This window comes from Pygocentrus nattereri, chromosome 6 (assembly GCF_015220715.1).
Source record: "Pygocentrus nattereri isolate fPygNat1 chromosome 6, fPygNat1.pri, whole genome shotgun sequence".
Classification (NCBI taxonomy): Eukaryota; Metazoa; Chordata; class Actinopteri; order Characiformes; family Serrasalmidae; genus Pygocentrus; species Pygocentrus nattereri.
The window spans coordinates 38,985,597-39,089,298 of NC_051216.1; the positions used below are offsets into that span (position 1 = coordinate 38,985,597).

At 38.7% G+C, this 103,702-nt stretch overlaps 4 protein-coding genes across 12 annotated transcripts; 1 reads left to right on the plus strand and 3 right to left on the minus strand.

The window, feature by feature from the left end:
* Positions 1-898: 898 nt before the first annotated feature.
* parp14rs1 (poly(ADP-ribose) polymerase family member 14-related sequence 1) lies at positions 899-19,125 on the minus strand. Of its 2 annotated transcripts, XM_017695079.2 has the most exons (18): positions 18,908-19,125; positions 18,644-18,738; positions 18,491-18,524; positions 16,888-16,992; positions 14,552-14,821; positions 13,763-13,990; positions 9,430-11,684; positions 9,089-9,322; positions 8,733-8,954; positions 8,559-8,637; positions 8,308-8,454; positions 7,587-7,649; positions 7,302-7,478; positions 4,955-5,161; positions 3,347-3,994; positions 2,708-2,856; positions 2,452-2,626; positions 899-2,343 (listed from the first exon to the last, which is right to left on the minus strand). In XM_017695079.2, the coding sequence occupies exons 1-18, from the start codon at positions 19,080-19,082 to the stop codon at positions 2,060-2,062; spliced, it is 5,547 nt and encodes a 1,848-aa protein (XP_017550568.1). In that variant the 5' UTR covers positions 19,083-19,125; the 3' UTR covers positions 899-2,059. The 2 variants fall into 2 exon arrangements, with proteins under 2 accessions (XP_017550568.1, XP_017550569.1); XM_017695080.2 differs by lacking the exon at positions 16,888-16,992 and having other exon boundaries at positions 18,908-19,124.
* parp9 (poly(ADP-ribose) polymerase family member 9) lies at positions 19,083-30,257 on the plus strand. Of its 2 annotated transcripts, none has more exons than XM_017695082.2 (9): positions 19,083-19,102; positions 20,896-21,810; positions 24,693-24,926; positions 25,150-25,365; positions 25,464-25,536; positions 27,886-28,428; positions 28,527-28,663; positions 28,759-28,912; positions 29,094-30,257. In XM_017695082.2, the coding sequence occupies exons 2-9, from the start codon at positions 20,932-20,934 to the stop codon at positions 29,381-29,383; spliced, it is 2,526 nt and encodes an 841-aa protein (XP_017550571.1). In that variant the 5' UTR covers positions 19,083-19,102; positions 20,896-20,931; the 3' UTR covers positions 29,384-30,257. The 2 variants fall into 2 exon arrangements, with proteins under 2 accessions (XP_017550571.1, XP_017550570.1); XM_017695081.2 differs by lacking the exon at positions 19,083-19,102 and adding an exon at positions 19,221-19,569.
* Positions 30,258-30,547: 290 nt separating this feature from the next.
* Positions 30,548-36,393, minus strand: faima (Fas apoptotic inhibitory molecule a). Of its 7 annotated transcripts, none has more exons than XM_017695075.2 (5): positions 36,260-36,393; positions 34,622-34,760; positions 34,153-34,381; positions 32,918-32,967; positions 30,548-32,599 (listed from the first exon to the last, which is right to left on the minus strand). In XM_017695075.2, exons 2-5 carry the CDS (start codon positions 34,733-34,735, stop codon positions 32,450-32,452), a joined length of 543 nt encoding a protein of 180 aa, XP_017550564.1. In that variant the 5' UTR covers positions 34,736-34,760; positions 36,260-36,393; the 3' UTR covers positions 30,548-32,449. The 7 variants fall into 7 exon arrangements, with proteins under 7 accessions (XP_017550564.1, XP_017550563.1, XP_037394997.1 ...); XM_017695074.2 differs by having other exon boundaries at positions 34,622-34,772; positions 36,260-36,384; XM_037539100.1 differs by lacking the exon at positions 36,260-36,393 and adding an exon at positions 35,990-36,186 and having other exon boundaries at positions 34,622-34,772.
* A 5,300-nt stretch (positions 36,394-41,693) lies between these two features.
* LOC108425965 (aryl hydrocarbon receptor-like) lies at positions 41,694-97,050 on the minus strand. Its single transcript, XM_017695072.2, has 11 exons — positions 96,741-97,050; positions 90,348-90,535; positions 63,491-63,606; positions 60,962-61,051; positions 56,575-56,704; positions 53,970-54,100; positions 53,428-53,630; positions 53,127-53,236; positions 50,362-50,503; positions 48,632-50,120; positions 41,694-43,202 (listed from the first exon to the last, which is right to left on the minus strand). The coding sequence occupies exons 1-11, from the start codon at positions 96,779-96,781 to the stop codon at positions 43,062-43,064; spliced, it is 2,781 nt and encodes a 926-aa protein (XP_017550561.1). The 5' UTR covers positions 96,782-97,050; the 3' UTR covers positions 41,694-43,061.
* Positions 97,051-103,702: the final 6,652 nt, after the last annotated feature.

Below are 103,702 nucleotides of genomic sequence, written 5' to 3' on the forward strand. Positions count from 1 at the left end.
GTGAAATAGTTTATTGTAGAGACTCAGATTTGTTTATAGTGGTGGTGATAGGAACCAGGGATTACCATGACTACAACACAAAAATGGTTATTTTATTTACTATCCAAAACCACCAGTGAACCTATTTTATGTGCTGATGTTGATGATGATAAAATAGTGATAAATAAAAGGCTTTTACTTGGGAGATTATTTTGTCTTTAAACATACACCTCCACCATTACTGGGTTTTTAAAGATGTGTTTTAGGCCAAAACCTTCTTTGGATGTCTGGTTCCTATCACCACCACTGTGAACAATTCTTTTCAGTTCAGTTTCTCTGAAACAGAGCATTTCGCACCAAAAACCTCAGAATGACTGTTAAACACTTGACTCATTTAACTATGCAGATTTTTTTTTTGTGTGTGTCATTTTTTTCATATAAAAAACATACAACACACAGAACATAAAATTAATATAATCAAATGCCTCAATGCTTGGATTCTGAATTGTAGAGACAGCAGTCTCTGTAGGCTTGTTCTACTTCATAGTTCTTATGTGTCATGGATAGTAAGAAGGCATTTTTTTCTTGGTATTTCCTCCCAATTTTCATGATGTCCAATTCCACCCACTTGCTAGGTCTCCCCCAATATCACCAGCTTTTGGATGGTGAAGGCTTCTAATGCTGGTACTGTTTCTTGCAAACACTCCACCAGACAATTGACCACAAGATTTTCTGACTGCATGGCTACTTTCTTTTAATAATAATCTATTATATTAATCAAATGGAGATGTTTTTTGATAAATGATTACTGCTATATTTCTCTTAAGAAAAGTAACACTGATTAAAAGATACTGGACATTTCAACCTTCTTTATCACAGCATTTTATCAAACTGTTATCAAGATGTATAAAAAAAATAATGACAGTTGTAAAACAGCTTTTATTTTGTACATAAGTTCATAAATTTATTACGATCCAAAAGATTTATGTGGTTACATGCAACATACTTAAAAAAAGGAAAACAAATCAGTGATTTTATTTTAAGGCAACCTTAAGAGTTTTTTGCATTCATTGCTTCATCTGTCTCAGGGGACATTAAACCCTGTATTCTTTGCTTTAGCAAAGTGCTAAAACACCATGGTCTTTAACTTGTAAGTGTACACTTCTGTGCAAAAAACAGGCCAAAAATATGTTTTTTACTGATGGTTTTGGCCTGATCAGAGTCCAGATTCAAACCCTGTTTAAACCCTATTTAGTATCACATTTACACTTGAACTAGCCTGGCAATGTTTTTCAGCTGTATGAAGCCACCAGCAATGAATGCAACATTACTGACTGTTCTTTCTGTAAAAGGTAAGTTTACCCACAAGATATCAACATTTAAAGATAATCAAAGAGAAAAGCCAGCTCATACTAACTTACTGCATCTATTTGTTTAATTTACTGATTAATGGCTTGTTGGTAAAACCATTTAAAGCCATTAAATGGCCATTTGGGTCTTTTCTGCACAAGAGTGTATGTATAAAATCCTGGAATTGTAGCTTAACCAGGCCAATGTTCCATCTATGCCAAAACCAACACTGACAAATTAGCTATGATGTCCATTACGTTCCTTTTCTTTGAACATTATATATTTTGTGACATTTACTGGCATCCCTACAAGGCTTTTAGATTTGTCTGGTCTGTGCTTTTAAGTAATTTTAATTGTAATTAAAAGAACAATCACTAATTTTAGAGGGAAAAAAAACTGTGGATCAGTTTCCTGCAAAGCTGACAGTGAGAGTAGGAAATAATAGCAGCAGTCAGGACAAAATGTGAAACTCATTAGTTAAGATATATTTAAGACCTGGCTAGGAAGCATACTAAGATACCAGTGTTTGATACCAACATTACAGTCACTTCTGTAAACTCGGACCTTGTCCTGAGCCAGCTGTGCTACTGTTTCAACATTTTCTGGTGTGTAAGGCATACAGATATTTCAGATAATAAATATCCTAGTCAGATACATTCTAGAAAACGTGCCACTGGACTGTATTCAAGAACTTGTTCTAATCACCCAACTCTGTAAAAAGCTTTTCACTTCAGGTGAAAGTGATCAAGTATTCTGGGTAAGCGTGATCATCGCGGAACACCACAAAGACTGTTGGCGCACTGACGTTATCCACCACAGTGTCGTACTGATCTATGCCATTAGCAGATTTTGCAGGAGGGACAATCATTGTCTGATTTCCCAATGTGTAGTCTCCAGTGAGGACTCTGCAAAGATACATGTTCTTGTGGCCTTGCGGGTTTGGCACTGAATAGGTGTGGTTTGCAGAGTAACTTGCATTTAGTGCAAAGTAGGTGCCTTTCCCATAGACAGCAGCTGCAATGAAAAGTCATAAGATTAGTGAAAATACTCAAACAAGTGCATAAAATAATTAAATGAACTGTGTCGTAAAATGTCTCAACACAAAGGTTTACTGAACATTACCATTCATTCCTGCATAGCTGCGATTGAAGCCATAATAATTTATGTGCTTCATTGAGTCCTCTCTGGTTCCATGAAAAAGTCTCTTTTCATTGTTCTGATGGCCATTCTTTATTTCCATGATGTGCTTATTATGATGGTACTTCTTCCACATGCCAGGATTCTGGATCCGTGAAATCTACCAATTGGACAAACAAACATAAAGTAATCAAAAACCAAACTACTTTCTTCCTCAAATGGTTACACTGTAGATACACACCTTAAGAACGTTGTTATTCGGGCAGGTTTTTTTGAAGTGGCTCAACACATCCTTATACTCATTGCTGTTAACCTGCAGTGGAAAGTCCTTGAACAGCTCAGTAGCTGCCATTGTGTCCCATTCCTGCGGGAGGCTATCATCAGCTCCGACTGAAGAATAAACAAAGTTTGTGGTCATTGTAGTGATTTTTCTTTACAGGGCAATGATAATAATGCTGTGGCCAAAAAATCTAATTTACACAATTTCCCCTCACTTAAATATATTCAGTCGCTCAAGCAGCAAACTAGTAATGGCATTTTGCGAGGTGCAAGCCTAAATCATGAGACCCTCGCCTCAAACTGTGTCCAGTTAATCTCAAACAGTCTTGCTTATGTGTTTTCTGACATACTGTTACTTATAAAAATTCTCAGCCAGTGTTTTCTCCACTTGCATATGGGTAACTATGAGCTTCCATTATTTCTTATGTACATCACAGGTTAAAGCTCCAGCAGACTTCATCCTAGATTAAATTTTAGACCAAATGAACTAACTACAACCCCCCCACACTGAAAATCCTTTACAAAGTACAGCTACACTTATTTTGTGTCCTGTGAAACATCACAATAACCTGAAATGGAGATGTGTCATGTAATGAAGCACCTTGTGTTTTGTCAATACGTCTGATGTTGATCTGGTTACCACCTACAGCACTCACAGCAGGACCCTCTGGCATTGTGACCTTGTATGATTGGCCGTGGAGGGTGATGTCCACATGGGGAGACTTCTTTGCAAGGGCTTGTTCCAAATGCAAGTTTATCAGTTGATCGAAGCTCTGGTACTGTCCACCCTCCTGGTATTGCCAGTCTACTAACTCACTTAATACCTTCATATCTTTCTTCAGCCCAGCCTCTTCTCTGGCTTTTTTGAGAATGGTCTGGATCTCACTTACAGCCATGAGAACATCCCGACTGAGACCCTCCACCAAAATTGTGGCCTCCTCCTGATCTCCACCCTGAACCTTGTGTTCCACTCTCACACTGACATCCATGGATTGCTGCAGCTCTTGTATTCGTTGCTGGTCTTTATCAGACAAGCTAAGGATCACTAAATCACTGATTAATTCAAACGCCTGCTCGTCTGAGATGAGTTTCTCTATCCACTGCTTGGCTTGGTCCACAGCAGCTTTGGAAGGCCCACAGATAGAGAAGCATGCAGGATTCACCACTTTGCCCTTGAATACAAAGCCCTTTCCCTTTTGTTGCTGGTCATCTTTGTCCTTCCATCCGGTGAGCCATGATTTGGCATATGCTGTTAAAGGAATAGACATGCTTAAATGTACATGTATTTGTTTCAACTAATACATTTTCCCCAAAAATAACATGCTCTTTGTCTCAATACTGTTTTATACTCAAAACTCAATACTGAAAGCCCTCACCAACTGGGCAACCTATGTTTTATAAGTGGCCACTCGCAGCACAAGAGAAATGCACAAGAAGTAACAGATTTTTCTGTAAGAACACACTTGCACTCAGTCAGCTTGATAAGCCTGGTAAGGTTCTGTAATGCAAAAAATAAAAATAAATGTCCCATAAGATGACATCAGGTTAAAGGTCTCACAGTGTGCATTAGTGGGACAACACACATGTAGAGAAACCCCACAAATCAAATCAAATCAAATTTATTTGTATAGCGCTTTTTACAACGGATGTTGTCACAAATTAATAATGAGCCTAAATAAAATGGTCACTTACTAAATATAATATATAATAATTAATATCTAGAAGCAAAATAACTAAAGTTAATAAATTCATTGTAAATAGTTGTGAAGTAACCAGTCATGACAACAAAATGAATTTTTTTTTCTTATAGGCTACAGCAACAATAGAACCTCCAGACAGTCAGCAAGCCACAGCTGTTGAAAGTGCTCTTCAAGGAAAGGAAGTGGGACTAAACAAATTTATAACCTAGTGACCTCTACAGTGTGGATCTCACCAAGGAGAAATGAAGATGGCCAGTTAAGATGGGCATGTTAAAATTGCCATTGGGTATTGAAACCAAAACGTGGTCACAGGGATTTGAATCTGTAAAGCATTAGACTGGCCTAAACAAGACCAAGTATGGTCACTCTGGCATTTAACAATGATCTCTCTGCTAGGGTGTTGTTGTGAAAGCCAGCCCAGACAAGAAATTCTGACTCAACCTTAGTTGGTCACATCATCTTCTGAAAACTTCATTTAAAGTAATATTTATGAATGAAAAAAAACCTACATGCAATTTTAGAAAAGGCACTCTGCTTCTTTTGCTTGTCACTGCCTTCTCTTCTCTGCATGCCCTGATAGAAGTCTGTCAACATGGGGGCCTGGAAGATCACTATGCGGATCAGTTTGATTGAGGATTGCGGAGTCTGTGTCACAAAGTCCACCACAGCATCCAGCATGGCGTCTGCAACCTGTCCTGGATTCACCCCACCTTGACCTGTAAGAGGGAATTTATTGGCAGGTCTTATTATAATTAATTAAGAAGCTCCTTAAAACAGTGCAGAGTCATAAAAGTAGTTCACATTTCAGAAGAGCCATTTTGTCCTTTCAACACAAATCAAACCACCTTGGGGGCTGCCATTTTACCATCTTAGCTGGAAATATGTCTTAGTATGTGCTAATGTCTTAATACAGGCTAAAAATATATAAACGAAAATGCAGACTTACTTTATTTTGCCTTACTTGGCAGGACACTTTTCCGCAAAAGTAGAAAAGAGGCTGAAGTCTGCTTCTTGTTTAAATGTAACTGGTTTACCATTTAAGATGGAATGGGCAAAGTTAAACAAGAAACTGACTTAAGCTTTGTGACTTTTTAGTGTTTGACAATTTCTCGATGCAGATGTAAATGTATCAGGAAACCAGCTGGAGGAATTATAAATGCAAATAAGTCAATTTGTCTCCAAATTATCCATGTCTGTCATAAATCTTTCTCTTTGCCTTTTTGTTAGCAACTAGCTAGACAAGATTGTTGCATGTGTTGCTATGTGACCAGCAGTCTGTGTGCCGATCTTCAGGCTTTAAGGTTGGTGAATTAGCAACTATGCATTAAGTCAAGTATTTAAGACAATTTATTGTTAAAGATGTGTTAGAACTGTGTTAGAACAATTAGCAAAATTTAGTTTTACTGCAAAGTAGGATTATTTTATTTTTACCTAAAAATCTAATTCTGCTTTGGAGCCGCAACAGGGCAGTAAAAGAGACACAATACCGCATGTTCCTAACCCCTGGTCTAGACACAGCCCAACACACTTTATTTATGATTTTGAATTAAATGAGGCATCTCTTAAGCTCTCTGGCCATTTTCTTTGGGAGCATCTTATTGTTGAATCATGGCAAAATGGAGAAAATATAGGCTCACAATTTTATCTCTAAAATATGAAAGTTTTGCTCGTATTTGCTACTGTGACACAAAAGGTGCCTTAACATTTGTTAACGTTTGCGGTAAATGGACAAGTTTTGATTTTCAAAAGATTTGTCTTTTTTGGTGGAAAAACCTTTTTTTTCCAGATAGTTCTTCAAGGAATCTTTAGCAAAGAAAACGGTTCTATATTCTATACTCAGCCATTTGCGTGATTAAAGGGTTCTTTACATCATGAAAGGGTTCTTCAGACTAATGAAAAATGTGCTGAAGATGGTTCTAAATAGAACTTTTTGAAAAGCGTTCTATATAACAATAGAAGATCATGTAAAAATCATGTAAAAGGCTCTTTGAGTGTTCATGGCACCATTTTCTTCACTAAAGAACACTTGAGGAACCATCTTTTATAAAGAGTGCAGCCTAACTACTTTAGTTGAGTTAGCTTAATCTAGAAACAGGGAAATATATTTCTTTGACCAATAACATTGACCACAGAGGTGAAAAGACCCTTTAAAAAAAAAAAGCACATTTTTTTTTCTTCACATTGTACTGGTCAGCTCTAGTACTAGCTTATGAGCTCATCTGAAGAGGCAGCCTCTGTTGCTCATCTGACCCAAAACCCTATCAAATCCCTAGTCTTGAGTAGCCACACATAAGCCTATAGCCATCTGCAAGGCCAAGCATTGGCTAGAGCCAATTTGGATTCACAGATATCTACAAACCTTTTGACATACAGTGTACAGTAACATTTTTACCAGCAACATCCCATTTCCACTCATGGTAATCTGAAATGACCTCTTGATAAATCACCAAGCAGAGTAAGAGGGATGTTGAATGAAGTGGAAAGTCTTCAATTGAGATTTGTCTTTTGTTGAGATTTGTCAATTGAGATAAGTCTAAGAGTACAATATGGAATGCTATTGCTCAAGAGGTTCAGAAAGATCAACAAGAGCAAGAATGTGAAGACCTTTTTGAATGTACTGAAGTCTGTTCAGATATTTAGCATGAAGACTTATAAAGAGGGAAATATAAAAAATCAATACATGCCATTGAAGGCAAGGAAAGCTTCAGCATTGTTAATGCTCAGAAAAGGGCCAAGACTGGCAAAATTGTAGAGAAAGAAGTAAAAGCTGGCAGGTTTAGTGGGAAACGAGTGTCCTGAGCTACATATTTATGAACTTTACACATTTAATTAACCCATATTCATCATATCACTCACCTGTGCCAAATGCAGGGAAGGAAATGGAAGTGAAGTTTTGCTTCGCACACATCTGGAGTGCTTTCGTGACTCGTTTTTGGATTGCTACAGGATCATTTTTGGGGGAAATGTGGATTATCTTCTTGCACTGTAGATTACCTTGCTGAGTCATTATGAGCCCTGAGTTTTTCTGTGCTCCTGGAAAGGGAGATATGGGAAATTCAATGTGCTGCACATTAAACCACATTATGTAATTTTAGACAGAATGTCAAATGGTTTGATATTAAGAATGTAAACAGTTCTCACCAAGTTGTTGGCACTCAGCTTCCACGTTTGGACCTGCTGCATCCAAAATAGCCTTTGAGACACCTTTAGAATAAGAGATACAGATATGCAATATATTATATCTATATATCTAGGACCCAGTTTCCAAAAGCTTCCAAAGCTTTCCAAAATCATCTTGCTGACCAATAATGTTCAGTGTGACAGAGATGGACCTTGCTCTGTCTTGTAAGAACCTAAGAAACCTTAGAATAGTGGTCACTAACCCTGCTCCTGTGGATGTTCCTGTAAACTTCATCCAACCCAAATCAATCCCACCTGATCCATCCAATTATTGCCTTTAGAAGTCCTTGATTAGCTGAAAGAGGTGTGCTTGATTTGGGTTGGAGGTGAAACCTGTAGGAAGGAAGATCTCCAGGAGAAGGGGTTGGTGACCAGCAGTCTAAAAAAATATCCATTTAACAATTTTCACTTCTGTTTAACAACTTATTGAGTGATTATGGCCAAGTAACAAACCTCAATAACAAGTCAATTAAAAGTGCCATTTCACAATGATACATATATACAATATTTTGCAACAAATCCTTGGTATATGTATTTAAATGACTACAGCCCTAGTCATTCTCTGCTGCAAATGTCAGTGTAAATATGTCCTGGAATCCCTTGTTGAGACTTAAATCCCCTTTTATTTGTTTAAGTCAACTATTCTGTATTAACATAGGGTCACAGTCATACTCAGGGTTACCTGCTTTCAGTGTAAAGTCATCATTGCTGGAATTTACAATGACATCAACTTTCTCTTTAGTGATATCACCAATGAGAACCGTAAGAACAACTCCGCCCACTGTGGTCTCATAACTCCCTGATTTTGAAGTGATGCTTGAAAAAGGACCTAAAAATGTAATATTAATAAACAATTACTAAACAATAAACAATTCTAGGCATGATTAAAAAAGATTTATCATGCAGTAAAAATTCATTTTGTAAAATAATTACCAATGCTTTGCTGCTGTGTAAAGGCACTTGCTGAGGATGGCTGAATGTTAAATTTTTTGTTAAATTCATCTGTGAAGGCCTGTGAATGCAATAAATTACCAATAATTATCTAATATGTCATAATAAAATGAATAACCACACTATACATACAAACCTGTAAGCAGCCTTTCTTACCTGAATGGTTTGAGCGTCTGTGGGATGAAGAGCAAACACCACCTCCTGCACATGCTTGGAACTTCTTTTCTTGCTAAATTTAAGGACCGAGTCCAACATAAGTGAAGCTACTAGTGTCTTTGGAAAACCCAAGTTTCCTGTGCCAATGGCAGGGAACACAATGGACTTCTGCTGCTGCTGCTCTGCCTCTCCCAAACATTTATCCACAATACCTTCCAAATCCTTTTTAAAGACAAGAAAAATTGAATATATTAAAAATCAAAGGAAAGAATAAATAAGAATATATACTTTATAAGAATAAATATTTTGACACAGAATAAAATTATAAAATTATAGACAGAATTATACAGTAGTACCTTCTGTTCTGAACCCTGTCCTTGATTCCAGTGAGGGGCTACAGCATGGAACACCAGTTTGTTTTTAAGCTTACAGGCAGTAGTGATAAAAAACGCTCCAACGTTTGCTTTGCCTGTGGCCTGCTGGTTAAGAAGCACCTGAAGTTGTGTCCCTGCTGCAGTATAGATTGCATTTGAGATGGCTCCATGATTAAGGGACAGGTCAGAAGATATAGAGTTCACAACCACATCTTCCTAAAGATGGTAAGAAAAAATGCAATGGTATGATTAGGATCCAATTCACTAATAAAAATCATTCTTGTTGCATGAAAGAGAATGCTGCATAGAAGAATTATACTCACTGTAGTGTCCTGGATGTTGCACTTTGAAAGTGTAACACTCAGTCCTTCATTTGTCTTGACACTCTGGGATGAACCTTGACTAGAGGAACTTGACAGGCTTGCATTTTGCTGAGGTTGGTTTGGTTTGCCCTTGGAGACCTTCCCTTTGTCTTTACTGGCTGAACTGCCCCCATATACTTTCTGCACTGCAGCTTCTAAAGCCTCAACTGTTCTATCGTTATTGTCAACAAGATGGATCTTCTTCAAACAACAGTCTCCACTCACAAACTCAAGGAATTCTTTCAGGGCTCCAACAATGGTGTCTGAACAAACATCCAGTGGGAACCCAAGGTTTCCAGAACTTATGGCTGGTATTGCCATAGACTGGCAGCTCTCTCGGTCAGCAAGATTCAGGCTCCTTTTCACAGCTTTCTTCAAAAGTCCAACTGCTCCCTGGCGATTAGAGTTATCATAATGTGGTCCTACTGCATGGATAACAAACTTGCAGCACAGCTGTCCACCCGCACTGGTGAGGACAGCATCCCCTATGGACAGCTGTTTTCTCGTCTTAAGGATCTGGCGACAGGCATCCTGCAGTTGTGGCCCAGCAGCATCAGAAATCGCCTTTGACAGACCTCCGTTAAAATCCAGCTTCTCGTTGGTGGCATTAACTATAGCATCTACTGGATAAAAGCACATATTACCTTTGCTGACCACAATCTCCACTCCTTCAGGTGTAAGGACTCCCTGCTTTCCTACACTGACAGCACCAGCCTGGAAGACCTCATGTTCATCTACTAACTCAACCAAGCATTGCGTTTGATCCTTGGCTGCAATAACATACATTGACTCCTTCATCTTGTAGAACTTCTTGGCGCCTGGCTTTGCTACCTTCAAGTTGCAGTGATGAACAGATGAAACCAGGTTCTCAAAGACAGGTTTACACTGAGAAACATGAACTCTTGGGCCACTTAACAAGATTTTACCATCTTTAAAGTCAACGCTCACTTTGTTTTTCACATTTTCAAGCCAGTCTTGCTTTTTGTGCTCCTGGATAAATTTGACAACGATACTATCAGCCTCAATGGTTGCAACCAAGTTAGAATTGTTTTGCACAAAATCAAAGAGCTGTTCAAGGACTAATTCGACTACATCATCAAAGCCAGCAATCACAACTTGGCTGCCTGATGTGTTTATTACAACAGTCATTACTGGTGAATTGAATGAGTTATTTAAGACAGTAATTAGATCTTGCCATTCTGCCTTCCTGAACACACTGGTATCCTCTACGTCAAGGCATTTATGAATTAACACTGCTTTCAGATGTTCTTCACTGTCCTTCAAGGTCTTCTCGGTTTTGGCAACAAGCGATGCTTGGTTTTCCTTGATCTCCAAAGATGCTCTAAATCCCTTGGATAAGAATAAATCGCTTGTCAGTTCATGCTGTTCCCTCCTAGTGAGATATTCCAGAATAGATGGTTGGAGTTCCACCATTCTCCGTTTTAGCCCAATGACTTCTTGTAGAATCTTATTTTTTGACTCCAAAACCTCTTGTTTTAGACCGTAGAGAGCTAACTTTTTGCTGTGAGAGTGGTAACTCAGTTCCATTTCTGGAAAACTATTGGTGATTTCTTGCTCAAGTCCATCTAGCATGACAATCTCATAAATAGATGGATCCATGATAATCTCATCTGTCACACTTCCCTTTTCCCTTTGGATCATTTGAGTGACTCTATTAACGATATTCTGTATGACATCCCCAGTTCTATGGACATCTTGTGCGAGGCCTGCCAGGATCACTGTTCCTTGATCTTTCTGAAGGACCATGGTCACAGTCTCAGTCAACAGTGTCTTGTGGATTTCTGCCTCTATTACACTCCATGCATCTCTCTGAACAATGATCTCCAGGGACTTATATTTGGACATTGCAGCAGTGAACTCAGCAGAGGCCTTCTCCCTCCAGGTCTGGATGAGTTGTCTTGTCTGTAAACCTTGATGAAGCAGGGAAGCTAGAGGGCTGATTTTCACATCTGCGTCTTGAAGATCCAGCTGACAGAAATGTTTGCGCATCTCTTGCTTGATCAGATCTAATGATCCTGGGTTATCGTGGAGGTATTTCCCAACAGATTTATCAGTCTTCTCTGTGAAGGCTTCTGGGAGTCTCAGAGTTGGTCTGTCTTTTCCATAGAGTGCTGTTCCCAATGATTCATAGTACGGGAATACTTTGATAGGGTGATGTTTAATCTGATGTTGTGTGCTGAGAACTGTGTTTACAACTGGAAAAACACATATAAAGGATTCATTTTAGTATTAAGTCAAAACAACTATTGTCACTTACATCATGGGAGACATTTCTGAGGTTTTATATGAAATAATTCATTTGCATGAGGAAGGAGAAAGTCAAAGGAAAATATGTGAACACTGTAAAAAATGAGAGATCAGCTCAACTCAAAATGATATAGTAACTGATTACATGGCTTTTCTTGAGTTGAGTCAATTTGAGGACACCAGAGTTCACACAACTCAAACTTCTTAGTTGAGTTAAAAATTCTCCAAGCTACTGTTTCTAGATCTGCATCTCAGTTAGATAAACTAAACTGAATGTATTTTTTTACTCAGTTCCCCCACTAGCTGGCGCTCCTTCTATCACACATTCCCATCTGGCATTATTCTCCTCTCGGGTTTGAGATAATGGACAGCTGTGCTATTGCTGGGATTCAAACTCACAACCTCCTGATGTTGGGATGAATTATTAGACAGCTGCACCACATGAGTTGATGCCATGCTTCAAAGTCATAACAAATATTTTCTCCAGTGTATTAAACATTTGTATACTCAAAATCTGAGTTGCTTCATGTGTTCCTGAATGGTGCAGTGGACTGAGCCGTCTACCCAACAAGAGATTGTAAGTTTGAGCCCCAGTGATGCCATAGCCATGAGTGTGTACTCAATGTCTCGCAGGACAGTGTGATGGAGACAGAGTCTTGGCTGGTGAGGAAGTTGAGTATAAAAAAACAAGCTCATTTTATTTACATAACTGAGATGCAGAACTAAAAGCATTAAGAGAACTTTTGGCTCAACTAAGAAATTTGAGTTGTGTGTCCTCAAGTTGAGTCAACTCAAGAAAAGCCATGTAATCAGTTAATATATCATTTTGAGTTGAGCTGACCTCTCTTTTTTTTAAACAGTGATTATATGTGGAGTTTCTACTACTTGAATTCAAATAATCATTAAAACATAAGAAATTGGGACTTAAAAATATACATCTGAAGTGTAAAGTGAAGATTGGACACAATACTGAAAAAAAGTCTGATATTATCTTCAGTTGTTGAGGATTCTGTAAATGTTTAATATTTGTAATATATATTTCCTGGTTTTTTATATATTTTTAATCTAATATATATTTCCTGCTGTGTAATATAGATTTCCTGATGCTTGAGAAATGAATAAATTGTACTAAATGGCCTAGAAATAAAATTACATTTAAATGATTTACACATAATACACATAAGTTTAAAAACAGTGGTTATTTGGCTTGTTGAATGTGCAAATCTGCTTTATAATAAAAGCTAAACTGCTTTACTATGTCAGTGCACAAACATGGACATATTTGCTAGAAGAATTGGCCATGAAAGGTGGACAACACACTCAACAATTATGGTTCTTCAATGGTTCTTTAGTAAAGACAATGGTTCTATATAAAACTATGAACACTCTGCATGATTAAAGGGTCCCTTGCATCAGGAAAGAGTTCTTCAGATTGATGGTGAATACAGCACCTTTTTGAAAAGGGTTCTATATATCACCAAAAAGGGTTCTTCTATTATTACAATGTCAAGTCTGTAAAATTAGAAGAACCCTTTTTAGTGCTGTATATAGAACCCTTTTCAAAAAGGTTCTGTATAGAAGCATATATAACACATTCTCCATCAGTCTGAAGAGCGCTTTCATGTTGCAAAGAGCCCCTTTAGCCATGCAAAGGGTTCTTTGAGTGTTCATGGTTATATACAGAACCATTTTCTTTACTAAAGAACGCCTTAAGAACCATCTTTTTTTGTGTGTACCTAAAACTCTCAAAATCTAATAGTATTCGGATTTATGCACTGTGAAACTGCATTCGTGTTTCAAACCCTCGTGAGAAATCTTGGCACCTGCATTCTAATTACTGGAGTATTATACTATAACATGGTGTTACAGCCACTGTGCCTTGTGTAAAAGTTGAAAATTATTATTAATTTTCATTATTATATGTTAGCATATAACTGTATTTACGTACTTAAACCACAATGCAGCAAAGTTTGTAGTGTGAAATGTGTTCCTAAAACTGGTGCTTTCAGTCTGAAAAGGTTTGTACCTTTGTGATCTTTAAAGGTGATTATGGCTGATTGCCCGTCTTCAAGGATGTCCACCTCACCCTCTACTTCCCCATACTTTTCAAAAAACAGCATGATATAGTCAGAGTTCACGCTTGAAGGTAAGTCCTCAGCTTTCACTTTTGGAGTCTTCTCAAGAGGTCTGACACCCATTTCTTTTTTCCTGAAAACTGAGTTATCTGGGCAGGACAAGATGAAGTTCTCTGCATCTGATACACAAAAAGAAACAAAATTAGCTTTGGATACAGTGGCTACCACTAAGACTAATATCCTTTTATTATTTTTTATCTAAATAGGAAAATACAGAAATGAAACGTCCTAAAACTGGTCACATTTAAGATTTCATTAGCATGTTTGAGATATAATTAGCTTAACTGACACAGAATAAGGCTAGTCTTGGAATAAACTGCAATGTCAACAGTGTTTCATCATCAAAAATTCCATTTAGTCTAAGCTTAAGCTAAATCATGGTCTGGTAAGCCAGCCCTAACGTGTATTTACGGGCAGTCATGGGCTGGAGGTTAAGGGAACCGGTTCGATCCCCAGAGCCGACAGTACATGAAATTTCCCCGTTGTGGGACCAATAAGGGTTTCTTAATCTTAATGTAGGTTGACTTCATTCTGTTCACTTAAAAGCTTAAGATGTGATAAATTTAGAATATTTTCTACAGTGGAGGTGTGGGTTTAGGTTTTTTCATTGGGTGGTACAGTTTGCCATTAAATGTAAGTGTGTACATTTACCAATTTTTATGGTGTGAGTAATGATTCACCTTTTCTGGTCATAAACGTAATCACAGCACAGTTGCTCTCTTGGATGACTTCTATTTCAAATAATTTTAATTCTTCCTCCTTGAGGATATTCTCCACCAGCATAACCAGGAATTCCTGACTCATGTTCTGGATGTTTTCCAGCACAGCTGATCTTCTACCCACAACGTCACTCTCTTCAGCTGGCTCTGGATTCTTTGCCTCCTCAGTCTGAGGTTCAGCCACTGGTGGCTCTTCATCTTTGCCTGGAAATTCTTCTTGGCTGCTGACAGCTGCAGAAACATTTTTAGTCATTTTTAAGGCAGGACAACAATGTGCATATTTTGCAGAACAAATACACATCAGTGGTTTTCATGCCAGTCCAGAGGAACCCACATTTTTTATTCTTCCATATTCTAACAAACCTGCTTTAACTCATTAAATGATCATTAAAGCATTAATAAACCATCAAGCTAGATTTATAATAACAGGTAAAACACAAACGTTTGCTGTGTCTGGGGTCTGACTGAGACACTGGGACCCATATCCGTAGCTATCATATAAGTTTTGCACTTACAGAAGTTAAATCAAGGTTACAGTGATTCGAACTGGCAATCATTATAATAGACAATTTAGTTATAACCAAGTCTATATTGTTAAATGCAATGTTTATTTTGAGTAGTTTGATTTAGTATTGTTTCTTAAACTCTAAAAACATGTAAGTGAACCTACATTTCAGTTCCTCACTGTCATACCAACATAACTCACATATTAGCTTCATAGTAGTTACTGGCAGTTTCAAAATAATAAATGTTAAAATTAATCACTGAAAAATTAAACTTGGGTTCAAGGGGTTAACAATACATGGTAAAGTACCCAGACTTGTAGCCTGTGACAATGGCAGTGTTTATAGTACAAGGACAATATAAAAGTCTATACCTTGATATATACACAAAAAGAGTACAACATAAATACAAAGAAGTAGACATGCTATAGAAATATATAGAGTTATATACAGAGATACAGGAGTTTCATTCCAAAATGCATTAACACTTTCATGAATTTTCTTTTCCATGATATAGGTTGTTGACAGTATGTTTTGCTGTATACAATATATGTCAGTATACCACTGCTGTGTTATGATTAATGATTAATACCAATTTTATTATAAAAATAAAAATACTGCAGCGTTTCAGCATTTTGGAACTAGACTCTTCTTCATCTAAAACTGATCTATTTATTTGGACAGTAAAAAGTTCTTTCCAGAAAAAAAAGACATATACTGTAGAGAAAAGTTTTAAACAGTTTTCTTGAGTGCCTAAGACTTTTGCACAGTACAGTATATCAGTTCTTTTTTTCCCCCGATTTTCTCCCCAATTTAGTCGTTTCCAATTCCACCCGCTACTTAGGACTCCCCCAATCACACGATACTACCAATGCTAAGAGGGTGAAGGCTAGCACAGGCTTCCTCCGAGACCTGTGAAACCAACTACGCCACAGGATAGCCCAACGTGCTCAGAGATCTGTTACGTCAGCAAACTGACGCCTGCGCTGACTAGTATCACATTGAGTGATGGGGGGAGAAGGGGGGCCGTCCTACCCACCCAAAGAAAGCAAGGCCAATTGTGATCTCTTGGACTCCCGACTACGGATGTCTGTAGCATCACCAGGGATCGAACTTGCGATCTCCTTATGACAGGGCCACAACGCTTAGACAGTTGTACCACTCGGGAGAATATCAGTTCATTTTAATGACAGTAAATTATTGTTGTTTTGTTGCAGTTTTTAGTTTAATAGTTACACTTTTTGGTTATATTTTAGTCTGATATTTACACAAATGACAGAAAAAAATGAAATTAGACCAACAGTACATTTTCTGTGAATAGTATATTACATTATGGTTAAGGAGTCTTTAAATGAACTTATTCATACATATGGGTTATGAGGGTAATGAGCAAATTACTTTCACTACTTGGTTCTCGATAATTCTAAATCACTATATATAAACACAAGGGGTAACATACAGTAAAAGTCTGGACACACCTGTTCATAGATTCCACATTATCATTTTAGAAAAATAGTAAAGACATCCAAACTATAAAATAACACATCTATAGCTATCTGCATTGCTTTTCCAACAGAACTCAAGAAGATGTGCATCTACTGAAATCTTGTTGGCTGCTGAAAATAACTTGTTCTGGAAATAACTTCATACATAGTCATCTACATTACTGTTCATATTTGTCGAATCTTCATAATTTTCAAAACGATGAAAAGGTACTTGCAGTCAGGTGTCTCCAAACTTTTGACCAGTATGGTTCTTCCAAAAGAAAGTCAATTAAAATTAAAAGGAACTAACCAAAAAGCCTTGGCTTTTTGAGGTCTACCACTGAACTCAGCTCAGAACGAGTTTCCGCCCGCCTCTTAAGAGCTGCAACGTCAGTATCTGCTGAGTGTGGAATGTCTGTAGCATGTACATGTGAGTAAAACTAGTACAATATATATATATAGTAGGGCTGTCACCATCGATAATATCAGTAAGTGAGTAATATACTGTATATTGGGTTTTTAAATTAGACAAAACAACAAAAACAAACTTAAGGAAACAGCAGTAAACCCTGCACAGCTCTTTAAAGCTTCCAAGATATTTTAAAGGAAGGCGTATGGGGGAATTCTGCATTCAGGAAACATTCTGCATAATTAAATGATTATGATATGTCATAAGTCATTCAGAGTGGTTTTATGCAAAATGTTTACAGTAGTAGTAGAATGTCTAATTATTAAGCTACAACACCAGAGAGGGTTACTGATACTAGAGACATTATTTCACGATAATTTTGAGAATGTTTTGGCCTAAAACCTGTTTTTTTGTGCATTCAAGGCATAAAGGTATGTGCAATATGTTATGTAGCAAAAATGAAATATTTTTATATTTTTTTTTACTAAATAAAAAAACAAGTGCACTGGTCATTAATTATCATGGTCATGAATTATCAAACAGATTATTGATGGAATTCTCCTTTAAAATACCTAAAAACACTATGTGCCACTTTAAAGTACATAGAAATCCATCTATCTGCCAGATCTGGGTTCTGTTTCATACTGTTACAGTGCCCAGTAGGGGGACTTCAAATATGCATAATCATCATGCAAACTGCTTGTGGATTCACTAACCAAGTAAATAAATCAAGATTCTTTTTTTCAATCAATTAATCGTGACAGCCCTAACATAATGCACAATTAAAGCACTTTATGATACGTGAAAGGGTAATTCCACCTATTTTTCTAAATTTCTTTGGCAAAATTAAATTGTTAAGATGTAAACAATGTCATCCAAAGTGGTCTTGATATGAAATTCTCCACTACAGAGAAACATACAAAATCATAATTGTTCACAGTGGTGGTGAGTAAAGCATTTAATGCCTCTAAAAACCCCCTTACAGACAGTTATGACATAAAATATTTATGATTGTTTCCTGATGACTGAGATATTGTTTTACAGTAGTTCTGAGATATGCTTTTGGGCTGAAACATACATCAGGGCTGTGATATGTGATTGATATGACAATCAACAAGACTCAAAAGATGTTCATTTTGCAATGTAAATAAAATATTTGTGCTGCAGACAAGGAGACACTGTGTTCTCTGGTTAACCTCACCACCACTGTAAAGACGTCAGTTTCTCTATCAGTGAAGTACCATCACATCAAACCACTCTAAATAAGTTTGTTAACATCTCAACGAATGAATGATGCTGAAATTTGGAAAATATTGGTGCAATTTCCCTTTGAATGAATCTGAAAGAAAATGCAGTCTAGGGCTGCTGAGAAATCCTGTAATGAGTACAGATCCACCTCTAGAGGGAAGCAGGCCCTCATTGTGCCATCATGCAGATGGACAACAGTCTGTTGTTACAAAATCTGAAGGCTTCACAAGTCAATAAAGTGTCACACTGAGCTCACCTGCTTGATCTGCTTTGGCCGGAGACTGAGGTTCCTGGAAAATAATCAAACCAGACTTCAGACGTCACGTTACCACAAGTGACATGAACCGATCATTTAATGTTACACGCCTAATGAAAGCACGTTTTAATTCAAATACAGGAAAACAATCACCTCAGCAGCTTCTGGAGAGAGATAAACATTCAGGCTCACGAGGTTTGGACCGATCTTAGCTTCGTGTGTTTGCTTCTCCAGAACATTTCTCCTCACTACAGAGAGGAAGAGCCAGCAAGTAGAGCTGATTAAAGCCGACTGAACACACATCTAGTTCACATTTTTCAGTCTATTTAAGCATTCGAGGGGGTTATAAATTTGTTTCCTAAATAAAATAACTTGTAAAACGTGTAAAAACACACGGTACACTAAGATCCGCATTACCTTCTTCCGTTTTGAAGCTCACCGTCGCTTTCTGTGCCTCCAGCAGCGTCACACAACAGTCTCCTCCGTTGGACTTCTTACTCTGGAAATAAATAGTCAGCTTGTTTTTTAACTTGGGGGTCTTGGGGTGCCATTTGCCCTCGACAAACAGGGCGTAAGGAAACTCGTCGGCCATCGCTGGCTGTCTACTGCGAAGTAAGTTAGGTGGGACACTTTCACTTTTGATTTCCCGATATGGCTAAGAGGAGTGGTGGAAACAATTTCCCCGTTCCACCTTAAACAGCGCGGCAGTTAATGGTGCAGCATAAGGCGTCACAATGTAACTGTTCCACTATTTAAGGTGGAACGGGAGGATTCGATCACGAAGCTGGCGAAGCAGTAGCTGACTTCAGCTTTGTGTTACTGAAGTCCTCCTGCCACTGGAACATCCACCACAAGACCTCATCTGACCGATTTCTGGAAGAAAAAGGACCGTAAATGTAAAAGTGGGGCTACTTTAAACCTGAGGCGAAGTGGCTCTTCGTGAAACGCCCTTCGTTTCTTGTAAAAAGAAACCAGGCTAAGCTGGGAAAACAAGTTTTACTTTCGCTTTTTTATATGTAACGTCGTACTTAGTCTTCGCCGTCGTTTTTCAAGCGCATTTTGCTTCCTCCGTAAATCAGGTAAGGTGGAAGAGTTTTTATAGTTAGCTGAATTTCACATCAGGTTAGCCACAGCAGAACACCAGCACAGCAGGTTTGTTATATGGACGGTAAAGTTTGTAGCGTTAGCTTAGCATAGTTTACCCTGTCTGGTGTTTTGAGCGGATGTGAATGCTAGCGCGCTTTATTTCTGTAGCCGAGTCTAGTCGTATGAAACTTAAGCTAATTTTCCGTCTAAAATCAAACGTAGTGACTGTTCAGCTTTTTCCACCTTTATTTAGTTTTAAGGACTGTACAGCTTTACTCACTCAGATGTGGTAGGTTATAGTTGCCATTTGTGACAAATATAAGGAGAATCCATGTATCGCTGCTGTCAGAAGAAAACCTCGTATCTCCAAAATGTTAACTTTACTGGAGTAGTAAGAAACATTTTAAGTTTTGAATGGAAGTTAATGGAACCTACGGAGACATACTGTATAACATACTGTATAAATAAAAATAATGCGTGCCCACAACTTAGTAAGGTGTGGGAACGAGATAATTAAGTCAAGGCCATGACTTAGTAAGCCGTGTTCTCGTTCCCACGCCTTACTTACGTGGTTGGTTAGTGTAATGGGTAACACCTCTGCCTTCTACACTGTAGACTGGGGTTCAAACCCCACCTCTTACACCAATAAGAGTCCTTGGGCAAGACTCCTAACACCGCCCTGGCCTACCTATGTAAAATGATCGAATTGTAAGTTACTCTGGATAAGAGCGTCAGCCAAATGCCATAAATGTAAATGTAAATCATGGCCACGACTTAATCTTCTTAGTCTCATTCCTTACTAAGTCATGGCCATGATTTAGTAAGGCGTGGGAACGAGATCATGGCTTACTAATTGGCCATACATTATTTTTATTTATGCAAGATGTCATCAGTGGGGCTCCGTGGGGAACTAGATTTTTTCCAAGTACTTTTGGAGCATTTCTTGACAGGGATTTTTTAACAATTTGGCACCAAGCAGACGGTTTTCATGTCTAATGTGATGGAGATTTGAGCAAAGAAAGATGCTGTTTCAGGTGAGCCTTGCTAAAGCTAGCACTGCAGCTGGTCATAGCAACTGAGGAGATGCTGAGGAGGACTTGTCTTGTATCCAGGGTCTTTAAGCAAACTTTAATGAAACAATAATAATTGCAAAATGTATGCACTGCACAGTACTGCTTAGTCTAATTTAGCAAGCCAACTCACAGCAGCTACATAAATAAATTCTTATTTGGTGATTTTAATATTGCTCTGTGAGCTTGACATTATACTAAAATGTGTGTTAGCAAATATAGTAACTGGCTTTCATTTCTTCTTTCAAGGGATCCCTGTTGTTGGCTTAAGGCAAATTAGCAACAATGACTTCCACAGAATGTATTCCATTCACTGTAGAGTCAACTAAGATTCTGGAACAAAGTCATGTTGCCTTTTGCAGCGCTTTAAATGGAAAATTTGGTTGTGCAGCTGTGTTTCACAATGTGGAATTCACCACTACTTCATCCAGTGGCAGCAACAAAGGGACAGTCATGCCTGAAATTAAGTACTCAAGACACCTGTCTGGAGGCCTGAAGATATCTGTGTGGAAGGATGATCTCGTAACTCACAAAGCAGATGCTGTGGTTAATGCAGCTAATGAGCACTTAAATCATGGAGGAGGACTTGCTCTAGCTCTGTGTCGAGCTGGAGGTCCTCAAATTCAACAAGCGAGTGACCAAATCATAAAAGTGCAGGGACGTGTTGCTACAGGTGGCGCTGTTGTCACCCCAGCTGGAAATCTCCCTTGTAAATATATCATACATGCGGTTGGCCCCTATGTGCATCTAAATCCATTAAAGAGCGACATTGCTGCAGCCTCACCCTTGCTGGATAAAGCTATACAGAGCATATTCAGATGCACTGAGTTTCACAACTTACAATCTGTTGCGATCCCTGCTATTAGCTCTGGCCTTTACAATTTTCCACGGGATCTCTGCGCAGACATCATTGTAAACGCTGTGAAGTCCTTGAGTTATGTGAGAAACCCACAAGCCATAAGCCTAGAGATCCGTTTAGTGAACAACGATGATCCTTCTGTTCAAGAGATGCTGAGAGCTTGCAAGGAAATTCTAGGGCCATCTGACTCATTTAGTGGGGCAGTGCAAATCCAAAGCACCTCATCAGCCACATCTGCATGGCCTAGTCTGGAGCTGGGAAACGTGACTCTCTACCTCAAAAGGGGCCCCATTGAGGAGGAGACAGTAAGTAAAATAACATCAATAATGACCATTTATTAACCTCTATGAACTAGCACTTCTGTATGAAATTATGATCAGTATTTTATTTCTTTGTTAAAAGAATTAAGCTATTTTGTATATAGTGACTCGATTAATGTTTGCCAATTAATTAATTTAAGATTTAAATTAAACATCTGCTAATATAGTACAACGCCAATTCCAATGAAGTTGGGACGTTGTGTAAAACATGTATAATCATCCAAACATTAATTATAGATTATTATAATTTTTTGTGATACAACCCCAATTCCAATGAAGTTGGGACATTGTGTAAAACATGAATAAAAACAGAATACGATGAACTGCAAATCCTTTTCAAGGATTGGACTGCAATGGTCTGGCGACCTGTCCAGGGTGTATCCTGCCTTCCGCCCAAAGACTGCTGGGATAGGCTCCAGCACCCCCCCTGTGACCCTGACGGAGAAGCGGCTTAGAGGATGGATGGATAAACTTTATAGTTTTTTGCAAATATTCACTCATTTTGATGCCTGCAACACATTCCAAAGAAGTTGGGACAGGGGCATGTTTACCACTGTGTTACATCACCTTTCCTTTTAACAACACTCAATAAGCGTCTGGGAACTGAGGACACTAATTGTTGAAACTTTGTAGGTGGAATTCTTTCCCATTCTTGCTTAATGTACAACTTCACTTGCTCAACAGTCCGGAGTCTCCGTTGTCGTATTTTGCACTTCATAATGCGCCACACAATTGTCCCAACTTCTTTGGAAAGTGTTGCAGGCACCAAATTCAAAGTGAGTGAATATTTGCAAAAAACAATAAAGTTTATCCATTTGAACAATAAATATCTGGTCTTTGTAGTGTATTCAATTGAATATAAGTTGAAAAGGATTTGCAAATCATTGTATTCTGTTTTTATTTATGTTTTACACAATGTCCCAACTTCATTGGAATTGGGGTTGTACTTGCATTTCTTAAAAATATGATAATCCCACTTAAAAGTGTATATTCACCATCCCCTGCCTCCCCACCATGTAAAATATGTGAAGGGCCTTTTTTCATGATCATAGTGCAAGTACAAAAATAAGGCACAAAATGAGGTACTGGTCTGTTGCATATATTTGGTCTGGTCTTGTCGCATTATATTTAACTTACTACAAGTACAGTAAGTTTTGTCTGCATGTGTGGGTCATTCTGTATTGGCTAATTCCTCTCCACTATGATGTTCCTGGTATTGAATTTGTAATTTTAAAGCAACAGTCCACTTGTTTGTGTGTTGTAGTGGTTTTAACATGGTGTGTTGTGAAGTTTTTATTTTTTACGAAATCAAAATGAATCATTTTAGCCCAATAATAATAACTTTATTTATTTACACTTAACAACTTACAACCTTACAGATCAACCTAATCCTAAAAATAAAATGAAAGCAGTTGAAGCGAATACAATGGAAAGGAATAGAGTTAAAAACACCAATAGTTAAAGCCCCAGGGAACCTGAATCTGTGTTTTCTTTCTAAGTAGGTTAATATTGTTCCTGTGGTCAGACAATAAAGTTAGCCCTGTGAGTAACTTTCCAATGTCCACTAAAAGACTGTTGTATTTTCCCAACATTCTCTCTCGTAAACTGGGCATTGCTAATCTTGACTAGTGGGAATCCTCAGCAATCATAAGGCCCACACAGCTGCCCAAACAGCTTCAACAAAACTGTTTCCCATTCTCCTTCTCTCTGTTCAAGTTGGAGAAAGGTAACAACCTGCTAACCTAGAAAGCATGACTGAGCTAGCAAGAATGTCTCTTCGTTCTGTCTAATGGGCATGCCAGCGTTCCCTGGAAGCACGTCCAGCAGTAAGAATAGCAGAATAACCTTCTTCTAGATGTCACCATATAAACCTGGATAATGTTATTAATGAGCTGTTAACACAGCGAGGATAGTCTACAACATGGCCTGTATATGTAGAAGCCTTTTCACTCATTGCTCCTTGCTGCACTCACGCTGATGTGTTTAGTTCTGCTTCAGTGCTGTAGCGGGCTGGGAGTGTTGAACAGAAGGTCTGTCAATCACATGCACTTATCAGAATATTAGGCCACACCCAGATGGTTCTAGGTTCTCTGATAAGCGATTTTTAAGCCATGTCTTATTATATTTCTATTTCCATTCAAACTTTGATAGATGTTTAATATAAAGGTTTTAAAAAGTTGTAAAATCTCATACAAACTTTTCTGATATTTTACATTGTGTTTTTTGGGACTTTACATGTCACTAAGCCAACTAAAACAGTAAAAAATATATATTTTTTTATATTTTTATTTTTAAAAAAAGCTACACTGAATAAATTAAAGTGGCTAAAATAAAGTCTTCAGCCAGTCTTCATTACAAATAAACAGTAATTGTCTAGCAATGTGTGTATATTGAATATTTTCCACAGCTTTTAGACCATTTGTTGATTCTGGTAATTATTTGATGTTCTGTGTATAATGACATGTCAGATGTCTGATGCGCAATAGCAACAACTGAATTGCTTGTCCTTATTTATCGATGTTGTAAGAAAGGATTTCAAGTCAGAAAAATATTTTGCCTTTGTGTTTGTGCTGAGAGTGTTCTGAAAGTAGTGTAATTTCATTTTTGAATAAAAGTGGTTTTGAAAATGTTACTGCATGGTCTGTTGCACCATTTCACCCATGCCAGCATAGGTGCCATAATTTTTGCTCACCAAAATATCAACTGGGCGCAAACGGGAAAAAATGTGCTTGTTCCAAACCAAACTCGAGTTCCACATGTGTGATGCTGTAATGCACCACACCATACTAGGTAAATTATTTTTCTCAAATTGTTTGGTCAGCCAGGAATATAATTAACCCCAAACACTCTATCATTTTTCTCTTTAGACAGATGTCATCGTGAACACCATAGCACATGACCTCGACTTATCAAAAGGCTTCGTTTCCAAGGCAATATCAGAAAAAGCTGGATGGAAGATTCAAGATGAAATACGGAAGCGTAATAAGTGGAACTCTGTTGCTGATGGTTACGTTGGTGAAACCGAGGCCTATAACCTGAACTGTAGGGCAGTGTACCACACTGTCTGTGCTGTGAAGAGTCGCAGTTCCTCTGCAAGTCAGGTTGGACGCCTGGATCATTAAAATAATGATCATTCAATTTTCCAAAACTCTGTTATATTAACTTTTTATAGCAAGTAAAATCCCTTAATTTTTAACCAGTTTTGTAGCTTTGGAATTACTTCTTGGTTGAATTTTAGGTGGTTGAATTTGTTTGAATTAGGTTTAGTCAGTGTCATGAATGTTTATTTCTCATCACAAGATGTACATTGTGTTTTTTTTTTAGATTCTTCACAAAGTGGTCACACGTTGCCTTAAAATGGCAATGAATACGTTTTCATCCATATCTTTTCCTGCTATTGGCACTGGCAACCTTGGATTCCAGAAAGAGGAAGTTGCTCAGTTAATGATTGGTGCAGCAGAACAATTTGCCAAGCAACATAAGGGGAAGAAATTGGATGTGTATTTTGTCATTTTTCCAAAGGACACAGATATATACAAGGTACATTTGTAGTATCACTTTGTGGCATGATGCAGAACATATATCATGTCAAAATGTCAAACATTTTATGCATTTCTGACCCATTTAATGTATTTCAGGCTTTTGAAAATAAAATGGATTCCATTAAAACCCAGAGTGCCTCCAAAATGTTCAGCAGTACCACTGGCAAAGGTAAAATCATCCAAACATTAATTATAGATTATTATCATTTTTTGTGATACAACCCCAATTCCAATGAAGTTGGGACATTGTGTAAAACATGAATAAAAACAGAATACGATGATTTGCAAATCCTTTTCAACCTATATTCAATTCAATACACTACAAAGACAAGATATTTAATGTTCAAACAGATCAATTTTATTGTTTTTTGAAAATATTCACTCATTTTGAATTTGATGCCTGCGACACGTTCCAAAGAAGCTGGGACAGGGGCAACAAAAGACTGGGAAAGTTGAGGAATGCTCAAAAAACACCTGTTTGGAACATTCCACAGGTGATTATTGGAAGCAGGTGAGTGTCATGATTGGGTATAAAGGCAGCATCACTGAAAGGCTCAGTCATTCACAAGCAAGGATGTGAACAACTGCGTGAGCAAATAGTCCAACAGTTTAAGAACAACGTTTCTCAATGTGCAATTGCAAGGAATTTAGGGATTTCATCATCTACAGTCCATAATATCACCAAAAGATAAGGCAGAAACCATCATTGAATGCCTGTGACCTTCGATCCCTCAGGCGGCACTGCATTAAAAACTGATATTCTGTAACGGATATTCCCAGGAACACTTCAGAAAACCATTGTCAGTGAACACAGTTCGCCTCTCCATCTACAAGTGCAAGTTAAAACTCTCTGGGCCCGAGCTCATCTGAGATGGACTGACGCAAAGTGGAAAAGTGTCCTGTGGTCTGACGAGTCCACATTTCAAATTGTTTTTGGAAATCATGGATGTCGTGTCCTCCAGGTCAAAGAGGAAAAGGACTGTCCGGATTGTTATCAGCACAAAGTTCAAAAGCCAGCATCTCTGATGGTATGGAGGGGTGTTAGTGCCCATAGCATGTGTAACTTGCACATCCGTGAAGGCACCATTAATGCTGAAAGGTACATACAGGTTTTGGAGCAACATATGCTGCCATCCAAGCAACGTCTTTTTCAGGGACGTCCCTGCTTATTTCAGCAAGACAATGCCAAGCCACATTCTGCACGTGTTACAACAGCGTGGCTTTGTAGTAAAAGAGTACGGGTACTAGACTGGCCTGCCTACAGTCCAGACCTGTCTCCCATTGAAAATGTGTGGTGCATTATGAAGTGCAGAATACGACAACAGAGACCCCGGACTGTTGAGCAACTGAAGTTGTTCATCAAGCAAGAATGGGAAAGAATTCCACCTTCAAAGCTTCAAAAATTAGTGTCCTCAGTTCCCAAACGCTTATTGAGTGTTGGTAAAAGGAAAGGTGATGTAACACAGTGGTAAACACGCCCCTGTCTCAACTTCTTTAGAACGTGTTGCAGACATCAAATTCAAAATGAGTGAATATTTGCAAAAAACTATAAAGTTTATCCATTTGTACATTAAATATCTTGTCTTTGTAGTGTATTCAGTTGAATATAGGTTGAAAAGGATTTGCAGATCATCGTATTCTATTTTTATTTATGTTTTACACAACGTCCCCACTTCATTGGAATTGGGGTTTTAACTGTTGTGACACTGATGAGGGCTATATTTACCTAGTGTTTTTTTAACTGTAAGTCATAATTAGGAAAACAACATTAGTATATGTGCTGTGGTGCTTGCTTACATTAACTTTATGGTTTAATGGGTTAAATAATTTTTTGCATTGTTATGTAAATAATAAAAGAAAACATTTTTTATTAGGATCATCTGATATGATTTACATAGCCAAAACCATTACAAAAAAGAGACATTAAAAACAAAAATGACATAATGACAAAATAAATGCACTGCACTGCGTCTTATGTAACAGTCATTATGGATCTAAATCTTATTAGATGAGCCATCTTCAAAGGCATTGTGAAATCTCATACATACACATAATTGCATACATCAGTCAAATTCTATATTAACATGCCAAGCTATTAAAAATTTTGCTGATCATAGAGTAATCTTTGACCTACTCTTTACAGATTTTTTTGTTTTGCCTAATGACGTTAAGATTAAGTGACCCTTATTAGACCCACAACAGATTTCACTTCCGCATTTAACCCATCTGTGAAGTGAAACACCACATACACACCAGTGAACATACACACACTTGCCCAAAGCAGTGGGCAGCCCTATACTGGAGAAGGAAGAAACATTTTTAGTTTTAAATGGAAGTTATTGGAACCTGCGCCCGGGGAGCAGTTGGGGGTTATGTGTCTTGCTCAAGGACACCTCAGTCATATACTGTCGGCTCTGGGGATTGAACCAGCAACCTTCCGGTCACAGGGCCCCTTCCCTAACCTCCAATGAAACTACCAATGTAGTGTTTCTCACTGCTTTTTTTCTTGCTTTGACAGGTTCAGCATTTTATAATAGTGAGAAAGCCAGTGAAACACCTTACATTGAGCTATTTGCAGACTCCTCTGAAGCCCTAAGAGAGGCAAAAGCATGGGCAACGAGAATACTGCATAAACCTGAGGATATCACAATAAATAATAACCATGTCATCCGGTTTGGCCAGGAGGACCATGAAAAACTGATGTCCATTCAAACCAAATTTAATGTACTCATCACAGAGTTCTTCAGAAATGGCAAATGTGGCATTACCATCAATGGTGAACGCACAGATGTCAGTTCTGCAGCACTGGAGGTGGAAGCTATGCTTTTGAAGGCCCAAGAGGACTTCGCTAATGCTGAGGAAAATGAGCTGCTGCGCTCTGTGGTCTGCTGGCAGGCTTTCCCTGGCTCAGAAGAACCAGAGATAAATGCTGCTTTGGAGAAGACTTACCTTACAGGTGTTGACTCTAAGGTTTTTTCAGTGAATGGCCGAGACATCAAAATTGACTTCAGGCGTATGCAGATGGACACTGAATTTGGAGGGGCAAGCATTCAAAGGATCAGTAAGTTTCCTGTATAGGACTGCATTACATGATTTGTCTCTGTACAGTGTTTTATTATATCTGACAAGTTGATGATTTATTTTTCCTCTGTATACCAGATATTTTCACTCTCTATTCCACGTTGCCACCGTTGAAAAGCAAGTCATATTATGCAAGGACCCCCATTGAAGAGAAGAGCTATGATTGGACAGAAAGGAAGAGAAAATTGCAAAAATCTGGCCTGAAGATTGTGAAGGTAAGCCAAAAGCATTTGCTTCACACTATGTTATACCACAAAACCTTTTTCTGATGAAAGCTTTGAATGGAATGTGGTTTTCTTGGTCGTTCAAGGTGGAGAAAATGGAGAACAACGCCCTGAAGCAGGTATTCGAGTTGAACGAGAAGCGAGTGCTTAAATTCCAGCAGCTGTACCAGTGTGTGACAGCACAGTTCTGTGAGCTGATCTGCAGGGTGGGATTCCAGAGAGAGTATGCGCCACCGGAAGGTATGGCCCACCCCCGCTATTTAGAACGTCCCTGAAGATTTCCAATACTTGGTGTTAGTCTGATGGCTAAAGCTGATTAAGTTGCAATGAACTGTTAAGGCTGCCATTTGTCTTTTATGAAGAGAGATGTTACTTCTTCATTCTTGGTAATAAGCCTCTCTAATGCCTCTCTTTCCTTCAGAGCAAAAATATGGAGCTGGAATATACTTCACCACGGAAGTGGAAACTGCTCTAAAGTTGTGGAAGGACTATGAAGAAGAGTATATCTACATCATTGAGGCTCGAGTGCTCACTGGCCAGAGCACAGCTGGGTCACCACAATTTATTGTGCCCCCTCCTACTAAAGATGACCCTCTGGTCCTTTATGACAGTGTGACAGATGCTAACAAAGACATATTTGTCATCTTCAATGGCCAACAGGCCCTACCTGAATTTCTTATCACATGCAAAAACCCAACAACCTCTGTTTAGCTGAGTGTTTACTGCATTTATCACAAGTCATTGTGAAGTAATGACAAAATGCGCACATATGCGTAATAGTCCAGCCTACTGAAACATGAAGACCGTTGCATAAGAAGGTTGCATAAGTCACATGTAAATAATAGTATATTTATGATTGAAGCAAAAAATATATATTGTCCAGTTGCTGTTATGTTAGGCCCATGTCAATATTTACTAATCTCAAAGCTACCAGTAAATCTGTTCCTGTAAACCCAGAAAATGCATTTAAAAGCAAGTCAAACTTATTGCTTTACAAAATGATTTATGTTGGTTATCTTAGCCACCGAACCTCTCTGCTACACTGTGGAGAAAAATTAGGAAAAAAAATAAATTACACACTACAAAACCATTTGGTGTGTGTCTACATGTTTCCAGGCACACATTACTAATAGCATATCCTCTTCGAGTTGCCCTGAACGTTCACTTTATTTTTCAGTTTTTCTTTTAAACCTCTTTATGTTGCTTTGGGCCTACCCAGTTTTGCTTTCCTTTTGAATGAGTCTCATTGCTTGCTGACACCTAGGAATGGGGGAAAACCGGATAAGAACTGATTTATAATATGGTTTTTGTTTCATAAATCAATGCGTAACAATGGTGATTTAAATAAAAATTGTATTCTACTGTAGCACTGTGAGAATATTTTACAATAATGACTTTTGGTTGATTTATATAGGGATAGTAGGTTACTATTTCTTTAAATACAACATTTGATATTATATGGACAGCAGGTTATAATTTCTCGGAATACAAGAACTGAGGGTAATAAGGTTATATTTTACTAGGATTATTATGGTTTGATTGCATGTGGTGTACCCATCCAACAATAAAATGTAATAGATTTCAACTTTGCCTCTTATGATTATTTTACTAAGTCAGGATTTGTCTGACATTGTCTAAATCAAAGTTTCCTTGGTCAGGGAGGCGCCTTATTTCTTAGTGCTTTAAATGCCTCAGAGCAAAAAAAATGGTGTAAGTGATAAAAAATTATAAGAACTGAACATATAGCAATACAGTGATCCTTTATAATGTTGTTTTACCTGTAAGCAAATGTCAGCCTTTCTCAAAATCTTAATTTGATATCAAGCATAGATACAGCAAGGGGGCAGCTCTATAATCAAAAGGCTGTAGAGAAAATTCAGCAGATTTAGAGATTTAATCTGGTAACACAAATGCAACATTGGCATTGTCAGCCAACACAACAAAATACAGAAACATATAGTACACATACTGTACATGACTTTAAGTACAAGAATATAATGTGAAAGGGGCTTTCTACAATAAAATACTGAGAGGTACAATATTAACATCAGAGATTGGTGTTAAATTTTTTCTATTTAATTTAGGAAAAGTACTCAGGAAAGGAGCCTTCCTGTAATTCATATATGGGAAGAAAATAGAATTCCTGTATTTATGTCTAACTGGCCCTTTTTTGGATTACTTTGGTGTAGATAGGCACTCAACAATGCAATACAACCTCAGCCTCCCCTGTTTAAAGGGGAAAAAAAACCCACCCACAACAGCATCAACTTTTTCAAAAATGTATCTGTCCACCCAACCCTGCAAAAATTATTTGAAAACATTCACATCTGCATGCCAGCCCAGGAGGATGCAATAATACGCCCTAAAATGTAATGCCAAGTGCCTTGAGAAGAACATCATGAGCCTGTTTATTTGTGGAAAATACAGAGCATACGGAGTTGCAGAAAGGGCATAACAAGATGCTGCAAACACAACACAACGGCTACGTCTAAAAGAATTAAGAAAACAATGGTGGTTTAAGTTTGGACTGAAGAAGTAGTGATAAAGTTAAATTAAGTAAATATGTATTCAGACTCAATATTGTCAACCACAAAGATGTTTAGCCATGTCAGCTACATGGAGCCTTGAATCTTACTCAAAACAGCCATGACCATGTGCAAGCTGATGCTGGCATCTTTTAATGCATGAGGGGATTTTTTTTGCTTTTACTAAATGTATATGTTAGTAAATGTAAAATAAAAAGAATGTAACATAAAACGTACCCTATCTTAGAACATATTGGACCTTCCATCTGTAAGTAGAAATGATAGTAAAACAAAAAAGTGCACTTCCATAGGAATGTTATTGCCATAAATCCTTGCCCTCAGGAGGCGGCTGGTGGAGCTAAAAAACCTTTAAGGGTACTTATACAATTCTCTAAAAATCTGTAAACATCTATACTGCACATTTTACTCCTAACTAAACCACTTCTTAGTTCTGAAGACACGATGATGGTGTCATCGCACATATACAGATAAACTGTTTAAGCATTTTACAGTCTATACAATGTCAGTGTATGCAGCAGTGTGGACAAACTCCCATTTTGTCTGTTGTTTTTCTCTCTGAAAGCTTGAGTTCAAAGTGAAAATGAAACACTTTACAGGGTGGGGAAATTTCTCAACCTCCAAATCAATGTGGAGATCAAGTTCCTTATTTTCTACATCAACATATCTAAATAAGAAACAAAGCTGGCACACACTGTATGCTTTTACAGTAACATGAGTTCATGTTCAGTGTAAATCAGACTAAGAAAGCAATATCTGACATCAATATCATTGACATTATATATTTACCAAACTATTATTTCTACACCTTATTTCATTGCTGGTGAACTACTAGTGAAACATTACAGAGAAAACCCATATTGATAGTAGTTAGTGGTAAACATCATGTGCTCTATGAAATGTCAGTCTTGGCCTGGTTTACTGTCTCTGATTAATGCTTGACAGGAAGTTAACACCAGGCCTATTTACGCTGATGCCAATGGCAACGTACTCAGTTATGTTGGCTCTATGACTGGTAGTTGGACACCATAATCCATGGCATTAATGTAATGCACAAAGACACACATCTACACAAACATCTCTTGACTCGTACTATTCCCCAACCTCACACACACACACACACACACACGAGTTGTTAGAAGTTGCCCTTTTATGCTGAATCAGGGCCAGGGCCAGCAACTACAAGACTGACCTGAGATCAGATTAAAATGGCAACTTCCACCAACACAGCTTTTCACTCAACAGCCTCTGACATTTCAGTGCCGTCCACCAGGAGCGTGTGGATGATGCCGTCTCTCCTCCTCCCACTGCTCACAGCCTTAATGCAGCAGTCGTGGTCACCCAGAGTGAAATGAGTCTCCGTGCCGTCATCTACGAACTCCCCCTGACAGTACAAGGGCCAACACAATTAAATAAATTGCACTGTCAGCAGTGTCCATTACTATTTCAGCTTTGAATACTTCAGGTACTGAGGTTCACTTTTTGGAATGTGTGAAGGCTAATTTCCATATTGTAGTCAGAATGTGTTAGAACTCAGGTTTTCTGACACATTCTCTCTCTATACCCATTTAACATGATAAATAAATGAACCCAGATCAGTGGATAACTAACTTACAACACCTTTTATTTAACAGGAACCATTTTTTGAAGTAAGCATTAAAAAGTGATTCATTTGTTTAGCTTTAGAATCATTTGTACTTACAGCTGTCTCCATTTTCTGTCCATTGCACCAAATGTCCATTGTATCTTTCTCTGTTTAGAGAGAAGAGACCATCAATGAACCCATTTGGTGCACCAGATAAAAAGAGATAAGTGATAAAAAAAAACTACATCTGCTCCAGATAAAAAAGACCAATAAAATGCAGATACTTCCAATATCAGACAGGGGTTTTACTGGTTTTCAGCTAGTATCATAATACAGTTTAATGTTTAATCAAAACTGGAAGAAAACAAAACCACAGTCAACTTTTTATGGTTCTGCCTCTTTACAGCCATTCACAAAGGGCAAAGGGTATGGAAAATCCCTGCTACAGGACTCGTGCAAATTGCAGGCATTGTTCTTGGCTATGTCATGTCTACCTTTTTTTTGTTTGTAACCAGAATAAGAAACAGCAACCCCTAGCGGGCCAACGAAACTGCAGAGACCTCTGCTGCCTGACAACATGAGTAGCTTTGCCCTAACACAGGCCTAATGTATCTCTTAGTTTAGACTGGTTGGTGCACTACTGCAGCTGAGAGAGGAGAGGCCAACCAGTTTAAGCAGGTTAAAGGATTAATGGATGCTTCAGGGTTAGCTCTTAATCTAATGTAGCACCATGACCTTACATTTGACTGGTGTTAAATGGAAAAGTTGGTATCCAAAGCTTCCTGGAAAACAATATATTACTTATTTTATTCAAATAAATGGCTATAAAACCATTTGTTTTAGCAAGTACGATGTGGAGAGACATTAAAGAAAAAGGTTTAGCCATGGTTCTTTGCATCAGTTATTGTATAATTTGATTGATCACTTGAATGTAGCTCTGATATGCAGGGTTTTATGAAATTTATTTCATTGTAAATGGACACAGCTGCACCATGCACACCTCTTTCCTTGCCTCCATCAGACATAATACTCAATATCAAACTGGCTTCTTATAATTGCCCATATTACCTGAATAGAAAAAATGAATGAAAGGATTGTTACTTGCTTTGTATATTATAAGGATGCTGCCTGTACCACTGCCATATTTAGCCTCTATACAAGGTGGCCTTATAACCTGTGCTTGTAAGCTGTTCAGCAGGGTAACGTCTCACGCTAAACCAGGTCTGAACTTGACTGGATGTCCCTAGCCTGAGGAGCTATTTCTAAGTGCAAGCACTTGTTCATCAAGTGTTGATTTGAGCAAACACATATTGTGGTTTTATGTGTGGTTTAATGCACAAGGAGCTTCTTACCCAGGACCACTCTGCAGTCTATGCCATCTAGGTTGAGCAGCCAGGTGCTTGTCACCTTGGAACGGTTCTCCATATACTTCTTCAAGCTTTTTCCATTGATCTCCAAAGTGTACTCATAGGCAAAGCCGCTCACAGCATCAATGTTAATGGTGGCCTTCGTTTCTGAGCTGCCCACATTAAAGCTCTCTTTGCCAACCAGTTTGAACATCCAGTCTCTCCTGAGAACTTCCTGCCAAGGAAACAATCAATTTCCCATTACTTACTCCTCAAGATTATGTTTAATTCGCTTATCCCCCAAACTTGGAGAAAATACCGGGTAACATTTCTGCACCCATAAAGGCTTTTAGTTTGGGTGTTTCGGTGTGGACTATTTTGACATGTCTCTGCCCATGAAGCCTACTGGCTGTAGAGGGGACTAAAACAGAGTTAATAATCAATGTCACCACTAATTCTGCATCAAGATTATCACCTTTCCATCTACGCAGATGATCCTTTTTCCCGTGGTTGTGCCGTGTTCAAATTCAATCCTGTGGACGCCATCACTCAGGGCCACCTCCCAAACACCGACTAGGTCACCAGACATGGTCCTGTGGCAAGATCCCTGGACCCTAAATAAGAAACTGCGAGAACTGCACATCAATCTGGAAACTTTTGAATTACCAATAATCCAAACCAGGTAACAACAGTAAGACAAGTTTTGTTAGACCCAATGTTTAGTCTTTTGATTAATTAAAAAAAATAAATAAATAAATACAATTTCTATTCCCCCTAATATAATCACTGGGACAAGACATATTTGGTATCTGGTGTTAGTTACTTTAATTTCGCACTGAAGCTACAGGGCTAACATAACAAACTATGTCACCGAAAAGATGTTCAATTGCTTTTTAGTTACTTAAGCCTTTAACATCAGAGCGAAACTAAAAAAACAAACTTCAGGCACCAAAGATGTCTTGGCCGATCAACTACACTTGATGTGAGGGCAAAATTATTTAAAAGTGATTTTTTTTTCTTTTTTTCCTGCACAAATGTTTCAAGCAGTATTTAGCTCTGCATGGGATGCTATTACTACTATATATATATATATATATATATATATATATATATATATATATATATATATATATATATATATATATAATGTCACTTTTTAAAGGCTCCGTGTACAACAGATCTACCGCCCCGCCCTTAGTTACAAAACTCTTCATAGTCTCTCTAACAATCCCGTGTTACCTTCAAAGTACAATCCCCTGTTCTCTTAACCAGGATCCCATCTAAGATAGATGTTTAACTAGACTCCTTTCTTTTACTGCGGGACACTACGTTCACCCAGAGAATCAGATCACACAGCACTTCAGTTCATACGCCTACGTGTAGCTAGGTAACGATGGACAATTTAATTCCTAACATTAAATATCTCACATGAACAATAAGAATCCAACATCCGGCAACGCTGATTAAATCTCGAAGCTAGTTAAATGCGAATTCTCCTCTCCACTTCTGGACTTAAGTTCCAGTATGGCCCCGTTTTTAAAACAGTGCCGTGCCAATATTTTATTTTTTACAAAAGCATGGAGATGCTTTTAACGTGAACGCTTTACTACAAAGCCGCTATATCTGAGCCTTACATGGACCATATCCTCAGAAACCCAGAGAAGTTTCCTGTCGGTATTCGCTAGCTTCTCGTTCGAAATTTCCCGTTCCACCTTAAGAACTGTGCAGCAGCAGTTGCTATGACACTGCTGCACCATTTAAGGTGGAACGGGAAAATTCGAACAAGAAGCTGTCAAATAAGAAGCTTCTTTTGGGCTATGGAGAGAAATACCCGATAACACACCTCAAATACTCGTAAATCGTTGAAAGTCACTTTAATTCGTGTGAGAAATTATTATATAGCTATCAAGTTAGTTAGCTAACTACCCAGAGGTTTTGGCCGACTTGCTGTGAACTCCATAAGCTGGTTAGCTGAATCTTAGCCAAGTTAGCAGAAAGCAGTGAGCTAAGGCAGCGTTAGCTAACGCTGAAGTTTCTCACAGTGTCTCCTCAGCCTGCTCAGCAGAACTAACGCTATCTTACTAAAGCACCGAAGAGAAAAAGAGTCATTTACCTGAGCCGTAAAACACACAGCGGCGACAGCTCACCGTTTCTCCAGCAGTCCTTTACGGGCTAAGTAATTAGCGTTAGCACATTAGCTCCTGAGCTAATAACAAACCAGTTTTCTGCTTAACAACTGTTACCATGGGAACAGAAAACCCTTCACTTCGCCACCTACAGCTTGTTAGCTTGTTAGCAAGGATGGAAACTGTGGAAGCCCATTCCCACCACATAAAAATAAAAGAAAATCCCGTAAGTTATTTTTAATTTTTTAAGTGAATCGCTATGTCATCACCTGCACTGTACACTTTATATACAGATCACTTTTTGCATCTCTTTTTGCACCATTAGTACTTCTGCATTTAACGCTACTGTACTGTACTGCACAGTACTCACCACTGTATCACTGTATTCACCATGCACAGACGTTCGATACGTGTACTTAATGACTCTGCACATTTCGCCTTGTCTTTTCCTGTCTTTTGTCTTTGCACTGTTTGCTATTTATCTCTTATTACTGCACTGGAAAAGTAGGCCGATAGTGTTTCGTTATACTGTACTACGCTGTATTGTATAATGACAATAAAGTTGAATTCAATTGAATTATTTTAAGTCGTTATATTGAAATACTGCCTCATTATTTTGAGATACTAAGTCATTATTTTGAAATAGTAACTACCTAAATAATTTGAAATACTAGGTCATTATTTTGAGATACCATATCTCATTAATTTGAGATGCTAAATCATTATTTTGAGAAACTTCCTCGTTACTTTGAAAAACCTTTCCCATTATTTTGAGATACTAGGGAGCCCCTGGAGGGACATGGGGGGGGTCGGCGGGAATGACATGGGTTTTCTGAGATGGATAAAAAAAATCCTGCACCCCTGCTCGCGAAATGACCTGAGATGTTTTTTCTCAACTTAATATATCACGGGATAATTATCCCGAGTGAATTAATATGTGGGAAAAAAATCTTGAGATTTATAGGGAAACCTTAAGCGCATTACCCACTCTGCCCTGTAGATGGCATCAATACGTCATTTAGACACCTCCGTGGCGCTGCCCCCCCCCCCCCCCCCCCCATGTGGTCAGAAATGGAGCAAAACTACTGCTGTGCGTTTGTGCTGTGGGAATCATCGTTTGGCAGCGTTTCTGGGAAATTAAACATTATATTTTAATATCGGTGACGTCACTAAGAAGGTTTTAAAAATCTGCATGAAAAGGAATATGACATTAATCAGTGCCTTTTTATAATTACTCTGATTAAACTAATCACTAATAACAACTTATCAGTCATAATTGCTCAGTGGATGAGTTTGTGTGGTCAGTAGGAAAAAGTCACAGTGCATCTAACAACAAACGAGGACTTGTGCATTTTAGTGATATAAACCATGATACCAGACAGAAAACATCGACTCCTTGAAACCACCGGTGGTTCCAAAATGCACTTCGTCGTATTATCATATATATATATATATATATATATATATATATATATATATATATATATATATATATATATATATAACTTTTATATTGTAAAAGCTAAATTCAGAAGCTGAGCGTCGTATGAGGCTGTAACTGTCTTCTTTCCAGTCAAATAGATGGTGATGTCATTTTAAACCTTTATAATAAAAGAAGCTGAACTTTTTTTGTACCACAAATCTGGGCTATAAACTCTAAACAAACGGCGTCTCTTCAGTGATCTGCTCTGTAAAAATAATACAAAGAGCGTCTAAGATTTTTGGCTTTCAGCAGTAAATTGTAAGCATATAGCAATATGTGTGATCGTAAAACACGTTCCGTTAATTTGAGGGGAGCTTTTAAAAACAAGCAAATAAATAAATAAATATTTAAAATACACGTATTTCATGCAGTTACTGAATAATTTGCTTTACGATTTGGTCATGTAAATTCAGGTGGACAAACCAAAATATACCCTGGTCAGTAAGAGGTTAACTTCGGCGAACGTGGACGTGCATGTGGTGAAACACCTCTGGTGGCAGATGAAAAATGAATGAAAAATGAAAACTCCTCAAAACGACCATTAAAGCTTTTCTCAGGGATAATATGCCACATTTTCGGATGCTTTATAGTGTTTAAACATCAAACAATACATTTAGAAAACGCGCATGCTTATTAGAGGTTCAACGATTATTTGACTTAGTCGACTAAAATTCGACAAATAGTTGTCAACTAATTTAATAATGGATTAGTTGGTGACGTCACTACGCGCCTTTGCGCTCATTAGGAATGTTTTGACATTACCGCTTACTGGAGAGTTGACACAACTGCGATGGCAGCTTCAAGTTGGAGCGTCTGAAGAGGCACTGTCACCTCACCAGATGAAGAAGATCCACCTCGGTAAGATAGTTGTGCTAGCGAGCTAGATAATGCTAAAGCTAAAAGCTGTTCTGCTTCATGTTATAAACGTTATCACCTATTTAGAAATGCATGTGCTGTGAAGTCTTTTATGGAGCTGGAACAGAGAAGCAAGTAGGTTAACTGTTGTTCACCACGACCCTGTTCACTTTCCAGACAACATTTACTGTTGTAAACACTGCATCGTCGTCTTATCGACGCCCTATTGGAAATTGGACTTGATATTGGACTTTTATTTATCTTTTGTATTAGCATTAAAGTTTATTAACACATTGAATTTATTCATCTTTATTGTCTTCATTGTAACTTAGCAAATGCATAAAACAACATAAAGCTAAAATTAAAAGCCCACGGCTACATGGGTTATTTCTCAATATAACCTAGTGATTCATAATTCGAATAATCAGTTATTTGTTTCAGTAATCAATAGATTATTTGACTATGAAAGTAGTCGTTTGTTGCAGCTCTAATACATATTAAAAGGTCTTGCGACAGTTCACAACAACTAGATTAGACGATTTCATTTCAAATTCAAAGACAACTTTGGAAATGCTAAACAAATTGTTTGGAAATGTAGTTATAAATAATGTAAGTGTGTATTTAAGACGTAATTCTAATTCAAATACAAAATGTGTGTTTAAATTTGCATTTGCAATTGCATTTCCATCGTTGCTCCAACTCTGCTAAAATGAAACTGTATTAGGAATCCTGTTTACAATTGTGTTTTGACTGTTAATGAGGCTGTCCTGTCAATCAAACAGCGTCTAGGACATTGTGGGACTATTTATATAAAGTGCTTTTTACAACAGGTGTTGTCACAAAGAAGTTTTACAGAACAATCTGAATCCAAGCCCTGATGAGCATCGCCAGTGGCAAGGAAAACTCCCTAAGAGCAAGAGGAAGAAACCTTGAGAGGAACCAAGACTCAAAAGGGGAACCCATCCTCCTCTGGGTGACACTGGATAGCAAACAGCATTAGTAGAAAATTTTAAAATACAGAAATGGGGAAAAACAGGTGAAGCAAAAGTTGTAATTGGATAGTCTGAGTCTGTGCAGCAGCAGCAGCAACAACAGCAGTATCAGCAACTGATGAAAAACACTCAACTTTTGCTCTACTGTTGGGGCAACCGTTGCTAGTGACTTTATAACACTTGCCAACCAGGTCCAGGAGAATTATAACCAAAATGTTTCTTGTGATTTTGTTACAAGCACCAATGTTAGTGACCTCATGATCAGCTTCAGGCAGAGGCAGGAGTGTCAGAGGAGATGGACGGCCAGTGATGGATATTCTTATTAAGGAGGTGGAGGGCTGCTGGGGGTTAGCACATTGTTTACCAAGGCTGGTCCTGAAGGAACTTAACGATAAGATGATTTTGGACCGGACCCAGCTCAATAACAGCTCCTGGCTATTTGTATTAGGTGTATTAATGCAATGAAAGCTCTAAAATGTGTAGGGCACTGTTCCCCCAGGACCAGTGTTCCTCGGACAGGCCTGTGAGCCTCTGGTACATTGGTGCTTGAGCAGCCAGGGTTAGGGTTAATATGAATTATGTCTTTAATAATGCACTGTCAAATGGGAAATGCAGTTATCAATACACAGTTGAATTAGCATTCTTAAATTTACATGAATCCAGAATACACTCGTGCGTATTGAGTCATGAATCTGAAGGGGTTCAGCAGAGCTTTGCTGGTTGCGGAGAAGATCTTGGACAGATGCTTGCACGCTTTCTTGAAGGGCGTCACCAAAACCTTTAATCCTCTCTGCGAAGCTGTAAAAGATGAAAAAGGTCAATCAGAACCAACAACAGATACAATTTTTTATTACTTGAATATTTTTCTTTGTTGATTGTATTACGCTCTAAACTATACTACATTAAGACACTAAAGAAGTGATATTTTGAGTCAAACTTGTACAAAAAGCTTATAAAACACTGTCCACTTTGAAAGAATAACCTGCCCTCTGTGTGTTTTCCTTCATGTACTTACACTCTTGAAGAATTCCAGAGAAGTTCGGTGGATGATCAGCAGACAGTAGGCCAGCTGGACACACTTCAATTAATTTCTTGAAGAACCAACATTTAATAAAGAAAACATCAGCATTTAAGAAAAAATGGGCATTTACAAAAGCAACATACCCCAATCAGACATAACATTATGACCATCTCCTTGGTCCTATGCTCATTGTCCATTTTATCAGCTCCACTTACTATATAGGAGCACTTTGTAGTTCTACAATCACAGTGATTCAGTGCCATGTGAGGGAGCTTTTAGAGGCATTAAACTGTTCTGATGTCTGGTTCCTATCACCACCACTGTTGTGAATGATTCTGACCTGGTACAAATGGTGCATTTCTTATCAAACCACCATGAATGACTTTGTTTACATCAGCGGAAAGCCTTGGTTTATCATGTTGGTTAATTCAAATATTACTAAAATATTTAAAACCGTCGCAGTTTTTCTAATTTCTGACTGACCTGAAACTGACATTAGGTTATAATTGACAAAGCTTCAAGGACAGTTTTCCTTACAAATAAAAAGCATGTAAGCCAATAAAAGCCCCATTCTACTTCTATTGTAAAGATATACATGTTGAATGTGGCAGCTGCCCTTGACATCCTTATACTGTTCATGTAGGAGTTCTCTGTGTGAGCCTCAGAATGTGTAGTGGGAGCAATGCAGCCCTGGGGCCAAGTCCCTTAAACAAACAAGTCTTACAAAGAGGCTGGAAGTGGATGTGGTCATGGAGAGACATCATGATGTTGGCAGGTAACTGACATGTTTTGCCTATTACAAGGGTTTGTACGGGTTTCTTCGCAGCTTCATGCCAAAGTCCCAGTTATTGCCCGAAAATATCAACATTTTTGTTTAAAGTATAGTTGAACCGGGGCAGGCAACATGTAAGTGATTGCACAAATCATTTATTTCAAAGGACAAAACAATGTAAAACAAGCATTCAAGCAACACATGGGTAAACTTTACGCATGTTGATTCTTTTCCTGGTGTAAGTCTAAAACATATACCCCCCCCACCCCCCACCCCCCCACCCCCAAAAAATGTTTTTAATATATATGGCACCATATTGTCCGTTCCATCTCTTTTTACCCTGTAGCTCATTTGAAATAGAAATGAAATGTTCATTTATGTACAGTGATGAGTAACGTATGACAGCACAGTCTGTACATCTGTGAGCAGCAGCAGTGTTTTTAAATACTTCATGACAAAAAAGTAAACCCCACCCTCTGATTGTATAGATCAGTTTCAAAATTTCATTTGATTGTCACATCATCATATATACATTTCAGCCTACTTACAATAGCACTAGTACTTAAATATACTGTAAACAACAAAATACTTTGTTAAAAAGAACTAACGTGTGTGTAGCAAAGGAACATGATTTGTGAATCTCTAAGAAGTAAGAAACATATGCAGTACTTTGCCATCATTGTCCTGAGTTAAGTTCCATTTCATGTGAACAAACTTTCAAAATGCTGTTTCAGAAACTACACAATGTCTTGGCTGTTTTTCGTCAAGCTATTACAAATGTCTGCTTCCTTTTTCCATTTAAGGACAGCATCTGATTCTTCAACGGTTTGGAAATCTTAATATTTGAAGTTAAACGGACGTTCTGGCCTAAATGAAAATGGAATCATTGCTTCATCTGTTGCAAAAACGCCTACTTGCTTCCTAGATTGGTGCCAAAATAGTCCAGAGAGCAGATGTTCCTGCCAAATATCTCATCTGTATTCATTAGTATCTACATCAGTGCATCTCCTTATCACAGTGGGGACGGATTCCCAAAGACTGCATGATGAAATTTTGGCGAGTGCATGCTGGGTATTGTAGTGACACAACATGAAAATAATATATAATCTCGAATTCTGTCAAACAAATGAGATTGAAGGATACACTGATGAGCTATGGAATACTGCATTACAGGACAATGAACATGTCAAAGGCTAATTAAATGGTAAGAAAACTGTGTCATTGTTGTAGTTTCAGTTTAAATGGCAGTTATGTTATATTATTGGGTTAAATTGTGCACTTTAAAGTGAGCTATAATCAGACAATAACAAAAAATCAATAAAAAAAAAAAAACATTTCTAACCCGTACACAGTGTTAACAGCACAACTGACGTGTGTTTGTTCTTCTTGGTGAGGAGGGGTTACTATGTAAATTTTAACAACAGTCCAAATACAAAAAGCTACAGTGCAGTCAAATACCGCTAACAATTACAATCATGAACAACTGATTAAAGACAAAACAGATATAAATGAATGAGGATATAAGGATGCGGTATCTGGTAACAGTCAGATGACAGTAATGATGTGGAAACAGAAATTCAATAATGCTAAATAAAGGACATGAAGGAACTTTTAATCCATTTCAAGTTTCTTTAATCTCTTGCTGACAGAAACCGCTGTGCTCCTGTCAAAGGATGAACCCTGATGGCTGTGGATCTGGAAGACCTGAGAGGGGCTCAGGTTGAGGAATGCCACTAGGAGGCGCCACCACACTTCCATTTGGCACGCCAGCTGCACAGGTGCCACTGGGGATGTGCCCACTGTTCACCTACAACAAACATCATACAGGTTTAATGGTACGATGAATCACTGCAGAAGTTTTAACCCCCAAATTTAAATATTTTTGACATTTTGTATTTTTGGACCATTTCTCATACAGTATTCATTATAATAAAGTGTGAGACCACTGTTGAAAATGCTTTTCTTTCGCATTATTGTCTAACTTAATACCATGTTTTCTATCACAGATGATATGATCAGGATCACAAATCGTATAGAATATTCACATGAATTTCAGAATTTCTTAGTTTTTGTCAGCTTTCTCCTTTTTGCTTCAATGACGATGTGCATGTGAGGTGCATGGACTCCGAATGTTTGTACAAACGTGACCTAGAAACAGTGCTGAATTTTGAATATTTATTTTAATTGTCATAACTATCCGTTGTTTAATTCCAGGGTTAATATGTTAAAGTACTTTTTGAGCTGTATAAAATATATATATATATATATATATATATATATATATATATATTATACACAGTGATATACAGTGTATCACAAACGTGAGTACACCCCTCACATTTCTGCAGATATTTAAGTATATCTTTTCATGGGACAACACTGACAAAATGACACAATGAAAAGTAGTCTGTGTGCAGCTTATATAAGTGTTAATTTATTCTTCCCTCAAAATAACTCAATATACAGCCATTAATGTCTAAACCACTGGCAACAAAAGTGAGTACACCCCTAAGAGACTACACCCCTAAATGTCTAAATTGAGCACTGCTTGTCATTTTCCCTCCAAAATGTCATGTGACTCGTTAGTGTTACTAGGTCTCAGGTGTGCATAGGGAGCAGGTGTGTTCAAATTTGTAGTACAGCTCTCACACTCTCTCATACTGATCACTGAAAGTTCCAACATGTCACCTCATGGCAAAGAACTCTCTGAGGATCTTAAAAGACGAATTGTTGCGCTACATGAAGATGGCCAAGGCTACAAGAAACCCTGAAACTGAGCTGCAGCACAGTGGCCAAGATCATCCAGCGTTTTAAAAGAGCAGGGTCCACTCAGAACAGACCTCATGTTGGTCGTCCAAAGAAGCTGAGTGCACAAATGCTGTCTTTGAAAGAGGCGCAGGAGTGCTGTCAGCATTGCTGCAGAGATTGAAGAGGTGGGGGTCAGCCTGTCAGTGCTCAGACCATACGCCGCACACTACATCAAATTGGTCTGCATGGCTGTCACCCCAGAAGGAAGCCTCTTCTGAAGTCTGTACACAAGAAAGCCCGCAAACAGTTTGCTGAAGACATGTCAACAAAGGACATGGATTACTGGAACCATGTCCTATGGTTTGATGAGACCAAGATTAATTTGTTTAGTTCAGATGGCCTCAAGCATGTGTGGCAGCAATCAGGTGAGGTGTACAAAGATAAGTGTGTCATGCCTACAGTCAAGCATGGTGGTGGGAATGTCATGGTCTGGGACTGCATGAGTGCAGCAGGTGTTGGGGAGTTACATTTCATTGAGGGACACATGAACTCCAATATGTACTGTGAAATACTGAAGCAGAGCATGATCCCCTCCCTTCGGAAACTGGGTCGCAGGGCAGTGTTTCAGCATGATAATGACCCCAAACACACCTCTAAGATGACCACTGATTTATTGAAGAGGCTGAGGGTATAGGTGATGGACTTGGCCAAGCATGTCTCCAGACCTAAACCCAATAGAAGATCTTTGGGGCATCCTCAAGCGGAAGGTGGAGGCGCGCAAAGTCTCGAATATCCACCAGCTCTATGATGTCGTCATGGAGGAGTGGAAAAGCATTCCAGTGGCAACCTGTGAAGCTCTGGTAAACTCCATGCCCAGGAGAGTTAAGGCAATTCTTTAAAATAATGGTAGCCGCACAAAATATTGACACTTCAGGAACTGTCTCTTAGGGGTGTACTCACTTTTGTTGCCAGTGGTTTAGACATTAATGGCTGTATATTGAGTTACTTTGAGGGAAGAATAAATTTACACTGTTATATAAGCTGCACACAGACTACTTTTCATTGTGTGAAAGTGTCATTTTGTCAGTGTTGTCCCATGAAAAGATATACTTAAATATCTGCAGAAATGTGAGGGGTGTACTCATTTTTGTGATACACTGTATATGTGTGTATGTTTATTTATATATTTATATATATATATATATATATATATATATATATATATATATATATATATATATATATATATATATATATAAATTATACAGCTCAAAAAGTACTTTAACATATTAACCCTGGAATTAAACAAGAGGTAGTTATGACAATTAAAATAAATATTCAAAATTCAGCACTGTTTCTAGGTCACGTTTGTACAAACATTCGGAGTCCATGCACCTCACATGCACATCGTCATTGAAGCAAAAAGGAGAAAGCTGACAAAAACTAAGAAATTCTGAAATTCATGTGAATATTCTATACGATTTGTGATCCTGATCATATCATCTGTGATAGAAAACATGGTATTAAGTTAAACAATAATGCGAAAGAGAAGCATTTTCAACAGTGGTCACACACTTTTGGACCCCACTCTGTGAAAGTGTTCTTAAATTTTAATGGAGGTTAAGGAAGAAATGTCATTTTGTCATTTTGGACCATCTCCTGTTCCCTACCATCTCCCATCAGCCTGTTGCCCTTTACATTGTGTGTTAATTTCATAGACCAAATGACTAGGAAAAAAGTCTGTTTCCATTGGCTTACATTAAAAGTAAAGTAGGTTTTTTACTTTTATTGGAAAGTTGTCATTTTGGAGATGACAGTGTATTTTTTTCATCATATACTGTCACACAAGACATGTCCCCACTTTCACCCTCGCTCTTTTACCATCCCTCTCCTCTTGGCATCCCCCCGCTTGTCAGTCAGACGCTTTTTTAGGTCATTGCAGCGGGGCGCATTTGTAGGTCACAGGAGAAAAAGGGAGGAACACTCACATGGTGAATCTGCTGAGCTACATGTACTTATTTCCTTCTGTCTTCATATTAGATTTTTGAAATAACGTATTGCACTAAGTGGAAATGACACATTACCACACATATTATATTATTTAATCACACCTATGTTAGTATTTAGCTAATGTTATCAAGCTAAAGTCAGGAATATAATATGCCTGATTACCATTCTAAGTATGGATGGTTGATACGGATCAAGTTCAATATCATGACATTTTCTGCATTAATGAAGTTAATGAACCTATGCTTTCTGAGTGCTGCAAAATCATGTTTTGATTGATGTGTTTGGTTCCACAGTACTGTAAATATTAACATAATCCACAACCCATAATCATAACTCACTACTGTAAGGAAATGAAATGGAAAAAACTGTAGAGCAACAGTCCAAAAATTAAAAGTGAAATAAATAATTAAAGCTACAGATAATGGGGCTCCTAACAACCACCTGCAAGACCTGGTAGACCACAAAAACTGTCCCCATCAGACAAACAGCACTTAAAGCTTTCACCTTTGAGAGAGAGGAGAAAATCAAGCTCTACTGTTCTGTTTCTGTCCACACTTCCACTGTGAGGGGGGTTCAATCCCCCACCAGGGGAAGCACCCTACACTATATGAATAAGAGTCATTGGGCAAGACTCCTAACACCACCTTGGCCTACCTGTGTAAAATGACCAAACTGTAAGTCGCTCTGGATAAGAGCGTCAGCCAAATGCCATAAATGTAAATGTAAATGAGAAGACAACTCAGCACTATGGGTCTGAAAGGATGTGTATCTGTTCAAGAAGCCCTCACTGAGAAAAGGAGACACATGAAATAAAGCAGCTGCTGGTGTTCTCAGCCCAATGGACTGACCAACCCCAGAGTCCAGACCTCTTCAAAGACTGATCTTTGGAGGTGTGGCTGTTGATTTCTTTGAGAAACTGAAAATGAGTCTCCTGAAAAGAATGGAAGGTATAATAAAGGTAAAGAGTGGACACAACAAATACTGAAACATCTGATATTATATTTAGTTGTTGAGGCTTCTGTGTAATTTTAAATGTATATTCAAGGACGGTATGTGTTAACATCGTATGTATGTATTTTCAGTCAGGCTTGGACAAGTAAATATTTGTATTTATATAATAACAACCATTACTATATACCAAAGAATTAGAATGACTGGAGCACTATAAATCAAATCTATATTACATAATTAGTCAAATCTATCCAGACCTATACAGACATAATAGAATAATAGTATTAGTAGTATTATAGTATTTTATTTACACACATATAAATCAGTAATTTACAAGTTTTAAAACAAACTTTCTTATTTAGTAGTTTTCTGATTACTGTTGTGCTTAAGCATGATCAATTAACAGCACCAGAATTAGCAGATAACACGGGACCGACCCTTCAATTGGTCAGTTAGTAGACTGTGGCATGTGCAGTTTGTAATGTACATGCTCTAGATTTGAAATAGAATGACCCCGTTTTCATTGTGCATCTGTTCTGGTTGACTCCACCCGTAGCGTTTACTCCTAAACATAGCTTCCTCTGAAACAAGACAAGGCTTTGTGATCCTACAGCGAACTCACATGAATGCCAACAGTGGCTTGTTAAAAACAGACCAGCATAGCTCCTGTCAGCAAGACCAGTTGACAAGATAATCACTAAAGTCAGCTTTACCTTCATGTGCCTGGTCATATTTAGCGTGATTTGTCATACCATACCATTTAAATGAAAAAAAAATCTTGTTTTCCTGTAATGACTTACAAGACACTGCCTTGTCCTTCCTGTAAGGTCTTACCGTGTTTCCCTTGGGAATAAAAATGTGCTATGAAGATTCACAATGACTGTAATTAGAAAACATTGAAATAGAGGCACCTACACTTTTAGATGTACAAAGAAAAATGACCAAAGAAAAATTTGATTTCTTTACAGTGGTGGTGATAGGAACCAGGCGTCACCATGTCTTTAGCACAAATATAGCCATTTTATTTACGATCCAAAGCCCTGAGTGAACCTACACATGTCGGAGTATTTATATGAAATGTTGATGATGGGATAATAGTGGAAAATCTGAAAAAAAAAGGTTTCTTTGGTATATTTTACCACCAGCAATAGATTTAAAAAATACATTTTAGGCCAAAATCTGAAAACTATTGTAAAACAGTGTCTGAGGCATTAGGCAGCATATTTATAGCCATTTCATGTAACAACTCTCTGTGAGGGAGCTTTTAGAGGTGGACGTCTGGTTCCTATCACCACCAATGTGAACAATTAAGACTGTAAGTTTCTCTAGAATGGAGCATTCCAAACCATACCACTCTGAGATGCTTTAAGTGGATGTAAACCATTTAATTATGAAGAAATTTTGATTTAATTCAGTATCACAGCAACGCATCTAACCATGCCTGATGAAATTGCATTCAATCTAATTCTTTTGACATTAGGACACTTTCCTTATTTTGCACTATGTCCTCAGTTTCTTTTCCCTTACCTTGCTCTGTTGTGTGTCTTGAAGCTCTGAGGTAAACATTCCGAAAGGGTCCTGTGAGGGCACGTGTCCGCAAGTCTGCCCAACACACAGGATATGCTGTGAAAAACTAGACAACATTTGGGCCAGCTGCTCCTTCTGATCAACCCTTTGATGCAAAGGAACTGTGGTCTCCTCGTGAATTCCGTTTTCCAGAGACAACTGTCCATTGTCTACAAAATTCATACAAGAAATATCAGCCATATTGTATTCATCCACTTGGGAATGAACTGATGTGTGTCCATTGTGAAGGCAAGGGACACTGATGGTTGTGTGTGCTTGACTGTCGTAACAGAAGCCATGCTCTTGGTTTAGGTTCACAGCATGACCTGAATTGACAGTGTGTAGTCCATTGATGTTACAGTTTTGAGTGACAGGATGGTGGGACTGGGAAGACTGGCTTTGTTGTATAGGCCACTGCTGTTGCTGTTGATGGTACTGTTGTAAATGGAAGAGCTGTTTGGCATTAACTTTGACTACTGAGGTACTGCTGTCTGGAACAGTCTGTTGGCCACTGAGTGTCCTGGTGCTGGTCACAGTATGGAGTGCAAGTCCATTTTCCAAATGTTTCTTTGACTGGTTTCCATGCTGGGACAGGTTGTCTGGATTTGGTGGAGTGTGCCTCAGACTGAGGTGCAGTTGCATCTGTTGGGACAGGTGGACAATGGGTCGCTGATCACAAGGTGGCCTAAGAGGTATACATGGGACGTGCACATTAGACGTCGATGTGGTGTAGGTTTCAGGCACCAAGGTGGTCATAGTCACAGAAGCTGGAGAGGGCAACTGGCTTTCCATCTCACATTTTTGCTCAAGAGAGTCATGTATGAAAGACAGTATCTCATCATTGGTGAGAAGGTCGTCAAGAGTAGGAACATGATCTGGGTCCATGTCCACTTGAATCATGCGCTCATCAAGAAGAAGCAGCTCCAGGTCTTCCGCGCTTAATCCGAGGCCCTCCAGAGCTCCAAACAGTTCTCCATTGGAGCAGTCCTCTGAACCACCAATAACATCATTGCTTAGGGCCAAAGAGTCTAAGGTGGCTAATAGTGGGTCAGCACTTGTGTCAGGTGGCTCTGGACCCAATATGTCATTACCTGTTTGATCCCAGTTCCTAAGAATCCCAGAGTCACTCTCAGACCAGCAAGGTAGGGTTTCCAATGTGCCAAACAGGCTGTTCTGAAATGTTATTTTGGTCTCCACAGCTGGCTGGCATACATAAACAGATTCATCTTGGCTCATCAGTGCACCAAGCAACGAAGAAGGATCCAGAGCTTCCTCAGAGGATTTATCAGTCCGCCCCTTTTTTGATTTACTGATCTTTCCGTTTCCTTGATGGAGTTCATTAAATCCTGCTACTGGATGGCTGGTTTGGTAGAGCATTGCTTCCCCAGTTGCAAATGTAAAGGGAAGGTGCATAGAGCGTTTTCTCAAGTGTTCACCACCCTCCTCCTCCCTAGAGATAAGTTAAGAAAAGACAGTTACTCTTCTGTGTTGTAACATTACCTTTTGTGCAGACATCAGATCAAGTGCAAATTGCAATGTGGCACAAGTTTAGGAGAGACCATCATGACATCCTGTTTGCATGTAATTTATTACTTCCTGTTGGTCCATCATGGATCAGAAACCTCTTGAAATGCAACAAAACAATGACTATATCAAAGGAAGTAAAATTAGCTTGATGACAGTTGTCTTACAGAAGTGGTCTTTGGGTGGCAATGATGTAATCAGGTTTGCCATTCTTGTATACTAGTCTTGCATTGGCTTGGACCCATTTCCAGCGGTTGTCCTTGGTAAGGAGCCGGAATACTGTCAATCCACTCTCACCAGTTTTTATCACTGCAAAAGTACAAATTTGAGAATGTTAGCCAGAGGAAGTGCCCATATAAGGCAAAAGAAATGACTCTCAGGCATTCTCCATATGCTATTTGTGTACGTGTTGAAACGTGGAAACCTACATGCAGTTCTTGGAACCACTGAATTAGCTGGTTTTGCTATGTCCAAAGATTAATAGAATGTTCTTTGTCTCCATTTCTTAGTTGTTCTTCAGACTTGCACAATCTGCCACATAATCCAAAGGGATTACTTGGGATAAACTAGTGAGTACTTCTACTAGAGCCTGGGGGGACATCAAACTTGATGACCTCTTTGGACTGGTAGTATTTTAGGTACTCTGAATTTGATTAAGACTTAATAATAATAATATACTGTTTTCAAATAGTTACTGTTTGTTTTCTGTTCCGCTTTATATATTTCAGCTAAATATTGAGTTTCTTTTGGACCATTTCATTTTGAAAAAAAAAAAATAATAATAATAATAATAATAATGAATTGAAATGATTATTTATGCGAAACATGTAATAAGTACTATGAATTATGATATAGCGAATAGAGACCAAAGTGGTATTGTTTTTTCAGCATGATAAAGTGAAATCTAGCAGTGGTTTTCAACCTGTGGGCTGTAGTGGTACTACTAGGCAGCCGTGGCCTTTTTTTAAGCCACAAATTTGATTAACAATATGTAGATATTGAACCAAAGGTTATTTTAAATGATATTTATTTGCAAAAAACATCATATTTAGACCAATGTTACTTATTAATCAGGCAACATACTCACTGTGCTTACATTTTCAGTGCAAGTGAAAGAAAATTGCTTCTGTTTTCAATCATTTGGAACTCACCTATCATGGATAAATGCTTATTTATCCAGCTATTTCAAAAGAAGGTGGGCCACCTACAAATGAAACAGCCACCATATCTCGGATTGAGTGAACCAAGAAAGCAAAGTATTAACCATAGTGAAGAAAAATATAGCAGTGAGGAACAAAAATAAATAAATAGGCATAATGTGTTCAGGTGACAAAGATATGCAATGTGTTATGCTCTTCACAAAATGGGCAAATGCTGGCATTAGGTGGGCTTCTTTCCGTTCTGGAAAAGTAGGAGCACACAGAGTTTCAGTATCTCATTCAAGAGCTGGAACTTTATGATAGCTTTTGGATATAGCTTGAATGTTTGTCAAAAAACATCTGGTTGCTGAGGCACACACTAAAAAATAAGAAGTCAGTTCAACTTCAAATCATACAGTAACAGATTACATGGCTGTTCTTGAGTTGATTCAGTTCATCCAACCTAAACTTTTGAGTCAAAAATTCTCCCAGCTACTCTTTCTAGGTTTGCATCTCAGTTAGATGAACAAAACTGAAATTACATCTTTTACTTCCCCTTTTTACTTTTAATTTCCCCACTAGCTGGCTCTCCTTCTATCACAGAATCCCGGTTCGCATATTTTGCTCTTGGGCTTCCAGATATGGACAGCTTTGATATTACTGGGATTCAAACACACAACTAATGTTGGGATGAGTTATTAAATGGTTGCACCACATGAGACTATGCCATGCTTTAAAGGTAAAACAACAAATATTTTCCCCAGTGTATTAAACATTTGTAGACACAAAATCTAAGTTGTTTTGAGTTCTCCTGAATGGTGAAGTGGGCTAGGCTGTCACTCCAACATGAGGTTGTGAGTTTGAGCCCCAGCAATGTCATAGCTGCCTGTAAGTGAGCACCCAAGAGGAAAAATGTCTAGCAGGATTGTGTGATGGAAAGAGTCCTGTCTAGTGAGGATGTTGAGTATAAAAAACAAGTTCCTTTTATTTACCCAACTGAGATGCAGAACTACAAATTATGAGAACTTTTGACTCAACTAAGAAGTTTGAGTTGTGTGATCTCCTGTGTCGTCAAGTTGAGTCAACTCAAGAAAAGCCATGCAATCAGTTATTATATCATTTTGAGTTGAGCTGACCTCTCATTTTTAACAGTGCAGCTGCCATCATGCCAATAGCAGAGATGACAGTGATGGGTCAGTGATTTTTTTGTCACCAGCCAAAATCTAGTGCAAAAAAATGATGTTGCATTTTTACCATTCAAAAAAATCAGATTGAGTGTGCAAGAAATCAGTTTTACACGTGTTTGATTTTTTTTATTTACTGTCATCTGAAAATACTACACAAATAAATTGCATTCGGTGTGTAAAGGCCTTTCAGATTCACATGTCTGAGAACTGACGACTGAGTTAATGCTGCTTTATGTTGAATGCTCAGAGATCTTTTCAAAAAAAGCTTTGAAGCCAAACAAATTATATCATCAGTTGGAGGCTAAACAAATCTGAATCTCAACCTGAACTCAGCCAGATCACCTTTAGTAACTTTCATTTCCTCAGCATGTCATCCAGCACTTGGTAGCTGCCAAACAACATCAGCTAACTCATGAAGACAGAAAATATTCAGTTATTTTTAGTGTCTATTGTGTTGCATAATATGAAATCAAGTAACATTGACAGCCCACATTGATTATTGTATTCTCTTCTTATTTCAAATGACCTTATGGGTGGCAGAAGATTTTGTGATTAGTTTTGTGGGTGGTGAGTCAGAAAAGGTTGGGAACCTTGGAAGAGCCTTACTTCGAACATGGTTTTCAGCACAATACAGCATATCTGCTGCATGGATGAACTGGTATCCGGACCCCCGAACTCTCAACTCAGCCTCAGTGTAGCCCAAGACAATTTTACCCCTGTGAAAGAAAAAATCTAAAGGTTTATGTAATGTATAGCAATGAGAAAAATTATATATATATATATATATATATATATCATTTTAAAAATTGATACAAATTCCTTCCCCTCAATATGATCAAACAAAAAGCTTTGCCAGTCATTTACAGTGGTGATTGTATGGGTTATGACAAGATTGAACACAACTTGCTTTGCATCACAAGCCATGGGGGTGAAATCCAGTTTGTGCTTGGTTCTGAAGATCATGTTCTTGGTCCGAATCTCCAAGATTGACGGTGGCTGGAGTGGAGTAGCAATTGCAAACAGTGCCAGCTGGGGTGGTGTTTTGGTTCTGTCTTCTCCAAAGTGGTCCTGGCCATGCAGGAATTTTAACCTACCCTGGAGATTCAGAGCCTGAAAACATTGGGAGATGATAGCTTTGATCATGATTATGAAATGCTTGTTTTTGGCAGTACTGATGCATATGAATACATGTATATGCACGTCACATGACTATATAATGAAGCAGATCGAGATGCCATATTTTTCTTTTCAGATTGTTCGACAGATTAACTGATACGATGGCAACATGCATTGTTATTAGGTAAAGGTTTAGTTCCAGCCAATCAGGGACTTGGAAAGAGGTTGATTATCTGGATCAGGCGGCAAATTGTGGTTGGAACTAAGCTCTGCAGTTAGGTAGCTCTCCAGAACTAGGTTTGGAGACCACTTGGTTATGTTCTACAACCTTACCAGAAATCCAGAAGAATTGTCCAAGAGACATCGGAAGCGACACACAAAGTTTCTCTCCAGGAACGATGAATTCTCAGGAGGCAGCTGCTCAGGGCTGTAGGTTTCCTGAGAGGAGCCGGAACTATGCGCATCTGAGCATGAAAGATGTTGAGTCAGAATCAAATCTCAGTTAAACACTCAGTAGTTTCTTATTTTGATCTTGTTACACTTCAGATTATAGTACACAAAAATTATAGCTTTATTTGTGAATCAGTATTTTTTTTATCATAACATAGTACTAGATACGTATACATTTTCAAGAATGAAGGAATTAAGCAATAAAGAACAAGAAATTATTGTTGTCCAACTTATTCATCTTTTCATAGACAAATATAATAAAAAGAGCAAACATTCTAGCCATTGCAGTAAGTGCCACTACCAGCAAGCCTTATTGAGTTAAATGAAAGGTTGATTCGCTAAGCATTACAAGGCATTGTTTGTACTGTAGTTTACATTTATGGCATTTTGCTGACGCTCTTATCCAGAGCAACTTACAATTTGATCATTTTACACAGGTAGGCCAAGGTAGTGTTAGGAGTCTTGCCCAAGGACCCTTATTGGTATAGTGTAGGGTGCTTGCCCTGGTCAGGGATTGAACCCCAGTCTACAGTGTAGAAGGCAGAGGTTTTACCCACTACACTAACCAACCACCACAGTTTATGTATTTTATGTTATTTATTTATTATTTATTCTAATGTTAGTGTTTTTTTTTCTTACTGCCCAGATAAATAGCTCTGTATATCATGATGAACTTTGATGAATGAATGATGAATAAGACTTTGGAGCTTCTGAAACATTTTAAATGGTCCATACTAAACGCACAGCGTAGAAGATGAGTTGAATAAGGTGTACTTGAACAGGAAAGTCAACAAATTGTGTGGGATTCTGTGCTCTAGGATCCACAAACACTATCTTGGCAAGTGAAGTTATCTTTAGTAAATATATCTAAAAATTCTCATTTTGGTACCGTTGCAACCTTATAAGATTATATTATTTATACTTATTTCTAGACATTATTATACTTATTTCTAGACATTTCTAAAACATTACTTGTTTTAAATGATTTCAGTAAATAAAACGATCTCACTATATTGGCAGATAAGTTGGCTTATTTCAAGCTTATTTCTTACACCTAGCAAAATGATCTGCCAATACAGTCAAAAAAATCACTTAAAACAAGCAAATAATGAAAAACGACATTACAATAATCTCAAAAAGAGAAATATTAAAAATATTGACTACATTTAGGATCATTTCACTTGACAAGTGCAGTGCGCCTCTGTTCTACATTGTTCTGTAAAGCAGCAGAGAAGGTGTGTTAGAGGAAGGCTAGATTTGCTTATAGTAATCAGTACTGTTATAGTTATCATTACTGTTATGGAACTCTCTGGGTTAAGCTGACCTGAGAGGCTCTCTGCTTCTGCAAAGTCTTTATGTAATTAGCCCCTGGGCTCATCACCAGTCTTAGCATACCATGTGACCGTGTTCAACCAACGGTGACAAAATCACATGCTACCATTCCAGCACTGCTATACTGAGAGCTGCAGTTCATTTGTTGAGTAAGGCTTGTGACGGACAGTCTTACCACAACACTACTTCAACTACAAATAAGATTGTTCGTCCAATTCCGTAAGTTAGTTCTTTTTGGACTTGACAAATCTTACAGGGTTTTGTTAAGGAACCAGCCCCACAATGTACTTTGCAAACTTATAAGGAAGTTATACACAACATTCATGTATCGAACTGTAGACAGAGGATTGTTTTGAATGCAACGTGTTAAGCAATTTGCTGTGAGGTCAACAATCCAGTTGCATATTTAGTATTTCATTAATCAGATCCCGTTCTAAAAGCTGTTAATATACAGCTAGAAACACACATATAAACTGAATTATGTATTAATAAGTCTAGTTATTTTGTTTCTTGGCAGAAAAATGATTCAGATTATCATTAAAGTCAACGTGAATCGGAAGCCACAGCACCATTTTCATTCAGTGCCATGATGTACCGTCGTGTTGTTTCATGTTGTTGTCGATTTACTAAGTGTAGATAAGTTAACATTTCCTCTACAGTGGACACACCTCTGCACATTTTAATGCACAATTACTTAACATATTGAGGAATAAAATTATGGCTTGTGCAAAAGTTATGGCACGTTATATTTTAAGTTGGTAAACAAAACTTTCGCACTACAATTTCACGAATTTTCATAAAAAAGTCATATTTCAGTATGTTCCCTGTAGAAGATGTGTTAACATATTTGCACAAAATCAACAAAACATCATTTGAGCAGGGGTGTGAACTGTATTTCTCAGTATAATACAGTATCAGGGAGAGCCTCTGTGCTAGCTGGACGTTTTCTCTCAATGATAGGTGTTGGATATCTACCAACCCTCCTTAACCGTGAATCACTGTATGGCCTCTTGTGGGGAGAAAATTCAGAGGGGCTGGAGCTGAAGTTCTGGACAGATTTTGCTTTTCCTTTAACCATGGTAAACTGTAATGCATGGTCTTCCATGGCTTATTGCTTTATTTTATCAAAAATATGGACCAAAAAGAAGCTTTTTACCTTGGCCAGACTCCAGAGATGTTTGATTTGTTATCACTGGGGGGTTCAGTGCCCAGTGGAGGTTCCTCCTCAACTCCTGCTGGTCCTCTGTGTGGATGAGCTCAAACACACTCTGGTGCATGACATCAGTCTGAGAGAGAAATTAAAAACACTTCTCAGTAGAGTGATGGGCTGCCACATACATCTGCTTCTAGTTGTAAGAAAACATATATGCAAATATATATTTACAATATCTATGTATTTGCTTTTATTTATTTTGTATTATTTATTTGAGTTACCATATTGTAAAAAATAAACATGCCATATGAAATGTGGTACATTTGCAGATACCACATTTTATTTATTTATTGATTTTTTTTTTCCAATATGTTAATTTCAGCATATAAACAGTAATTGTACATGAAGATGTGTATGAAAAGTGTGTTCTCTTAAAATATGTTTCCAGAACTGGAGTTAAAATAAAAATAAAGATAAAAAATGTCCCATGAGATGTTTTTTATTTCACAGGCTACATTTTATGCTTTCCCCTGCAAATTTGTTACATTTTTCAATTTAAATATAAATTATCTTTGTATTTTCTTAATTGTAAGGCTGTGTAAATAAACTGGCCTTACCTTAACTTGAGCCCATAAACAGTATTCAGAAAGGAGGCGACCAAACTCTATATTTATACCAGTTAACACCAGCTGTCAGTGACCATAGCCCACGATTAATAACTGCACACTAGGCTTTACAGATGAATGAGTCTATTACAAACATACTATTTAAAGAATGTTGTCTTCACAACATTAAGTGGAAAAAATTTACTGAATAACACAGAGCTTGGTAACAGTGTTCAAACCTAAAGGCTGGACAAATGATTTTAAAAAGTCCTGGAGCTTAATATGTAGAAATAATGTTAGAAAAAATCAAAATTAGACTTTTTCCCTAAATTATTCAGGCCTGCTGTTACCTACTATTATAGTCTGTTCGCCTAGCATTGAGTTGAAAGTGCTGTTAGATGAGGTCAGATCAGGGCAGGCCACCTTAGCACATTAAACTGAAGGCAATCCCCCTCAATGGGTTCTAATCCCCCCCATAAAGCCCAAGCTGATCTCCTGAAGGGGGCTTTTGTGTGTGTGTGTGTGTGTGTGTGTGTGTGGTTTGGACTGTATCTACTACACTCATTGTCCATTTTATCAGCTCCATGTACCAAGGAGCACTTTGTAGCTCTGTAATTACAGATTGTAGTCTGTCTGTTTCTCTGCATACTTTGTTAGCCCCCCTTTCACCCTGTTCTTCAATGGTCAGTGGTTCAGCAGTATTGCTATGGATGGCCCACTTCTAACAGTGCAACACAGAGTAACACACCACCACTATGTCAGTGCCACTGCAGTGCAAAGAATGATCCACCACCCTACTAATACCTGCTCTGACCACTGAAGAACAGGTCGTATATATATTTAATGTTCAAACTGATAAACTTTATTGTTTTTAATATTCACTCATTTTGAATTTGATGCCTAACACGTTCCAAAGAAGTTGGGACAAGGGCAACAAAAAACACCTGTTTGGAACATTCCGCAGGTGAACAGGTTAACTGGAAACAGGTGAGTGCCATGATTGGGTATAAAGGGAGCATCCCTGAAAGGCTCATGCAGTTGTTCACAAAGTGGTGAACCCCCATCCTTGCTTGTGAACAGCTGCGTGAGCAAATAGTCCAACAGTTTAAGAACAACGTTTCTCACCGTGCAATTGCAAGGAATTCGGGGATTTCATCATCTACAGTCCATAATATCATCAAAAGATTCAGAGAATCTGGAGAAATCTCTGCAAGTAAGCGGCAAGGCAGAAAACCAACATTGAATGCCCGTGACCTTCAATCCCTCAGGCGGCACTGCATTAAAAACCGACATCATTCTGTAACGGATATTACCACATGGGCTCAGGAGCACTTCAGAAAACCACTGTCAGTGAACACAGTTTGTCGCTCCATCTACAAGTGCAAGTTAAAACTCTGCCATGCAAAGCGAAAGCCATATATCACCACCACCCAGAAACGCCGCCGACTTCTCTGGGCCCGAGCTCATCTGAGATGGACTGACGCAAAGTGGAAAAGTGTCCTGTGGTCTTATGAGCCCACATTTCACATTGTTTTTGGAAATCATGGACATCGTGTCCTCTGGGCCAAAGAGGAAAAGGACTCTCCGGATTGTTATCAGCGCAAAGTTCAAAAGCCAGTATCTCCGATGGTGTGCCAGCATCTCTGATGGTATGGGGGTGTGTTAGTGCCCATGGCAGGGGTAACTTGCACATCTGTGAAGGCACCATTAATGCTGAAAGGTACCTACAGGTTTTGGAGCAACATATGCTGCCATCCAAGCAGCGTCTTTTTCAGGGACGTCCTGCTTATTTCAGGAAGACAATGCCAAGCCACATTCTGCACGTGTTACAACAGCGTGGCTTTGTAGTAAAAGAGTGCGGGTACTAGACTGGCCTGTCTGCAGTCCAGACCTGTCTCCCATTGAAAATGTGGGGTGCATTATGAAGCACAAAATACGACAACAGAGACCCCGGAATGTTGAGCAACTGAAGTTGTACATCAAGCAAGAATGGGAAAGAATTCCACCTACAAAACTTCAACAATTAGTGTCCTCAGTTCCCAAACTATTATTGAGTGTTGTTAAAAGGAAAGGTGATGTAACACAGTGGTAAACCTGCCCCTGTCCCAACTTCTTTGGAATGTGTTGCAGGCATCAAATTCAAAATGAATGAATATTTGCAAAAAACAATAAAGTTTATCCGTTTGAACATTAAATATCTTGTCCTTGTGGTGTATATGTTGAAAAGGTGAAAAGGATTTGCAAATCATCGTATTCTGTTTTTATTTATGTTTTACACAATGTCCCAACTTCATTGGAATTGGGGTTATATATATATATATATGAATGATAAAATGGACAGTGAGTATAGATAAAGGGAGGTGTACTTAATGAAGTGACTGGTCAGTATCAGGCTGGGTTCAAATTTCATCAAAAGGCCCCTGGTAATTCATGGAGCTATAGAGCTTTCTCAGTTATATTAGTATCTTACATTTACATTTACATTTACAGCATTTAGCAGACGCTCTTATCCAGAGCGACTTACAAGAAGTGCTTTGTCAATCTAGAGAAAGTATCTTCTATGGCTCCAGGCTTAATTCTGGACACATCTAACATTTCATTTTTTTTTATTTACAGGTTTATTGTGTGCTATAAATTATTTGAAACCCATGGAATTATACAGGACAAGCACAGTAGAACAACTTGTTTTACAACCTAGTTGGTTTTATATTGTTGAAAACATTGATTGCAAACTTTTTAACAGCAGTTTTAAGGCATAGTGTAGAAATCTGCATTTGCAAAAGCATTTATACATGCATACATTGGCACAATATCTATCTGGATTGGCATAATGGAGGTTTCTGTAGGGTTACAGATGCAATAAAATAAATAAAAAGCCTGAGCATTCCCTCTTCCGGTAGTACAATAAGTACATCATCTGTTTTGTTTAATCATAGTAATAGCTGTTCTAATGATCTAAATCTGTCTGCAACTCAAAGGTGTTTATTCTCTATAAAAAAGCAACTGAGACTGAATTTGTTTGCTCTACTTATAGTCACTCTTTGTAAAAGCAGGTCCTTACACCAGCATTGAGGCGAGTTAACAGAACTGCCTCATAACAGTCAGAGGATTCAATAAATAATGCACATAATAGCCACCAGCAAGCTCTAGGCCTTCATTTCAAAATGTACAAGCCAAATCCCATCAGTTTATCTTCTTAATGTCCACATTATACACTCCTGAACAAACACACTGCAGCATCTGATCAGAAGGACCACAACCCGCTCAACACGGTACATGCTACAGAATGACCAGAGGCCATATGCTAATGTGTACGTCATGTTCAGTGCATTCTTAATGAGTGAGCCAATGATCCACTGCCACAAGAGCTTCCCTGTTTGCAAACATGTCCTACATACTGGAGGACATTATGAAGCTGCCACATTTAATGCTGTTTAGTAAATTTACAATCCCCAAAGACGATCAAGCTGCATCCTCACACTTGCTTGTCCGTCAGCATGTTCATTTAGAAGGGATGAAGCATGAGAAGCTGGTAGAAGTAGCTGCCTGGGACTAGTTAGGGGTCCAAACACTTTAGCATTTAACAGTTTGATACGATTTGAGGCAGCTATGTGATTCGCCATGTAACTCAAGAAGCAAACCTGAGACACTAAACCTGTCTTGGCTGATCCACCACACTGAAGAACTGAAGAAGAATTGTGTAAATGATTTTTTTTGCCAAATTATGAAACTATAACTTCATGTGGGAAGAAGAAAGTGGCCTGCTGGAAACTGGGGCTCACTACCTGATGGAAGCCCAGATAGTCCTGGATGGTGTGGGAGGAATAGAATATCATTCCTTCAGCAGTGATGACCAGCACGAAGCCATTCAGGGCCTGTCAACAGAGCATAATAAATGACACTTTTAAGCGTTTGCACTTAAATGTATCTGATAAATGATTTACATTCAGTCACATTGTACATATGACGTAACATAATGCAGCCGTAAAAATTGCAATTAAAAGAGTGAAGCTACACCAACAGTCACTGAAGCTCAGTGCCTAAAGCAGTCACAGTCAAATCTGAAAAAATTAACATGCAAATTTCACCAACAGTTTTTTTAGGCATGTATTTTACCTTTAGCATATCTGTAAGATCTAACTTACATCTGGTAAGATAATGTGTACATTTGACCATTACAGTTTAACCACTTGAAAAAATAGCAGCAATCAGAATAAAAATATTAAATAAGACAATTTCTAATAATGTGTGCAGTACAAAAGGGGATGCACTTACTTTACATGCACATTGGTATAAATAAATGCTGCAACTATTCCATGTTCCAGTTAAAGACATATTACATTGTGCTTTTGGTTTATATTACTGACTCTGCCCACAAAATAACAATAGAAAACACAGGTAGTGTCATAGACTGCAATGATACAGCATTAAAATGTGTTATTTGTGAGTGCTGAGTGCTATTATTTTATTGGTGCTATGAATTAGGGCATGTTTCATGTAAATTATATGCAAATTAGGTGCTGGTAGGCTGGCACTTGATTTCATGCACTGAAGTGAGCGCTTAAATCGCCACTCTTTTCCGTGTCATACCAAAGTTTCATAAGTGAGTCGCAGAGAATGGTGGATAAATGTTCCGTATGTAGGCCAATATATGTATAGACTCTATGGCCCAATCCCATTTCATCCCTTGCCCCTAACACTTAGCACTACCCCTCCGTGTTGTGCGTTCATGTCTAGGGGTAGGGTTGTCCTGATCGTTGTTGAGATGGAGGGGTAGGGTGAAGTGTTAGAGCTACGTGGCCCATTAAACAGAGATTTTTCAGAGGCACACTACAAACAGTGTTATGAGAAAATTCCCAGAATATCCTGCGAGTCATCGGCAAGATGGCTGCACAAGTGACCAAAGAGACACATAAACGTGAGTATTTCTCTGTTAAAAAGCCGCTGTATTGTAAGAACCATTGTGACAGCGTTTTATGGTCATTTCCTTCATAACACGCATAAAAATCGCTAGTAATACGCTGATGTCTCAGTCGCTACCTAGCAAAATTTCCCGTTACACCTTAAATGTGTGTATTCACTAGTGTGTATGCGGTGTTTCACTTCACGGATGGGTTAAATACAGAGGTGTAATTTCCCCGGTTGTGGGATCAAAAAAGTATCTCTTAATACCTTCAGAGAAGGGGGCAATTATTTATTATCTCCACCAAGAATTCTTCGGTGACATGAAGCTGAACTCAGCTTCTTGATCGGATTTTCCCATTCCACCTTAAATGGTGCAGCAACTTTGGGTACCAGAACGTAACTGCTGCACCATTTATGGTGGAATGGGAAAATCCGATCAAGAAGCTGAGTTCAAAGCTGAATACACACACTAGGGGGCAGTGAGCACACTTGCCCGGAGCGGTGGGCAGCCCTATCCACAGCATCCGGGGAGCGTTGGGGGTTAGGTGTCTTGCTCAAGGACACCTCAGTCATGGACTGTCGGCCCTGGGGATCGAACCGGCAACCTTCCGGTCACAGGGCCAGCTCCCTAACCTCCAGCCCACAACTGCCCTAAGGTATATGATGCCCTAAATGTATTTAAGCAGTGAGGAGCTGAACTTTCCCCTCCTCTGCCGTCACTGCAGACAGGCAGGGACACCTACAGAGCAGCGCTAGTAGCTGTTAATGAAGTGATGTAGTTTTTTGTTTGTGCTCTTTTTTATTCGGTGGCTCGTTTGATTGAACGATGCGTAAAACTGAAGTTGTGAATGAATCGCGAGCGCCCATGCTATCTCCTTCAGATAAATGGCAAATGTCAGTGCGATATACCATTATTGCTATAGTATGGAGACAAAGCAGGAAAACACATGCTGTTTTTTTCCAGGCTATTTTAAATATGATTCACCTGTCATGTCATGTGACACACAAGTGAGATCACCACAGCTGGAGGCGGCATATAGGAAATGGCCAGAAAACCTTGTCTCGTCTGTTTACATAAAAGTCACTGACAAAAACTGATGATGTATCCAGTTCTTGAAGGGTTGTCCCATTTCATAGGGGGAAGATTTCAACCACTACCCCTTGTAAACAAGGGGTAGGGGTAAAAATAAGAAATGGGATTGGGCCTATGTAATACCTATTCTCTAAGTGTAACCCTTTCCTCAACCGTTTCATTTGGTCTTGACATTGTAGGTTATCCCTGTTTTCCCTGTTTTTATTCTACACAGTTATTCCTGTTAGACCTGAAAATGTACAAAAACACTCTCACCCACATACATGCAAATGGACTGACGTTGGGTTGGCGGTGCTAACAAGCCCAATGCTCTGACCTGCAGTAGGAGTTCACCCTCTGGCATCTGACGGCCTGTAAATCCCACAGCTTTGCCGTTGTCATAGTTCCCAACATTGGCAGTCGCCCCACTGGAGTTGTGATTCTTCAGGGCAACTGTGGGAAAGAGAGAGAGAGAGAGCGAGAGAGAGAGAGGTTTATCACTGTAATAATGTTTACAAAGCACTGCTGTGAATGTCAGAACGCTTTATGTTTAGTAGACTACACACACTGCGCTCTCAGGCAGCCTCAGCCTCGCTACCAATTAGTTTCCACCTTAAAAGCAAGCTGTCCAAATACAGGCGCCATTACAGTGACTTTGAACCACATTCATAGGTTCAAACATGCTGCATGTGAATCCCTCTATTATCCAACAAAATCAACCCTTATAATATTCTCTTAATAATATTATATCACTAAACACAGTGGGGTCCAAACGTCTGAGACCATTAGATAAAATGCTTCATATTTTTCATGCCTTTCTAATTTCATACATTCTTTCCATTGCAAATTTCATTATCAGCTTTTCAATCTAAATAAAACGCAGAATCTTTAAATTAACATGAATTTCCAAAGTTTTTAATTTGTTTTGTTTGGTGGTCTGTCCCCTTTTTCCTTTAAAGGCAGCGTGCACTCATGCTACATGGACTCCGGACATTTGTGAGAAAGCCTCTGATGATCAAATCCACCTGAAAGTCAGCTGAACATGAGCTTCACTGAAAAAAATAAGACTAAACAAATCTGACCATTTTATATAATGACCTTAACATAGTCAGTTTTACGTAGCTGGAACAGCGACCTAGAAATAGCGCAGAATTTAGATAATAATTTATTACTTCCTTAATTTTAATTTATAGAATTGCAAGGACATCACACAACTACACTGCCACCATTTTGGTAGGCAAGTTCATTTGGCAGTGCAGTGGCTGTTTGTTATTAGGTAACAAAGCCATAACAATCCCGGCAGTAATACACTATTTTGGGGGTACTCGGTTTAAAACTTGCCTTGACTGTAGTTGATTGGTTGTGGTACTGATAACAAAAGAAATCTAAACAGCTGAGATTTCCTTCTGTATTGCTTCTGCTGCGTCCCAAACTGCATACTAGCACACTGAATAGTAAAAACAGTACAGCAGCACTGTTACTGAGTGCACTCACTAGTGTAGAAGGTAAAATACAGAGGTGTGTTGTGTGTCGACACAGCGTTAGATCAGTCAGTGACATGCATTCAGCAGTCCAGCAGCTCCGGGGGCTAAACATTTCCAAGTGAATGTTTAAGGTCTTTCCTGATTAAGGATCATTTTTTGAAGTAAACGACAAAATCTTTTGTGATTTGATGTTGGCTTCTTATTCGCCAGCTCTTTATTAAAATTTCTATTATCTGTGAGGCATCTGAATTTAAATGCAGCACAATTTAAGGTGGAACGGAACATTCAAAGCCAACTCCAGATCTAAATCACCTAAAGATTCCATGTATCTTATCATATTTTTCATGGTTTCGTGGTCTGTTTTGCTTGGTCTTCATCCACCTTCAGGGCTGCAGCTGCAGTAATGGTGAGGAGACAAACTCTATCAGAGCACAGTCAGAGTTACAGCTCACCTACCAAAATGGCGGCAGGACATTCTTAGTGACATGACATAACCTAATATCATGAATTGTACGGAGCCCTGCTGGTGACATCCCATATAAATAAAAATAATATGTGGCCACGACTTAGTAAGGCATGGGAACGAGATCATGCCCTTAATTAAGCTGTGGTCAGGACTTAATTATCTCATTAAGCCACACATTAGGATCTCGTTCTCAAGCCCTTACTAAGTGATGGCCATGGCTTAATTATCTTCTTCCCACAACTTACTAAGTCGTGGCCACACATTAATTTTATTTATACAGGATGTCACCAGCAGAGCTCTGTAGAACTGTCATAACTATTCTTAGTTTTATTTTTTAAGATTCTAAAACTTTCTGTTTTAAGTCAATACAAAATGTCAAGTCAATAAATACAATAAATGTTTCTATTTTCTGATAATATGCAATTACTTCATCATGTCTAAAGGCTACAAAATTGTAGGGTTTTCTTTGGTGTTGTATGTGATATATATAATTACAGCCAATTGAAATTCAATAGGCTGTGTTGATTATTGTTTTATATCTGTTTGTATTGAAAAATTATAGGGGTGGTTAAATCTTCTTGTGGGCTGTGAAAGCTTTTGTGGTCGGTTGTGTTGGTCGTGAGTTTAAGAAATCTTTCAGGACAGTGTTTCTTATTCTTTCTGCTAAAATATTTTATGTGTTTGGTTCTGATGATCAGAACTCCCCTTAAAGACTCAAGCAGTAATACGTTATTCAACAAAGCAAAGCTGGCTACTACTATAGCTTCCACTGGATTAAAAATGCTACGTGTGCTAATCCACTAACCTGCGTGCTACATGTCAATGGGAAGGTGCTGCCAGCAGGGAGCAATGACGTCATGAGAGAAAAGGAGGGAGGTCGCCCTCATTAATCTCTGTGTCCCACCAGAGCATTGAGTCCTGACCCGTTGCGACCTTTGACCTGCCACGCGATGTGCTCACAGGGTCCGCTGAGAGGACTCGAAGCCTGGCCTTTTGTTTGGAGAGCTCCACAAAGAGCTGAGAAGGTCAGAAAACTGAGAAGAAGACGGCGAGGGGTGAAGAACATGACACCCGGTGCCACAATGCCATTGTGAGGCCGTTTTGTTCACATTTAGCTGCTCGTGTTAGGATGTGATCAGAGCGGATGCCATGACCCCATTCCCATAGAGAATTAATGGGGCAGATGGTGTTTCATTACTCAACATTACTCAGACTTCATGTGCACAGATATCTCAGGCTTGCACAGGTGGTTACAAGTCACTAAGTTGCAAGTAAGAAGTAAGTCTCAGGTCTTGACACTCGAGTGCCGAGTCAAGTCCTGAATCAGTAGAGGCAAGTCTCAAAGCAAGTCCCAAGTCAATACAGGCAAGTCTTTGTTCAAGTCCTAAGTTATAATCTCTGAAACAAGTCAATCTTCAGCTAATGTATAGCCATTTCAACACTGAACACCAAAAGCGATGGTAGCAATAAAATAGCCTTTTAACGGCAGCATGTTAGTAGAGTGTGGCTGAATATAAATTTTTTTTTACCTTTCCATAAAAACAGACAAAATCCAGGGTACATGGATGACCATGACAGACTTAATGGTATACACAACTACTAATGCAATAGAAGTACATGAAAAAGTTTGAACAAACTTTACATTTGAAGCTAATATTTTCTGATCAAGCTAAACATAATTGCTAATTTGAAAATTTAGACGACAACAGAAGCCAAAATGACTGTGCTGAACAAAGTTTCCAGAAAAGACAGCAAAATGACAGTGAATGTTCAAAGCTGACGACTTGAGTCCCAAAGTGGAAGAAACGCTCATCCTTAAATGGTGAGGCAGTTAAGGCAGAATGGGAAGTTCAAATAAGTGAGGGCTTATTGATGCTATCGATGCTTCATTTGTTTCTAGCTTATCGAGGCAAACTTGAATTCTGATACTTCACTCGTCTTCTGAAATAAAATAAACCAAATGTAGCATTGCTGTATATCAAAGTTACGACAGGAATCCATTCTCATGAAATATAAGTTACTGTGCAGAGTCCTGTCAGATGACTCCCTACGGTCTTGCACTTTGGGTCTCGTGCCTGGTGATGTTCAAGTGCAAGTCTTAAGTATTATCCAGTCGAGTCTCAAGTCATCAAATTTGTGACTCAAGCCTGACTCAAGTCCAAGTCCATATTTCCGCAGGCTTAATACATAATGTATCACTGGCAAAGTATACTGAACAAGATTTGGGGAAACATGTTTTTTCAAATTGTTTTTAATAAATGAGTATAACTTAACATAAGAATCTGTGCAGATCTTCCTTTTTTTCAATAAAAACTGCAAAACCGAGGGAGCTCTCCTTTTATTTTAGCAAATGCTCACAAATACTATCCTTGTGTTGTTAAGGCAGTATTCATCAGCACTCAAACATTTTGGGTGTTCAAACCAACTTTAAACCAAAAGATACAGTACTGTCCAAAAGTCAGTGTCCAGTCATAACGGCCATTAGGTACAACATATTCATCTTTCAGCATTAGGAATTAGCAGGAAACATATATTAACATCAGTACAGGTGCCAGAATTTCACTGCTGTGCCAGAATGGGAAATTGGACAAAAAGCTGGTGAATAAGTATCTAACGTCAGTCAGATGTGAAATTAACAGAGTTTTTGCTGGGCCCGTGGGGACAGATGTTAGAAAGTAATATTGACAATTTTTTAAATATATATTTTTCAGTTTTGTTTTTACTTTAAGAAATACAACACAGATTTGACAAGGATGAAAGAAAAGATCTTCAAATGCATCATCTCTACAGACAAAGATCAGATCAGATTGTCTAGGCTGTCTTCTCTGTTGTTCTATATGGGTGTAAGAACTGGACAATAAACAAGGAAGACAGGAAAAATATAGCCTCTGAACTTTGGTGTTGGCAACTTTTGAGAGAACAAATGAATCAAGCTTCAACCAAATCAACCGCACCTCTCACTCAAAGCTCAAAAAACAAACTGAGGGTCTTATTTTGGACATATTCTGAGTAGAACAAGTTCGTTGGGAAAGACCATTATGCTTGAAATTGTTGAACATAAAAGTGGACGAGGATGACCTCGAATCATACATGAGCCATACAGAAGCATGAAGACCCCAACAGAAGGCAGGATATTATCCAAACTGTCACCAAGAGTCAGAACTGACTTTATGTCACTTAATTATAAAAATATTTATTTAAATTATTTTGAACAATAAAAATTTTTTAGATTTTCTTTGGTTAATAAAAATGTGAATTAACCAACAAAATGAACTGTTAACTAACAAAAAGAGGTACATTTTGTCACGATTGGCCCTTCCCAGTCCTGTCCATGTGCGTTTGTTTTGGTTTTCTAGTCCTGCCCCCTCGTTTCATGACTCCACCCCTGATTGTCTCCACCTGTGTTTGCACCTGTCCCTTGTTACCCTTATGTATTTAAGCCCTGTGTTTTCCCCGATCTATCCGTGTTGGCTCATTGACCCTGGACTGTCTCGACCCTGATTTTGGATTTGCCCTTAATAAATCTCGCTATCTCAGCACGTGCGTCCACCTCCTCGCTCCCCGTCACACATTTAAGGATCTAAGGTTTAGATTCATTTGGGGGAAAAAAAAAAAAAAAAAAAAAATATATATATATATATATATATATATATATATATATATATATATATAAATATATACAATATGACATACGAAAACATAAACTTTGTTTACTGTGATACAAGGTCGAGCAATATGACTATATTTTATCATTAAGGTGATAAATTATGTCACAATACACTTTTCTGAATTTCATCGATATTGTCAGTACTAAAAAGAACACTTACTCTACATATTTCTTTACAAAGAGAACAGAATTAGGCCTGTTTCACTGTTAGTAGTAGTTGTTAGTGCTAACATTAGTAGTAGTATTTTGTGGCATTACAGGTTCTATTTAGTTTGTTCACCCCAGAAAGACTAAATATCATGATACATATCATTCATTGTGAAAATGTCTTGAAGTATCATGATATAATATTTTTGCCATATCACCCACCCCTACTGTAATTTACATGTTTGCCCATGATGCCCAATACACCTAAGTATAATAACAAATCTATCAGTAACCAACTTCTAAGACTGAACTTTGGAGGTGTGGCTGCAGATTTGTTTAAGTCTCCTGAAAAGAACGGACGCTGTAATAAAGGTAATGAGTGGACACACTAAACACTGAAACACCTAATATTATATTTTTGTTGTTGCAGCTTCTGTATAATTTTCTGTTCAATATAAGTTTCCTGCTTTTTTTCTCTGATGCTAAGAAGTGAATAACTCATACCTAACATGGACATGAAGCTGAGAGTTGCATGACTTACGGTAATAATACATTTGCAAAATTTGTTTTCAAAATTAATTGGAAAATAATGGCAGAAACTGTCAGTTAATCAGAAAATGTCATAAGATGGACCTCCCGTATGAAGCCTCAGTGTGTGCAGCATGCATGTTGCTGTTTACACCTTGTTAGCTGTGAGTCATGAGCTTAGTAATAGCCCTGCAGCTTCTCATCCAATTCAAATGCCAGAGAGTCAGGCCCTCATTATCCTCATCATCATGCTTAGTGTCCTCCTTGGTCTATATTTAGTCTAGTGTATGTAAGCCCTGCGTATGTGTGCTATTGACATACAATGAGTGACTGAGTGAGTCTATATGACACCCCTGGTGTTCCTGCTCTGTTGCCAAATCCACTTGCCCATTCAAGTAAGCTGCTGGGATATTGATGCTATTGTGTTGGGTCAGTGTGCATTGTGAAGATGATCGCATGGGATCAGAAGGCTTCGTGGGTGAAATGGAGCACACTAAACAAGCTGTGACAGCGCTTTGCTCCCTATAGATTCTTATGTGCACTAATGAAGTCATGAGTTTAAAAAATTAAAATGAGCAATAATTAATGTACAAATTAGGAAATTAAACTTACGGACACTGGAAGCAACCCACACCTGCTATAACCTGGTTCTGTGATTAAATCAGGCTGTTAGTTGTCTAGATACTAGATAAATACATCTTTGACCTGTGACGTCATCTTTTATTGGTAAGTAATTTGATGTTCTAATAACAAAAAAAATATATATTTTGTCTCATAACCCAACTTGTTTGTTTACAAACTATTTACACTTTGGATTATGGTAGCTCTACACATTTCAATATGTTACTGGTTTTTATGACTGTTATCATTTGTTCAGAATGGTTTGGTACGAAATGGTTCATTGTAGAAACGCAGATTTCTTTACAGTGGTGGTGATAAGAACCAGGGGTCACCATGTCTACAACACAGATATAGTCAATTTTATTTACTGCCCAAAACCTCCAGCAAACCTACACATGTCTTCTGAGTGTTTACATGGAATGTTGATAATGGTAAAGTAGTTGAAAATCTGAAAATATAAGTATGAAATTATTTGGGGACTATTTTGCCTCACAACACCCTGCATTTATCCCTCCACCATGTCATAAAAGAGTATCTCATACATCAGGCAGCATATTCATAACCATTTCATGTAATAACTTTCTGTGAGGGAGCTTTTAGAGGTGGACATTTGGTTCAAATCACCTACACTGAGAACAATTTGGACTTTTAGTTAGGTTAGTTTCTCACACCAAACCACTCTGAATGACTCTGTTTACATCTTAACCATTTAATTATGCAGCAATTTTAAGAAATTGTTTCGCCATGGCTGAAGATGAGAGGCAGAATCTTTCTCTCCTCTCTTCAGACTCAGAATCTGATCAAGTGAATCCGACAAAATTCACTGACCGTGAGAATGGAGCAGCCTCCGAGAGGGGTTGTCAGTTCTCTGGATGCGGGGTGTCATATAGGAGTGGGGCAGCTGGGCTTGTGATCCTAAACTGAGGCACCTGGAACACAGTAGCTGCCAACAACAAAGGTCACCCTGCTGGGCGAGTGACGCCACACTGGACCGTTCATTATGAGCCTCTAGGCTCTTCTCCAATAGGTGCCTCCAGCATGCACAAGGCATTCACTTAAAAGAATGACTTTGTTCCTCAAAGTTACAGTTTACCCAAAAATCACTTTTAATTTACCCTGAATGTAGTTGATCAGCCAAGACCTGTTTGATGTCTTGGAATGGAAGGTTACTTATTAGCATTGTGCTAACTGCCCACCTAAATCGTCACACTTTTGCCCCAGCAAGTCCAGTCGTGAAATTTCCTCACTACTAAATATTCCACAGTCAACTGTCAGTGGTATTATAACAAAGTGGAAGCAATTGGGAATGACAGCAACTCAGCCACGAAGTGATAGGCCACATAAAATGACAGAGTGGGGTCAGCGGATGCTGAGGAGCACAGTGCACAGAGGACGCCAACTTTCTGCAGAGTCAATCACTACAGACCTCCAAACTTCATGTGGCCTGCAGATTAGCTCAAGAACAGCATAGAGAGCTTCATGGAATGGGTTTCCATGGCCGAGCAGCTGCTCCAAGCCTTACATAACCAAATGCAATGCAAAGCATGGAACGCAGTGTTTTAAAGCGCCGCCACTGGGTTCTAGAGCAGTGGAGACGTGTTCTTTGGAGTGACAAGTTGCGCTTCTCCATCTGGCAATCCGATGGATGAGTCTGGGTTTGGCAGTTGCCAGGAGAACGGTGCTTGTCTGACATGGACATGGTTTGGTGGAGGGGGCATTATGGTGTGGGGTTGTTTTTGAGGAGTTGGGCTCAGCCCCTTAGTTCCAGTAAAAGGAGCTCTTAACGCTTCAGCAGACCAAGAGATTTTGGACAATTTCACGCTCTCAACTTTGTGGGAACAGTTTGGGGATGGCCCCTTCCTGTTCCAACTTGACCACGCACCAGTGCACAAAGCAAGGTCCATAAAGACATGGATAAGCGAGTTTGGTGTGAAGGAACTTGACCTCCACCTGATAGAACACCTTTGGGATGAATTAGAGTGGAGACTGCGAGCCAGGCCTTCCCATAAGCACACCCCTAATCCTTGTGAAAAGCCTTCCCAGAAGAGTTGAAGCTGCAAAGGGTGGGCATCATATTGAACCCTATGGATTAAGAATGGGATGTCACTCAAGTTCATATGTGTGTGAAGGCAGACGAGCGAATACTTTTGGCAATGTAGCGTGTATTACACTTGAAAAACATGTTAGGGTAACAACTTATTTGTATTTTAAAATAAAAAACTAAGTTATTTTAACAATTACACCTTCTGGAGCTGTCAGTTTAGCAATATTGTTTTTTTAAATAAATCACGCAGAATTCCAAGTACCACAGAAGTGCTCTTCCTCACAGTCATGTATAAACGGTATATTTTCAGGTAAAAAAAACAGGTTTTTCTGCAATTTTAACTGCAATAATCTATATATGACAATGAAATATATGAATTATATTAAAACATAAACATTAATTATATTAAAACAAATGGCAAGTAAATACTATAAAATATTGTCCCCAGGAATCACGTATCTGCTTTTACTGTGTAACCAAAAATCTCTAAATTAAAACAAAAATAAACTGATGACATCACTTGACTTCCTTTTTTCTATTTTCTGAAGATCTATGAAGAAACGCAGATGGCAAATCCACTGTGTCTTTTTATTTATCAGACATTTTCTCATTTAGCTCATGATTTCATATGAAGCTTTTAGGTGAAGTCACTCGTATGACCTATTTATTCTGAGGTAATTGTGAAAAAAAATGAAAACAAATGGATTAAATTACATATTTTAGTGGATGTTCCATGACTGACCGTATGTGGTCTGATGCTCTGTTGCAGCCATTTTGTACAATGCATTTTTCATGAAAAATGTCACTGGTGTTACGGTCTCTTATGTGTAACACCAAAGAGGACTGATAGCATCACTGACTCCTATGGATAGATACAAAAGTGGACGTTTCTGTAGAATGACCCATGGGTTCTGGAGAATCTCTGTGACCGCAATCTATGTATGTCAGCGGTGGAGTGGCATGCCCTGAAACCAATAACACATCTGAGACATAGAAACAGGGAGAAAACAATGATTATGTTGTCATTTTGTTAATTCAATTCAATGAAAATAATTTTCACATTGGGGCCTATTCATTTTTTGTCCTGCATTCTGGTTACTCCACATAGTAGCAAAGAGTATTATGGCAACACTAGCACAAGGGTGTCCATTCTTATCCACAGAGGGCTGGTGTGCCTGCAGGTTTTCTCTCCAAAAAAGCAGGAAGCCACCAGATGAAATGTATGAAGACTAAGACCAGCTTAGTAAACAACAATTAAACCCACCATTGAGCTTCTTGCTGTACAATGCTGGGCAATCCTCACCCTCAGATGCTACTGCTGCCACTGCATATTCATAGACTAATCAAATTAACTACTGCTCCATCTGTTTTTCCTGCTTTGTGCTATAATACTATAATACTTTATACTAACAATGTTTGCTATCCAGTGTCGATCCGAGGAGGATGGGTTCCCCTTCTGAGTCTTGGTTCCTGTCAAGGTTTCTTCCTCTTGCCCTTAGGGAGTTTTTCCTTGGCACTGTCACCTCTGGCTTGCTGATGGGGGCTTGGACCCAGATTTTCTCTATTCTTTTTCTTTCTGTAATACTGATTGTCCTGTATAGCTGCTTTGTGACAACACCTGTTGTAAAAGATGCTGAACAAATAAACTTTGCTTACAAGTCAGGAGTGCTTCAGCTCATTCGGAGTGAAAACCTACATCCACACTAGCCCTCTGAGGATAAGACTGGACACCCCTGCACTAGCATAAACCAAAACAGAGTTTAACACTACTGATTGCCAAATACAAGTAAAACACTAATTCAGGACGTTGGAAATAACTTGCCCAATCAGCTGACATTGTGACATTCTGACAACTGATTTGGAGAATGACGTACTTGATGTTACCTTCATTCGCATTCATACGCAAACACTCTCATCACAGGACAAATGGTCTAATCCAGTTGTCCGTTGAGCGGAATCTATTTTGCTGCTAAATGTATGGAGCATGTTTCAAAAGGCTGGTGAAATAACACCATGCCGTGCCTATTTGATGACACTGTCCAACAAACAAAACTGTAATAGATGTAATCCAGGCTCTGTTGGGGATTATATTCATGTTCTGGCAATGGCCACATACTGTCTTTTTGGAACCAGGTAGTACAAAAACTGTGTGACTTCATGTCCAGGTTTTTAGCAGGAGATGATTCTAACATAACATCTTAAATCACAGCAAAAGAAGGGTTCTAATTGTAGCTTTAACAGCTTCCAAAAAGTCTATTTTGAAAGTTTCTTTTGTGCCAGATATTCAGTAATCTTTATTTTGGCGTTGCTATTTTTTCAGATATTCTCATTTTGGAGTGGGCCACAGCCAGATTTAATATAGTGAAGGTTGCAAGAATTCAGAAAGGGCAAAATGCTCTTGTTTTTGTTAAGACTTTAATTATATCATTGAAAGAGATATTAAGGCTTTTTTTTTGAGGGAATAAGTCAAGACATCAGGAAAACAAAGAAACAGGACAAATCCAATGAAGGAAAAGAAAAGGCCTGAACAGTATCTGGTATTTGGTCACAGATATAAAAACACAAACAAATGAATGAATTAAAGGACCAATTTGGATTATAATGTTATCATTTTTCCTAACTCTTCCCCTTCTTTTCCCTTTTTCTCTTCCCCCCTCCCACACACCCTTCCACTCCCTCTCTACCCTCCCTCCATTAGGTTTTCCCTTTCACCTTACCCTTACCCCTAGTGGCACCCACCTAATAACCCAAATCCCCAAAGTAAATTTTACATTACTAAACAAACAGCCCAATTAACCCAATAAATGAATATAAGAATATATGATTAGAGAATTGGGATAAAGAGGATAAAAAATCTAAATAAAAATACATAAATAAATAAATACAAAAAAAAAAATTAGCCAGGTTATAAAATCTCCAAGGGTCAACCAACCCATTATTGGACATGAAATCTAATACTGCTTGAGAAGTCAAAGAACGTGACAAAGTGCGAGTGCCTGATCTGTCTAAGAGTGGGTCAGTTGTGCAGTTGAGGTCTCCGCCCATAATTAAAAGATGAGTGTTTAAAGAATTAATAGAGCTAAATAACTTTTGCATAAAATTTGGATCATCAAAGTTAGGAGCATAAATGTTTACCAACAAAACAGGGGTATTACATAAGGTGCCGCGAACAATCAGGCATCTGCCGTTCCCATCTGTAATCGTTTTATCCGGGATAAATTGGATCCCTCTCCTAATCAACACTGCTACACCTCTAGTCTTGGAGTTGAATGTTGAATGAAAAACATCTGTGACCCAGTGGCATTTTAGCTTAGCATGGCCACTGTTTCTGAGATGTGTTTCTTGAAAGAAAATTACATCTGAATTTAAACGTTTTAAGTGGGTTAGTACCCTAGACCGTTTGACCGGATTGTTTAACCCCTTCACATTCCAGCTCAGAAATCTCATACTAGTCCTATCTTGATTAGAGTTAGACATAGTGCTTATTTACAGAGTAAAGTTGTAATGTGAAAGTAAAGAGATGTACCAGATGACTGAAGGGAAAGGGGGAGGGGAAAGGGAAAAAAAAAAAAAATAAATAAAATAGGAAACCTACCCAAACTTAAACCCGCCCGACTATAACCCCAACACTGCCCTCTAAACCCAACGTAAGGGCTAGTGTAGTAGCTCAAGTCTGAGCTGATTATGAACAGGCCGTACCCCTGATAGCACAGCATGAGAGCCAGAAAGAGCCCCTGCAGAGCAGATGAACTGTAACAGCGACTATAAAAGTGCATGTGAAACCACTTCCACCTCCAGATGATTGTGCCTCTGCACACCAATACGTGTAAATGTGCCCCCACATATGCTACTGTATGGAGAAATACATATAAAGTCAAACAATGTAAAGGAAATACCTTAGAATAAAGGGTGAACTTAAAACATACCTTTGACTATAATAAAAATAACAAAGGTCATAGGATACCTAACAAATGTGAACCACCATTACCAGGATATACCCAGCTGGCCATCAACGTCAAAAGACGTTGATATCTAGTTGAATGTTGGTCATGATGTCGGATGACCAAAATCCAACATATAGACAACATCTAATTCCAACGTCAGACTGATGTAGAATAATGACGTTAGCTGACGTTGATATTTTGTTGGTTTTAAGTTGTGATGTAACATAACCAAAATCCAACGTCTGCCAAACGTCAAATGCAAACGTCAGATTGACGTAGAATAATGGCATACAATTTTGAGGTATGATGACCAAAACCCAACGTCTATTTACGTCATAAACTTAACGTCAGATTGACGTAATATCCTAACATCGTTAGATGTTGATATTTTGTTGGTTTTAAGGTGTGTATAATCAGGGAAAACCGCAAACCTCATGCCGGATATAGTAATCCACTGCCGTTGCCTGGCTCTCTTTAAAATCTCAGCACAGTCAGAGTAATAGTGCAGCCTGGCCACGATGGGACGCGGGATGTCGCCTCTTTTTGGAGCTAGAGAGCGATGAGCGCGGTCAACTTCAGGAGCTTTGTCCAAGTCAAAGGCCTGTCGCAGCAACTCTGACACTGCAGAGTTGGTGAGCAAGAACATCTCCCCCTCTGGGACTCTGACGATCCTGATGTTCTGGAGGCGAGACCTGGACACCAGGTCATCACATTTAGCATCCAGGGCACTCACTTCTTTCATTAAAAGCTCCACTTTAGCCTGCAGTGCTAACACATCCCATGGTCAACCAGTGCTCCATATCTGACACTGGATTTCAGAGTCGAGACCTCAGTTTTCAGAGCAGTGAAATTGCGTATAATTTCAACCTTCATGTCGTGTAGCTCGGACTTTATCACTGCCCTCAGCTCTTCGGCCACAGCCTGCGCGATCTCGGATTTCAGCGTGGAGGTGTCCAGCGTCTCAACCGGAGTGAGGTACTCAGCCACAGGGTGAGTAACGGCTCTCGACGGCGAGGCTGTGTGTTGGAGAGCTGGCCGTATAAGCAGCTGAGAGGGACCGGGATCTTTGGTAGCTTTAGCGGCTTTTGGAGGCATAATGACCACCACCAAACAAGTCCGCAAAGTTCACAAAGAAATTAAGTACCATGACAAACCAACCAAGAAGTGCAAATGAGCCTCAAAACATCTCCGCTCCGCAGAGAGCTCCAAAAACACGTCTACACCATGCTGTGTCACACCGGACGTCCTCAATATTAAGGCTTTTTTAAAATATCTCTTTCATATCAAATTTCATTTCTGCTGTATCTTCCTGGATGTAAGAATGATGTGGACACTACCGTAACCCTCTATTGCACCATGTTGCCTCATGTTGCCCATTTTCCTCACTTTACAATAACATCCATATTTAAAGACAATGATAGGGTTAACAACAAAGGGAACAGTTTAAGTAATTTAACAAAAAGCAAATTCCTGGTCATACTATCTCTTAGTGGGTACTTTTAAACCTCTTTTTCAACATTCAGCCTTTTTTTTTTGTTGTTATGAGAATTTGCAAAAATATGTTTGTTGCCTAGAAGCAAAATTATGGAATGGCTTTAGCTATCACAAGCCAGATCTCACCACTTCAGCGGACACGGCTCTATATCGCTTCTTCTCATTGTCGCACAATTTGTCAAGGCAGCATACCCAAAAATGACCCCTGCATACTTATTTTTAAAAAATGATGTTTAATAATCAGGTCCATTTCATGGAAGAAAAGTGAATCGAATATTTTTTTAATTGCTCTTGTAACATGTGCAGTAGAGGGTTACTGTTGGTGTTTGTGTTACGTTTTGTGTTACGTTTGTGTTTCCATGTATTTCAGAAATTCTCAATGTGACTTTGTGGATGTCAAAAATCAATAAACATTCATTTACTCATTCATTCATTCATTAAAAAAAGTGGGATGAAGAGCCTCACGGCCCATGCCTTTGCTTTGCTGATCGGGCAAGTTGGGGAAAGAGCTCATGTTGAACCTTGTAATATTCTAACATCACGGTACCACAACAGTATAGCCTGAAATGTTGTGTTTTTGCTGGCCAGTTAAAAATGCATTTTAAATGCATTCATTTCAAACACTAAGCTATTTGGTAAAGTATTTAAAGAAAATGAATTGGTTCTCCATGATGGGAGCTGATCAACATCTAACTATCAAAAGCAACACTGAGCTTGTGAATGCTAAGTGTGTGTTCTGTAACTCCAGAGGCTGTTGACAATTAAGGTAATGCACTCTCCAGATATTTTACAATGTCATGGTTAGCTCCAACCCAGACTTCTTCCTACTCTTAAGTTGAGAAGTGAGATAATACTGTAAACCATCATTTATGGGACATCCTGCTTTTTAAAACTAGATTAAGCAGCTGTGCAGTGGTTCTTCAAAGTCTGGTAATCCTACACGCATCCCTGGAATTTATCCCATTGCATTTGAATCTGGTAGATTGATATTGACCAACAAGCATTATAAGCGGTTTAAACATTTGCTATGCCTCTGCCCATTCTGCTCACAGCAGAGATTAGGATAGGGTGGAGGTGGAGTCTTTCCCATGGACTAAAGAATGTATAGAAGAGACGGTTATTATGGGTCTTGCTCTAAAATGTGATTGGCTGAGCTACATTTGAACTCATGTTGTAAAATAATTGATATGCACATATACAACTGCACAGTTGAATTCTGAATAAATATGATTATTTGCCAACTATAGCCTACTGTTAATGGATTAAGAGACCCTTATTAGTCCCACAACAGGGAAATTTCACCTCTGCATTTATCCCATCTGTGAAGTGAAACATCACATACACACTAGGGGCCAGTGAGCACGCTTGCCCGGAGCGGTAGCCCAATCTGCAGCGCCCGGGGAGCAGTCGGGGGTTAGGTGTCTTGCTCAAGGACACCTCAGTTATGTGCTGTCGGCTCTGGGGATTGAACCAGCAACCTTCCGGTCACGAGGCCGGTTCCCGAACTTCCAGCCCATGACTGCCCCCTCATTACACTGCTTGTTGGAGCGATTACTTTTATACAGTCACGTGCAAAAATTTGGGTACCCCTGGCCAAATATTTTGTTGATTTTTGAAGCGAAATAAAGTAAACTTAAGAAAGTAAAAAAAAGTTAATAAGCTGAAAACGTAAGGATAATAAAGATATTTATATCTATATTAGTTAATGCATACTTACTTTGTTTGAATTGAACTTAAAAAAGCAGATGAAGTAGTAACGGCTTTGATACAGTGAGGAAAATAAGTATTTGAACACCCTGCGACTTTGCAAGTTCTCCCACTTAGAAATCATGGAGGGGTCTGAAATTTTCATCTTAGGTGCATGTCCACTGTGAGAGACATAATCTAAAAAAAAAAAAAACTCCAGAAATCACAATGTATGATTTTTTAAATAATTTATTTGTGTGTTACTGCTGCAAATAAGTATTTGAACACCTGTCAATCAGCAAAAATTCTGGCCCTCAAAGACTTGTTAGTCCGCCTCTAAAAAGTCCACCTCCACTCCACTTATTATTCTAAATTAGAAGCACCTGTTTGAGGTCGTTAGCTGCATAAAGACACCTGTCCACCCCACACCATCAGTAAGACTCCAACTACTAATATGGCTAAGACCAAAGAGCTGTCCACAGACACCAGAGACAAAATTGTAGACCTCCACAAGGCTGGAAAGGGCTACGGGGCAATTGCCAAGCAGCTTGGTGAAAAAAGATCAACTGTTGGAGCAATTATTAGAAAATGGAAGAAGCTAAACATGACTGTCAATCTCCCTCGGACTGGGGCTCCATGTAAGATCTCACCTCGTGGCGTATCAATGATCATAAGAAAGGTGAGGAATCAGTCCAGAACTACACGGGAGCAGTTGGTCAATGACCTGAAGAGAGCTGGCACCACTGTTTCCTAGGTTACTGTGCGTAATACAGCCCAGAAACCTGGCTGATCTGGAGAAGATTTGTGTGGAGGATTGGGCCAAAATCCCTGCTGCAGTGTGTGCAAACCTGGTGAAAAACTGCAGGAAAAGTTTGACCTCTGAAATTGCAAACAAAGGCTACTATACCAAATATTAACATTGATTTTCACAGGTGTTCAAATACTTATTTTGCAGCAGTAACACATCAAAAATCATACATTGTGATTTCCGGATTTTTTTTTAGATTATGTCTCTCACAGTGGACATGCACCTAAGATGAAAATTTCAGGCCCCTCCATGATTTCTAAGTGGGAGAACTTGCAAAGTCGCAGGGTGTTCAAATACTTATTTTCGTCACTGTACCTTTAAGTTGTGAAGTTCCAGAACTTAATTAGCTCAACGGGGCTTAATGTACTTGTCAGGTCTGGTTAAACAGTTCAAGAATTGTTATTAGGAATTATTTGATGATGAAAGATCCAGAGTGTAGTAAAACCTCTTTAAATTTCAATTGCTTCTTTTCTTTTGCACTGGAGCTTTGAGGCTAAATGAGGGATGAAGGCTTCCAACCACACTAATTAGCACTGTGCAAACTGCATGACTAAATAATCAGAGCTGGGTTTCCCAAAAATACCATAGCACACAGAGGTTTTTTAAATGGTAGAGAGACCATCACAGTGAAGACTATGGACAAGATACATACAGATAAGATAACATAGCTAGCAGGCTTACATCTACAGCTTAGCTAATATTAGCACTGGATTAATATATAAATGAATAACTTACATAAGTAGTTAGCTACGTTGGCTACATAATTCAGGAAAATTACAAATTTCCCCATAAACAAAACAAACCAAACAATTACCTGTCCAACAGAAAAATAGCAACCTTGGCGTCGCTTTCCAGGCCTTTCAGCTCCCACAGGTTTCCACACCATTGGAAACTCACACTGATGTTCACTCTAGTTGACCTCTTATTTTAACCAAAATCTTTCTGTTCAAAGCCTTTTTGACTTCTGTCTTTTCTTTTCTTTCTTTCTTTTCTTTTGTCGTTGGTACCGGTGTAACTTTCATTTCCATTCATGTGAACCTACCTCACTAACAGGGGCAGTTTGTGAGGTAGGTCTGTAGACAAGCAGGTAGGCCATCAAGTCATTTCAGTCGGTCTGAATAAAATGATTGGACAGGGTCAGTTTTACAGTCCTGTGGTCTCCGTAGATAATATTTATTTTTCTTTATACTGTCAAAGCATTTAATTTATTTTTATAATAAATCATGTACTCCAGCTTTAAGATGATTCTTTTGGGAAACTGGGCCCTGGTTAGTCACATTAGCATTGTAGCCCCAATACAAACCCAAGAAGCAAACTTCAGATACCAAACATGTATTTTAAGTTTAGGAGACCACATCACAGCAGCATTATAAGACTTGGATGTTTATCATACAATGCAGAATTTAATTAAGCCACATTTTGTATGTCACATAAGCCATTTGTGCAGAAAGACTTCGGAAAAAAAGAGAAAAAAATGAAAGAATTTTCTATCTATGAGTCACTTTGAGTTTTCCCTTGCTTTCTGCTCCTAAACATGAGCATTGCGTGTAGCCCAGCACGTTTCTTGCGTGCATGCACATTTCTGTGCATATGTGCATGTATGTTAATTATGCCAGCAGAGAGTGAATGGAGAACGCTTTCTCTGACTGACGAGGCTTAAATATAGCTCTGCTCTATTCCCTGGGCCTCCACCGACCACAGTGAATGAACATGCAACACTCACGCCACACACTGTACACAGATGGCTTCTTCCTATGCGTGCGCAAACATTCACACACACAAACAGCCAGCAATGTTGGCAAATATCAATGAAGCATTGTAGCCATTTCTTTAGATGACTTCACCATGGCTTGCTTATGGACAGTGCTTGTGGGAGTGGAAGGGATGACTGCTCTTCATGCTGGGCTGGAAAAACAGGGGGTTGCCCCAATTCCACACAGGGAGAGGGAAAAGGGAGGGGGAAGGGGCAGTGGAGAGCAGCTAACGCTGATAATGTGCTTTGTCACGTGGGGCTGACCATCTGAGAGAGCCGGGAGTGTGAGATGGTGGACAGAGAACCCAGGACAAACTGCATGAGCAAAATTCTTCAATTATGTCCTTAAGAATGCCTTGTGGCTAATTTGGTAGGTTAGTTGTAACTCTGATTGTGGTCTGCTGCAGCTTCAATCCTGCAGGCTGATGAAGAGCAAGCAAAACAGACCAGAATGACCATGAAAAAGATAAGAAAATCATGCCGACGCTTCGCATGCAGACTCCAGAAAATGATATGAGGAGATTAGCTAGATTGGTGGATCTCTCATTTAGAACATTACAAGCATGAGATTTTACAAAAACTAAAATATGGATACCAAATTGGATTTGATTTATGGTTGTTTCATTCCACCATAAATGGTTCAGCAGTTACATTCAAACATCTCATGCATAGAACAAAAACGGAAACACAAGCTGGTGAATAACGAGTGGACATCATGTCACAGAAAAGTCTGTAGATCCAGTTTACATTAATAAAGGCATTCTTAATCAGGAAACACCTTAAAGATTCATTGGGAAATATTGGATGAGCAGCTATTGAGCAGCTCAGCAGTGCTATAATCAGCCACAGGAGCTGCTGAACTGTGAAATCTAATGCTGTCTCCCAAGCCACACACTTCTATACTTCACCTACTACACTAATAAGTGCACTTCTGTTGGTACTGCATGGTATTTAGTGGCACTAAACACAGTAGCAAATCTCAACAAGCTTTCACTGCAGCAACAAAACAAATACATACAAGTCAATATAATTGACTCAAATATATTGGTTAATATGTTTTCAAAATTGAGCTTTAAAGTGAGTATTTGCTGGATTAGTTATGGCTTTGTTATCTCATAAGATATGCCACTGTGCTGCCAACTTAACTTGAAGTTGCCTATCAAAAATGGTGGCAATGCGAGTGCATGGCATCATTCGAACACAATTGTGAACTGTGACGATAGTGCTATGTGCTCTGGGTGTCACGCTATGTAGTATATTAAAAATGCAGTAATGAATCAATATGCTATGCTTAAAGACTACTACAGTTTATTTTAACCAAAATAATTTACTTTTCAGTGGCTGAAATTGCACTGCATCCCTACTTTCTACATCCAACTGGATGCAATTACCATAACCCCCTTCAAAGAAGCAAAGAGGTCATTTAGATTGGAATCATTTCTGAAATGCGTGGTCGGTCAAAAGCTGATCGCTACTTGAAAGGTGACTGGGTTCATCTAGTGTAAGCAGCTATAGCAAGGCTAAAAGCAGCGTTAATTACGCACAATGCACTCAAAACATAACTTTCCTCTATGTAGATTTTTCATGCATGCCCCTTTGTGTAATTTGCAGATGACCGTGATACACCACTTTGTGAATGTGAATGTGTGAGTGGGGGAAGCTTTATTAAGTTGACGAGCCATCTGTTGAAGCATTTAGTCATGCTAATTTGAAACTGATGTATAAATATTTCTGTGCTGAAGAAGAGAAGCTCGCCTTAGAGCCACTTATAAGAACCAAACAGAAAGCAACCTCAAAATAATGGCAAGGCAAAGAAGATTTGGTCCTCAAGACATACCCAGAGATGGGAAACTACAAATACACTCAGAAAATAATTTGTTGTATTTACTTAATTCAATTATGCCACACATTTCTATTCAATCAAATAGAGTAGAGTCAGTATACAAACACTTTATAACATCAACATGAAAAACTTCAGTGCAATTTATTTCAGTTTCATTGGAATGGCATTCTTTTTCGCTTAACATAAACATTTTTCAATCACTGAAATGCTTTCATTAATTTTTCTCCATTTTGCATAAAAATGTACTTAAGGATAACACAAATTAATGCTGACATATTTTCATTTTGTAAGTCCAACAACTCTGCTTTTTGAGTGTACTAAAGATCAACAAATGTCTGAATTTCAAATGGCGCTCTATAAGAATTCCTAAAGAGACCATAAGGAACGTCATGTAAAGTTTGCTTTACTTCTCTCCATGCCTTGCCCGAACAACATTATATATTACAGTACACTGCGACACTTGACCCTAAGCCAGGGATCAAGGCCACTGTGACAAAATCTCATTGGGCAAATCAACTTACGTCCATGTGAATGGATGCATCATTGGTCGAAACATCAACCTTGGATCAGTGCTGAAGTCAAAAGTATTGACAAGTTACAGTGCCAAACTTTGCCTGCAGAGACACTCAAGGAAGCATTTGCACAGAAGAACCAGGAGGAGGATGATTCACATGATTCCAGGCATGTACCATTTTTCCTGGAATCTCAGAACTGTGCTAATAGGCTTAGCTACTTTAGCTATGCAAAGACCTGACCCAACTATTTCCACCTGCTTTGGCCACACAGGGCAGAGGTGAGGCTATAGGGATCCTTTCACCTTAAACGCTGTCTCCTCTTATCCCTTTGCACCCTCTGAAATGGGTCATCCTTTGCTCAGGAGGTGTTCCCTAATCCTCTTTGATAGCTTAATGACAAAAATTGACCCCTATCCCTGGTTCATGGTTTAAGGTAAGGGCTTTTCTTTGAAGGCCTCCCACTTAACCACCTTGATGTTCTCATGACTGGAATCAAGACGTGAGGACAGATGGATCAAGAACGATTGAATGCTTGAAGTATATTTGGCAGGACATGTGAACTATGCCCTGGAGCTGAATCCATCAGTGTTCAGAAAGACGCATTAAGAGGACCAGCCCAGAATGGATCTTTGTGCTTTTATTCAACAGAATTTGACAGATGTCCTTGTTTTTATTGTTGAGATGAGGAGTCTAACAATAACAGTTTTGAGATTCTGTATTGAGTCTTCTATCTCTGACATTCTTTAAGCATCAATGAGATACAGTCATATTCAAACATTTGGCACCAAGTAACATGTTTTGCTGATTTGTTGGACTAAAAACAAGTTAACACACCTTTTACAGAGAACAGACTTAACTATGGCATTTTCCTGTAATTGTTAGTCCACAATTTCTATTAGTTTGCTGAGTTTAATATTGAAAAGAAAGCATTAAAATATTAAATGTGCTATGACTTTTGCACAAATCACATTATATGTATTTCTTCCCAATGTTTTAAATTCAGCAAATAAACAATAATAATAGTAATAACAGTCACAATAAAACAAAAATTAATGATGACAAAATCAACAAAACATGTAATATGACCAGACATATTAAAAATTTTGCATATAGCTGTATGCAACTGTATTGCATTCAGCAAATATTGATAATCCTCACACTATTAGAGGTGGTGATATGGCAAAAATCTTATATTGTGATACTTCAAGAAATTATCACGATACACAACATGATACATATGACGCAATATTTTTTTCTGACATCTGATCAGTTGGAACTGAAAAGAAACTATAATTTTAAAAATACTATCAAAAACTGCAAACCCAATGATTATGGTTTTTATCCAATATTTGGCATAATGGCAATATTTATACAGTATTTGGCATTTTGCACCAAATCCAGTGAAACGAGACTAATTTTGTTCTCTTTATAATGAAACATGCAGCTGCTGAGTGTTCTAGAGAAAAGCATATTGTACTGTATTATAACATAATTTATCATGAGAACGGGATATATTGTTATATCACCCTGCCTTCATGGAAATTCTTGGATGTTTAGTGATTCTTTGGCTTTTTAGCCCCTTAATCTTATCAAATCTAACATCTCACTAGCAATACATTCAGAGATGTTGATAATGTCCTGTTAACTCTGCTGAATCATAGCCAGCCTGGACTTGTGGAATGGGAGCTACCACGGTTCCTATCACTGCATAAAAGAAGCTCCATGCTGCCTTTATTGTTGGATGCACTGAGATATTTTAGAAATGCTTTCAAAATGTAATTCTAAGTTGTAGGTGAGTAAAATTGATTTGTTTAATCAGAAAAACAAAAAAGTGAATAAAGTGTAAAGTAAATTCCAATTCATGTATTTTCTTTCTTTTGTGTCACAAATTAAAAGTTGTGTTTTATGGCTCTGATAGATCGTGTTATTATTTACATCGAAAAAAATAAATGCTACAACAGCATTGCTTTTTGACATTGATCTTAAAGGGTTAAACCACGAGACCATATTAGCCCATCATTCAATGACACATCTACATTATTTATCTATTAATTACATAGCAGCTATACACTTTCTATTTAGAAGCATGATTTCTATAGTTCTATTTCATGCTAAAATGGTTCTTTGCATGGTGAAATTGTTCTTAAGATTGATGGAGAATGTGGTGTATATAGAACCTTGTAACAATAGTAGATATGTAGCTAGAGCAGAATCCTTTTTGGTGCTATATAGAACCATACACAATACATTCTCCATCAGTCTGAAGAACCAGTTCAACATGCAAAGAACCATTTAAGCACAAAACGGTTCTATATAGAACTCATGGTTCTAAAAAGAACCACTGCCTATACTAAAGAACCCTTGAAGAACCATCTTCGTAAGCGTGTACCTATTAATATATAGTGGTTACTGAATAATAACTTGTAGATTAGTAACAGAATAAGTTTAAGGGGTTTAACTGAAAGGTTGTCCAAATGTTGCCTGGCATGCCGTTTGTCCACTGCAGGAACAGAAGGACGGATGTCAGCCTGAAGAGGCAGCAGCTGGGCAGGATAATGCTGAGCAAAAGATTAAACAGGCTCTGAAAGGCTTTGTTCAAGTTGTACAAGTCATTTGATTGCATGCCCATTCCACTCCACTTAAAGAGAGACTGCAAAGCACAACAACACAGTAGGACACTGTGTCAAATATCACTATACACCTTCCTGCATGCAGAATTTGAACATTTCATAGATGCAGAATCAAAAATCTAAACCTAAAGGAAAATAGACACGAAACTGCCACGATGCATGACTTTATCCGACAATCTGACGTACATATGATAGGACAACAAACTAATCTCAAAGAAACCACATGCGCAGTGCTAAATATGCAGCATGGTTAAGTAGTTGATCCACAGCACTGAGCTGCTAAATCTCTGTTTTCATAACCCCCATACCCCACAATCCCCTGGTGATGTAATCCAGGGCTGTGGGAGTGAGTATGTATTGTTTACAAACAACAAATTAAAGTTCACTTAAGACCTTTTAAGCAAAAGGCCAAATTATACATATGTATAATTTCAGTTCCACAAAGGGCAGTAAATGTATCGTAAAAGTGTTTGTGGATGCCAGATATTTTGCTGTATTATGATATTAATCTCATGCCTGTTTAAACCTAAACATGCAGTTGTATGCAACAGTTTAAATGCCCCAGGTCAAATGACATGTTTTGCTGATTTGTGGAAATAAGTTAACGTAAAATATGGCAATTGTCTGCATATTTTAATGCACAGTTTCTATTTATTTGAGTTTAACATATGGCAAAAAATAAAAACAGGCCTCGTTTTATGGTTTTTTTTTTCCTATGTGTATTTTTCCAAATAAACACTAATTGTGAATTAAAATATACAGATATTCATTTCATTTTTTTTATAGCTCATGTTTATTTAGTAGTATCTTTATGTCCACTGTATGGAAAATTATGGAATCCAGATTGCTTTATCTGGATATACTGTATACAGCTAAGAAAGCTGTCCCATTGGTTAGCACCTCAGATGCTGGACTTAACTACTAATGTATAATGACTTACAGTGGATCCAACCTATCACATTTTGATTTACAACAGATGGGACCAGAGTTGAGCAATATGGCAAAAATATTGTGATATTTCAAGTTGTCATGATACATGATGAGTCACAATATTTAATTTTTCTGACATCTAGTAAGTTGGAAGAGTCAAAGTAGTTCCACATTTTGAAAAATCACTATCAGAAACTACGAATACAACGATTGTATTAAAAAATGTCACACTTTGAGCTGCACTAAATCCAGTAAAACAATCAAACATGAAGTACCAATGGTATCCATGACATACTCAAAGAGACTATTTATATTGTGACATACTGTGACATGATAATGATAATTCATGTCGTATTACCCAGCCCTTGGGCATCCAGTTTCACTGTGAAACTACTACAAGGTGAATTACATGCTAATATGTCGATCACAGGCTTCAAGTAAAACATGGGATGACTTTTAGAAGCTTCAAATGTGTGTGTTTAATCTAGAACTGTCAAAAATGTTCATGTGAATCACTGTTAGCTCAGCACTATCAAACTACTAGGATACTATAGTAGTTAGTATTATCTTTGAGGTGGGTTTTTTCCTCATGTTTTGACATTTATAGCTCAAAATAATGAGCAAGCTCTAATAGTCACACTACACCACTATATTTATTTACCTGAAATGAATTTGAATCAGGTAAATAGAGCATTTTAATAAACGCATCATAGTTTGGTGTGGTTGGTTAGTGTAGTGGTTAACACCTCTGCCTTCTATGCTGTAGACTGGGGTTCAATCCCCATCTGGGTAAACACCCTACACTACACCAATAAGAGTCCTTGGGCAAGACTCCTAACACCACCTTCCCCTACCTGTGTAAAATGATCAAACTGTAAGTTGCTCTGGATAAGAGCGTCAGCCAAATGCCATAAATGTAAATGTAGTTTATATAAAATAAGATGACCATATGTCAGACTTTACGTTGAAATATAAGGGGGCGGGGGATACGTATACTAGACAACAGCATTATAAAAACTAAATGCACTGAAACACTTTAAAAAGATAGTTAGTAAAGGCAATGGTTCTCTATAGAACCACAAGCTCAAGGTTCTTTGCATGGTGAAATGGTTTTTCAGATGAAAAAAAGTGTTGTATATGGTTCTGTGTAGAATCTTTTTGCAAAACGGTTCTATGTAGCACCAAAAATGGTTGTTATGTCAAGCTTGTAACAACAGCAGAACCCTTATTGGTATTGTATAGAACCATTCTCAAAAAGGTTTTGTATATAACAATATTCTCCATCAGTCTAAAGAACCATTTACCCATGCTATATAACTATTTGGATTCCATTTCCTTTACTAAAGAACCCTTAAAGTACCATCTTTTTAAGTGTACAGACATTGTTTGGCAACATTCACCATTACCACAAAGCATGTGCACTTAAGAATTCCTTTAAACACTCAGAAAAGGACCCATCTACGGCTATCCTAGCCCTCCGAGCCTTCCGAGCCCCTGCAACAGACGTTCTGAATCCTTCCAGTCTTAAACAAACACTGCCCACCCTCCGTTTCATGAATTCTTCAAGCTCTTGGGTTTCTCTCAATTATTCATGCTTTGAGAGCATCCTCAACCCGCATTGCAGCACTCTCCTTCAAATGGCCAGTGAAAATATCGACCACATCCCGCCACCCAATGTCCGCAACGTTTACAAGCCCTTTCCCTCTTCAGCCGCCGACTCAATACCCGATAAGGGGGCTTCGTCTTCTCCAGCTGAGTGAAAATCAGAGGTGACGTTGAGGGTCTTGAAATATTCACGCCTTTTCACAAAGAGCGGAGTCGTAGTGAGCAAGGCTGTCACTTTTGGTGGAAGTATCTCCACATCGCAGGCCCAATGTGTGGCCCGGGAGTTCTTTTGTTTTGACGTGAATCGAGTTGTTGGAGGGACAGAACAAGAGGGAACGTTTTTACAAGCCTCATTTACCCAAACTTAACCAGGGGGAGAGCATAGTTTGGTCTGAAGGATTTGTGTTCACTCAGTGTCAAGCTGCATTCATATTTCACCATTAATACTGTCATCATACAACATGCCTCTAATTTTGCAAATGTGCACGTTTTAATTAGTAGTTTTCATAACTAATTAGAACAGTACATATAATACAATGCAAAGTCCTCTCGTTTATTTCATTTCTGGTCAAAATTAAGATTTAAAAAAGCTGAAAATGTAACAAACAACTGTACAAACGCCTCAACAACTGAGTATAATATCTTTTTTCAGTAGTGTCCTCTCTTTACCTTTATTACAGCTTCCTTTCTTTTCAGGAGACTCACTTTCAGTTTCTTAAAGAGATCTGCAGCCACACCTCCAAAGCTCAGTCTTAGAAGTTGGTTTAGCATTAGCTTCTCACCATCTAAATAATTCCAATTACAAATTTAATCTAAAAAACCTTCCTTTACATCTCAGATGCCCAGTTTTGGTGAATAACTTGGCCATTTTGACTAGAAATTAAATAAATGAAAAAGGTGGTTAATTGTTAGCTACATTAGCCTCAAAGCTCCAGTGCAAAGTCCTGACAGATCATGGCTTGCGGTGTAGCTCTCTGAAAACAGTTCTTGGATAACACACCCACCTGGCAGACCAATAGCAAGTCTTACCGGAGAAGAAGTTCTTGGCACGCAGGTAGCTGACACTCAGGCGGAGGATGGAAAGCTTGTCTAGGCTGGAAGTGACCTCTTCGGGGAAGGGCAACAGACTAGCCAGCCGCTCCAGCTCCGAGTTGAGCCGATCCCTGTGACGCTTGGAAGGGTTGGATTTGGCCCCTTCAGGTGGAGGCTGCTTCACCCTGTCAAAAGTAGCATTAGGAAGTTGTTTCATTCACCTCAAATGGACTAGAAAGAGCCTTGCTCCATCCCTGAGTACTTTCTTACTGTACTTAATTTAAATATTTAAAATAATTGACTGTATTTCTGTAACTTGGTACTTTTTACTTTTGCTCACTGCATTAAAAAGAATCTGCACTGCACGCTGCATTTTCAAACAAGGTTTGTTACTCAGTGGGAGAATGCAACTGTAGGACAATTTAAGGTGGGATATAATTTTTTTTAAATAGCCTAAGAAGCTAATTTGAGCTTCATTTGAGTTTTTGCAGTAATGGAAAGATGTTGAATGGCAGTACTGAAAGTTGATTGTTTTGGAGACTGTTGTGTAAGGTTTTGGAAGCTTCCTTAAAAACAGAGGTTTTGAGTTTTCGGATGCTGTTTGTTACTAGACCCTTAGGGCCCAGGACCACCTGGCGCCCAAAAGCACCCCTGAATTATGAAATTTTAGTTGGCAATCAAAACTTATTTTTTGTTCGTTGTATGCAACTAATAAAGTACAAGCCTAAAGTGGCCAAACAAGCTGATTAGCCAAATTGATAAATAATATAGTTCACTATAAATGCGTAGTTACGCAGAATCAGGAGTAAAGGCATGCAATGCTACAATTTTTCTTGAGCATAAATGCTGAAAATGTGAGATTTAACTACAGATAAACACACATTATTTGTGTTGCCTTCTAAATGGGTTATAGCAAGTTATAAAATAAAACTGTGTACTGTTTTCAAGAGCCCCATGATATTTCTCAAGTAATGCATTTACTGTTTTCTTATATTTACAATTACATGCATATTTTACATCTTGCTTGTTGCAACATAATATGATTGTGAAATGACTGCATTTAGCTTAACTAATTGTGATCCACTAAAATAATTGAGATTGGGCCATAATGTAATAACTGCGACAAGCCTAATTGGCTGCTTCCGTATCTAAGAATGCAGGAGAATGAAGGAAAGAGACACATAAGTCGTGGAATCTAAAGAAAGACAAAGTGATGAGTCGCTGTATATTCTAGAAGGTGCAAATACGTTGGAAAAAAACATTTCCCATCCATGGCCTTTCTCACAGTAAATATTTGACCTGATTGGTTCAAAAAAACAATTATTGCCAAATGCACTACAAAAAATGTTTTTACAGATGATGCATGCATACCTAGCATAAACCATTGTTTATGGTAAATGTCATTGTTGTACATATGTAATTACACCTGCACTGTGTAAGATTTGGGGATTTGGAGACCTCTCTGGTGAAAAGCGTAACTGTATGCAGTCCCCTTCCCCAAGCAGATGAATCTGATCATTGAGAATTCAATGAGAACTTGATCAAAACATATAGAGAGACGTGTCTTTCAAGGATGTGAGTGAATTATCTACCATTGTCATCACATCTTCATCAGTGTAATGTTGATTTTAAAATGATTTGAGACCTAAACTTTGAGCCAGATATTCTGTTTTGAGGCTTTGCATGTAACGCTGATACATAAAGACGTACGACATGGTCTGAAAAACTCCTGATCTTATGCCTCTGACTTTTTCTGAATTTACTTTTTAAATTTCAGGGAGCAACTTGCAGCAGTGCACACTCACCAAAATTTTAAACCTGTTTTATTGGATACATTTACAAGTAAGAGCTACCAAGAAGGAATTGCTAGATCATTCAGGCATGGCTTCACATTAGATCTAAAACTCTGAGTTTAATAGGATTGAGGGTGTGATTTTGCATATTTAAAAGGTTTGTATTGTGACAAACTCAGAGAGATCATGGAACAAAGCTCATCAAAGAAGATTGCTACATACAGGCTTGCTGTTTCAAATACAAATGCCAAGCTGGGAGCTTTCTATCTCCAATAGCAAGAAACTCTTCTTATCTCCCAAGGTTGTCTTCTGCTTCAATGTACTGGTGCATGTGATATCCTGTGTCCCAAGATAGTTCCACAAACTTCCGTCCAAGTCTTTCTGAGCACCTCCCCCAGAGACAGGACCACATCCCTGACCCTGGGTCATCCTATGGAGTATGAATGCTAGAAAGAATAATGGATCTAGACCTACATTCTGAAAGGGCTGCATGAAGTGTGAGTTTGATAAATAATAAATACAATTCAAAAACATACGTAGTACTAAGACATAGGTAGTAAAGCGCACAAACACAGATACACTAGCTCTGACAACATGTTATCTATAAGTTCACTTTACAAAATGGATTGTTTCCAGAATTGGAAGGCTGAGTATTTTCAAAGGCTGGTAATTTACATAGATGCTACCGATATATTGATATACAAATATATTGATATTGATCTTGAAGTGCAAAAACCCTCATGTTAAGTACAACCCCAATTACAAAAAAGGGATTCTGTGTAAAATGTAAATACATGTAAATAAAAACAGAAAGCAATGATTTGCAAATCTCATAGATCCATATTTTGGGGATGCAGGCTTTTGAACTGTGTGCTGATAATAAGCTGGATGGTCCCTCTCCTCTTGAGTTTGCAGGACATTGCATCTGTAGTTTCCTAAAAGAATTTAAAATTTTCATTCATCTGACCACAGACCAGTTTTCTGTTTTTGCCTCATTACATTTTAAATGAACTTTGGCCCAGAGAAGATAGCAGCGTTTCTGGATCCTGTTTACATATGGCTTCTTCTTTGCATGATACAGCTTAGACTTGCATTTGTGGATTGCATTGCAAATTGTGTTCACAGACAGGGATTTCTGGAAGTGTTCCTGAGCCCATGCAGTGATTTCCAGTACAGAATCATGCCTGTTTTCAATGCAGTGCTGCCTGAGGGCCCAAAGATCACGAGCATCCAATATTGATCATTGATCGTCTGCCTTGTCCCTTATTATGTACTGTAGATAGTGGGATGTACAAAGTCTTGGCAATTCTGAGGCACATTTTTCTGAAATTGTTCCACAATTTTTAGACACAATTTTTCACAGATTGGTGAACCTCTGCCCATCTTTGTTTCTGAGAGACTCTCTAAAATGCTCCTTTTAAATTGAGTCATGTGAGTTACAAATGCCTCCTCCAGCTGTTTTTTAATAGTACCATTTACTTTTCCAGCCTTTTGTTGCCCCTGTCTTAACTTTCTTGAGATGTGTTGTTGCCATCAAGTTCTAAATGAGCTAATGTTTTTCTTGAAATAGTAAAATGTCTCACTTTCTGATATTTGTTCTACATTCTATTGTGAATAAAATACGGGTCCTGTAAAATAAGTCATATAAAATGTGTCCAAACTATATATATATACACACACACACTATACACACTATATTGCCAAAAGTATTCGCTTGTCTGCTTTCACACACATATGAATTTCAGTGAGATCCCATTCTTAATCCATAGGGTTTAATATGATGTTGGCCCACCCTTTGCAGCTATAACAGCTTCAACTCTTCTGGGAAGGCTTTCCCCAAAGTTTAGGAGTGCGTTTATGGGAATTTTTGACCATTCTTCAAGAAGCGCATTTCTCAGGTCAGACACTGATATTGGACGAGAAGGCCTGGCTCTCAGTCTCTGCTCTAATTCATCCCAAAGGTGTTCTATCAGGCTGAGGTCAGGACTCTGTGCAGACCAGTCAAGTTATTCCACACCAAACTCACTCATGCATGTCTTTATGGACCTTGCTTCGTGTACTGGTATGCAGTCATGTTGGAACTGGAAGGGGTTCCTTTCACTGGAACTAAGGGGCCGAGCCCAACTCCTGAAAAACAACCCCACACCATAATTCCCCTCCATCAAACTTTACACTTGGCACAATGCAGTCAGACAAGTATCATTGTCCTGGCAACCGCCAAAGGCAGACTCGTCCATTGGATTTCCAGACGGAGAAGCATGATTCATCACTCCAGAGAACACGTCACCACTGCTCTAGAGTCCAGTGGTGGCGCTTTACACCACTGCATTCGACACTTTGCATCACGCTTGGTGATGTAAGGCTTGGATGCAGCTGCTTGGCCATGGAAACCCATTCCATGAAGCTCTCTATGCTGTTCTTGAGCTAATCTGAAGGCCACATGAAGTTTGGAGGTCTGTAGCGATTGACTCTGCAGAAAGTTGGCAACCTCTGTGCTCTATGCACCTCAGCATCCTCTGTCATTTTATGTGGCCAACCACTTCGTGGCTGAGTTGCTGTCATTCCCAATCACTTCCACTTTTTTATAATACCATTGACAGTTGACTGTGGAATATTTAGTAGCAAGGAAATTTCCCGACTGGACTTGTTACACAGGTGGCATCGTATCATGGTACCACACTGGAATTCACTGAGCTCCAGAAAGTGACCCATTCTTTCATAAATGTTTGTAGAAGCAGTCTGCAGGCCTAGGTGCTTGGTTTTATACACCTGTGGCCATGGAAGTGATTGGAACACCTGAATTCAATGATTTGGATGGGTGGGTGAACACTTTTGGCAACATAGTGTATATATAAAGAGAACTAATGAAAAATAACAGTTGTTTACCTGATTTTAACCCCTTACATGGCATGGGCCCACCTGCAGGCCCAAACTTTTATTACACACTTCTACTGAATAAAACCGTATCTGTATCAGGCCACTAAATTTTCACATCAGTCGAGCCCTAATAAATACCTGAAGCACTGTTTTTATTTAACTGAAGACTAGATAAACTAAAGGTCAAACTAAAATATGAAATATAAAATTATATTAGCCAATATTATCAGTCATCAGACATTTTTAGCCTGCTAAAATTGTATCAGTAGCTGCCACTAAATGTCCACATTGCTCGAGTCCTAATAACCACCTGAAACACTTCAATTTCAACTGAAGACAAGACACTGCTTCTCCTCAGACCCTGTCCAGTTAGTCACTGTTCATTGTTCTGATCACTCAGTATCTGTCATTGCCACACCTGCACATAACATCAGCTCCAGAATTAGATTTGAAATGACCTTCTCGGCAATTCACTAAAAACTTGGCTGACAGCAAGCGTGCTAAATATAAAAACCAACATTAAGTGCAACACAATCAAAACCACTATGGTAGTAATTTCCACATTTACATTACAATATCTTTCTGCTGTGTCGTTCCTCAGATTTTCCAGTGAACTAAATGTACCTGCTCATCTCTTCTGAAATCAAAGGTTTTGATATGGAGCTTGCTGCAGTAACAGCCTCTACTCTTCTGGGAAGGTTCAGATGTTGGAACATTGCGGTGAGGATTTGACTGCATTCCGCCGCAATTTAGCATTAGTGAGGTCAGGTACTGATGTTGGATGATCAGTTCTGGATCACTCCACCCAAAGGTACTGGATGGAGCTCCATCACTCCAAAGCATGCAGTTCCACTTCTCCACAGCCCAGTGTTGGGGGCTTCATACCTTCCTAGCCCACTCTTGACGTTATGTCCTTAAGCTCATAGGTGGTTGGCATTTTATTTATGGAGAATATACAAATATAGATGGAAGGGATACTTTTGGACATACAGTGTATATTCCCTCTGAAGCCTGGTTGTCCAGTTTTATTTCTGTGAAATATACAATGCATTCTTTCCTATCAGTTTCAAGGGTTCCTTAGTAAAGGCAATGGTTCTTTATATTGCATGCTTAGGTCTTTGGTAAAATGGTTCTTCAGATAGAATCTTTTGGAAATTGTTCCATATAGTACTAAAAATGGTTCTTCTGCTGTTTCAGTGTCAAGCTTGGCACAGGAGCAGAACCCTTTTTGGTGCTTTTTCAAAAAGGTTCTATGTAGAACCACATACAACACAATACAATTACAATCAACTTGAAGAACGATCTCGCGCAAAAAACAAAACACGCAACTAATTATTTGAGTCTGTATAATTTTATACACAACTGTTGTCTTTACTAAAGAACCCTTAAAGAACCATTATTTTTAAGAGTGTGGTGTTAAAATCGCATAACGTACGATGAGAGCTTAAACGAGAAAGCCTAAGCAGCCATTGATGACACTACATCTCCACAGCTACTTTTGACCCCTATTTCTTTTCCCACCGATATTAATAGAAGCCCCGCCCGTTGTGCGCTACGATTGGTCGCTTATCGTTCGTGTCTCTTGATTTGGATTGGCTGTTAGCCCTCTCCTCTTTCTATACGGCCAAACGCCTGTCACTAAGAACGACTGACCAATCACAGCGCAGGAAGTGACTTGACGGAAAATAGGTGGTAAAAACAACAGCGAGACTTTACTTACGATCGCTGCACCGGTTTCCTCCGTTTACGACCAGCGTACATCCTTAGGTTTTCTGTATAAAGTACAGAATAAAAGGACCTCTCAAAATGAGAGTCCGGCAGAAAAATCCGCTTTTATGCTCGTTTATAAATCCAAGTGCCGTGAAGCTGAAATAAAAAGTCGCTGTGAGTCAAACGGCGCATCACACTCAGTTAAAAGCTGCTCAGGAAAATCTAAAAAATATATATTTTTAAAAAAGAATAGATAATGGCGTCATTCTTATCGTTTTGGTCCTCCAGACTCGCGCACCACTTCAGACCCGTGACCGCGCAGAGCTCGAGCGCAGGTTAGCGCGAGAGCGCGCGCGCACGAAAAGTGTGTGTGTGTGTGTGTGTGTGTGTGTGTGTGAGTATGTGTGTCTCATAGAGACACACACAGAGAGAGAGAGAGAGGGGGGGGCTGATGGGCGTCTGATTGGATAAAGAAAGAAACAACACACAAACAAATAAACAAACAGTCTCCTGGATACTAGACACGTCAAAGTGCTCCAGACTCCCTCTGATTGGACGACTCAGCAGCTGACGTAATCGCCCGAGGTTTTCCGAAAAGCCCCGCCCTCCTGTACTCTGATTGGCTCGTAGCTCAACTTTACTGTTCTTTACTGTAGGCTCCGGTGTTCCAGAAGAAGAGACATATATCATTCTGTATTTAAACTACAAAAATCGTCAGAAAAAACAGAACTGAATTCTGATGGCCCAATCATCGAGGCTGTAGCTCTGTTTGTCCAATCAGAGGGAGGCTGTGGCTCTGTTGGTCCACTTAAAGGGAGGCTGTAGCTCTGTTGGCCCAATCAGTGTCAGGCTGTGTTTCTGTTGGTCTAATCAGAAGGAGCCTACTATGCCCAGTCAGAGGGAGGCAGTATGTGGGTCAGGGGGGTTTGGCCTGTAAATAATATAGCAGGAAAAGAGAAGAGCAATTAGCGAGCTACATTTTTCCCTGATTAATTGTTTATGAAACATAAAATAAAGTTAAGCATCTGAAATACAGCCAGTCAAAATAGTTTAAACTTGTCATATAAAAATGTTTCCACATTACGTTCTGCTTTATAATGTTTATAATATTTTTATGTTTTTAATACAGTTAATATTTATTTTGTACTGCATCGGCAGTATGTAAGGATGTAAATAAATATTTTTCCATTTCATGCAAGTATTCAGACACAGCTTTGGTAGCTCATTTACATGGGGACGGTCAGAGAATCAAAGAATGGTGTGAATAATTCTGGAAGATACTGTATAGGGCAGCTCTTGCTTTCAGATACACTGATGATAACACTCAGATGTGAGTGGAAAGATCTAAAACATGTGTTCTGGATTGCCTTACATTAGAGAAAAAGTACTGGGGACATATGAAATGTATTAAGTTATATTACTTTCCAGCTCATCAACAGGGGGTGGTGTTAGTCAGCTTAGATGCCACAACACACATATTAGTTCTGGAGTCTGAAATGCTGCTATAACCTGTTGGTGCAACAGAAAGAGGCTATAACTATATCAATCCAACCAGATGGAGGCATTAGCTCTGTTAGTCCAATCAGAGAGAGGCTGTAGTTTTGTTGGTCCAGTCAGAAGAAGGCTGTAGCTCTGTTTGTCCAATCAGAGGAAGGCTGGAGCTCTTTTGGTCCAATCAGAGGACAGCTATAGATCTGTTGGTCCAATAGAAGGAGGCTGTAACTATACCAATCTAACTAGTGGGAGGCTGTAGGTCTGTTAGTCCAATCAAAGGGAGGCTGAAGCTCTGTGTATCTCTGTGTATCCCCACTTGGGATGCACCCTACACTATACCAATAAGAGTCCTTGGGAAAGACTCCTAACATCGCCTTGGCCTACCTATGTAAAATGATCAAATTGTAAGTTGCTCTGGATAAGAGCGTCAGCCAAATGCCATAAATGTAAATGTAAATGTACTCAGAGGAAGGCTGTAGCTCTGCTGGTCCAATCAGAGGATGGCTGTACCTCCGTTGGTCCAATAGAAGGAGGCTGTATCTATGTCAGTCTAACCAGTGGGAGGCTGTAGCTCTGTTAGTACAATCTAAGGGAGGTTGTAGCTCTGTTTGTCTAATCAGAGAGAGGCTGTAGCTCTGTTGGTTCAATCAAAGGAAGGCTGTAGCTCTGTTGGTCCAATAGACGGAGGCTGTAGCTTTGCTGCTCTAATCAGAAGGAGACTGTAGCTTTGTTATTACAATCAAAGGGAGTTTGTAGCTCTGTTTCTCTAATTAGAGGGGGGGCTGTGGCTGTGTTGGTCCAATCAGAAGAAGGCTGTAGCTCTGTTTTTTCCAATCAGAGGAAGGCTGTAGCTCTGTTGGTCCAAGCAGAGGAAGGCTGTAGCTCTGTTGGTCCAATCAGAGGAAGGCTGTACCTCTGTTGGTCCAATAGAAGGCGGATGTAGCTTTGTTGGTCCAATCAGAAGGAGCCTGTAGGTCTGTTAGGCCAGTCAGAAGGAGGCTGTAGCTCTGTAGGCCAGTCAGAGGGGGGCTCACCACAGCAATGAAAACATAACAAAAGTAATCATCAACAAAACGAAAACATATTTGCCCTAATTCAGTGGTTGGTAGAGTACACTAAATAGGCTAAAACCACACTCAGCTCAAATATTCTCACTGAAATCAGAAACAGGCCTGAAAAACAGTGTGGTGGAACTTCTTGGTACATCAAGGGTTTATCAGTAGGGGAACTTGAGATCTCCAGAGTGAGAGGTGTGAGAAACATCAGTCCAGGAGCAATGCCCAGAAAAAGGAATTGGGAACGAAATGTCAAGAACTTAAACAGAACTGAGAAAAAAGTAGATTACTTTCATCACAACTATACCTGAGCAGAAGTAAAACATTAGAAACAGTGTTCGAACCGTATTATTTGGAAATACTCAAAAAAGTAAAAACCCATCAAATTTATTTGTGGCCAATAGCACCACCACCAGGCCAAGATGAAATTAGTTGTTTAGCCAATCCACATTTACTTAATAGAAGCTGGATGGCTGACTGTTCTCTTCTCTAATAGGTCAAGTTTGCCCACATGAAGTTTCATACACAGATACGGACATCAGAGAGAGGCTGTAGCTGTGTTGGTCCAGTCACAAGGAGGCTGTATTTAATCTGGAAACAATTCTAACAGTGGTAGAAATCTAGAAAGGAGAAGCAGAACCAGTTTTTGATATCTCCCTGCTGAAAAACAAAACATAGAAGCCATCAAGTGTGTCTGTTGCTTCACGATGGTTTTTCATGCATTTTGGCTTTTCCAAAGGGTTGATATCACAATGTTAAGGATCCTAATGGTTTAACAGGTTTAATGGCTGATTCTGAATGCATTTGGCGGTTTTCTAATGTGATCTGAAGGTGTGGTCCCTATTGGAAACCACTAAGTTCCCATTAGAAAACAAAACCTTTAGGTTTCTAATGGACCTTTTCCCACAGAGTTGTTTTTTCCCACAGGTCTACAACTCTACAATAAGCCTGCAGACAGAGGTGTAGCCAAGGGAGGCCATTGCCACCCCAGTTATTAAAATGTTCTTTCTTACTCAGTCAGCTCTCATCATTCACCATGCCAGCTAATCTCTTTTTACAGTTCAACACATGCATCTAGCAAGTTACCTTATCCAGTGCTGAGTTTTCTAACAACTGGACATATAACCTGGAGTGAATGCAACCTAAATGAATCTCTTCTATGGCCTGTCTATATGAAATATTTATGTTGTGCACTGAAAACAGTGATTAAATGTAATTTTATTGACTTCAATTACATACATTGTTTCCTCATGAATGACTAAAACAGTTGAATCAGTGCAGTTTTGTCTTTTAGCTTCATTTCTGCAATTGTATTGATGTAATATTTTATTCAAGTGGAAATTATAGATGGATTTTGTTATGTAGAGAGTAAAAATTACACCACTTTTTTATGTCATTTTAATACAGCAGCACTGTTTTGGTAATTTACATCTACGCACCTGCCTACAGGTTCAATGGAACTATAAACAGAGTTGTGTAAATCTGTGAAAACCAACACAGAATGCACGACGAACATGTGTGGCGGTTATATTAGATAAGTAATATAAAGTGAGGTATTCATTAGATTTTCTACTTGGATATTTATAGTTACATGCTTTTCTAGACAATGGTAGCAGTAGCTAGACATCTAATGCACTCTTCCAAAAGATTCTTTAGGACTTCTATTTAGAACCATTTCATGCTTAAATGCTTCTTGGCATGGTGAAATGTTCTTTAGATTGATGGAGAATGTCTGTTGTATATGGTCCTACATAGTACCAAAAAGGGTTCTGCTATTGTTATGATGTCAAGCTTGTAATAATAGCAGAACACTTTTTGGTGCGATATAGAACCCTGTTCAAAAAGGTTGTGTGCCCTGCATCTAATTTATTATAGCTTATATTTCATAACTTTATTATTACGGCAAAAAAGCTGTTCATTTGAATGGTGCAAGATTTTCACTCACCTTCAGACCATGATTTGATTTGATTTGATTTATAGAACTATATACAACACATTCTCAATCATTCTGAAGAAGCATTTCACCATACAAAGAACCTTTTAAACCACATGACTGGTTCTATATGGACCTCATGGTTTTACATTGAACCATTCTCTTCACTAAAGAACCCTTGAAGAACCAGTTTATCAGAATCAGAATCAAAATCCTTTATTGATCCCAGAGGGAAATTGCAGTTGTTACAGTTGCAACCATTTATGTAAAAAACACTTTAATAATTCAAAACAAAGATAAAGAGAAATTTGCAATATTGTACATGAGATTTAAGTTCTTATGAATATAGTAAAGTGGCAGTGACTGTGATAGTAAATATGAAACATCTAGTATAAAGCAGTTCAAATTATTTAAATTATTGTCCCTCTGAGTTACTGCACACACAAATATTATTATTCCACATATGAACTGTTAGGTATTGAGTTTTGCACAGATGAACCACACTTTGTGAATCACACACTGAGGGAAGAGTTATAGAGTTTGATGGTCACAGGTAAGAATGACGTCCTGTGGCACTCTGTGGTGCATTTTGGTAAAATGAGTCTTGCACTGAATGAGCTCCTGTGTCTCATCGCCATGTCGAGTGGGTGGGAGCCATTGTCCATAATGGCCTGCAGCTTAGACAGCGTCCTCCTCTCCGACACTGCCGTCAGCGAGTCCAGCTCCACACCCACAACATCACTGGCCTTGCAGATCAGTTTGTTGATTCTGTTGGCATCTGCCACCCTCAGCCTGCTTCCCCAGCATGCAACAGCATAGAGGATAGCACTCGCCACCACAGACTCATAGAAGATCCTGAGCATAGTCCGGCAGATGTTGAAGGACCTCAGGCACCTCAGAAAATAGAGACGACCTTGGCCTTTCCTGTAGAGGGCATCATTCTTAGCCCAGTCCAGTTTATTGTCAATATATACACCCAGATATTTGTAATCATCCACAGTGTCCACACTGACCCCGCTGATGGACACAGGGGTCACCGGTGCCTTGTCCCTCTTCAGGTCCAACACCAGTTCCTTTGTCTTTGTCACGTTGAGCTGCAGGTGTTTCTGCTCGCACCATGAAACAAAGTCCTTCACCGACGCCCTGTACTCATCCTCATCACCCTTGCTGATACATCCAACTATTGCAGAATCATCAAAAAACTTCTGAACGTGGCAAGTCTCTGTGCAGTAGCTGAAGTCCGTGGTGTAGAGGGTGAAGAGGAAGGGAGAGAGGACAGTTCCTTGTGGAACTCCAGTGTTGCTGACCACTCTGTCTAACACACAGTGCTGCAAGCGTACATACTGTGGTCTGCCAGTCAAGTAGGCAACAATCCAGGACAGCTAGATTTAGCCAATCTAGCTGTCTGATACGTTTACCAGCTAAAGTTACCACAGTTATAAGTTAAAAAAACATACATTTTTGAAATACGTATTTACATTGTTATTACAATAGCTATGAAAATACAACATGTAGAACATAGAAAGGAGCATTTTTAAAATTATTATGAAACGTTTTGCTCAGTTACATATAAAATAATGCACTATTGGTCATATAAGACTGTAAACCTGCAGAGAAAGCAGTGGCACAGTTTTAATAAGGTAAATACTCAGAATTCGCCATAAGTCAAAAGTGACACTTCAACAAGCTTGTGGTGTTTAAATCGGCACTGAATAAATGGTCATTATAATAGAACTAAAAAGCCAAGTGATTCCACACTTTTGAATGACAATTTGAAAAATTATCAAATGAATGAATTATCAAAATATAATTAATAAAGGATTCAAATTATTTGCGTAATATCAAATACACAAATATAAGAATGCACAAATGCCGTATTATTACAATAACCGCAAGAAGAGTCATTCGTATTTATAAAAGTGTTATGATGGACACTTAATATGAAATTACATCACGTTATTTGACTCTTTAATTACATACTGTTCCCTCAGAGCAACAGACACATTCCTAGTGCTTTTGTTATTCCTAATTTACATTAGAATTTCAAGGCTGTTCAGCTGTTGTAGAGAAATTCCACCAATGTCCCCCTTTAAAGTTAACATAGTTTAATAAGCCTTTGTACTGAGTGTAGGCTGTACAGCTGTGAGCGCTCTGCTTCACAGTCCACCTTAAAAGAAACAGGGCCGAGTTTCCTGAAACGCCCAGTGAGCCACAGACAGATTAGCTTCACCTGAAGCGACACCAGTTCAGGACAGACCTGGCGGAGTCTGGGGTCAGAAAGATCTGACTGGAAGGACTGAGCCAACGTTAGTTTTTTGTCGGTGGCTGTTTTTTAGTGGTAGCTTCTTTTTTTGGCTAATTTATCGTTCATTTTCTTGTCTTCTCCAGCTCCTTATTCGTATTTTCCGGTCCACCTTAAAAGCCGCAGGAGCAATATTTCGCCGGTAGAGGGCAACGTTTCCTGATTCCGAAAAACAAAGCTAAATGCTA

Excerpts from the sequence above, each read along its gene's own strand:
- parp14rs1 (XM_017695079.2), bottom strand. The coding sequence starts at position 19,082 with ATGGCCGACGAGTTTCCTTACGCCCTGTTTGTCGAGGGCAAATGGCAC. Across the intron at positions 8,955-9,088 it reads GACAGGGTTCAGAACAGAAG|GATTTGGAAGGTATTGTGGA; the intron begins GTACTACTGTAT and ends GTCTTTAAAAAG. Across the intron at positions 2,857-3,346 it reads ACGTATTGACAAAACACAAG|TCGGAGCTGATGATAGCCTC; the intron begins GTGCTTCATTAC and ends TTTATTCTTCAG.
- parp9 (XM_017695082.2), top strand. The coding sequence starts at position 20,932 with ATGACTTCCACAGAATGTATTCCATTCACTGTAGAGTCAACTAAGATT. Across the intron at positions 24,927-25,149 it reads GCAGTTCCTCTGCAAGTCAG|ATTCTTCACAAAGTGGTCAC; the intron begins GTTGGACGCCTG and ends TTTTTTTTTTAG. Across the intron at positions 28,664-28,758 it reads CTGGCCTGAAGATTGTGAAG|GTGGAGAAAATGGAGAACAA; the intron begins GTAAGCCAAAAG and ends TGGTCGTTCAAG.
- faima (XM_017695073.2), bottom strand. Across the intron at positions 32,968-34,152 it reads AGACTGCAGAGTGGTCCTGG|AGAAAGATACAATGGACATT; the intron begins GTAAGAAGCTCC and ends CTCTCTAAACAG. Across the intron at positions 32,600-32,917 it reads GACAGAAAATGGAGACAGCT|GGGGAGTTCGTAGATGACGG; the intron begins GTAAGTACAAAT and ends TTGTACTGTCAG.
- LOC108425965 (XM_017695072.2), bottom strand. The coding sequence starts at position 96,781 with ATGTACGCTGGTCGTAAACGGAGGAAACCGGTGCAGCGATC. Across the intron at positions 61,052-63,490 it reads AGGGTGAACTCCTACTGCAG|GCCCTGAATGGCTTCGTGCT; the intron begins GTCAGAGCATTG and ends CTCTGTTGACAG. Across the intron at positions 50,504-53,126 it reads TGCTGAAAACCATGTTCGAA|TGATAAAAACTGGTGAGAGT; the intron begins GTAAGGCTCTTC and ends GTACTTTTGCAG.